Raw genomic sequence first — 144,179 nt, 5'->3', positions numbered from 1 at the left:
GCGTTACATGGTGATGCATTTGATGACGTAACGACGTTACCTTATACTCTAACGCCACAGTCTGCACCTGCAGCCAACACAGAAAACCCATCATTTAGTAAAAAAACCTTTAAACAAATCTGCGCTTTGATCAATGCTTAATGAATTTTGCTGCTCCCCCTTGTGTTGCACAGGCAGCTGCTGCAGGTTACATGTAGATAAATGGCTCTATGATGGTTAACCCCCTGCACTCATCATGCAGTAGTATAGTATTTTTGCTTTAACTCTTCTTGGATGCAGATCCATTTCTGACTGATGTGATAATAACTGAATGTGTAAACGTTTCTTGTTCATTGGTCCTCAACTGGGAAATCAGCCCTCTAAGTAGCATGTTAGAATTGGCACACAAAAACACTGACAAAAAAAAAAAAACACATTCCTTGGGTCACAGTAAGAGGGGTTCATTTCATTTCATATATATATATATATATATATATATATATATAAAATATAATATAATATAATATAATATCAGATAATGTTGATTTATACAAGATTACTTTGCTTTTAAAAAGTTCATTTTTAACCTTTTACTACTACCGTATTATTCGGACTATTGGTCGCACCGGAGTATAAGTCGCACATAAGGTGTATGGTATGCTAATAGCATAGGTTACGACATTAGCATTATGCTAACATAACACATTGATGGCTCTTCAGCTACATGAAGCATAAAAACAAACTCAATAGTTGTCCTTTATGTAACATATTAACAGTTATTCAGATAACTATAGCATAAAGAACTTAACAAAACCAGCTCTCCATCTCACTCCAAATCACTAAATTCATTGAATTCTTCCTCTGTGTCGTTCTGAACAACTCTGCCAACTCCAGAGGTAGACAAGCCTAGAGTGCCCTCTAGCAGCTGTCAGTGTGAAAACAATAAACATGTGTAATTATATATTTTTTCATATACAAGTCGCATACCCAGCCAAAATATAAAAAAAAGTGCAACTTATAGTCCGAAAAATGCGGTTATTGTAATTTCAGGGTTTGAAAAACATTTTCCTCTGACGTTACATTAGATATTAAGCCTCAGACTACACGAAACACTCTGTGGAACAAGAAGACGTAAATGCACTGAGGTAAAGTGACGTCATTTAACAAGTGATTTTATGTTACTGCATTCAGATTCTTCACATGATTATACGTCTGTTTCATTTGTTATATACAATCTAAAAGCCTGTGTGGTTACAGGTGGCCCTGACGTATTGGCGCTGTCGCATGTCAGAGGCAGCATCCTGCAAATGACACGGCCTATTCAGGTGTGGAGTTGATCCTGACAGTCTAAGAGTTAAATGTTTGTGGAGTCTGCTGTTCCTAGCACAATGAATCTTGGGATACGGTGAGACACATCTAGTCTACTGTCTTAAAATGAGTGATCCCTACAAGCCACATCACAAAAAATGTGGATATCCACACATATGCCGCACACACACGTGCCGTTTGCAACAGGGCAGTCCTGAATTAACATGCCACAACCTCAATAAGCACAGAAATAATTTCACATTTTTACAAAGTACCAAATGTAAAATACCTGATAAATCTGAATGCAGTAAAAATCAATTCCTATGTGCGTCATTTTCCTCATATTGTACTGAGGAACTGAAAAACTGCGATGGCTGGATGTTTTCTGATTATTGCTTTAAAGAATGTGGCTAATTTGTCTGGAAACAGATACAGCATTAATATCCCTGCAACGCTGCTACTGGCAAAAGAGGCCACTTAAAAAAAAGAAAATGAAAAAAAAAAATGTTTTTTTTAAAGTAAAATTACTGTATACTGGATAATTTCATTAAAATATTAGCTAATTTGTGTAAGAGAGTCTGATTTTGTTCTGAAATCTTGCCTGAAAGGTTAAAAAAGTCACAGATTTCACATATTACTGCTCAACATTTTTCTTTTTAAATTAATTGCTACATATGAATGTATTTCATTTCTAGTCCTTCCGTGTAGCATACAGCTCATGCTTATCAAGTTGTGTGCTAATTAATTCGAAGTTTAATCATGTCATGCGGATGCTACCAGCTAATGCTACAATCTTACTTTAACTAGCAAAGATATCGCTTCCCTCCCTCAGTGTTTTCATATTAACCAACTAAGAGTCATTATAGATTAACTTTGGCTCACTCCAAAAGACACTAACAATCAATATTTACACATAAAAAGACATGTAGAATCATAAAGTGCCCAAATAAAACGCATATATTTTTTTCCTTTAGTAAACTATAAATTTCTCTATAGTGTGCACATTGTGTTCCCTTTATGTTCACCCCCCCCCCATAAAACCTGACGTCCATATTGGATGCTGTGTTTGGATGATGCAAAGTACATTTCATGCTTCCTTCCTCTGTCTTTCCTTTTTCCTCCCTCCATACTGGCATGGCTAATCATCAGGTGCCCCGGCGGTCTGTGGATTAGGGCTGTAATTTAGAATAAAAGGGACGCTTCTCTGCACAGCCTGAGAGCTGCTGTCAGATGTGGTGAGTGGTTTGTGTTCGTGTTCCTCCCTCACAATGGCACATGCCACAAGGTAATTGAAGAAGAAGAAGAGGAAAGAGAAGAAGACACTTGCTGGTAGAAATTGGCACAGTAAGAAACTGTTATTAGACAACTGTTAGCCAAAGAATCTTACAAATCCATCAGCTAAATAACATTCCAAACTACAGTTACACTGGGATGTACAACAAGTTGTCAGCCGGGCTACTTTTGTCTTGTGTTGGTGCTACAGCTTGGGTGTGACACTGCCCCCCTCCTCCTGCGCTTGATGTGACCTTAATAAGGTGAAATGTGAGAATTTATAGACAACAGAACTGAACCGAATGAGGACCCTCAATATTTGAGACCCCCCCTTTTTTTAAACACTTGGCTGTTTCATGCCATGGTGACTGCACACTGATGAGGGTTTATATGTGCAAATCACATGCATTTATGGTAGTCCACTTTGAATCCTAATCACAATTGAATAGAATATATTGCATGCATAAAATCTAGTTGAGATTGGCTATGACATAATCTGTCATTTCCATAATGTAATGTTTTACAATTCATTCAAATTTCAAACTTTTCTTCGTGTGTCTCAGGATATTTCTAATTGGCCTTGATTAATGCGCTATTGAATCAGGAAACAGACCGATAAAATGAGGTCTTAGATCACAGACATCCCTCATTTTAAACACCTGATGTCCCCACCAATCAGCAACGCCAGCTGCCCTTTTCCTCCCTCATATGATATCACCTAAGTGACTGGAGAATTTTGTGTGTGAAAATGACAATATGGCCAGTTTGTACCTGGAGCGGAAGGTAAAAACTATTAACTGCAAATCATTTAGAAAAGAGACAGCCTGGACTCCCAGGATCATGAACAAACTCTACATCCTTCCAGATGTTTTCAATCATGTCAACTCTGCTCATAATGAGGGGCCATAAAAAAAACAAAAACAAAATGCACTCAAAATAAATAGTTTTGCTTTAGCTTAAAATCATCCTTCAACGATGCTCCTTCAATATGGGAGGCTGGTTTCTCCAACAGTCTGGGGGCGGTCTCACGTCCTTCTCGGACTCGTGGATAGACAGATAACACTCCGGAGCTGTCCAGCCCCTTAATGAGAACGCAGAAAGACAACAAGCAGTCCTGGGAATAAGAACTGAACGTAGGCTGTGAAGAAGGCGCGTAGCTGAAGCAAAGCTGAGCCCCGCAGTGTACTGTGGTCCCAATAGGATGTGATCGTCCTTTGAAGTATCCTCATTAAGGAGGTTTTTTTGTTTTTTTCCCATCAAAGAGATCTGAAGAGATGAAATTTTCCTTCGAGTCTGAGGGGCGGTCGGTTGCAACAACAAACGGAATGAGCCTCTCATGAATCCAGGGAAACAATCTGATACAATATCAAAAGAATTATAATACATTTCCGATAAGTGCCAGGACGACCTACTGGTTTGTTTCCCAGTCAGGGAAGGGATTCATTCCCTGCTGTGGTTGAACCTGTAAAAGTGCCTGCATAATGCCTAACACCTACCTGCCTCAGTCACCCAGCTGACCCAGCTGCAGGGGTCACATGGTATATAAAAACATGTCTCAGGTTGAGCAATGGAATCTTAGCTGCAACATCAAAACTATACATGAGTCTTAGGATCGCTCACAACAGGGCCCAATGGTGCTCTCCAGAGACATTTGGGATGAGTGGCGAATGAGCGGCGCCATTGTTGGGTCCACCATGGAGGAGGTAGGGAAGAGTTTGTACCAGCCAATCACCATCGTGCTGAGGTCCAACTCCTCCAGTAGGATTCGAGCTACACCCATGAAGCATTTGCGGTCCATCCGTCCATAGTTTCCCCAAACGATGAGCTACAGAGGAAAGCAGAAGGATAAAAGCTTAGGAGGAAAAGCAAACACATTCCATGTAAGCTAATACTTCCTGTCTTATAGCGATCAAAACAAATATGTATCTTTGTTATGTATTCTTTTTTAGACAAAAATTATACAATCTTTCCCAAATGTTCCTAAAATTTCGAAAAAAAATCTAAACTCACAGAAGTCTGAATCTGGATTTAGAGGTTTCTTGGCGGCAACCTCCCTTTTTTTTAACATACAGGTTGAACTGACTTCAGTTCTGTCTGCTGTCAGTGTGTTACCAAACTCTTTCTTCCCTGTCAAGGGTCACCACCATGGCAACCAGAAAATGAAGAAAAGGTTTAGGAGACAAAACCCCTGTGTTTGCACCTGCACCTCTCCTGTCTCGCTGCTTTCATACAACCTCTGCAGGATGTTACACTACTCTGCACGTTAAAAGTTAGTGGCATTTGACCAATCATGGTGATATGTGCTGGTGAATAGGGTCTCCCTCTCATTAGGTGCAATGCCTCAAACAATCCCGTCCTTGAGAAATAATTGCTAAATGGTTTACAGTAACCTATTCTGTATTGGTTTTTAAATAATTCCAAGAACTCCAGCCATGCTACAAGCTCTGTGAAGCTGCATCAGAGCCAGGTGCATAGTCTATATAAAATTCAATGTACTACCATGTTTACGGCAACGATGCTAGCAGGATGTGATGGTTTAGTTAGCATTTTATACACAGCACTAAGCACAGCTAAGGGTGACTGATAATGAGGCGACATTATTGTTTCATAACAGAACATGCATATTTGCAGAGGATGGGGTTAATTAGCATTAATCCAGAACTGACTGGGAAGAGCAAATGAAGTAAATGAAGAGCAATCACATGTGTGTGCATGTGAGGAGGGAGGGAGGAATGATGGTGGTGCTTAGAACCCTGTGTGTGTTTCTGCGTCCAGTGTCCTCGGTCTCCTGACATCCTGATAACATCAGGGCTCATCTCAGACGGCCCCACATCTTGTCAGGCGGCGGACAAAATAATCAATATCCATCAGCGTATGTGTCCTCTCGTGTGGTGGTCGTGTGTGTCCGTGCATGCCAGCATACCAATTTGTTTGGTGTGTGTGATTGTGTCTGTGATTTCCACAGAGGCTCAGAACTTGGATCTGCTTTAATCTATCTCCTTTAAAGATGGAGAATCTATGTCTCTGTGCCTGCCTGAACACCCACACTGTTCACCAAGCAGGGTCCTGACCTCAGACACTGGGGCAGAGGGGGAAATGAACAGCAGGGCCAAGCTGAGTGCTTAAAATGGAAAATGAAGAATATGGTGTCCCCAACTCTTTCACTCTTCAGAACATGGAAACACAATGCAGATTAATCATGGACACATTTTTGTATAGTTTGCCGGTCTACTTTAATTGAAGTCTACAGCAATGATATTTGACTTTAGTTTCAGCTTTGTGGCTGCAATTTTATTATAGATTATCAATTATAAAAAAAAATATAAATTATAAAATATAAAAATATCAATTATACTTTTGTGGAGTAAACCCCTGCAGTTGAAAGCTTTTCTAGAAGTCTCGAGACTAACAGGTAAGTAGGAGGTTAATGTCAAACCTCTTAAAATAACCTGTTTAACAATTATTGGTGTGTGCAGTGCAATGTATTGTATTGTAATATGTAACTATTTTAATGATGTTTAAGGGGTGTTACGGCAAAAAATAAGGTTAATATCAAGCTCTGGGGCTGAGAAAAGTAACATCGTACCTGCTAAACAGTCTGGTGCTAACAGTCTTTGCAAATATACAGTGATGTTATTTGTGGTGTTTAATGGCTACCGCCTTCCTGTGGTCGTGTAAATGTTGGAAAAGCTTGTTTCAGATCAGAGAAGTTTGAATGAATCCAATGAATCCATGGTCTGTTTTTCCTAGACCAAACCAAACACTGACTGACAACAAAACCAAGAATACTCTATCATCTATGTAAGGCAAGGCACTGCAGAATTATCTGATAAGGGAAAAACAAAAGTGACACATTCAAGTCAAATAAGCAAATAAATAAACATGAAACTTACTACTTTTGATCTTTCTAAGATAGAAAGATTATTATTATTAATAGGAAAGGTGATCTGTGTTAACTTTTCAGCATCTGAAGAGCCAGCCCAGAAAAAGCCAGACTATCCAGGCGCAGACACCATTGTTCAAAATAATACCACAGATCACGTTGAAATTGTCCAAAAGCACCAAATAAATTTGGAATTTAGATAATCAGAGGAGGGGAGCAGAGGGGGCAAAGCGGAGAAGAAGACGGCGAGCCGATAAGTAGACAGGAGGCATTTATAGTGACTAATTATGCAGTGACAGTAGCAGAAGAGGAGCCTGAGGCCGTTCTGAAGGCTTTTACACAGGTTCAACCAGCAACCTTAAAAACCGAACAACCTGAACCCACACATACACCTGCTCCACTGTCTGCATTACTCATCCCAATCAAAACTCACAATCACTGGACTGAAAGCCATCAGTATGTCCATAGTTTCAGCGTGTAATCCATTCTCACGTTTGGTAACTTTGTTCAATAATTTCACCTCCAATCTGTGCATAAGCCCCCGAGGCTGTAGTGGCTCCAGTCATCACCGTCTTAGCAGCACCTAACGTTGAATTAATACATTTCACATCTGCAGATGCTATAAAGAAAGGAAACTGGTGTGTAGGCGGTATTGCATTCAGTCGCATCTTTTGGAGCCAGCCTCAAGTGGCCACTTAAGGAACTGCAGTTTTTGGCCCTTCCGTGTGGTCTATATTTGGTTATCATGCAAAACACAGTTCAATTATTCATTTCATTATTTATTGTCATGAATGTCCCTCCTCTGATGTTAATATCATTCTACCATAATGCAAATAATACCATAATGATAGAAAAAACACAAGTATGTATTTTACACTGATATGTCTGTTCAGTGAAGGAGTAGCAAATTATTTCTCTCACGTGTCATTTGGTCTAAAGGTGGAGATAAAACAGTTAAGAGGGGTTACTGAATGAATTTTCCGTGCAGACTTAAGCAGCTCTCTGCTTTGCTAAATCAGGAAGTGACAAATTGAAAAGCGCTGCTGATTTCAGCAATTTTCATTATCCAGTGTGAATGAGGTTGATGAAACTCAGAGGACAGCGACACAGACAGCAGATAATTAAGAGGGAGGCGTTTAGTGGCTAATTACACAGAGACAGGAGCAGCAGAGCAGCCAGAGACAGAGCTGCGAGCCTTGCCACTGAACACACCACTGTTTCCACCTGCTGATTATCCAGGCAACGTGACATGCAGCGGGTTAAAACACACACGTGTTTGTGCGCTGTTGTGTGTTATTTAGGCATAAGCCAACAGGAGGGCAGGAAGGATAATGAAAATAAAGAAAGGGAGCAGAAAGGAAGGAGAAGGAGAGAGTGGGAATAAGGTCCAAAAAAATGGATGAGGACGGAGAAGCTCAGTTTCTCTCATTTGGCCTTTGGTGACATTTTTGGTTCTGAAAGCAGCTGAAGCTCAAACAAATGAAAGAACAAAATCAGCTCAAACATCCTGTCCATCCCTCAGGTCAGATTCTCATTGTAAATGACAAGTCCTGACTTTCAACATCCTCAGCCGAACTTATTCAATAAAATCACAGGCGCAGTGGACGATCTGATCAGCAGGTACAGTCTGTGTCCCTGAGATCTGCTTGTCTGCCCCCTTTGCCATGAAATGTCATCACCCTCACATTGTCTCAATGGACATTTAAGCTATATTCAATCTTTAGAAAATGGGTGAACATGGGAAAGACTTTACACAACATACAAATTGTAGGTTACAGTGTGATCCTTTCCTTTTTTGGTTCTGGCATAAATATTACCAACAAAGTCCACTACCTGGACTTAGCTTACCTGCACTACTTTCCCCTGTGGGCTTTCAGAGAAGACCAGGACCTGGTTGTAGAGAGGATCCAGAGACTTCCTCACTGACTTGGTCTTCTTCTTGGCCACACAGACGCCGTTCTCCAGGAGGTAAACTTTGATGTAGGCAGCTGGAATGGCAACAGACAGAAACAGTTTTTTTAGGTCATTTAAATTTAACGGAACTTTTATGGGAATTTGTTATTTCAGAAATACTTTAATTGTCAGCACAGATTTTTCTCTTCAGCTGCCCCTGCCATGGAGCAAATAATGTTTATCAGCTGGTTTTATAATATCTGGAGGGATATGAGATAATGAAGGGGAAACAATGACAAACACTTCAGCATTTACAGTTATCAGAAAGGATGTTCCCTTTGTGCTTTTTGCAACTTAAATTCTCACTATCTTACACAAAAACCTGAATAGTCAAAAAAATAATAAAAATGTGGCAAACTATGTGTAATAAATAGCAATAAGTATTTATACTTATCAGCGTCTGCTTAGTAAAAGTCACCTGAATCTGACACACTTTCAGAAGGAACCATCCCAAACCATGAGGCTGGGGTTGAAGAAGTTAATCATAAATAATTGATATGATTTGAGTAAAAGAGTTAAATTGGATTATGTAGCCTAACTGTTGTAATTGATTGAGTGTCATCTTTCATCTTGTCGCTTGATCACTGTGTTTATTTCCTTACTGAAGTTCGGCTTGAAAGACGAAATATAGGCTAATAACATCGAAGGTGTCAGATTTTGTTGCTAAGCAACACAAGCCCAAACACTGTTAGACACTGGAGCTACACAAACACACGTTCGCACACATTTCTTCCAGTACGTTAGATGATGAGATTAAAGATTGTACCTTGGCACACTAAAATCTGAAGCGAGTCTAATCATGGTCATTAAAATGTAAGGATCTCCTTTCATCTCACTGTGCCTCTGTTTTCTCTCCCATGTTTGTTTTTTGTTCACATTAAATCGCTCTTGAACTGATCTGTATGATCTTGTTTGCACTTTGCTCTGTTCATATTCCCTTTTACTTCTCCCTAATTGTTTTCCCCTGAAACAATTTGCTTATTTGTTGATCTTGTTATGTAAGTAAGATCAATGGCCGAACAACAATCAGAGTTAATCACATGATCATCCCACCCAGAGACAGTGGTTTGTACTAATGTGAAGAAGTAATGTACTATTTGAAGCAAAGAAACAAAGGCTGCTCTTACTTATGTAGTGTTTCACCTCCCTCTGGTCTGTGTGTCGGTGAACAATGAAAACATCCTTTCTCCCTCTTCATTCTTGGATTTTTTTTATATCTTCAAGTACCATAACAATGTCTTTGGAAGTTATATCCTAGTAGAAATAAAATGAACCCTGAATGATGCTGCTGGTTTTTGCTCAAGTGGGAACAGCCTTTTAAAAGTAACACTGTGACAGCTGATGTTTCTGGTGTTTAAAAAACCTGCTTTGATTTTTTTTGTTAAGAGTGCTGCAGACTGACCTGGAGGTCCCTTTGAACCTGGTTTCATGGTGAGTCCTCTGGCCTGGACGACCTCCACCTCCAGACCGCCATTCCGCTCCATCAAGCCGATCTCTACGTCACCTGGATGGGTGAAAAACAGGTGCACTTACAGGGGATGAAGGAGATGAATGGATGTTACCCGATATGCTGCAATGTATGATGCTATAATATACAACACACAAAGGTTTTAAGATCATCCCACATAACTCTTAATAACGGTGAGGATCTGGTCAAAAAGAGGTCAAAAATGATGCATTACATAAGTGTGGCTGCAACTTGCAGGCAATATGGAGATTGTTTGTGGCATTTTTCAGCTTCTGTCCATATGGTTAAGCAATAATTTGACTTTTTTGTTTCCCTGCCATAAGATTTATGCACAATCAGATGTTTCAAATGTGTACAGATCCTGAAATACAAGGGATCCATGATAAGACCTTTATCAGCTCTTTTTGGCTGCAACTGTATGTGAATGAAAATGAATTCCACAGCCCCTTATGATGTCAAAAGGGGACAAGCTCCACCCAACATCAGTTCAAATGGTTTCTGCTGCTTTGTTTTTCACTAGGGTATTCATGAAAATCCATGGGTGTCATTAGCTTATTAGCACTCAAATCTAAAGACGCCGTTTGTTTCAGGTCACCCAGGTGGCTGTGTATAATAAAAAAGTCTGCTGCCCCCTGTTGATTTTCTTTTGTGGATTTTCTGCCGGCTAGCCTTTTTTTCTTTCTCTCTCAGGTGCGTTGACGAGGCCGTGGTTGCTGCTGGGAGGAGCACCAGGCCGACTGTTCTTAAGGACCCCACTCATTTCCACTTATCCCCAGATCTTCAGGGTAGCAGTTATAGCCACAGAGAAATCTTCTGAGATAACTAGAACTCGCTTCTAACCTTGTTGTTACCTTTCACGGTGACTCCCAGCATCGCCATAGACCTCTGAGCACCTGCTGAGCTGTTGTTTTTTACCTCCCTTGTGGATGCCCTTAGTGAAACCTTTTGTTAGCCTAATAAATGGCCTTGAACTCTGAAGCCCTGCGTTTGGATCCGTCCTTCTGACACCCACATAACAGCACAAGCACATAATGGAAAAAGCTACATCTGCTGTGCATTTAGTCAGTGTTTTAAGGTCTGCCTTCCTCTCTGCTGGTAGTGAGTCTTACATTTTTAATTTAATTTTTTCATTCTTAACTTCATGCAAGTCTCCTCTGAATTGAGTTTCAGCTAAATGCCCCCAAAACAACAAACACATTCCTTTGAAAGTGACAGAGCACAGATGACAGCCAAGTTATTCTGGGTTCTGTGACATTATATAATGTTGGACCAGGCGGCGGGTTTGCAGTGGAGCTGGTCCAGTCAGTGTCACTGTAGTCGGGCCAAGGACACTGTCTGGCTGCCAGCGAGGAAACTGACCCACTTACAGTAGATCACTGCCGCCGAGGACAGGCTGCATACAATATATCCACTACATACAGCCTGGGAACGAATAAGAGCAGGGGACGATGAGTAAAACAGTGCGACACAGCTGTGATTGATGAGGTACTTTTCCGCAGATGTAAAATGATTGAACAGTCATTCGGCTCGGTTTTATGAGGGTATAAGTAGTGTTTTTTTTCTTTTCAGACACATTTTTCGTGGAGAGATTTTCTTGTTGCCTTTTTCAGGGACATTATACTTAAAAAGTTCTGACCCTCAAATCTTTCCCTCTCAGCTTGAAGAAAAGAAAGGAAAGGAACTTTTTAATCTACAAAATGTGCAGTGACTTTTAAGTACAATAGCTTCTTCCTTGGCAAAAGTGTTTCAATTTCCATCCTTGCTTACCCATGGATGTCGTCGCCAGTGTCTGGCGCCCGACAAACTGGGCCGGTCCCATTCCATCAAGGAAGTCGCTGAACTGGGCATCGGATGCCAGACACATGCCGCTGTAGTTAAGACTACAGAAAGAGAGAGTGAAAAAGACACACAAAGACACGGCTGGTTAAACAGACAATTCTCAATGCAGGTCAATTAGCATGAGAGTGAGTCAGAAAGATAATGAAACAATCACAGAAAGGAGAAACAGTTCAGAGAAACAAGGAGATTAAAGAAAAACATTAAAGACACAAACTGATAACTGGAAGCTATTTATCACTCCAGTTAGTTAAACTCAGACTGCTGGCGGTAGAGTTTGACCCCACACGTCCTCCCTCTGTGTGTGTGTGTATGCAAAGGAATCAGCTCAGAGTGCTTCAGTGGCAGCCTGCCAGGTATACTAACACTGTGTGTGTGTGTGTCTGTGTGTATGTGTGTGTTTTATGTGGGCAGCAGACCACTGCAAATGTGTTGTATAGGTCTGCCTATCTTTAACATTGGTCTGGCAATATAATAAATTTAAATCATTCTTTATTAAAATCCTGGTAGTATGTATGCATGAGGGATGCTGTTGAATTAGTTCATACTTTAATATTTCAAGTGGATTACACACTTTGTTGGTGTTATGAATATTAAAATATCAGTTTACTAACATGTATTACTAATGTGGATGACAGCTGAGAAAAAAACAAGTATCTGGACTCTGGGAAGCCTTCAGAGGAGACAGAAGAGAAGACGAGGAATGCTGTAAATATGCTGTCTGTCTGTCTGTCCATCCTTTCTTATGGACTATAACCCATCTAACTTCATCTGTATTGCGAAATGATGGGAAAAGTGCTGAAATATTTACGTCGCACAACTTAATGTTAATTTCAAAGTGAGTGGGCAAACACTCCACAGTCATTATAGTGCAGTCTTCCAGCATGATTAATCATAAACACTTAGATTAGTCATTTATGCAGACGCCAGCAGATATTTTGCCATTTATTTTTAATGAATTTGCATTGCTCTTTTTAAATGACTCCACTGTATATGTAATATGATAAGTTAGTTATGCAATTAATAAATGCACATATTAGAGGAAATTGCAATGAGGTAAAAACCTGTGTGTATGATGTTCGTGTGTGTGTGTTGACATGCAATAAGTCAGACGTTAGGCGAGTGGGTATTACTGGGTGATAAAATCCTGAGCTTTAGATTATAATGTTTGGGGGCACATCTGGGGATTATGTTGCTGTTTCACAGAAATACGACACTCAATGTAAAACACATGCTGTAGAAAGATGACACACTGGAAATAAAATAAACATCATATTAATAATATAATATACAACATAATATATGTTAATGCATCTTATATGTGTGGTTTGTTATAGGAAGCATCAAAAGATACAGGAGACAGCCTTTTATTGTGTGTGTTCTTGTTAATAATAGGCTAAATGCACGTAGAGTAATGGACGTATTAAATTTATACTGAAAATTATTGTGCACCAAATGACCAGTAGCTGTGAATAATATGGGTGAAAGAGTGGAGTGTGTTTGGAGCATACATTTTGATGTTGGCACCCAGCTACTTATTGAGCTGAAAAATTGACATTACATGCTAACATGTCTTTATGATGTTTATAAAATGTAATAAAATAAAGTGGGATTATGTTTCTTATTTGCAAAACAATTCTATAAAGGTGCAAATCTGCCACCATTATAAGTGTGATTAAGTTGCCATGGCAGAAAGAAGTAAATTAAAATTTTACAAATAAACTGTGAATATTTATAAAATAATAAGCCGTCTTTAAAAGAGTGAAGGAAATGTGTGAAATAAATGTTTTCTTTTACACAGTCATGGAAAATCATTCCCATTTAGCTCCATCACTGCCATCGACACACACAAACATCGGATCCTGAATTACCCTCAACCATAAATCAATAAGCTCATAAGTGTGATTGGATGGTGTTAGCTAACAAAGTGCTTATTCATGACCGTGAATAGGCAAGGCACAGGGCTTTTCAATCAGCAGGCTGAGCCAAACAGCTGACAGAAACACGGAAACGCAGACAGACAGGAAGACAAGCGGCAGTTTGCTGCTGATGATTTAAATGATGCAGCGCTGCAGCTTAATGATTCAAGTGCAGCTTCCCACTATGAAGGGATGCTTGGAGCCATCACAGATTTTAACCACTTAGCTCTTCTGTTTGATATGATCAATGTATTTGCAAAGAACTGCTCAGTGAAGATAATCCAGAATAACAAAGAAAAAAGCTTGCTGCGTTGAATGTACCCCCCACCATCCCCAACCTTCCTACTCAGACTTTCAGCTATATTGGTGACCTCTTCATTTGATGTCCATAACGTCCCGTTAGTATAAATGTACGTGTTGTATCTGGCAGAAAGAAGAATTTTAGTACTGTATTGAATATTGTAGCAAAACAAATGGTAGAAACGAATGTCCATGTTTGCATTTTAAAGTAGTTTCAACAGACAGAGAAGCAGGTGGGTCTTAACAAAATGTGATGATAGTGGTGCGTGCATGTAGACACATGGAATGAGGAGCAGTAAATACTGTGTCTATTGGCGTTATAAGACACTATCTGTGCCTCTTCATTATTTCTCATTCACATTAATATTCTGAAAATGAACCTCGATATAATTAAGGCCTCAGTTTGGATCTGACTCATGTATCTAAAACAATCAATACTGTTTTCTCACCTCTGCTGCCTAACTAATGCAACATTAAGAAGGTTTTGCCAACAGAGAGATTAAATAAAGTGGAATCATATTTCGGCAACATATTCTTTGTTGTTTTGAAATGAGCGGCTCATAAACCGCAATATCTGCATATTCTAAATATAAATAGAGTATTAATATGCAGGCAAACACAACCAATGATGCAATCGCCCTGTCTCTCAGATCCTACCTCTGCTTGTTTTCCTCTGCTACTCTCTAAACCCTCCCAGCCCACATCAGTCTGTCTGTTTGCTGTGTCTTGTTATGTAACTGCAGGAATTCAAGCTAGTAGCCAGGTTGGCACTGATCTGCATGTGGCCGTGTGTGCGTGCGTTCAGTAGTACTACACTATTATCGTTGATGTCATAGGTGCTTTTCAAGTGAGTGTATACTCGCTCCCCATCTTGCTCTCTGCATCATAACCCCTACTGGGTTTTTCCGTTGACGCAAACTAACATGAGGAAAAAAACAGCATGAAAGCAAACAGGTAAAACCACCACCGATCACCTAAAAACAAAGACATGAGAGCTGCTGAATATGAACAAATTTATAAAAATAATAATCCTGTAGCTTTCGCATGAGTAGCCATGCGTTTATGGCCCCCTTATACATGTGCTGATGTTTTGGAGACACAGTGTTCTTATGTGTGTTGACCTGGAGTAGAATATGGTCACTCACTTCCCTTCGGAGCCATAGCTGTTCATGCTGTCCTCTATGGACTCGTGGCTGGCCTGGCGGACGGTCCGACTGGGCATCTCCACGGCCAGCCCCGTCTCCGTGCTTCTCTGGATGCCGCCTTTTAACTTCCTGCCATCTGTATCCACTGCAAGGAAAAGTTGGCACAATGAAATCTTAAAATTAGCAACTACACACAAAAAAATACAGTCTGAGAAACATACTCTTTTCAATTAGTATGATTGTCTGGGTCCAATGTGCATATCTATATATAGTGCTAATTAGGGTTGGATTTATAAGCAGCATATGGCGGCATAGGGTGATAAAACAATCCACATTGAGCTAATATTTTGTCACATTTTTCACAGAATTTATCATAATTTTATGAATAAAAAGGGAACAGGAAGTTAGTCTTTTCAACCTAAAATCCCAATATTCCCCTATGTGAACTATTCAGTTGTAAATGTTTATATAGCTGTCCTGCTGCGACCCTATCAGAGTCAGAAGGACAGTCACAGAGATGAGAAATCACTTTAACAAGGCCAAGGACAAAAGCACTCGACTCCTTCTTAGAGCAGGGACAAACATCTTGTTGTAAAATAGACCACAAATCGATGCATGGTGCACTTTATGGGACCTATCTCTGGCTTCAAGGTGTCCTCTGTGTCTGTGGTGTGTGTGTGTGTGTGTGTTGATGGCAGTTGAGTGTATAATGAAGTGCTTGAGCAGGAGGTCTTTGACCTTGTTTTTAGGACAGGACAGGGACGATGTTTTCTTCTTTCAAACTGAGGGCACCCACAGGAACACACACAAAACAGAGTCAAGATCATGCGACACTGTTTTTTTTTCACTGGGTTTTATGCAGCTAAGTGTACTCTGCTAAATAAAATGATGAAATGAGTACATGACGGGTCAAATCAATCAAAAATCACACATCTCCGATTAAAGCTAAAACACACACACAAGCAGAGTGCAGTAAAGTTACTTCTGCAGTTATTAAAGAGCGACCTAGAATGGTGCTATTTCTATCATGTTCATGTGGGACGGTTTGCTGGCAGATTGGGGTTACTGCTTCGGCTTCCTTTCTGGTTCTATGTTTGTTATGTTTTTTTTGATGTAACATCCTTTTGTTATGCATACATTACCCCCCCCCCCTCCCCACCCCACCCCACAACTGCCTCCTCATACTTATCTTACTTGTATTTCCTAGAGTCAGTTTGGCTCCAGACAACAGATGACACATAAAGCAGTTAGACAGAAAACACAACATGGGGAATAAAGATGCAACAAACAGGGCCACTTTGCTATCCTGGAATGAATTAATCATGGCGGCAAACATAGATTTTTTTTAAAGAGTGGTGACCATCTGTTGACGCACAGAAGCAGTGATGTCCTTTAGGCAGATGACAGAACATTTTTATTTCTTGGGTATCTTGAGGAACTGCACGTTTAGCACTTCACCATTTACCTTTCAGCCCTGGAAGCTGCAGCTTGATCTGTTACCTGTATGGCTGGTAAACATCCTTAAAACATTGTGTTGATGCTCACACCACTTCTGTGGTTGGTAGGAGCACAGGTACTATGAGCTGCGCACTACGTTTGACTACACACAACAACCCCACAAACAAAGTGCATTCCAGCTTTTTGTCTTATATAGTGAAAATTTAGGTTTTGAGACTTTTTACTTTTTTAAGAAGTAAAGAGATTTAAATTTGTATTTAATATAGTATATATAATATATATGTATAATATATAATAATTTTTTAAAAAACCTAATGTGATATTGATAACAAATAGTAGTTTGTGTATGAACCAACCTGAGCACCAACATGACAAACATTTAGAGCCGGCAAATACATTTCCTAATCCTAACCTTCCTCTGCACCTGGATTTACAGGCAAATCTGCTTTACTCCAATTCATGCTGCTAAATGATTGTTGTATGTAACCAACATGCAAATAAAGCATTCAGAGTCAAAGAGAGCTTTCAGTATTTTTTTGGTATGACCCTTTTAAACACATCTCTACACACAGTATCTTTCTGCACACTTCAAAGCAAATTTTAGGTCGACTTGTTAGTGAAAGTGAAACATGTGCTCTGAAACAGTCCAACAGAGCCACGTTTCTTTCTCATAATCCCACAATTCATTGCACTACATTAAACAGACAGAAAAAATAACAAATTTGTGACTCAACACCTGGCAAAGTCTGAAAAATGTCCACAGACCGTCAGACGGCTGAGTGAGTGAATGAGGTAGTGAATTTGGTCACAGCTTGTGTCATCAGCAGTGTAGTGACATAGACACGGTTGCCATGGACCTGGATGTAGTTACTACGGAGACTGCGGTGGAACCCAAGCCTGTGGTGAGGCTTTTAATACAGAGGCAGGTTATTTTCATCTACATTCATTAGCTTGTCTTTGTCTTTGTGTGTGTGTGTGCAGACACACATGTGTGCTAGTCTTAGGGTAAGTTCCTGATATGCCTTATGAAACAGTGGAAACAAGACCAACTTTGTGTGTCTTTGTGTGAGTGTTTAACTTGCCGTCACCTCTTGTCACCAGTGGTGTATTAATGTAGAGTTACATAACTAATACAGCAGGTGGATAATGGCTGGAGACACATCAACCACACTGCTTCGCGGTGACCCTTTCATGGCTCTGATGGGATATTATCTCAGTTCAGTTCAATCCGTTTCAACATGCTTTATCTGTGGCAGAGTGAAAGGCAATCTCAACAGGCAATCAAGATAAAAGATTAAAATTTAAAAGATTGACAGTTTTCCTTATTTGCAACATGTCCACACTGATTCTTTTTCTACAACACTTTGCACACAACATTAGTCCTGCAACGCTTTCTTTTTCTCTGCTGTCTCTGCCTGCGTCTCTTTCAGTGTCTGAATTTTTAACCCGCTGAAACCCAAAAGGTAGTTTGAAATGGCAGACAAAGTGAGACAGTGAGTTTATCTTAGACAAATATAAAACACAGGAGGAGGGACCTTTAGATTTCTAATGGTCCTTGAATGCATCATGGGAAAAAATTTAGCAGCTGTGGAGCAAAGAGATTTCTTCTTTCATGGCATTTTGGACCTCCACACCTCTGTGATGATGTCTAAATTCCATCTTCACCCTGTGGATTAGGTACTGGTCTGACAGTATCAAACCAAATACGTTGGGTTTATATCACGTAAACATCATTGTTAATCAGAACCTGAGCCAATAAATACCTCTGACTTCTTCTTAACAGGGAGTGAACCCCGATTAAACCCCTCTTGGAAAAGACAAATGTTTTTGCTTCATCTGTCTGATTATATTTCCTTTATCTGCACCAGCATTTGTCTCTTTTATTTCACTTTATTATTTTTTCCTCAAAGGTACAGTCTGTAAAATAAGAGTTAAGATGCATTCATTTATTTTTATGCACTGGATTTCAAGCTGTTTTTTTTTACCCAGTTTCTTAATAATCACTGCTCAATTTCTACACCAATTCTGCTTAATCCATTGCTTTCTTAGTGGACACCAAAACAGAGATAATGACCCTGAAACACAAATGTTTACAAGTATAAGCAGACAGATGTTGGCCAGTCGACATCTGCTTGGAAATTCGGTCCACTTTTCCCTCTTTGGCCAGCTGTTGTTTTTGTTTGGTTGTTTCCAGATGTTTTGGATCATATGTCTGGAGCAGTCTTATGATTTCTCGCCTTTCTCTCATCACTTTGGTCAAAGCCATGTGAGTCTGTATAGCCAGAATTCAGGGCATCATTCCCACCTGATGATAAAATTTAGCTACTGCTGCTCCCTAATATCCTAAAATGTCACATGTATTTAAAAATGAGCAATCCGTCTTCCTCTCTGCTCTGTGCCTCGAGAAAAAAAAAGAATAAAAGTGAAATCCCACTCCTGTCAAAAAATAGCCTCCTGCATTCGCTGTGAATGTAGTTCACAGCGTGTGATGTGGAGCACCCACTGTGATGTAGCACAAAAAGTGTCTGAGGTGACGCACAAAAGTTGTGATGTAGCAATCAGAGAGCCAGGGACTCATTAGTTTGTCTCCCAGCAGAGAGATATTAATGAAAGCAGAACAGATACAGAAATAGCTGCTCCCCATTCAGCCAACTTAGCTGGCCAACACAGTAACAGACAGACAGGAAGGCTATCAGACGAGGTAGGTCAGAGCAGGTGGCCTAAATGACTAAAAAATGTCTACAGAGAGACAACATTTTTACCATGTTACCCATGTTATCTAAATTTGAAATAGTCACTAGACAGATTGTGAATCTACAGAAAAATTCATTGCAAAAAAAGCACCTTTGACTCTTCAGATATTTGGTGTCTGGACTACTTAAGTGATTTTTGTATCAGTCAATTCATGACTCACATTATCTCATCAAATAACATCCTCCCAGAGACAGACAGAAAGACATAGAACAACCTTTGACTTCATGCAGCTCTTCTGACAGCACCAAAAATACATCTACTTCACACACAGAGGGGTGCAGCACAGCAGAAATGCAGCTAGTCCGTAGCCCTCTGTTAGTGTTCATGCCACATAGTGAGCATGGTAGCATTGTTACAGGCTCCCTGCTCTCTCTTCAGGAAGCCTTTTTTTTCTGGGAAAAAAAACTATAAAATCTTCCCTCAGATCAATATGTCCTAAGAGCTTCTGATGTATCACTTTATTCACCCACCTTTACTTTATAAAGGCTGACAAAAGCTGTAGTTGGGAAGACGGATGGCAGTATTAACTTTACTTTCAGGAGACTTTTTTTTTAGCTGTTGGCATCAAAAAGACTTGACTAGAGTGTGAAAAGAGGTTCACACTCCAGCACGCTAAATTTCTAGCATATCCAACAAGCTTTTCTACCATTTTCTTGGCTTGACCTATCCCTAATCAATGCACCTATTCACACAATTCACACAGCCACATCAACAGGGGTCCTTTTAAATGCTCTAAAAAAAAGTTAACCGAGTGCTTTAAACTGGCTGGGATTTGAAGCAAATGTGCAGTTCCTCAACTGGCCACTTGAGGGTTGGCTCAACAGACAGTCAACACACCTTCATGTTACAGTGTTGCAGTATTCTAAAGACAAGCAAAACCTACTGTATCTTTGAGTTTGCAGGTTGGTTTACTTTTCATAAACTTGGAAGAAAAAGGAACATTTTAGCTTGGCCTGATTTTCCATGCTGAGTCCATGTGAGTTAGAAACTAAAAATACTTCTTGGTAAACTTTGAAAGACCCCCTGCTTCTTTCTACTGACAACTTCTAACATCTGTCTTTTCTTCAAACATCATTGCACTGTGCCAGTAAATAGTTTGACAATGCTATCTATCTGCACGACTGTGGATGGTTAAATATAAATAATGGTTAAATAAAACAAAAACAAAAAAGTACTCCAATATTGAGTGAGTGAAACTGCTCAGTCACCATCTGCGTGTTCATTATAGAAAAAGACAATCTGGCATATGGTGCTTGTCAGGGAGAGAAAAAGAGAGAGGGGAATCTGGGAGGAACCGAAAGGGTTGAATTCATTTAAAAAAGTGACTTTCCGCAGTGAACAGACGATGACGAGTAATGACTCAAGAATGGAGATGAATAGAAGGACACTTTTTAAAACCACTTGGCACTGCAAATGATGGGCAAAGCAGGACATTGCAGGCCGGAAGACACGAGCTAATTACTTTATAGGTAGATAAGCATTTTTTTTAACCTTTCTTGAAATTAGGATTTTGCTGAGTATACTAAGCTATTTTTAACAGCTGGGTGCCACAGTGCAACAAGGAAACAGTGGGGTCTAAATGGCTTGTTTAAAGTTACTTAATTGTGTAGAGCAAAAACAGAAGCTGCATGTGTGAACCTATGGATTGGCATCACATGAGCAGACCAGCAAATTGGAACGGATGTGTCCCATCTTCTCACTCAGACTAAATGGAGCATTCCTGTGACCTGAGGGAAGAAGTTATTGATCAGGACTGCAGCTGCCAATATTCTGGTTAACCCCTCTGTCATAAGTCTTCATCCATCACTGCTTCATTAATGCACTTTTAACCTGCTGCACTCTAAAGACACACACACACCACTAACAGCACCAATTGCGCACCATTCTGTGCGTATCTGTTATGGCTCTTATATTACAAATGACTGATAAAGACTGTGGTTTGTGGTTCACACATAAGTAATCAATACCTGGCTCTTTGTAATGTACCTTACAGCTAATGAGATGTTTATGTCTGGAACAAAGCGATGTGTTTACATTGTGTATTTATTTTTTTGCTGTCCTGTAAACCCAGCCAGCTTCACTACACAGGAGACAACTGACAAGATTCATTCATTGATTTTGAAAGGTAAAATTACATACATACATACATACATTTCATTTAGCAAACACTTTTATCAAAGAAACTTACAAAATAAGAAAGGGTGCAGAAGCTTATGTCCTAGTCAACTATAGTCAAGAAGAGGCAGAGAGGGCCCCCTCTAGCCCCTGCTCTGATAGCACTTGGTAGGTTGTTACGCCAACACTGCCAGACAATGTTTCTGGGTGGAACACAGTGGTTAATGGGTAAAATAAACATTTATTAGAATAAGTGGGAGCAGAGCCACTTTGTAGGCATCATGTGTCCTTTTGTTTGATTAGAAATCCAGACACAGCAGACATCCAGGAGAAAAGGTAGGAGAGGTGAGAGACAACCATGGTTTGTACCAGGATCTGGGTGACATGTTAAAAGTAAAAAAACAGAATTTATATCATACTTATCCATCTATTATCCAAACCTTTGACCTGCAGTGCAGGGTCACAAGGGGCTGGAGCCTGTCCCAGCAATCTACGGGTGAGAGGTGGGGTACAGCCTGGACAGATCAGCAGTCAAAGGGCAGCAGTCCATCAAAGGGCATTTATAATCATATCAAGTAGTGTAATTATTGCAACAGTTTTGCCTAACTTTAAATATACAAAGACTTACAAATTTGCATAATTATGGGCATGAGCTTCCTGCCTTCTGAACTGCCCAGCCACTTCAGCTCCACTCACGCTCCCCCTCTATGCCCGTATTATGAGTTTAGGTGGGCTGTGATGGCTGGATCTCTTGGTATCTTCTCGAAACAATACAGAATATACTGCAAACTCCAAATGGGGAAAGGGTCAGTTCACATTCCTACAGGTTTGTCTGACAAGCAGACAATCTGCCACTTCTAAGGCAGAGATTGCAGGTTGTAACCATGGGTCCACCACTTCCAACCAGAGACAACCCAGACAGTGGATCAAGCTGGCATCTACTCATTAGCATACATTAAAATACTTGTCCAGTCATTCAGGATGATTTTGTTCTGCTGATTTCTTTGTCGATCTGTCAATCATCAATCAACTGTGCAGTGCTTTGAAACAGAGCTATCCCTTGCATTCTAAGGTGCTACTGTGATGGTCTACCATTACAGGGGTTTACTACACTCATCTCTGTAAGTCAACAAAATTTAGCAAAGAGCAGTGCTCTCTCTAATTGTTGATTTATACCCTGAGTCTACTACCTCTTTGCAAAAAGAATGAGGGAGCTCAGCGGTCGCCATTTTGTTGTCATCACATCTGAAAGTCCAAGATGCCATTGTCTACAAAGAAGGGATTTGTATGTTCCACAACAGCTAGAATAAGTGTGTAACTTGATCAATCACCTATATGTTTGTTCAGTTTAAAAGGTTAAAAATCTAGATGTAACCACATGCTGTGAGCCAGCTATGAATTTATAAGGCTGCAAGGACTTCAACTAAGCCTCAGCCTTTAAAGATTCCTTAGATAAGTGTTCAGCGTGGTGGCAGCAGGGAGGATATAAGGACACAGACGTCAGGATATTTATACATTATTTACTCACACAGGCTTAAATATCTCCACCACGAATCGCTTCCATACAAATGATTGATGCGTCTCAGTGCTTTGATTTAAGCATGCAGGAAGACTGTCTTCTGTTAAAATGTACTGAAAGCATGAGCTGTGATATATTTGGTGAAGGGGCGGTTACACGCTGGTAGAAAGACAAAAAGAGTCAGACAAAAGCCGCGAAAAAAAACTGTCAAAATGGCAGAAGACACAGAATGAAAAAAAAATGCACAAATTAAAAAAAAGAACAAAATGGAGGGTGAGCGGCAGGAAGGAGAGAGAAAAAAGAGATAAAGATGGAGATCAAATGAGAGGTTGACAGCATCAGTAGAGTGCTAGAGGGAAAAAGAAAGATGACATACTTTTGCTCCTCCAAACATTAAGTACTGTGTCGCTGAGGCAATTCAGCAAACTGATAAATTGTTTTCCAGAGAATTACACAGCTGATATTCATCTTCATTGCGAGACAGACTCCAAACAACCAAACCATTCTTTTTTAAACTTGATATGAGCCACAGGATCGTTTATAATAGTTTATCTACATTTTAACCCAGAAACACTCTGTGTAGTTCAAAAAAGAAATAAGGTACAGAATGTGTTTTACCTTCAGGTTATTTGGCTATTTACAATGTTGCACTATCAAATTTGGGGTTTACACATGAGATCTAAAATCAAAACGCTGCTCTTTTATGTATGTGTTTGCCCTTTATTTTCTCTCTTTGTGCAAGCGTTTGAGGAAAACTGCATTTTATTTTCTTTGTTGTGATAATGCTTGTTTTGTGTCTGCTATGAGAAGATCAGTGTCAGTTTATTCACTTTGTGCTACATCATACAAAGATACTGTCAGGTCATGTTTTGCTTCCACCTGAATAGGTAACATATTTAATTTAGTTCATCATCAATTTTACTCAACAGTGAATCCTAAAATTGCACATTTTGTTTTATATTTATCTTTTCTGTAAATAATGTATATACTGTTTATTTTTTACCATTAGAGCTATACGTTTAGTGTGCTGAGGGTCTATTTATTGCTGCTGTAATAGCAAAATTTAACAGCTTGGGATGAACAAAGTATTTATATTCTATTCTATTCCATGAAATCAGCCATGTAATGAGGAGATAATGCTTGGCCTCATGTCAAGGTCTTTCATGTGCTCTGCATGCTGTACCTTACATGTAAACCAGACTATACCTACTTTCACACATGCATTTAACATTTATGGCAGCGATCCTTTTCAGCATGGCACAGATAAATGTGGAGAATATTACAAGCAAGACTACCGAGAATCAGCAGAAAGGATGTATGCAGGCTTTTGGCTGCGTAGTTTCCTGCTAATAAGATTTTAATAATACACCGTTTTAAATGCAAGACCACTCAATTTTCTTTCTGTTCCTTTTCTATTGGATAGCGATGACTGGACAGTTTCTCTGTGTGGCTGCAGGCAGGATAAATCACTTTGGGAAGGGGGGCGCAATTTTGTTGGTGCTCCCTACGAAATAAATTTAACATGATTTTGGCCGGATCGTTGATGAAGACCTCACGCATACACACAGAAAGCTCTAGTGTTAGCACTCTCTTACACACACACACCACATAGTCCTCTATCCTCTATTACAGCTGGCACTGTGGTGATTTGTTCCCGCCAAGGTCTGCATTGAGACCCTAGGGCAGTGGAGAGGAATGACTGGTCCAGAATGGAAGAGGACGACTTTTTAAAATGAGCAAAATGCCTGAGCAAGGACTTTTAGAAATGAAAAGTATAACAAAGACTCGATGACATTAGACAGACAAGAGGTTCCAAAGCCAAGTAAAATATATAATGAAATGGACTTACATTGACACTAAAGGCCATTTTACGGGCACCTTCCCCACAATATACTTACACAGTGTTATGTTAATATTGTGCACACCGAAACTTCGGCTTGACCTTAAAGAACACACTTACTTCTGTGAGAGTTTATGCCACCACAGCCAGCCAGCCTTTCTCTGAGTGCTTCTAACAAGAATTGATGGCTGAACAGCTGTTGTGGTTTAAAATTTTCATTATGTTAGATGGCCTGCTTCTGCTGTAATAGTTGATAATTCACTGCGTGCCCAGTGTCACTCTGTAACAGACAGCACTATTTAGAACATAGGAAATGCTCTGATAAACCCAAATCATTATTAGTAGATACTTTAGGCAAAGGTAACCAAGCTGCAGCTGAAAATAGTACCATTGGTGGTTAATTCTATACATGCTGCTGTAAAATGGTTTTATTTAAACACACATTAAAGCTTTTGGAAATGTTATTTGTAGTGTTTGTGTAACTGCTTACATCATACAAATCCACAGAAAATTAGATCAGAGCTAATGTGCACCTTTATGCTCAGCTATTCAGCAAAAACATCTGTTAACTTGTGATTAGTAATAAGGTATAAGAAGTGTGATGTAAGCAAATTATGACAGCCTAAGATTGAATTACTTTCATTGCTTACACCAGCTAATGACATCAGATAATTTTCTGAGCTTCTGTTATTCCAACATAATCTGATTAGTGACATGACACCAAAAATAGGAACATGGGAGACACTAATGATAAACTGAGGCCAGATTAGTTCAGTCGGAGTGTGGACATCTTTAGAGACAGGTAATAAAACATAGATCATACACAAATGTTGTAGTTAATATGTCAGGAAAGGTGTGGTTCATATTTTTTCTAATGTTATCCAAAATATAGTCTATCAAATCATTTAAATAGTTAAACCCCCACTAACTAAACAACATACTAATCAAAAGCAATTACATGTGACTATTAAAAAATGCTAAATCAATAATGAAATATGCCTGTAACTAAATGTAAATGTAAACTTTGATACAACAGAGCCATCCTTAATGTTATCAGTAACACCTGTGCCTCTGGCAGGGCCGATTGTCTGCTGGGTGATGGCTGCAGCTCTAACAATGTCAGTGTAACTCATAGAAATACAAACACAGTTTTCCACAGCACAGGAGTAAAGAGAAGGGAGACACACACAGAGAGGTGAAGAGTGAACTCACAGCAAGAAGGGAAAGGAGTGAGAAAAGATGAACACGAGGGAGAGCAGGAGGTGAAGGTGGAAAATTAGAGGCAATGAGGGGTGAAGAGAGAAAAGGGGGGCTAAGAAAATAAAAAATGACAGAGGAGAGGGAAAGAAACTGTTAAATTGAGTTGTATTTACTTCTGCGTTTAGCTAATATTTCTATTTTTCTCTTAAAAAACGCTTGTATCAAAATAATTTACAAGCTGCCCAAGCAGGAAGGAGGAGGATTTAACCTGTCATCAGAGACAATAGGAGGTGGTTGTCGAAGCTCGTCGGATCAACACATTCAAATTGCCTCTTGGTGATTTCCTGTCATTACTGCACAAAGCAAGCCTGTTAAGCGGCTGTGGCATTAAGAATGAAGTCACACTCTCATTCATTATGTAACGGCATGTTTGAAGAGGCATCTCTTCAGTGTGGCTTTGTCTCCGCTCGAAGCTCTCGTCAGCTTGACTTCCTGCTCTCAGACTGTCACAATGCAGCTTGTCAGGACAGTCTGGCCTGTGAGACACCCATCAGTCACACCGCCATTTTTCATTTGTAATCACTGTGTACGCTGCCTTTCCTTTCTCTAGGTTTTTAACACAGCGATCCAACAACCTCAAATCTGAATCTACTGTAAATAGTAGCTGAATTCTTCCTCTGCATACCACATCGATTATTTATCACAAGAGATACATTAGTGGTGGTGCTAGTTAGCTGCTGCTATCCTTTAGTTGCGAACACAGAATGGTATTTCAATACCTAAGAGCTCTACAAGTCTGTTTACTCACGTTCCATCAAAAATGTTAGCTGCGTTCATTCAGTATTTTATAGTACAAGCAGCAGAGTTGGTTGTCAGTGGAAACATCCTTATCTCTGCTGTTAAGTTGGTCATTTAAAAATGGAGTTCTATAGGGATTGACTCAGTGTTTGACCCGGACTCAAGCAGCCATTTGTGGAACTGCACCTGTGCTTTGAACATCATCCTCTCTAAACCAAAAGAAAAAGTTTATTTTCCAACATTACACCTTTACCAGCATTTTCTTCATTTCAGTTGGTTTAGAGAGAGGAGCTGCTGGTTTGTTATAAAATCAGCCCCCACTTCTCTCCCGTGGCCCTGCTGCTGTGCACTGCCTGACGCAGCTTTGCACCTCATGTTGAGAAACGCTGTGTTAAAGCAACAACCGCAACCTCAAACTACCACAATGAAAAACATACAGCTCTGTATAACAAATGAACATCTGCAGCCTTCACCTACCCTGCTGCCTCCTCCTCCCCCTCCTCCCCCTCCTCCTCCTCCCTATAGAATAGACCTCCTTTCCTGGCAGTCCATTTTTTACTCCTGACTTTTCTGGGTCGTCTCTCCAGCTCAGAGGCACACCAGAGACCACTCTCCTCCTTCTCCCCTTGTTCTCCTCTATTCTTCCTATAATATAACTCATATCTTTGACATCAGATCTACACAACGTTCTGCCTCATTTTTGCACATTTACTTGACATTATTTCTACTAAGTATGCAGTTTTATTGCATTCTACCACTTATTTTGAAATGCAATTTGTGTGCATGATAACTTCAAGAACAGAAGGGCTGAGGAGAAAAAAACAAGATAAAGGATGACTAAAGAAAAATTAATCCTACTGTGCCATTTTAAATGTTCAATTCTCACTTCCTCCCTGTGCTGTTCTTTCACCTTTCTCACCCATGTCTCCTTCAATTCCTCCACACATGTCTCATGTACATAATATATGATTAATATCCTCAGTCCTTCTCCATCCCCTTTCCTTTCCTTGCTTCCTCCACCACTTATCCATCATTCCTTACATCCCATCTCATCCCCTTTACTTCCTTTGCTCTTTCCTTCTATCCCTGCTATTCACTGATGGCTAATGTCCAAGATCCTCCCCCAGTAAATGACATCTCATTACCTTCCCTGCTTTATGACGCCATAATACCTGATGCATCTTCATACTGAGCGGACATTTATAACTTCTTTGACTGTAAAGATGGTAAACTTACATAATACCCTTTGTTAATCTTCACCATAAAACAAAGATTTCATTCTAAATGAGCTACTTCAGAAACAGAAATGCTCACTTTGCTAATTTCCATGTTCTTCCGGGAACATTTGGTTCCTACAAGTGGAGAGTTAATGCAGCACGCACTCTCACACAAAGAAATATAAAGTCAATTAGTCTCCACGGCTCCAGGAGTGTCTGTTCTGCCTCTATATTTTTTCTCCATCTGATTAATGGGAAGATCAGGAGCAAGCCTGGGAGAGAAAAGTCCTACCTGAAATATTATTATTTTAAACTTTAGAATTTCATAGAACATAGCTGGTACATCATCCCAGACAAACACCAAAGCTACATCAACTCCATGCAGCTTCTGCCAGTCATGCACCACTATGTAAACAGCACCATTATGGCTAGAAGTTGAGAGAACTCATAGTTAAAAAGACATTTAAAAAAAGAAAAGACAAAAATTGAATTTTATAAAAATGTGTGTCCACCAAAAAAATCACACCTTCATTAGCAATAGAACTATTGTCATTTTTATAACCTCTACAATGATGACTTTTAGATGGAGAAGCATCCACACCACTTGGTTAAAGGCTTGGTTACTTAAGTTAAGCGTAACCACTGTGTTTCAAGACCTTTTGGAAACTTGTGGCACTTTTAGATACAGTAATCCAAACATCTACATTTGCACCATGATAAGGGCTTATTAGTGTCCATCTCTTATTAATCATGACACTACCAGGTAGCCCAAGTAACATTTGTAATCTATTATTACAGCTGATGTAATTGCAGAAGCGGCACCAGCTCATCTCAGAAATTATTTTTTAATTTAAATCATTCTCTATAAAATGTACTACCTTTACAGGTATTTCACCATTAGAAGAGTGTGAGTTGGTTGTTGGCTTGCAGGTAATGAAATAGATGGATCGATGAGCAGCTGAGTGAACATTCAATTCTTCATGTTTTACATTTGCTCTGTAATGCAGAGGATTCTCTGAGCTGTCAGTCTGTCACCTTGAATGGTGAAGTCTGACACCTGAGCTGTTGTATCACACATACATAAGGCTGTGTGTGAGAAAGAGATCATCTGGGAGATGTATGGTGAAATTATATTTTATTTGTTTTGGTTTTTTTTTACTGTTGGGGAAACAATGAAGGGTAAAATCATGTTGATTCCCTCTACGAAGAGAGAAGTAAACCTAATATGACTTCATTGCTACTGTCAACGAAACTTTTTCTATACAAGACCATGTTATCCTGTTGTTATCTTATCCTAACAAGCTTTTCTGCCATTTTATGGGGTACCCTGGTGACAAGTCCTGAGAGTTTTACATGCTCTTTTTCCACATGACAATAAGAGGGTGCAAAGCTGTATGAACAGGAGTCACCAGTTGCTCTTCCGATCATGTTAACTGGTTTTACTGGATCTTATCCGATAAATGGGAATATTATCTCGATGATTTACATTTAGATGGGTCTGTTGTGCCGATGAATGTACGTTTCAGAAGATGACTAATAGAGAAATCAGGAGGTATTCTTTTAAGGCCATCTTGCACCTTCTATTTTTATTGCCTTACTTCCTTCCTGTCCTGTCAGTAAGGCTTTTTTTAGTTATCATAATTTGGGATTTTAGAACAATGAGCAAAAGAAGAGCAAAGTGAAAACAAGCCATAAAGCAATTAAAGGCAAGTTTGAGGTGCAAAGAGGGCTGCCCTGCATGCAACATTTTTAAAATGCAAGAGTGGAGGTACATTTGTGTGTGTGTGCATGTGTGTGTAGAGCTTGACAGAGAGACAATGAGACAGAAAGGAGGAGAGAAAGAATTAACCTGCAATCAGGCCTCTATTTAGCCGCAGTCAGCCACAATCAGCAGCCATATTAGCATTTAATTAGACTGAGAGCCACAAACCACGGCCTGCAGCTCTGCTCTGATTACCACACACACTGCTGTCATATCTGTGTGTGTATGTGAAGATGTACCTGTGTGTTTGTGTGCACTTACAGCTACGAATGGGTGTGTAAATTTGTCTGTCTAGACATGAGAATACGTACCTATATTTGTGTATGCTTGAGTGCTCATACAGGTATGTGTGTGTTTGAGTTTGAACATTCCTGAGGAGTTTGATTCTCTTGGATTCGGATTCATGCAGTTCTCCACAAAGACAGGTGTAATGAAAATGATTTACACTTTTGTACAGGTAATACTCCCAGCATGCTGCTCTTTATCAGGCTATTCTTGGCTATCACACACGCACCTCAGACACAGGTAATCTTGAAAATTAGGTTTAAAAACATAAGCGACGATTACTTAAATACGAGTGAGCCTTCTGTGATGGCATCCATAGCTTTCTGAAGAGCTGTTTAAGAGACCATGTCGGAGGCTTTGGCCACCGCTATACAAATTCCTAGTTAATCCATGTACAGTCAAAAGGGTGGAGCAACAGTGAAGCAAGAGGCGCACGATGTATCAGTCAAAGCATTCATGCCCTTAATATAATAAAAAAAGATGGACATTTTAACAAAGTTCTGTAGGGATAAATGCACCCCTAGAGGCTGCAGGAGGAACTGCAGGTTTTTTTGCATTTGCTCAATTTCTCAGCCCACGGAGATGTGGAAACATTCAGTAACTGTGCAAAATGATCCACCCTGTGGATGTTAAGCCTCTCCTCTCCAAGTGACAACCTAAGAGACCGAGAAACATAAAACTGCAACAGCTGTCCCATTCATAGTACATGAGCTTGGCTCTGCTTCCAAATTATTCCTTCCAATGGTTTTTTTTCTTGCCACTGCTATATCTGCTTGTTTCTCAGGTACAAAGATGAACTGATTATGGGTTGTTGGTTTAAAGTCAAAAGTCATTGTAGCCACAACTTCAAACATTTGTATCCAAATTATGTTAAAATGTCTAAAAGTATTATTCTATATAGGAAAAAACACATGTATGTGTGTCTGGACAGATATAGAAATATAGTAGTAGCAGTAGCAGTATAGAAATTGCATTGACTGGCTAAAGGGATGCAACTGTTGTACTAACAACACAGTTGAAGAGCAACCTCATTATTCATTTATAGCCGTTTGTCTTTAAGCTCTACTTTTGGTCTCTACATCATTACAAAAAATAATTAATTAGACAACTATACACACAGCAGAAGCCCACATTTTCCAGAAGCTACATTTACATACACAAAGCACAGTTTTATCCTGTAGGTCAAAGATAATCTGGTGCTGCAGTTTTCCTGACAGGATTAGTTTACTACAGGAAAATCAGGAGTAATGTAATGTAGCAATAATAATACCAGTTCAGGGCAAAATGTATTACATCATCTAATGCATCCAATTTGAGAGCAATCTCATCATACAGAGCACACATAACCACACAGGTGCACGCAAACATCACAAAGTGCTATTAATCTGTCATTTTGTATGTGTCAAACAATGGGGACTGTTATTCAATGAGATTCTCCTTTAAGTGCAGTGATAACTTTTTTTTTCTTAAAACATGCATGGTGATCTGATTTGTCAGTTGAAATGCATGAATGTGGTACACAAAGACTGATAATGTCATGTAAAGCATACACCGCACTGCTGTCCTCTGAATGGGGAATTAGCAACTAGCCACATATTTTCTACATCTTTCCTTTAAAGATGCCAATCATTCATTCTTAATTTCCAAGAAGGCGTAGTCGAATTTGTGATTCATCATGTCATGTTTGAGCCTTTTAGGTATAGTAAAACACAGCAACATTTGCACTCTGCTGACAAACAGGTGTTTTATGCATGGTTCCAGCAATCAAATTTGTGTGTGCATGTCATCCCCACTCACCCCCATCATCTTCGTCAAAGGAGTTCATACAGGGGAAGTAGATGGCAAGGGCCTCAAAGGATGCTGACAGGCTGATGCGGCTCTGTGATCTCTCCATATAGAGGCCCGTTGTCGGGCCCGGGTCGGCCGGCTTGGCCAAGCGCGGCTGGGCATTCTTCACGCGTAGTACGGCTCGCGGCGTCTTGGATGGCTGTCAGCTGCCCCCTACGGCAGATCCACCTCACCCCGAAAAGAAGAAGCGAAAAGACGCTCGCACACTGAACCAGATCGGCGCAGAAACTTACTTGGAGCAAGATTTTGAGGTTCCGTTTTTAAGTCAGATTGAGGAGCAAGTTCCACTGGTGCATCCTACAAGTAAAACAATATGCAGCAAGATGTGTGTGCAGGTTTGAACATCTATCTGTGAGCAGATCTGTGTCTTCTTGTCATTTCTCCTCTAGTGTTGGGTTTCTTGGCTGTTCCTCCTCCTCTTCATCTCTTGCTTGTCCTCAGAAGCGAAGCTGGGAGTCTGGTGAACCTGCTGAGGGTCTTCACACAGATATGGACCCCAACAAAAAACTCCCTGAACTCTGCTCAATCCTCCTATTTGTGCATTCACAGGTTGGATGTCTCGTCTCCTGTAGATCCAGGAGGAAACGCAGGAGGCTGGGAGGAGACGCTGGCTGTGGTGATGCTGATGCCCAGCATGAAACGTGTTGCTTTCCAACTGAATCAAAGCTTCTGGTTCCGGATGCTTATCGCTGTTATCTTCTCTTGCTTTGGACAGAGCATTGCTTTCACTGACTTTCAAAACCCTCGAGATGGCAGGTGCAGGTGCTGCTGCTCTGTTTTCAACATCAGTTGTAGCAATAATTGCAGCTGAGAGCAATCTGTTGCTTTTGCTATCTCTTTGAAGTGTATGACTGTCAGTGCTCTGCTAAATGTTCCTAATGTGCTGTCGACTTCTTCCCTCCTCCGTCAGTTCTGTGTTGCTCCGTTGCTGTGCCGATGCTCCTCTGACTGTCTGCTCTGGAGAGATGGGAAATGACAGAGAGCAAGCAAGCAAGAGATGATGTGTGTGTGTGTGAGAGAGAGAGAGAGAGAGAGAGAGAGAGAGAGAGGCTGTACTGTTTAACAGCTTGTGTCTGACTGGATTCATTCACTGGCAAAATGCACGGAGAGAGAGAGAGAGAGAGAGAGAGAGAGCGAAGGAAGGAGGGAGGACGATGAGGGGGGTGGAGTAAATGGAAAGCAGACTGTTGCTGGCAGCCCAACCAATCAAAATGTGAATGAGGGAGTATGGGCGTGGCTTAGGGACAGTTAAGGTGATGCAGGGCAGTGCGAGTTTACAGTCTCTCTGTCTTCTTATTTCTGTCTTTATCACCGAACACCATCCTCTATCATACAAATAATAGAGTATTTTTACACACAAACAAAACCTAAAGCACAATATATAATTAAAGTTTCAATTTCTCTGTAGTGCAGGTATAAATGATTTGATTTATTATTTTAGTAAATGATATGCCTTCATTAGTTTCCTCACAAGGGGAACAAAAAAAACGATGAATATTAATAATTCCAGGTTGTTGAAATGATCAGTGTTTGTGTGTATCTGATGCCCTCCTGTGGTCATATGGTGTCGTTCATTTGTGAAACTGTCTGCTTTAACCCCATTGACAGTAAAAACTATGGACAGAGCTTCCGTGACGTCACCCGTTTGTTTCTGAAGAGCCGTTCTGAGGCTCGGTGGGAGGTTCCAGGACGTTGATGACCGCCGCCATGTTGGCAGCGTCACGTCCGCCAAAACTCTCAAATATGGACAAAAAGGGGGAGCACGAGCAGGGTTTAGGGGGGCGGGCGATCGTGGAAGCAGGAAACTCATGTTGTTATACGTCAACTGTCTGTCACTCAAGCGGCAACGCCCATAATTAGGCGGAATTTTAAGTCAGAATATAAATTGAAACGAGTGAGTTGTAAAAAAATTCACCCCCCCTACAATTGACACTAGAAGAGAACCTATCATCTGAGACCAGAGTGGTTTTTTGTACCAGGCTGTAAACATGTTTTTTTCTGCTGTGAAGTCGGCCATTTTAACATGGGAGTCTATGAGAAATTACTCGCTTTTGGAGCCAGCCCCCAGCAGTTGCGGCGTGAATTACAAGTTTTGACACTTCCGCATGGGCTTCAACTTTGAGCCCCGAAGGTTGCCGCTTGTTTAACCCACACATTTTCTCAACCTAACCAAGAAGTTTTGACCAAGCGGCAACCTATGTGGCCAAGACATGCAGCTCATGTAGAAGTGTTAAAAATAGCAGTTCAACCTGCAGCCTCTAGAGCCTGGCTCCGGACGGGAGTCAATCCCCATAGACTCTCATGATAAAGTGGCCAACTTACAGCCTGGTTCAAAAAGCAGTTTTGGTCTCTATTGATAAGTTCCCTTTTTATAACAACTGCACTGGGTGAATTTTGAATTATATATAGACTTCAAATTTTGCATAACCATGGGCATGGCCACCTTGATTGACAGACAGGTCCTACTCACAGCTCAAGCTTTCTGCCTCAGCTCTACCTGTGCTCCACCTCTTTATCAGTATTATGAGCTTAGGTGGACTGTGGTGTTGCCAACATGGCAATGGTCGAAGTCTCCCTCATAGACTCAAAACAGCTCTTCAGAAACCAAAGGGTGATGTCAAAGCTCCGTCCACATTTATGTAGCACCCCACCACTCCACACACTCACCCTTAGCTGTAGTGATGGGGTGTAGTAGTCAGGTAGCTACCTCGCAGATTTACTTTTAAGTGATATCACTGCATAACTGAATTATATACTCCTTTAATTAGTTCACCTTTAAAACTAGGGTAAACAAACTATCTCACCAGCTTAATGGCATTTAGAAATTCTCCCAAAATATAAAATCAGATTTTTACAAATCTCACACAAAATTATCCTTCCCTGTTTATTAGCAATGACCCAAAATATCAAAAATATTACACATTCAATATTTACACTTCTACTACTGTGGGCCCACACGCGCTCACACACACACACACACACACCAAATACATTCATATATATTATCACCAAATAACAATATCAGTTGCTGGCCCGTATATCCTCGGAATAATTTCACCTCTGATTCTCTGACCTCAGCAGAAGTAAAAATAACCTCACCGTTCAGTGTAGAGTCGGAAGAAATAATCTCCAATCGGTTGAGAAGGAGTAGAAGAAACAGCAATGGCGTCTTCCGGAAGAACTCTAAACAGTCCTGGTGATAGCGGTAGCGGGAATGTTCAAACCAACACCCAGTCCAGACGAAGAAAACCAGCAGTGGTTTCGATAGTCCCTTTTCAAGCACGCAGGCCCGAAGCTCAGCAGCGCAGAGAATTCCGAGCAGCTTCCTCGCGTCCTCTGGCGGCGCTAGCTGGAGTTAGCTTAGCGCAGAATAGGTCAGTCCTCTCTTGGATAATAAACTACTTACTGTAGCTAAAACATTCCCACAATACATTCGCACACAATACACTCACACAAAGCAAAACCCCGCACTGTAACCAGTATTTGATAAAACTTTTCTTCCTTGTCTTGTTCTCCGCCTCACCGCTGCTTCTCCACCTACTTCCCTACCCTCGTTCTTAGCCCCGCCCCTCTCATACCTCAGCCAATTGCTGCAGGTGACCTTGACTGACAGCGGCAGTGACTAATAAGACAAATAAATGAAAAACAAAACATAACAAATGAAAATAAAGGCACATTACCTCACTCGATTTTCTCAAGTTTACTTTTACCATCTTTTACTTTTTTTTTGTTCCAAATTATGCTTTAACATTCAGTTAACCCTTTCATTTCAATTACTGGTAAACAAACCGTGTTTAAGTTTATTAAGATGACTACATCATATTTACATAACATTTTAAAAATATAATTCAGTACTAGTCATCAGGTATGCCGAGGGATATGATCCAATTTCACTTAATTGGTCCAAAAAGTTATTAAAAAACATCATTAATTTATAGTAAATAATTTGTCTATGCTAGCAATGTATAGTGACGGGCAGAACAATTAAACACCCCCCTAGAGTTAGATACGTGAGCAGACTTTTCCGTCCGGGATTTTTTAAATATAACATATGTGCCGTGGCTTAATAAAGGTTGGGATACAGTGCTGTATGAGTTCAAATCCCAGTCTAATATGAAACTGTTATGAACCGTTATGGCCACTGTGCAACCTTCCACTTCCTGCTGTTATATGCATCCCAGTACTGTCATGACAGTCTGTTGGTTCTCAAGTGGATGAAAATTGCCTGAAGCTTGAGGGAGGTTCCCGGAGTAACGTTTTTATCACTCACCTGTTCTAATTAAATTAAAGCTTAAGGTTTTACATTATTAGGGGCTTGACTGCTTCCAGTTTCAGGTGGTTGTCATCTCAGCGCGGCCCACCTCCGCTCCACTCACACTCCACCTCTTTGCCCATATCTGGATTAAATAAGAGTACAGCAGGCATGCTGCCAAGATAGTGACAGTTTGTAAGCGTTAAAACTGTCCTTCAGATAACTATGGGTAACATGATTGATGCTTTGTCCATCTACTTTGGATTGACTGCATTGTGTCACAGCCTGAATACTGGTCAGCATTTCTTGGCTTCAAAGGAAGTGAAATTGAAAATGGTCATGTTGTGTTTTGCTAACTGAAAGGTAGGTGTGCTAAACCCAGGAACAAATCTATCTTTTATGTCTTTTATTTTGAAAGAAGAGCAGCTGGGAATGATAACACAGTGGCTTAAACAGCAAATATCTCTCTCTCTCCCTCTCTCTCTGTGTGTTGCTGTCATTCATTCCTTGCTCTTCCTCACCTCTTCTTCCTCTTCCTTCTTTGTCTCCGCTCTGTGCACTCCTCCTTTCCTCCGTCCCTGCTTTTTGTGCAGCACAGAGTAGAAAGACTGTGTAATCAACGCTTTTTCACAGGGCTCCATTCATCTCTCTGCTTCCACAGATAGAAGCCATAGGGGATACACACACACACACACACATATATACACAAAATGAAAGCAAACACTGACACACTGCACAAACTGTGGTGAATCATGTAATCACACACACATAAACAGACACAACACACACACACACACACACACACACACTGGGCAAAAATGATCAAGTTGTTTATGCATTCGACACCAGAGTTCATTCCACAATGTCAGTCAGACAAATGGCTGGTCAGAGAACAATGGCATGTTAATACATCACAGTGAAGTTATGAAAATGTCAGAACTGTGATCTGAGCAGCTCCTGTAAACACGCTGATTGAAGAAAAACATAACCCTTAGAGAGAGAGAGAGCTAGAATTATTTTTCATATGAACCACATACTGCAGAAGAAGAAGCATTGACCAGACAGACTGCTGCACATTTAACCACAGCACGCAGCATTCACATCTGCTACACAAACCATTTTACAATCAGCTAGCATGATGATGTATACTAGATAAGAGACATCATATTGGCTAATCTGAGGTCATCGACGTCACCTGATGCTGAGGCCGGGGGTGCTGGGAATCATGGGAAATGGTTTGTGCTAGGCTAAAAACAAGTAACTTTCAAATATGGATGAAGCGTTTGTGTCTGTGACTCATTTGTTCCTGCTGAGTGTGCATTGTGTATAAAAGAAAGCATGTCTTTTTAGTCTCTGCTTTATTTTGGCTTCAGATGTGACGCACACGTTACAGTTGCTTCACACATTCCTCCACTGTCATTTACCAAATACAGAACAGAATCCAGTAACTGGTCATAAACAGCGCTGTCAACCGTCCGCAGGTGTGTTCCTACCCTCCTTGCTGTGTTGTTCTTTCAGTCACTTTACACCGCCATGCCTCTCCGTCCTTGTGTGCTCTGTCGAGTACGCCGTGGCCACTGAAGTGCACTGGTATCGTGTTGACAAGCGCCCGGCCGCTCGCTGTGAGCATGCTGTCCAAGCACGCCTTATCACAGGAGCGGTGACCTTTTTCACTACGAGTACCTGCCTCAGCCTCTGCCTCCACCTTTTTTGTGTCACTGCTCATCTCTGCCTCCCTGCCTCTTCCCCTCCATCTGCTCCTCTGTCAGAGCCTCCGTCTTCCGTTTTCCATTTGTCTCCCCGCTGCTGTCCTCGGCTGTCTTTACTTGTCTCTGTATGAGATTGTTTCTCGGCCTGCCAGTTCTTTTATCACTCCGCTGTCTGACTAAATCTGATGTCCTGCCTGTTAACCTTTGTTTTCACTGCCTCATGCCTCCATTTGTTTGTTTCTTTGAATTTGATTTGTCTGTTTGTCAAAATTTAGGGACAAAATACATTTTTTTTTACATTAGAGGACTTGTGTTACCATGGTTACTACATTGATTATTTAGGTGGTTGACCAGAGATAAAAGGCCAAGAAAAGAAAATTCGTGCAGCGCCACTCGGCCTGCTGACAGTGACCTGTGGTGTAAATGCATCTCTCATCACTTGTCGTGCAAAAGTACACATTATTTATGAGAAGGAGCACCTGCAATACAGTTTGCATTTTTCTGAGCATTTTAAACACTCATTTAAATTACTGCTTTTATTATTGGAACGTCTTCCATTCAGTCAGGTTGTCAACAGGACGTGACATTGACTTCATTGTTTCACTTTGCTTGCAAAAAAAAAAAATAAAGATGCTGTGTGTTGGATGCACTATTAACAGTCTAAAGAAAACAGAACTGAGCTTTTGTCAGGCCCTGTTCAGACTGGAGAAAGTCAATCCAGCTAGAGTAGGGTTGAATCCGGATAGCCTTTAAGCTGGATATGTTCAGACCTATTTTTAAATCTGGCTATCACACACACTTGTCCGTGCTCAACCCTGCTTAAACCCGGCTTCTTTGTTGTCCTCCAAACCGCTAGGTGGCGCCTTGTAAAATTCAGATCGTTCAGGCTGTGGTCACCAAACCATAAAATTGAGTCTTTCTGGAGTCAAAGATGGGATTGCATGTAGGTAGTCATACAAAGACAAAGAAGACTATGGGATCCTGAGGTTAGCATTTTGTCACAGATGAATCAGAGATCTAACATCAGTTCTTAGATGCTGCACCTCTAAGTTGAGCTACGAATTGTGCAGGAGAAGCTGACACTGCTGAAACATTTATTTCACATACTGTCTGTGCCCTTGAGCAACTTTCATTTAAATGAATGACATGCAACCTGGTAATCTGGCATCAGAGAGCTCACATAGCTTATCCAACATAGATTTTTTATAGTGTATGTTTTATGTATTCTTGAGGATGGGAATCTTCATCATACAGGAAGTTTTTACCTTGTCATCAAAGTGAGTTTTAACCCTCGTACCTTAGGAAAGTCTGTTACTGCCACCATCCAGCCTACCAACCACATATTGCAGACTGTCATACGCCGTCCTGTAGTCAGATGATGTCAGCCAAATGCCCAAATGTGCCATTCTAGAGATGCGGAGTAATCATGTGTTGTTTTTGGAGAAGGTGATTATTGACCGAATGTGCTGTTTATTAGTGAGGATTCTACCAAATCAGTCAGTATCTGTTTGTCTTTCTTTGTCTCCACTCCTTTAAATGAGAGAGCATAAAATGAAAAATACTACAGATGCCGTGGGTTACTTGAAAGGTAAAAATCCATCCTGATTAAAGGTTTTAGTGTGATCACTACAGGGCACGAAGGTCACGTCTGCCACCCTTTAACCGTTTTGGCTGCATGCCCAAAACCTAAACCGGGACGTTGCCACGGCAACCGCACGTCAGGATCAGCTGACACCGATGTGAGATGACAAGACCACCCAGAGAGCAAGAGAGAGAGAGAAAAGAAAGGAGCTGAGACTGAGGACAAGAAGACATTTCATATTTAACACTGATGGAAAATGATGGAAAAATAACAGGGAGGGTCTTGTCAGTGTTCAAACTGGTTCTTTCTGAAATCGTTCCAAATCTCAGCACACAAACACACACACAGCCGTGTAGTCCTCTGAGATTATGCAACTGAATGTGTGTTATTCCAGCATAATCCCGCTTCGCTGGGTATTAACATTGAAACTTTTATAAGTAGAGTAGAGCAGCACAAATTCGCATTTTCTTCATACCTTCTGTGTCACTGCTTTTCATCCTGTGTAACTCATCTCACCAATTTAATCTCTTTTATTTTCTCAAATTTTTGTTTTATGACACGTCTTTATTGGCTGTCGGACGTTCCGAAGAAAATTTTATTAGCTTTGTTATAAATTTTCACTTGCAAGGATGAACTGATGAGTCTTCAGTGTGGTCAAGCTCACTACGACCATCGTGTCCCAATTTGGTTAACATGATATATTTTATACCTTGAGAGAACACAGATTATGTCTTAGCATTAGCATGTCCAGCAGGATAAAATGATTCATGGATGTCAGTTCAAAGGTCACTTTATTAAATCCATGCAGCTGATGATTATTTGAATGACTGATTGATTATCCATGACTATTTAATCAATGTATTCTGACATTTTGTGGACATGTTAATTCACTGACTGATCATGGCAGATTTAGAGCATATAATGAGTATTTCAACATAAAAAGCTCACAGAAATTACTGTCCAGTAAGTAGAGTGGAAGAACATGTCTCTGTTGACCTCATCACCTTTTATCAGACTGTACAAATGCTTAACCTGTTGGTCTGGAAGCCATAAAAACAGAGGCCTGCAAACACATGTGGTCTTTGTGTGTCCACATACTTCTGTCCATATAGTGAAGAAGCTGTTTAAATCAAGAATCAATAATCTTTATTGTCATTATGCAAGGCACAATGAAAGTCGTGTTAAGCAGCTCTTGACACATGGAGTGAGAAGGGCACGCTTAAAATATATCTAAATAAATATAAAAATAGAATAAAGAATAAAAAGAGTATGTTTATGTAATATTCTCTGTTAAAGACAATTAAAATGTTAATGAAATAGTCATGATATGATCAGGCTGAGCAGAGACGGTTGTGTAACTGCAGCTCCTGTTGCAGCCTGAATTCAATTCCTGATCGGGAAACACGAAGGAGACATCACATACCTGGGATACAATATAGCTCTTCATGGACATTCAAGGCATTTTGGGACTCATGTGTCTCTGCCTTTCATCCAGATCACTGTTGAATAAACAACAGCAATCCACAGAGCAAGTGAGCAGCAGCACCAGGAGCTTTGAGGCACGATATCACAACCGAGACACAAATCTCACAGTGTAGGCCTTCACATTTTTACCATCGGCCGATGATGAAGTTTGAAGTTCGATGAAGTGCCTCACACACACACACACACACACACACTGACGTCAGTCTGTCAGTCTTGCTGTGTCTCTGGGGTCCATCCAGGAAGAGACAGAAGGCTTAGCAGCTAGAGGTAAAGACCTCTGCTGAGCGACCACAGTGTGTGTGTGTATGTGTGTGTATCTGTGATCATAAGAATGTGTGCATGTGAGACCACAGAAGGCTTTATTTATGCATCTCTTACTGCGACACCATGCTTTCTGTGAGTGTGTGTTCATGTGCGGACACGGAAGAGAGAGGGCAGATAAAGATGTTACATAACCCCATCATGATGGATCACCAGGTAGTGCACCCAGTGCTATGTGTGTGTGTGTGTGTGTCTTTGTCATGCTGAACTCAGTCAGGGCAAAGTAAAAGCATAAATCTCTCCTTTATTACATCAGAAGCAGAGTAGACATGATCATTAATGTGTCAGGATTCTTCAATATTTCCTTTTTCTGTCCTTTGTTTGAGGAATTGTGGGTAATATGCAGCCTTTTATATTCCTTCTCACTTCTGCATCTATAAATGGAAGTAGATTCTGCACCTTCCTTGTGACAAAATCCAGTTTACTGTATATATAATGAAAAGAATATTAAGAAAAAAACTGGTTACACCTTAAATTCCAACAAACAACTGTGTTATATTATGTAAACATACATGATGAACACACCAAAAAGACTGATGGTAAGAGTCTGCACTGACATTTACAGACTTTGAGGCCATCCACATGTTCAATACACACACACACATGATTATAAAATCTAAAATGTCTAATGAAGACTAATCACTTAAAATCTGGATGCTCCATCTTTCAAAATAAAAGTCTAACTGCAGTGCACACAGAATTCTTTAAAATGCACTTTACTCATGGGTAACTTCTAGGGCAGGAAGTACAAGGAAGTATCAAAAAATGCAATTCCTAGAGTGGCCACTTCAGGCTGTCTCCAAAAGCAATTCAATCATCAAAGACATTCATGGTAAAATGTTCAACTTTAGGAAGAAATAAGTATGTTTACAGCCTACTAATAAATATTATAACACTAAGGGGGGTAATTTATTTATTTATTTTGCATAATTTACTTATTGAAGTAGTAGCCCTGCAGCTTCACCACTGTAGCCATATTTTCATAACCTATGGATTTAGGCAAGGTTATTCAATTAGAAATCTGTTCAGTATTGTGATGTGCAAAATAGGTGTAGTACCCTTTAATTTAAATGTAAGTGAGAAGGTGTATATACACATACTATCATGACATAAAGCAGACCAGTAGACACACACACACACACAGTCACATGTTTTTATATACAGTATACACAGAACTCCACACACAGACTGTTATATAATTATGATAACAAACAGCAATGAGAACTATGCAGAAAGAAAGGAGGGGGAATGTCACTGGAAATGGTGAACCCCTGAAGGTGAGCAGCTTTGCACCAGCATGTGACATGTGCAGCTGTTAATCACTGTGTGTGTGTGTGTGTGTGTGTGTGTGTGAGTGTGTGTGTCTGGGTGTGCAGATACAGGGGGTGACATTGATTTGCCTTTGAGGACATGATGTTTCTTCCCACATGGCTCTCATATTGTTATTTCTCACCCTTCTGTCTCTAACTTCCTCCTCTCCCTCTGTTTGTCACTTCACTTTTTCATTACAACAAAGAAAATGTCTTTAATCTCCGTAAGACATGAGATGAGTAATTTGTCTTAAGCCCTAATAAAGCAGCCCCTCTAGGGAGTGATGTGTTTCCCTTTGAAACAGGGCAGCAGGAGGCTAAATCAATTGTTTATCAGTCAGAGGCAAAGGGCATGGATTGTTCATAAATGTGTGATTGATTTTGTCTCAGGGAGGGAAGAGAAATGAGGGTTAGTAATTAGTGATGACGAAGGAGATGATGCTGTAACTGCTGATAATTGACAGTCTGATAAACTAAGCATCTTCTCATAACCAGTGTTCCGCTATCAGGCAGGCTTCCTATTCTCACATGCAGCTTATCATGACAATGGAGGATTTTTAACTGCATGTAATGAAAAAATTCTGTAAAATGTATTAAATGTTATGAAAACAAATTTAGACCCAAATTATAATATACGCCCTGTTTTTAATACCTAATCTTAACCATGTGTTTTAATGACTAATCCAAACACGTCTGTTGTAAACATAAAAATCAGCTTCCCTCTTCTCTGTGACCCAGAAACTGCAGAATCTCTTTGCTTGCTGAACACACAGTGTCCTTTAACTCCTTCTGTAGAGAATTCAATGCTTTATGCGAAAATGTGACTGCATAGTGTGCAGTGTGTGTGTGTGTGTTGGGACATGTTTGTTAATGGCTCTGTTCTCTCTGTGCTGCAGACTGAACCCCAATCACATGTTGGCAATGTCTCAGGAGACGGCCAGTTCAGTTCTTCATTGCAGCCTTTCATACTCGATCACTCACTGTGACTGTGTGTGTGTAAGTAATGCTTTTGTGGCTGTGTGTGTGTCTGGGAGGACACATACGCACACAGAGCGTGAAGGAGTAAGTGAAATAACAACAACACTACATAACTGTAGTAGAATCAAATTCGGTGGAAAGAGCAGAGCACATCTGTGCTTCATTGATATAAAATGTACATTAAACATAGTTTTTATAGAAGGGTGTGTTCTATTAGATTTAGATAATAACTATTATAATATACTATATAATAACTATTAACTATTCTGCTCTCTATCTTGCAGGCATTTATGTGTCTGTGTGTTCGCAGATACATATTGGACCAGTAAGTACTCCTGTGTGTGTGTGTGTGTGTGTGTTTTAACAAAATGCCAAAGAACTACATTAGCAAAGAGCAGCTGGTTCCCTCTGTGGATGACTTACACCATCACCATGGGTGCTGCTCAGCTGGGCTCCCACACGCACACATACACACACAGTGTACTCTGTGGATTTGGTTGACCAGGTAAAACACATATGACAACCTTTATGTTAGTCAAAGTCAGTGATTTTATGCAACATGAATTACAGAGTAGACTGATTGCCACTAGGTGATCAAGACAGATGTGCACTGAGGAAGTTGAACTATTGTACTGCTTGTTTCATAGTTTTGCCTTAGAAGTTTATGCAATATAACATCAATGCAAATGTCACACCATTTAAAACAAGATGTCCCGAATGACCTTAGCTCTGCACACTTCAATAGTTACATCAAAGTAAAGATCAAAGATTCTCGCAAACTTTTTCCTCTTAAAATGTATAACATCTGTTTTATCCCAAACCATGACCTTTAACCAAACCTGACTGTTTTTTAATGACTGCCCTTCACTGAATCTCATCCCTTTGACAGATATGAATCTGCAGGTGTGTTGTAATGTTGTCCTACCCCACAAGTTAATGTAGAGAGTATCTTAGACCCCCTTTACACAAAATATCCAAAATATCATTGTGCACACATCGTTTTCAATAAAGTTTCTGTTTACATTAACCCGCATAAATATGCTCCTAAGAGCTGTCATGACTACGCCAGACCTGTGGGTGGCAGTGTAGAAAGTAAGTGCCAGCCAATCAGAAGCCTTACTGACGCAGTCTGGCTCTTTGTGTCAGAAGTTGTTCCAAAATTGCTGAAACTTGAGACCTAACATGTCTCTGCTCCTCTACATAGTAAGAGGAGCTGTATTTGCAAAAGTTCTTGGGCAAGACACTTCACCCTAGCCTGTGGCGCGCCTTGCTAGTCATTGTATGACACTGCTTGTGCAGCAGCCGTAACGAATTTCCCTCTGGGATTAATACAGTATCTAAAATAAAAAAAAAAAAAATTACACCAACAGAAATGCTAACGCTACCTGGAATGCTTCCATTACTGGACTACAGCCTGCTCTGGCAGCCGTACTACACAAAAAACGTCGCACGAACCGATGCACAGACTGCCGCAAACTTCCGTTTTTGTCAGTTCACATTGAAACACGAATATGGCTTTTTCCAAAATCTCCACTTATGCCGGAGTTTTTAGAAAGATTCGTTTTCAAAGGCGAAAACATGTGTAAATGAAAGGCACAAACGAAGGGAAAAGTCTCAGTTTTTCAAAATACCTGTGTATGTGTAAACGGGGTCTTAGCATGTGCTAACATGCTGGCAACACATGAGTTCAAATTATGGGTTGATGGAGAGGATTTAACATCTGAAAACTTCAGCAAAGTAATGGATCTGTGTATAACATTTACATAACAAAGATGGCAGTTTACACAAGATATGGAGAGGATTTGATTTTTTAAAAATGTACTCAACAGATTATCTCAACATTCAGTACATCAAAAACAGAGTTAGACTTTAATTTTCAGTCCATAACCTCAAACACTATCAGATATTTTTAGTAGAAACAACACTTCAAAGACTTGTGTGTCGATCTGGAAAATGTGGCTTTCTCCTCATTTTATCTCAGCCTGAAGTCATTTCATCCTCAAAGGTGGAGAAAAAAAGCCACACAAACACCTCTGATGTAGCAGCTTGTCACAGCCCACATATCGAACGTATGACATCACTGAAACGCCAATGCGGGCCATGATGCACGGTCATGGCTGCTAATGTGTGAGAGAGATATTTAGAGAGACAAAGAGAGCGACGCGCAGCCTCTTTTCAGTCAGCAGGGAGAAGGAAGAGGCACAGATGGAGCAGAGAAAGAGACCACAGTGTTTATTTGCCTCTTTTCTGTTTTTGGCAGACATTTAATACCAACAGACTTCATCAGAGACACAAATTCAGATCCAGGGAGCTAAGTGTGCAACAGTAGGTAGAGCAGTGATGAAGTAAGTCTACACCTGGCAAAGCTGGGTGAAGCTGATCCCAGCTATCTATGGGCAAGAAGTGGGGTACACACTGGACAGTCAGTAGCAACCATTCAAACTCACACCTACAGCCAATTTAGGGTTTCCAATTAACCTAAAATGTCAGGATTTGAGTAGAATGGTGGACTTAAATGCAGTGGACACATAGGCAGTCTAGAGTCAAACAAACTCTTTATTCTTACTGACAAGGTCTGTAGAGTTCCCAACACTTGGCAAGGAGTCCAAAATAAAGCTTGGTGTAAATTTCACAGGGTGAGACACATTAGGGGAGGAGCAGGTAATCACCAGGAGGAGGAGGGAGCTCACAATTAAGGGGAAGACAAGACACCTGAAATGATAGGGAGAGCAGTGACTTCAGAATAAAACAGGAAATGATACGAAACCCAGACCAAAACCCAAACTACAAAATAAAAGCCATGGCTCAGGCAGAAACCCTGACATACAAAGCATGGAATGTTGAAGAAAACGCCACACAGAAAGGCCCTAAGTGAAAGTAGCCATGCCCATAATCATGTGGTAAATTCACCCCCTGTGCAGTTGTCATGAACACTTCTGCTGTGTGAGTTCAATGGCCACTTCTAAGTAAGCCACCCTCAAGTGGTCAGTTGAGGACCTGTAATTTCCGACAATTGACCCTGGCTTCATTTATCAGTCCAAGAGAGTGTGCTTTGGTAAAGGCACAAAGCATGATAGTGTGTCGTCACTCTGGTTCCCCAGCAGACCGATGCGCTCAGTAATTCTGCAGCTATCAAAGGATGCAAAGAGATTTTCACTCTGTGAACTCTGTAAACACCGACTGGAACACAGACAGAGGCTCTTCGCCTCTTTTAAGGTGCATGGGGAAAATGATTCCTTTCATTTGTTGTGTTAAATCAAACACTGCTGATTCAAGAGATTCGCAGGCATCCAGTCACGTGTCGGCACAACTGTTGTTAATTAACAGCTCTCCAAAGAACAGACACTCCAGGTGTGTGTGCACGTGTGTGTGTGTGTTTAGCTAATGAGTGTGTGCACTGTACTGCAGGTACAAAGGGTTAGCAGGTCCTGTAGGGGCAGGGGAAACATACCATTTTTTCAAGGACACAGATGCTGACCAACTGTTCCACTGACACTGGATAGCACAAGCACACACACATACACACACACACAGGCAAATACAGTATACAGTTGTCTGTTTTGTTTTTACAGTATATATTAATAACTATAACTAACACAAATTTCATGAATTGGGTGTGGGTGAGGACAGGTGGAGTCGACAAATAAGAACACAGGCGGAGTTAGGACACAGAACAACCCAGAACAGTGTGATTTGTGTGTGTGTAAGCAGCATTACTGTGATCTAGTGTCCCTAACACCACATAAATCTGCAGCACTGGTTTCAACTTAATGTATTTCCCTCCACACCTCAAACACACACACACACACACACACAGAAGGACTGAAGCCAGCAGGATGAATCTGTTTGAAGCATTGGGTGTGCAGGTTGGGCAGCAGATGACTGATGATCCCTTGGAGCTTATAGAGGCTCAGACACACACTGAGCAGAGCTGTGTGCTGCTGCGTAAAACAGGTACCGTACTGAATATGAGGAGAGCGAGGGAACCTCTTAATGACACTTTGTCATGGTGTAAAGCTTTTCTTAATATTTTTCTTTAGCATGTTGCAAGAACAGGTCAACGTTGCAACCACTGTGCTACTTCTTTATCTTCAGGGTCAGGGTTAGTGTTACTATATATACAATACCCGGTTACATGTTAACATATTATGTAACCCCACATTTAAACTGCTCTGTTGTAGACCAGGCCATCTACAGTTCCCAAATGTCACTATGTTTTTGTGAATATAAATATTTCCTCCACAGACGAGTATCATACACCCCCCCCCCACCACCCCCACTGGGTGAAGCAGTACAGGTGGCTCCAGCTCCACTCCATAAATAGCTCGCAGGCCGCTGTCGTTTGTCGGTGTGACATTTACATCGTAAAGGTTAGATGTTGCAGATGTTGCAGGACGCATTCCTCTCGCAGTCGAGGCCTGCTGCGCGCTGCCGTTCGGTGTCAACGCCTGCGGTTATGCTTGTTATTTGCATGTGATTTGTGAGATCTGATTGTGAAGATCAGACTGAAGTCACGTCACTCTTTGTGTTCACAAACAGCTCCAGTCTCTGCATCACATTTCTGTAATAATACACTCCACGTCTTTATGGTGCTGTTATGTCCAACACACTGTGTCAAAAATATTTTGCTGATAAAGGCGGCTGTGACATCCAAAACAGGCCCATACCTGCCAAATGTGCCTGGCTGGATTCTTTGGCTGGATAAATACAGAAAAACAAGAAATAAGAAGAACTTTGGTGTTAAGAAGTCATATTTTCTTATTACAGTGGCTTGCAAAAGTATTCATACCCCTTGAACTTTTCCACATTTTCTCACATTATTCCCACAAAAATAAATATATTTTATTGGAATGTTATGTGAAAGACCAACACAAAGTGGCATACAGTTGTGACGTAGAAAGAAAGTTAAACATGAGTTAATTTTTTTTTTACAAATAAAAAACTGAAAGGTGCAGTGTGCAAAAATATTCAGCCCCCTTTTCTCTGAGTGCATCCAATTGCCTTCAGAAGTTGCCTGATGATTTCTGACTGATCGAATGTTGACCTAATGACTAGATACAGTCAACCTATGTGTAATTTAATCTCAGTCCAAATACAGCTGTTCTGTGACGGCCTCTGTGGTTTGTTGAGAGAATATTGGGGCGCAAACAGCATCATGAAGTGCAAGGAACACATCAGACAGGTCAGGAATAAAGTTGTGGTGATATTTAAAGCAGGGTTAGGCTATACAAAGATTTCCCAAGCTTTGAACATCTCACAGACCACTGTTCAGTCCATCATCAGCGAATGGAAGGAGTATGGCACAACTGCAAACCTACTGAGACATGGTCATCCACCTAAACTAACAGGCCAAACAAGGAGAGCACTGATCAGAGACACAGCCAAGAGGCCCATAGTGACTGTGGATGAACTGCAGAGATATACAGCTAAGGTGGGGGAATCTGTCCATGGGACAACTATCAGTCATGCACTGCACAAATCTGGACTTAATTGAAGAGTGGCATTAAGAAAGCCATTGTTAAAGTAAACCATAAGAAGCCATGTGAGTGACCTAACAATCATGTGGAAGAAGGTGCTCTGGTCAGATGAGACCAAAATTGAACTTTTTGGCCTAAATGCAAAACGCTATATGTGGCAGAAACCTAACACTGCACATCACTCTGAACACACCATACCCACTGTCAAACATGGTGGTGGCAGCATCATGCTCTGGGGCTGTCTGGGGCTGCTTCTTTTAAGCAGGGTCAGGGAAGCAGGTCAGAGTTGATGGGAAGATGGATGGAGCCAAATACAGGGCAATCTTGGAGGAAAACCTGTTGGAGTCTGCAAAACACTTGATACTGGGGCGGAGATTCACCTTCCAACAGGACAACAACCCTAAACATAAAGCCAAAGCTACAGTGGAATGGTTTAAAATGAGACATATTAATGTGTTAGAATGACCCAGTCAAAGTCCAGACCTAAATACAATCGAGAATCTGTGGCAAGATCTGAAAACTGCTATTCACAAACGTTCTCCATCTAATTTGACTCAGTTTGAATTGTTTTGCAACGAAGAATGGGCAAAGATTTCAGTCTGTAGATGTGCAAAGCTGGTAGAGACATACCCCAAAAGACTTGCAGCTATAATTGCAGCAAAAGGGGGTTCCACAACGTATTGCCTCAGGGGGGCTGAATACTTTTGCACACTACAGTTTTCAGTTTTTTATTTGTAAAAAAAAAAAAATGAACTCATGTTTAATTTTCTTTCTGCTTCATAATTGTGTGCCACTTTGTGTTGGTCTTTCACATAACATTCCAATAAAATATATTTATGTTTGTGGTCATAATGTGAGAAAATGTGGAAAAGTTCAAGGGGTATGAATACTTTTGCAAGCCACTGTATGTACTGTTGTACTGTATTTTTGACACATTTGATCTGAAATGAAGGAAAAGCTGCAGTGTGCAGCTTGTGTATTTTGATCATGAGGTATTTCTAATTTTGGATGAGCAGCTCGGCTCCATTAAAATCCTTAAGTCTGCAGTCATTAACTGTAGGTGCTGCAGAAATAAAAGTAAGAATGTATCAGAGTTAAACAGAAAGAGCGTCCTTCGATAACCTTCCCCTGTTTGAGAAGTCAGAGATCATAATGGCCTTATCATTTCACAACATGTTGTATGAATAAACAAAGCCGTTTAACTCTACAGCTTCAGATTCTGTTAGGTGAGACTGAATAACACTTTGGATTGGCCATGATAAGTGTGTGTGTGTGTGTAGCTTCCAGACAAAACCTCGAGTGCTTGGCTGTTCTGTCTGAAGTGCAGCAGTCGATTCCTTTCAGGACATTTCAGCCTAGTTTGGAGAAAAAGTGGGCCGTGGCCTCAGACGGCTTTTATAGAAACTAGAGCTCAGACTCACAGTTATAACCTCTTCTTCCTCCTCTCTCTCCACCTTTCTCGGTCTTCTTGGTGAAGACACAAAATCAGGCTTGTCTTGTACATTTCGGAGTAACCTGTCACATTGGATGTCTAATCATACTGGTGCTTTTGTGCTGTGAATTTGAGCCAATGCAAAGTTTTTAAAACAAAAAATAGCCTATCAAGAAAACGTCACAACAGCATGATGATGATGACAGAAGGCGAGGCTTTTCCTTGTAAAATGGTCCTTACCTTAACAAGTAGTTTTAATAATCAACATCCAACCACGATTGCTAACAAAACCGATCCCATAGTCAGGTGGCCACACGCCCTGGAACTTTAAGTGAATGTTCACCACACTGTGCCACCATCATCCCCCTCCTACCTCTTCCACCTGTTGCCTATGTTGGTCCCTTGATCACATGATGTTAGTCTGTATACCGTCCATTGTGGCCATCTAGCATAAATGCAACTATGAGATATATATTAACCAAACGTGACATAAAATATTGACTTATTTTTAATAAAACAACAATTGCATAGACACCTGTTAGTAGATAGATGGATGATGATGATGGAAGATCTGGATAGAAAACTATGGAATGCAAAGTAGTTTTGCAAATTATTGCACAAATTCCTTTTTTTTGCATTCTTTGTTAAAAATGTATTCCACTGACATACAGGTATACCATGGACCTTCAGTCCACCTCTTGGTTATTTATCACTGACGACTGGTACAACAGACTTCTTAGTAAGCAGTATGCAGTGTGGTCAGAATGCACACAGACACACACACACAGTGTCTTGAGATGATTGCCCCCCCCCCCCCTCCAGGAGTTCATTGTGCGTTCTGCTGAGTCAACAGGATGTCAGTTCTGTATTCTGCCGTCGCAGATTTCCCAGAAGGCCGCTGACACCATCCTGAGATTAAGAAGCTGCTCCCATGGGGGCTCAGCTTTCTTTATGCGGGGGGTTGGGGAGAAGTGGTGATACGACCAGGAGCAGTTATTGCTTTCTTTAGATGCTGAGGAGGTTTCTGCAAACACCAGGGCCAGGAATAATAATGTTTTCTAATTGAAACTATTTTCTCATGAACACCACCAACAAAGCTTCTTTCTTACTTTTTTTTTTAAATTTTGTGCCATTTGTTTGGTTAGTGTTGGAGAGAGTAGAGAGCTTCCTCCTTGGCTTGCTATCTAAATCAATTTTGCAGTGACCATATGCTGCAGACCTGTTTTAACTTTACCTCAGGTGTTTTTGCTTCATCTGTCCTGAAGTGAAGTGATTTTTTTTTTACTGTGCACAAACAGTTACACCACAAACAGATCATGATGACTAAATTTGGTGCAGTGCCCCATAAATAAAATGATGGTGTCCTGTGGGAGACTCTGGGATTTTTTTTTCTTTTACATCAAAGTCTGTTTACAGGCAGCATTCAGATTACAGTGAAGACAGCTGCAGCTTGAGAGCTCAGCTACATAAGAGCCAACGAAATTTCAATGTAATATAATAGGTGTAATGCATCTGATGGTAGTGGGTTTTCTCTAACATGCTATAATTCCACAGGTTGATTGGTTTGAGTGTAAGCATGGCAAAGCTTGCATGGACTGAGAAAGTGGACTATGTAGCTAATGAGAATAATGTGCCTCTTGCTGCAAGTGGGCGGCCTTGTTGCCATAGCAGCTAAAACAAAGCCTTTGATAAGTAAGCCAAAAACTGTAGTTCCCCCTGTGGCCTCTGGGGGCTCTTAAGGTTACTCAAGTTACTCAATCCCATGGGCTCACATGTTAAAATATCCCATTTTACAGCAGTAATAAACCTTTTTATGGCGATATTGATATAACCATATGTATGGTTAAGTTTTATCTTATGACTTAATATTTAGTTAAGGTTTGTAGATTATAATGAAAATGATTCTCCAGCTTCCCCCCACATTCTAAAGATTAAGATTAAGATTAAGATTAAGATTAAGATTAAGATTAAGAAAACCTTTATTTTGTCCCACAATCATGAAATTGTATAACAAACTATATACATTATAAAGTAAACTTTCCAATAAAATATACAATAGAGTTAGATAAGAGTTGGATAAGTTTACATATTAACAGGTATTGCACAGATGCGTAGAAGTTGTTTGTAGAGACGTGCTTGTTAGGTCTATTGGTGACTCTAAATTGCCCGTAGGTGTGAGTGTGAATGGTTAAATAGTTACTTGAACACTCAATTTAGATATTTTCTGTATTTGGATCTTTGTGTGTTTTGCCCACAGATATCTGTCACTGTATCATACACACCACACACATATTGCCACCTCACCCTCCTCCTGTGAGTGTTTTAATATCCTGTCCTGTTTTTTTGTATAGAGCCCAAAATAAACAGGAACCCGCTGCTTGTTTGAATCATCCACCAGGAAATAAAAGCTTCACGCTGCCAGAAGGGACATTTTGTTGGCTTTGTTTGTTTGTTTGTGTACATGTCGCATGCACACAGCTACATACAACCTGAAATGAACATGCCGCGCTGCTCACCTGCATTTAAAACATGCTTTCTCGTTGATTTAAACTTGTCAGGAAAGGATAGGAGGTTTATCATGCCTATAGTATGCACATTTTCACACCTCGAGTCATCAAAGAAGTAACGAGCATCCAAAACACAACAGGAATAGCTCTAATCCCCTGTTCTCTATGCTCTATAAATAACTGTTCTGTTCTTGTTAATCTGAGGAAGTAAGCAAAAACAAGAGTCCTGCTCCGCTTCCTGCATTCCTCAAAGGTTTCGCATCAGCACATTATGATCTGGTTTTGGGATCCTGCAGTTATATAAATGCACATATAAAATATCATTTGTTTATTTCAGACTCAGAATTAATGAGGTATTTAAAACCCTGAAGGGAGGGCTGAGGTCCGGGTCTGTTAAATTGTTGTTCGGTTAGGTAAAGATCATGGTCAGACCCAAACACTTATTACAAAGTAAACCATCTGCAGCAAGCTTCTCTTCCAGTTTCTTAGCTATACATGAAGGGACAGTTCAACCCAACAATAAATATTTATGTTTTTTTATTTTATGCATTATTTTTAATCTTTTCCTCATTTTTCTCCAATATGTAGCATGTAACACAATTAAAGAATACAAATATTCACTAGTAAGATATCTTGACCCACTTACTTAACTAAAAACCTTACAGAAGCAGATTTTATGTGACAATTTTTTCTTCTGAACTATAACCAACAAGCAGCATGTCATGATGTCAGACTCAGCTGTGACAGTGTGACTGGATAAGCATTGATGGTGTCCTGCTAGGTTTACAGTGGGTGGATGCATGCAGGCTTCTGTGCACTGATGCGTTTGGTGGGTGTATTTTTTGTTGAAAATAGTTCCAACATGCTCACAAGGTCGGGCTCATATGACCACTGTGTGTAAATGGACATAGTGTGGAGTGTATGACGCAGCTCCCTCTGGGTTTGACTTTCTGTCTTAAGGCTTTAAGGAACTTTATTGTCATACCAGCTCACATTTACATGTTTATGGTATATATATATATATATATTATATAATAATGTGGACTGAGATATTACAGGACTGGATGTGGAGACGTGGCCTCCCTTATATCGCTTTTATTTTGGTAGTCATTGTCAAAGCCATCATTGCTGGTTAAAGCTACTGTCGGATTTCCAGACCAACCAACCCAATGACTTCCTTGTTCCAGTTTGGACAAGATGTCACTCTACATGTTAAGAACTGTGTAAATAAGATTGTGATTATTTCAGCTCTGCATCAGTGTTGAACATTTTAGATGGATTATCAATTATTATTCAAATTATAAGGACAGTCACTGCTTCATGTCTTCTGTAGGAGACTTGAATGAAGAGTGTCGTACATTCTAGAGCATAAAATCTATCCTCCCCCACAGAAGGCTGGACTGAGAAAGTGAACATGCATTCTCCTGGAGGTGGAGACCATGGGCGATCAAAAATTTATTTTAATATTCATTCTGTTTACCTGCTTTTTTTTAACATGTAGATAGTCTATGTAAGTATTTATAGTTTTTGCCCTCCCCTGCCTGAACCCTCTCCACCCATCTTGTTTGTGTTATTTTCAGAAACTGTCACCTTCAGGAACAAATGACTGGAAGGATGGGAAATAGTGACCTTATTGATTTTCAGTAAATCTTCTTTCTGCTTTGGAGCCCTACAGCAAAGTCCTGAGTTATATGACTTCATAACATATTGATTAAAACTCTGTCAGATTGATCAAAGACCAAAGAGACTGGACTGCTGCATCAATGCAGAGCAGCTCTCAGTCACTATTTTCTATATATATTACGATCAAATCAGGGGCGGCATGGAGGCGGAGCCAGGCAGAGAGATTATTGTGTTATTTACCTTACTAATGTGACCTCTTATGATCAATATAAACGCCTTTTTTGATCACCTATAGCAACAGAACTATAATTAAGTCAAATATAAAAAGTGATTTTCTGAGTTTGTCACTGTATCCACTTCTTAGTGGGCTCCCCCATCTTTTCATTTTGTCCCCTCATGGCTGTAGACATATGCTTATTCTCCTCTTATTTTTAATGTCAATAATATATTACATCAATTCTTTTTATTCTTATTTTTGTCTCAGGTCCTTAACCCAGTTGCAATGTTTGGCCATTCATTCACGAAAGGTGCTTTGAGTGCCCTCAGTTTGAAGTCTTTTTATGTATATTTTATTTTGAATTGATTTGATTTGATGTATCATTATAGTTAAATGACACAGATTCAGGACGTGACCTGCTTTCTGTTGTAACCTACTTTCTGTCCTCCATTGTCTCTCTACAATGTAACACGGTGACAACTTGAGTCGTATCTCTCTGCTCTTCATCTTACTTCTTTCTGTGTTGTGTTACTGAAGTGCCTCTTCTGGTGATGATTGGAGTACTTAAGTGACCTGAAAAGAAAGCTAAGCTTAGCTGTCCTTATTTTATGTCTCCAAGGTTACGTGAAGAGGAGGTTCATCAGGTCTTCATCAGAAACACACACACACACACACACACACACACGTTTGTGTAGATATCTTTGTGAGGACATTTATTTGTACAGTGCATTCTTTACTAACAAAACGTGACAGGGTTTTCAAGCAGTTATCGTCCCAGACAGGTGTGACACAAGGGGATTGCATGGCCTTAGAAGCATGTAATAATCTAACCAATAAGATCAAAGAGATTGTATATGGTGCAAGTTTGCAGCAGAAACTAAGATAAGATAAGATAAGATAAGATAAAACTTTATTAATCCCGAAGGAAATTCTTGTGCCAGAGGTATTAAGTTACATTAAATGCAGTTAATGTAACTTAATACCTCTGGCACAAGAACTGATGCTTTATTTAAGCTACTTAACCAGAATGTAAGCTGGCAACAAAAATCCTGCAGACAGAGATACCCTTTAAATGTAAAACACATCAATCTTTTCATTATTAAAATTCTTGTGTTTTTGTCAGACCTTTTTGTGCAGCCTGTCTTCTCCTCACCTTAGTTTAATGTGTTTGCAAGTTTGATCGTTCTGATTCTGTCATTGTGTCATTCTAATTTCATCTGCTCCCTAAACATCATTCCAGCTCTCAGCAGTAGCAGCAAATTGCTTCAGCCAAAAAAATACTTTCAATACATTTTAAGTATTTATTTATTTTCCAGAGCTGGGGAACTGTTAAAACACTTAGACCCCATTCACAATGGGGAAATCAATCCGGCTATAGAGCGGGATTCGATCCAGAATACTCTGTATATTACGAGGCGCCACCTTGCCGTTTGGAGGACAACAGACAAGCCGGATTAAGCCAGATTGAGTGTGGACACGCGTGTGTGATAGCCAGATTTGAAAACAGGTCTGAATGTATCTAGTTTAAAGGCGATCCGGAGTCAATCCTACTCTAGCTGGATTGATTTTCTGCAGTGTGAACGGGGCCTTACAGGTATCCTATAGTGTTGCATTCACACCTAACCTGTTGATGAAGATTCTCAGTCATCCAGGTCATGATTCGTCATAGAGACAATTGAGGCGAGACGTCTGGACTTGTAGAGTTTTCTTGAAGAAGAAAGAGACTGGACTTGGAGAGAAGCCTCTACCTTATTCACACCTAACCTCCACCGCAAGTGTTACACTCTTTTGTCTTCTCTTTTTTTCAAAACGTCCTCATTCTGTTGGTGTAAAACATGAACTGGCATCACAAAGGTTATTTTTTGCTCCGCATCTTTTCAGATAAGGCCAAAGAAAAGTGCTGTCTGCTGTGGATTTCTGTCTACACTCACTTGACCTGAATACAAGTTAACCTTTTGCAGACACTGAAAGACACAAGAAGGCTTTTAGTGGTGTCAGATTATGCAAAATTAGAAGTATACCTTCTGTAGTGGACACAACACAGAGACTGATGCTGTAATAGTAACTAGTGACCAGTGGATTATACACACAAACTGTGTCTCGATAACAATCAGAAGACTCTCTTACTCTTACTGTTACACACTTTCTACAAAAGCTGAAATGAAAGTGTCAGTCTTGATGGAATGAGTCATCCCGAAGCCCACACTGATAAAGGAGAAACACTTTTAAGAGAAGGAAGTTGTTCATTATGAAACTGACTGCTGATGAATGGACTTCAGTTCAGAAATGGATGTAGAACATGATGCGATTAAAACACTTCCTGCAGGGGACGGTGATGATCTAAATTTAAAACACTTCTGGGTCACACATAGAAAACTGCTTAAGCTGTCGGAGAAATGACAACCAGAACATGCATTTATAGCATGTCTGGGTTTGGTAACAAAAAGGGACTATCTGAGGCCACAGCCGATTTCCTATATGTCTCTAAAGAATTTATGCAATGAGAAACATTCCTTAAACTTTGGGTCTAAGCTGGAAGACTTAAGTGGCAGAACAGCACTAACTTGACTTGTTCCCTGACTTCTTACTGGTCTATTCTCTTATTTTAACTAATCCTCTTATTATTTTATATTATTATTGCTACATTTTTAATTACATGATATAACTTATCCCAAATTCAGAAAGGTCATTTTTTGTTGTAAGGCCGTGTGACATCATAATCATCCAACAGTCTCTTCTGCCATCTAGTGGCTGCCTCGGTCAGATACAGCCCAGAGGAGACACAGCATGTGGGTCAGCTTTAAATACAAGGTGAGAGTTGTTGTATTTTATCAAAAGATGTGTAGTATGCACTAACAATAGGTTACCACTCTACAGTGATGTGTTCAGTAACAACTGAACCATTATGCAGTGCATCCAAACCATCAGCCACTAAGACAACATGTCCACAAACAAACACAAACACACAGACTTTCACGCAGCACAGATATGCAGACACATAGAGTAGAGGACAAGGGGACAGAACTCAACACTAAACATGCATGTTTGATTTGATCTCAGTGTATAGTGGTATTGATCTGAAAGGTGATTACTGGAAGGTTTCATTCTGCCTCTGGGCCTTGAACAGGTCGCTCACTGTGGAGGTAATGTGGAGGAAATCTTTTTAGTCTGTAGGTTCTCGGATCTGATTTAACCTTGTGCTTGATTGATTTTATTGAATAGAGAAAAATTTTACTTTTTTATTTTAGGACTAAAAAACATTTAGTCCTTTCTGTGTGTGATTGATTGTTGAAAGACCAATTCATGTTCAGTTTTAATCATCTCCCTTGCTTGATACAATGGTGGCCACCAACTGTCAAATAGTTTAAATCACAGTCACCTCTACTGAATAATTATTGGCAGATTTTTGTCAGATTTTAAGGTGTGTGGGAGGATTGTTATAAAAGAGAATCACATATGAGAGCACAGCTAACCATCCTGACTTTGGTGATGTCTTGAATTTTCCTCAGTTGCCACTCACATGTCAAAATCATCCCCCTCCATAGTTTACAAACATTTTTTATGTTGCAACATCAGCAGTTTGAACCCAGAGAATTTTAGTCTATGTCCAATTTTTATTTCATCTTCTTTGTTCAGCTATTTTGTTTATCTAAAAAGAAGAAATCTAGATAAAATAACAGATCCTTAGCCTTCTCTTTGTCGCCCTAAAAGAAAAAGAATTACATCAACATATGCATGTTGTAAATTAGAAAGACTCTGTGAGATACTCTCTTTTGCCACTCCTGCTACATCTGCAAACTAGAATAGAATAGAATAGAATAGAATAGAATAGAATAGAATAGAATAGAATAGAATAGAATAGAATAGAATAGAATAGAATATACTTTATTAATCCCTTTGGGAGGGTCCCTCGGGGAATAAATAGAATAAAATAGAATATAGTGCAGTAAAAAATAAAAGATAAGAGGAATTATTTACAAACATTGCACACCAGCATAGATGGTCATGTGATATAGTGCAGTAAATGTAAAGGAATTATGTACAAAATTTGCACAGCAGCATAAATGGTAATGTGATATAGTGCAGTAAACTAGCTTCTATGCTAAGACTTAAAGGGCCTGAACTGCAGTCAGCTAGCAAAATAACAATGTTAGCTTATAGTTCAGGCAGGAGGGTAAATGTATTTTGATTATCATCATCATAGTTTATTACTATTTCTACCTATTATTTCAAATACATAACTTGCACACATTGTCCTCAACACCATAACAATAATTCAAAAATTTCCTGTGGCGTCTATCTGTGCAAGAGAATAACAAGGAGATTTCAGATGCAGCGTCCATTTTGTTTTTGAGGACACATTTAGAAGATGTACTGTAAAAAAAAATAATAAAATAAAATGAGTGATGTGGGAGAAACAGATCTGCTCGTTATAATGTATAAATGAATGCAGAAATCAGTGTAACCCACACAAAGCTGTGTCAGCTGACACGATGGTGAACTCAGATACGACAGCAGCAGCCTCATGGAGACAGTTGCCACGGAGACCGGCGCACGTCATCCTGTAGCGGTTGCCATGGCCCGCGTGACGTCAAAGCCCCTCGCAACATGCTTAGGAAACCCCCTGGCGCGGTTACTATGGAAACTGGCGGGGGGAGGGGTGGGGTTTAGAGGAAGCGGAAGTGTCAGCGCAGGCGGAAGTGGTACTGCCCTGAATACCCTGAGCAGCGAGCGGAGGACGGCTTGACAAACTCCCATCGTTCAGAGAATAAAATCGGGATTCCTAGTACGCTCTAAATGTGAGTTCACTTACATATCACTCGATTATTGTCTTCTATACAAAATGAGACGAGTCTTTTGCGGGTAACAGCAGCACTAGCGGTGCCCCCATTGCTTGCCTCTGCGGCGGAAGATACCTATTGTGGTTTGGGGCTGGGTACGAGTATTTAGGCCGAGAATGTGGCCATAGATCGAGAAATAACCCACAAAACACACGCTACGAGTTTGCCGGTGTCCTTTGTGGGGTAAATGTGCCGCAGTGTTTTAAGATTTGTAGGCCTGGACTCCCGTCGATGCATGCGTGGTGTGCGGTATCGGTGTATAGGGAGGGAGAAGCAGTACCCAAGTTTGGCCATTTTGACAGCTTAGCAGCCGTCGACAGAACAGCCCAGACATTTTAGCCGCCAGTGCTAGGTGCACGTTACGGAGAATAACGTAACGACTAGCCCTTTAGCCACTAGCTAAAACGGTGCACCCAGAACATTTTGCCGCATTAATCGCTGAATAGACTGAGGATAGATCAGTGCGACAGTGGATTGTCTTAAACTCAGCGCCGTCATGGCGTAGTGAAGCGATATGGAAGCTAACACACCCTCCATATTTCCCGGGAGTTTCCTTTCAAACGCGACTTTGATATAAAAAATGTTTTCACTCGACGTTATGTAACTTGTATTGCGCAGTGAAAACACGAAACAAACGCCGCATTTAACCATCTAGGTTATTCGGCCTCTCGATTCGATGTCAGCACATCGCCATTCAGATTGAACTGGGTCAGGTCCCGTTAGCAGCTAAGCTAACAGCTTCGGCCAGCGGCCGTTCTGTGACGTTAGCTAGCATGCTAGCAGGCGGTAATCTATCTCTCCATCTTAAAATTCCGCAGGGGAATGCGACAAGGAGGGCGTAGCTGTTAGCAGGCCGACTCAACACCACAGCCTAAATACTCCGGTCCCGCGGCTGTGTTAAAATGTTCGCGTCGAAACGTTTGTGCGAGCTGTGGATTTTTAGCTATGGGTTTATGTCGGTCTGCAGCTGAAGATGGAGTCCCCCATTTTTTTTCACCCCTCGGAGCAAATAAGCCAGTTAACCTTAATAGTTAGCTAGGTGGTTTAGATAACAGCTTTGCAAATGCAAAGTGTGCTGGCGGTGTGCGGGATGAGTTGTATCTGATCAACGAGGCCGAGTTGTTCAATTTTAACCGATGTTCGGGGTCGTTATGGCGGGTTAAGTAAGGCGTCATTAATACGCTTGTGACCGTGATAAGCGGCATTTTACCTCATGCTAAATGCTAACATCAGGATGCTAATATGTCATAACATGGCCTTTTAATGTCTGTCGGCTGTGAATCGTGTAAAATAATTACTTCTCGTCAAATCATTAGAGCCCATGTTTCATTTAAAATCATTTTTCCTACAAAATATATAATATTGGGGTTCACACAGATTAATTGAATCAATGGATTAGTCACAGTGAAATCACATTTCACCGTATAGTTTCAATCTCTGATTGGAAGGTGCACATGAAAAAAATACTATTTTAGAGATGTTTATTGCACATGTCAAATTGCCACATTTTAGTCTTTTGCCTCAAACGTTTGATAAATATGGATATGTCTTATTATTTTTATAAATTACTTTCCCTGATACCATACTTGGTACAACATTGATTCTGAGGGAATCACATTTTATTTTCCTGTTATTTGACAGAAAGGGCATTTAGTTTTTTTTTCTGAATGTAATGGAAATCTCTGCCATATTAGCAGATAATTGATTTTTCAGCCTTTGTATCAGCACTCTAAGCTTCTGGTGCACACCCAGCGGAGAGGCTTTTAATTACTTTGTAGAACCATAGGAAGTGCATAATAAGCGTGGCTGCATGATGAGTGTAGTTGATTGGAATGGATGAAATGATTTTTATGTTTTTCATTAATTTTCTAACAGTGTTATTTTAAAGAGTTTTAAAAAACATTGTATTGGTATACCTCGTGGTTATACCATGAATTCCAGGACATTTTATATATTTAAACCTAGGGGATTTTTTTCTTTTTTTGTTTTGACATGTCATGTTTTGTTAATGTTGTCATTGACTATTTAATAAAAAAAAGTAGGGATAAATATCTGTTGGACACACAGCACCAGATTTTAAAGGGATAGATGCAATGCCACAACTCAAATGTTTATCAGATTTAAAATAAGTCTCAGTAAATATCTTACTGTCCCTTGTGTTTTTTTTAGTGAATACTGGAATCACCTGATATTGATTTATCTATCTATGACCAGCTAACTACAATTTAAGTGAGCAGGAATAGAAATCAGGACATTGATATGGCGTTGTGATTTAAATGGAATGTTGCATCAAAGCCTTCATTGAGTAACCACTTTTAAATGTAATGACTAAGTCCTGAGTACCACCATTGAATTTGGGGGTATTAGTTGCCATGGATGCCTCAGTGCCATCTGGTGGTGTTGAGGTAAACTTCACACTGTGCATTGAATATGGAAGAACCAATCACAGTTGCTTTAATCACAAGTGATGTAAATCTAAACTCAGAACACTGGGCCTGCTGTGTTTGTTTTTTTAATTGTTTTGATCACACTGTTTTGATCTGGTGTTGGGTATTTCTCAGGAAGAGAGGACAACAGCAATTCAAAACATTTTTTTGAAACTTGTTAGACAGATTTTTAAATATGTTCTTGAATCAAGACTGATAAGTGGAGACCTATCTATTAAAATTCCCATACAAATAGATTTGACAAACTCCCTAATTTAGAAGAGGTAGGGTGAGATTAAATGACAATACTCTGCTTTTACCTTCCATAGGGAAGCACTCTACTGACCCCCTGCTTCCACAGGGAGGTCAGAGGTCAGGTAAGCTTCAAGGATGCTTGGCGTCAGCAGGAGGGTTTTTGAATTTCTTTCTGGTGGAAGGGTGGTCGCAAACTTAAGAATTTCTGATGCCCTGTCTGGTGTATGTATGGACGGAGTTTTGGAGATTTGCCTGTGAAGGTGTGGTCGTAGATTCTTTAACTATTTAAAAAGGAGGTTACACAGATTAAAAATGAAGGTGCTCATTGTGAAGCGTTTTTAGTTTGATGCGTAGATGGGAGAGAGAGATGGAAGCGAGGCTGTGGCCTACTTAGACCTACAGATTCATCTGGAGAGCCGAAAGCCCTCAGGGATGAAATAACATGGAGCAGGCATTTTACTGGAATTGAGTTTTTGACATTTTGTGAAGTGCCGTCAAGTCTCTGCAAGTATTGGTGCTTTTTTTGGTATGTGGATAGGTGCGTAAATGACAGATTAGTTATTGGCTAACCAGTCTTAGGGGTTCGATGATGGACAGATTTACCGTCTTTACATGTTTCTTTGTTTGTTAAACCAAGTGGCACTCACTAGCTATCCCGCTCATGTCCTCCCTTCCTGTTATTTACCCCTGTTTCTTCAGCATGCTGTACTTACAATACATTATGGGTATTTGCCTACCTCATGTTCTCACACCTGTCTATTTAACCATCTCGCCGCTCCGTATTATTTTGCAGTCTCAAAATCACTAAAACGCTCAGTTGGTCTCTTCTTCCCCTCCCTTCCCCCTTGTTTCTTGCAGCCTAAAAAATGGATAAGAACGACCTGGTGCAGAAAGCCAAGCTGGCAGAGCAGGCCGAGCGCTATGACGACATGGCGGCTGCCATGAAGGCCGTAACGGAGCAGAGCAAGGAGCTCAGCAACGAGGAGCGCAACCTGCTGTCTGTCGCCTACAAGAATGTGGTATGGCATCCATCTAATGAATCATAGTTTGGGTGTGGATTTTTTCAACAAGTTCAAGCTAAAACGGCTGCACGATGTTCTTATAAACATAAATATTATGCTGTTGAATTTTGTTAACTAAAGCTGTGTAAACGTGTGATGTATTTAAACTGAGTCCATTTAAAAAAAACAAAAAAAACTAGCAAGACAGCTCTGCATCGTGTCCAGGCTGAGTGTTATGACTCCATGAATAAACGGACAGGAGGAAAAGTCTAATCCTTGCCAAAATGTAGAGAAACAAGTTCCTGCTAATTTTGGAAGTCTCTGCTTTCCTATTTGTTTTCACATTAAACTCAGTTTAAAGGGACCACCCTTTGACTCCTCGTGGTCTTGACTATCAGTGTGAGAAGTCACCATGATGCTCACAAGTTGCACCACTTGCTCAGTCCATTTATATCTGTCTTCCTTTTTTGCACACCTGTGGCTGCTGTAAGGCTGAACGCCCCCTCCACTAAAGTTAAAGCCTCTGTTCTTTCTCAGATGACTTTTTCTAAGGAAACATTCACTGTGGAAGTTTGGACCGACAGAACATCATGTTCACACTGTAACATCAGGGCAGTGTACTATAGCATATCCCATCTCGTTATAATGCCATCTTCAGTGATGTAGAGACTGCCAGTAGCTGTGCTGTTTGGATGTTTTTTTTCCCTTCTAGATTTTATAGTTTAACTTTGAAGCTCAAATTATGTAAGTGCAGCCTCGGGTTTTCTAGCACTGGCGCTCTATTTACCATTGAGCCTACTAGCTTTAAGTACCACTCTTTATTCTTTAGTTGGATGCCTTATGTTTTAGCTGCAACCGGGAGAATTGTTGGTCTGTGGTTATGTTTAGTTCAGAAATAGAAAATAGAATCAGTCACACTTACCTCACATGACAAAGAAGCAGCCTTTGTCAGATGGGTTGGGTGAGATTGCCTGTGGATGGTTTGCCGCTACTAATTTAGCTTACATTCATACATCATTTTAAATATTAAAAAAATAATTCTATTTTGTGTATTTTTCCAGCTGTGTCTATAAGATATTTTCTCCTTATATCAGTTTACTTTTTCATTGACATTGTTGTTGGCATTAGGTGGGGGCCCGCCGTTCATCCTGGCGCGTCATCTCCAGCATCGAGCAGAAGACGGACGGGAACGAGAAGAAACAGCAGATGGCCCGTGATTACCGCATGAAGATCGAGACTGAGCTCCAAGAAATCTGCCACGACGTGCTGGTATGGGCAGGAATGGGGAAGGGCAGCCAGGGGGGAGGGGGTGTGAGGGAAAAAGGAGAGAGAGAGAGAGAGAAGACATGATGGGAGGAGTGGGAAAGATGGTGGATGAAAGCACACTGTAGCTTATCCCTCCTGGCTGAGAAAAGAATGTCACATGGTGTTACTTTTGTGGAGTCGGTAATAATGTTGCTAGCAGCAGTGTTGGCAGCTGTTGAAAGAGCTGTCAAACAAAGCTTTAATTTTCCCCTCAGTTTTTCGCCCTGCTACCCCACTAGGGCATCTCAGCTTAATTTTCTTGTATTGGTGCAGAGGCAAAAAAAGAGCTCGTACAGAAGCACAATTTGTGAAATTGCTTTTGTTTCCTTTTCTTGTCTTTGAGGTAGCTGCTGTTAGCTGAGCCCAAAAGATAGTACTGCATTGAGTAAATTACACACGCAGAGAGCTGTATTATAGAATGGAAATAAAGATGGACAGCCCTTTGTGACCAGGGGTGGCCCTAACTGTCACAATAAAGCAAAAATGTCACACTTGATACACACTGCTCTGTGGAGCAGGTATAATTACAATTTGAGATAAGATTCAAGAATAGATTTTTAATAGTATAGCATTAGCCTCCAGCTAGCAATATACTGCCGGCTCCACAGTATTATACACTCAGACCAGTCTGGGATACTTGCCTATAGCTGTACCTGCAGTTTAGGCAGAATCACAGGTACTTTTCAGCTGTTGAGGGAATTCTGGAATCATGTATTTCTGCTGTGAAATTGTGCATTTTAACATAGAGGCTACTTTTGGAGCTAGCTTCAAGTAGCCACTTAAAGAACTTTAATGTGCATGTTTTATTTTTTTTCTTAATTGACACTGTCCAGTCATTTGGTGCATGTGTGCTGCTATAAGGGCGGAAACAGGAGTTATCTTTCAACTGAGTCTAGTCTGATTCTTATTTTTAACAAGCAAATCTGCCAAAGGAAAAAAAAAATGTTATTTCAGGTAATCTACCTAGACTGTGCCTCAATTTGTCAGGTCAACATGTGGCGATGTGAAAAACATATCCATGGTTTCCAGAGCGAATGAGTCCTTCTATCTTCTTCCCTGTCCTCATTTAATGCCAGTGGTGAAGCTGCAGTTGCAAGAAAAAACAGAAAATTACTGAGGAGTTGTTGTTAATAATAGATGTAGGTTCAATCTCGGCAACCAAAAATGCAGCTGCTTCTCAGTTTAGCCTCAGTACTCTTGTTAAGGAGCATTAGATAAGGAGCAGTAGTAATTGTTCCTGAACCTAATGTGACCTGAAAGTATATAAAGCTAAATTCAGCTAAAAGTCTCACTCACAAAAACACACCGTCTGTAGTTCTTAAACGTTAACACAATGAATGTAATTTAGGCCTCATGAGCAACCCTCACGCTGTCAAGTCCTGACTAGGGTAGAACAGAAATTGCTCAAGGTCAAACCAGACTGAAATTTTTTAGCGCATGAGCAGACTTCTAATAATATCTTCAAGGTCAAACGGGAAGGCTCTGCAGTGATGTGGTGCTGCTGGAATGAAAGGAGGAAAGGATGGCTGGAGATGTGCTCTCCTTAAAGGCAGCAGGAACCAACTCGGAAGGGGAATGCTTTGATGCGGGACAGAAAAATGTGTCACTAACCTCGACCTAGAAGAGTTCACCGAGTAGGCCAGTAGGAAAAATTAACATTTATTCAAATGTGGGATGCATTTGCTGCCAAGTTAATGGAAGAGAAAAAAATCCCTAACTGTTCCAGACTAGCAGAATGAGAGAGGTGCTAGTGTTTACAAACTTTTCACTAGCATTCAGACTGAAGGCCACACAACTCCTGGTTAATCCAAAAACATGCAAGGACGAAAACGTTTTTTTTTTTTGCAGCAGGTATTAAACGTATTCCTTTTGAATGTCTGACTTTACAGACAAACTTCAAGTGGTCTACAGTAGGGATGTCCCGATCAGTTTTTTTGCCTCCGAGTCATTTGATTTTGAGTATCTGCCAATACCAAGTCCCGATCCGATACTTTCAAGATTCGCTATAAAGGCGGCACTCACAGCAAAACCTGTGTCTGTGTGTGTCCAGAGCACCACGCTAGGAGATTTCAGACACGCAGCAGCTCATCGAGACCTTGAACCCAGGACCTCTCGCACCAAAAGCAACTGTCATACCCCTACACTGTAGGACACACAGCCACCCTGCACAGAAGGCATTAACTTTGAGAGCTCTAATAAATATATATCCGAGTCCTGATCGGGAGGCAACATCCGATTCCGATCGAGTCTGAAATCACGTACTCGGGCCCAATTTCCAATCACGTGATCGGATTGGGACATCCCTAGTCTACAGTTTTAGCACTTCTCTGTAGGCCTGGTACCTGATTACCACTTCACCCAGCAGTTAGTGTTGGTGCCTAATATACATTTAATGCTAACTGGTTTCTAAGGCAATGATGAAGAAGGTTCCATAGGCACGGCAAGAGGAAAGTCTGGCATTAAATATATTTATTGATTAACCATTTCTAGAAAATGCTGAACACAAGAAGCTTTGAACTTAAACAGTTGTTGCCCCTATAGATGTTTGCATTTCCCAGGACAGGTTACTGAAGTCAGCAGATTAAAACATAATTCTCCTTGGCTGAAAGGTCTGAATGTGATCAGCGAAACAAAGCTGCTCTCAGTGAGTAGATGCTCCAGGGGAAAGTCAGCTGATCATATGATCTGTGTAAAAGCTGCCTTTAAATGATCAGACGAGGACATCAGCAATAGGAACAAGAATGACACACATGCTTTAAGTGAGTGACACCCCACGGATGAACTCGGCTTATTTTTCCTCCTTTCAAACTAATGCTCATTATCCAAGTGGCTCTTTAACTGCCAAGATGGCGGCCACACTCAAACACCTCAAAACTACTTTTCAGGAAAATGATGGGTGACATTTGGAGGAGTTGCGTCTTTATATACTACAGTTGAGTTCTAAATGTGCAGTATTGATGGTTGTATGAGAATGATTGTGGTTTGTGGGTGTGATTACATTTATTACAGGTTTGGGGTGCTAATAAAACGGTAGTAAAACCCAGCTGTAATCAAGTTGCCAGGGTCCACTGCAGGGGTTCTTTGTGGTGTTCTCCTACAGCTTCTTTTTGTTTAAAATCCCTCCCTTTGTCTTTTGTGTTGCAGAGTCTGCTCGACACATATCTCATTCCCAATACATCTCAGTCGGAGAGCAAGGTGTTCTACCTCAAAATGAAAGGAGACTACTTCAGATACTTGTCAGAGGTGGCCTCTGGGGACTCAAAGAAGGGTAAGGATCTGGATGGGACTGATCTTTTGTGCAGATATTTACATTACTCTATATAAATTGAGCAGTGTAGCTGAATGAGCGTCACTGTTTTGTTAGAGGACAGTTGAGCAGAAGGATGTTTATTAACCTGTGGGGCTTTGAACCCACTTAAAAGAATGATTGTCCTGTCAGTGGGCCACCCAGGTAATCAGAGCGTAACCAGGGCATCCTTTTTATAGCTCAAAAAAAAGTTTGTTTGCTGCATTGCTCAGAACTGATCCCTTTTTGGCAAGCGACACAGTATTTAAGGTTGTATAATTTATGTAAATAAATAAGACAATTGTTGAAGAACGCCTCCACGCTTCATTGTGTGTCAGCTGGCTGGGTTTGTAAGAAACCGAGATTAATAGCAAGAGATTGTCATAATTGCGACCATGATGCTTAAACACTTCCAGCACCTGTTAAAGGTCACGTTCAGACCATCTTCTGATGAAAATTACACACACTGAGCAAATCAGACGTCTCTTGATCACGCAGTTATTTTGTCCTCGATTTCTAGTCTTTTGCTCAAGCTGCTGTTAGTGACGCAACCGATTCATTTAGAGCGTTGCCAAGAGACAGTAGCCCATGGTGTTTGTTGCCAAGGTTATCAATCATCTGACTCTGGTTGTCATGGTGATATGCCAAAGCACAAAGCTTTGTAAAAGGGGATTGTGACTTCATAGTGTCACCTATCATAATTCTCTTTCTACTCTGATGTGTAAACTGTTCTTTAACAGCAGCTGTTTATTGTCTTGTTCGATAAAGACCGTAAGGCATGCTGACACAGAGGACATTTACTCTTCTTAGAGGATGATTCCTTAGGTTTGTGTCCTTTTTAAGACTACACGCTATGCCTTTAGATGTTTTTCCACAGCAGGTGTTTCAGTTACAGGAACTAGCTGGCAGGTTGTAGGTCAGTTTGCTCAGCTGTGTGTTTCCACTAGCAGAACTTCGCCCATTGGGGCCATTGAGCTGTGTTTGGGTCACTGTGTAAACCATCAACTCTAACTATGGACAAAGTGGCTGTGATGTCACCCACTGGTTTCTCCAAGTGGGAGAGGGTTGGTTTCTACGAATGAGCACAGTAATGCCTTACTACGTATTCAGGTCAACAATTTTCGACTATAACTGTGTTCTACAACTGCTTCTCATGCTAACTGCAACTTCACTAGTAAACATTTTACATGTAGTCTTGTTACAGTGTCACATAGTTGCTAGCATGGCTGTAAACTATTGTTTATTTTACTGTACTAAAAAAAGTGTTTACCCCAGTCTGGGTTCTCATGTGGAGATGGTCTTTGTGTGGTATGAGATTATCATGTGTGCAGCATAGTGAAACTCACTGGTGTTTTTGTGTCTTCAAAGATACGGTGGACAACTCTCAGCAGGCCTACCAGGACGCCTTCGACATCAGCAAGAAGGACATGCAGCCAACACACCCCATCCGCCTGGGCTTGGCCCTTAACTTCTCCGTCTTCTACTATGAAATCCTCAACTCGCCCGAGCAGGCCTGCTCTCTGGCCAAACAGGTGGGTGCATAGCGCTTTGTTTACTCGCACTGAATGTTCTGCGGTACTCCAGGTGATGGACAGGCGGCCACTCCTCCACAGAGCAGCCTGCCGTTTGGCAGCCAAGATGGAGCAGTGTCTCACCAGCTGCTGAGCTCTTGGTTTCCTCACAGATCCCAAAGCCCTCAGACAGTACTCTGACCATGACTGTCAAAACTGAGAGATTCAGATCTGTACCCAGAGGCAATAAACCACATATGAAAATCTGAACTTTTCCCTGCAGGCTTTCGACGAGGCAATCGCTGAGCTCGACACCTTGAACGAGGACTCGTACAAAGACAGCACGCTGATCATGCAGCTACTAAGGGACAACCTCACTGTGAGTATGCACTCTGACACACACTGTGGTTCCTTTAAAATAACATCTGGGAACGTATCTGGTGTCTTATATCCAAATAATTACATGAAGTAGGTGAAGATGTTTACTAGAATTGCTGTTTAGTTGGGTGGGCCAGATTCCTGCTGAAATTAGGAACACAGATCTGTTCACATCAGTGTTTTATAGTTTATGAAATTATGTCTGACTTTAGTTAACGGGTCAGCCAGCAGCTCAGCAAAGCCACATGCATCATCTTCTACAGTGTTAAACAAAACACACGTTCTATTAAATATTCAACAGAAGTGAAGGACTGAAAGAACAAGAACTACTTGAGGGAATTTCATTAAATTTGGCAAACTCCAAACTCACATAATGTTCTGGTAAAAAGAAGCATACAAATAGTGGGTGTGTATGAAATGCCTGGTTTATTTTGCCAAAATTGCACCATGAAGAGAAACAGATTGGTTTACACGTTTAACTTTCTGATGGTACTTAATTGCACTGTGTGTGTGTGTGTGTGTGGTGAGCTGTTTTGTTGGAAGCAGAAAATTAGAATTTCATAAAGATCCATAATTAAAACGTAATTAAAAAAAGACCACGTGCCAGTAGTCCATGATCAGACATCAAAACATACACATACAAAACTAATCCAGGCGTTCTGCAGCTTAATACTTAAGAAACTATTTTAATAATTCTATCTTTATGATCGTTGCCTCTTAAAGACATATTGTATTGCTGTGCTTGTGCTGTGAGGTCACACTGACTGACTACACATGTGACATACAGGAGTGAAACATGTCCGTCTTGCGTTGTATCCTTGTTTTTGTACTGACACTTACAGCTGTTCCCATGTGTTTCCCTGCAGCTGTGGACATCAGAAAACCAGGCAGATGAGGGTGAAACCGGCGACGGAGAGAACTAGAGCGCACTTCACTGTTAACCCATCCCCACACTCGTCCTCCTCCTCCTCCTCCTTTTATCTCTCTTCCTCTTTCTTCTCGACTTCCTCTCTTCGTACACATAAACAGCCCGTTCATTCCCTCGTCCCACTTTTTCAAGTCCAGCCTCCCTTCTGTATAACCAACAGCATGAATAGTACCTGACCTTTACAGGCAAATTTAAATTAAAAAAAAGAAAATAGGTGGATAAAATGAACTACTCCATCACCCCCCCCCCCCACCATTACTCCATCCCTCCTCCCCTCCATCACTCCAGTGCAGGCCAGCGGACTAAACCAAACGGCCGGTGTAGTCTTATAACACGCAGGGAGGGTTTTTAATCCAGAATCATCAAATAAATGAAGACCCCCCCCCCACCTTCTCCTTGTTCAATCTCTCTCCTCCATTCCTCACTAATACTCCTCCCTAACATCTCAGTATGTTCTCTCACCCTGCTCCTCCTCCCTTCACCACCACCCACCTCCACCTCCTCCTCTCTCTAGTGAGTTAATGCATTTATATAGTTGTCCATTCCTTCTTTTTGGCTTTTCTTAGTGGCAAAAAATGGCTGGTTTTATTCCACTTTTAACAAAACAACACAAAAAAGGTTATTAAACTGTCCATTTATTTTCAACAAACACTGTGATGCTTAGTTTTTCCTCCACCTCGCCACCGGATCCTTTGTTTGATGGCACAAATAAAAGCTGGGGAGGGGGGGTGGGTGTGTGTTTGAACAGCAGGGCAATTCTGCTGAGGTTTATACAGAAGGGTGCTCCTACAAGGCTGTATTGTGACACTGACAAATTTAAAAATACAATTAAATTTGAGAAAAAAATGGAAAAACCTGCATTCCTCCGCCACCAGGAGTTTTAATTTACTACCATTTTTACATCTTTCCTGTGTTAATGAATTGGAAAATTATTAAATATATATATATAAGAACATACATTCCATCATCATGTTTGAGACATTTCCCTTCTAACCAATGGGACCTGCCTGCTTCCTTCCTTCCTTGGATCCACCTCCTGTCGGGTGCTGTTAAAAAAACAAAAAACATCGAGTACTACTGTCCCTAAAGTTAATTCCTTAATAACCACATGTTTGTTTCCCCCTTTTTTGCAATGGCTTTTTTTTGTGTGTTTGTAGAAAATTGATCTTTCTTTCCGGTTTTTGAAAACTGTAAAATTGTAAAACATTTTTAGAGCTTAACTGTAAATCTGTCTTTTGAGAAAACGGTTTGTGGATGTCGTTTCGTTAACACCCGCTTGCAGAAACAGGAAAAAAAAACAACCTGAAGCCGTTACAGTCCGCTGCTGTTTGATGCTTGACCAGATCGCTTTTTTTGGTACTTAGTTTGTTTTTTTTTCTCTTCTATCTCAGCTCTCTCTTTATGCCGCTCACTGCTCACACTGACAAGTTTAGACAAGTCCAGTTGCTGCTGAACAATCTGCCAGCCAGAATGCATGCCTTTGCTTATCACCATGAGAGTGTACACTCTCTGGATTGGCACCTAAATTTGTGTTAGGCCAGGGTATTGATCCTGTGACACCCCCCCCCCCCCCCCCAATCATTCCATCTTTGCTAATCAGGATTAGCGCATCAGTTAACTGCCTTATACAGTCTGAATGCTTTTTATTTTGCATTGTTTTTAAAAGATAAGAATGAATTATGGAAACAAAGCTAGCCATGTTTTTTTTTTTTTTTTTTTAAGTGTCGCCTTTGGTGCGGTATGAGTCCACACCAGGTACGTGTGCCAGAGGAGCCAAATTACAGCCGATCAGCCAATCGTAGGAGAGAGAAACCTGTAGTTTGGATCAAGGTTTTCATGTCAAGCGACTGTAAGATTATGTCACCACTGCAACCATGCAAATCAGCAACAAACGGTACATTTTCCAACTCATTTTCAGATCAGCGAAATTTGCAAGAACCCGCCTTCCTTCTCCCCAGTAATCAAGATACTGTCTAGCAATGCAAAAAGTCCAAAAGCCTGTTTTTTTGTCCTTCTCCATTCAGTGTCACAATAACCTTGTCATTAAACCATCTTGACATTCCACTCTATAGGTGTAGAAAAGTCATGTGTCTCAATGTTTTTTTTTTCTTTCGCTGGGGACAAATGTTTTCATGCACTGACGTTTAAAAGATTTGAGATCCTCCCTGCCGCTCTTTTTCTCGTTAGCTGAACAAAAAAAAAGGCAGTTATTCTTCGCTTTCTAAGGAAAAAATGATCCCATGCAGTAGTGAATGTGGCACCGAGCCTGTCTGTATATCTGGTATCTGAAATCATTTTTTGTTTTTACTGACCAGTATTCTGCTTAAAATAAAAAGGAAAAAAAAAATAACCCAAAAATAACAACAACAAAAAAGTTTGCTTCTGTGACGGTTTTATTGCTTAGCGCGCACGTGGTTGTGAAATTTTTAGAGTTAGCTTAAGGACACCAATAAAAAAAAATATAAAAATGACAAAAAAAATGACCCCACCTCTGACCCCCTATTCGATTGCCCCCCCACCACCCCACCCTGGTTATTGACGTAATATTAGATTTGTGTATGTCTTTTAAAAAAAAAAAAAATTCCAACTCTAGTTTCACCTTACATGTTATAAACAGGACAAAATGTAAAAGACAATTTAAAGTGAAATAAAGGTTTTATCAGTTCCGAATCAGCCCTGTTCTGTTTCTTATCACCGTTATCGCCTGTTAATGCCGCATGTTTGTTTTGGCTGTGAGCTGAAGTTGCATGACACACAGGATGTTTGGTCTGGGAGTCCTGGACAAAGCAAGCGAGACATTTCCCAATCTTTTAGGAGTGCATAAACATTAAAAGCGGATTTGAGAAAATGGTACAAAACGAACATATTCTTGTGCTTTTGTTTTTTATTCTCACTTTATTTTTTCCACAAAAATACTCGACCAAGAGTAGGTCACAATGACAACTCGTCAGCATGTCACACCTTTCACTTAATATCTATGTTTTTAAAGGCAACAGTCACCTTTTAAGCTTTAAATTAAAATGTGTGCGCCATTCAGAGATTTTTCTGAGTTATTATTCCTACATGTACAAGGGTTACATTACACTGTAAGTTTTCAGTTCAGAGCTTTCATGCTATGAACTTGTTGGCTAAACGTAACATAAATGTTTGATCTGATCTGCTGTGTTAAAGGTAGGGTAGGAGATTTTGAAAACTCAGTGAGAGCCAGATTTTGAAAGTAAACACACGCCCCTTTCTCTCTAGGAGCACACCCCGAAGCCACGCCTCCCAACCAGTCTGTGACTTTGGCCATCATGCACGTACCTCTGGTGCGCACAGAGCAGGAAGAGAGTGACAACCAGCCAATACTCTGTGCAGGGGTGCCTCGCAGGATTGGCTGATGTTTTTTGCATTTTATAGCTTCCACAGATGATTCATATTCTTCGTTTTAAAGCGAAACTGCAAAACTAATCGGTTGCTATCAGATTGTAAAGAGAAGTTACACTAATTTAACAAAAAGTGCATCAGAATGAAATCTCCTACCCTACCTTTAATTTGCCCATTTTTTTATGATCTCCAGCACTCCTCTGTTTACTTCAGCAACTGAGTTTGTGGATAGTCTTAACCGCTTGCAGGTTAGGACACACTAATTTCAAAATCTGCCATTAAATTTATTTATTCTGCATTTAACACAGAGGAATAATGACCTTTTATAATTGTGGTCTGTGCTCTTGCTGCTTGTACAATGATCGACCTCTGAATTGTACTTAGTCTGTTATGAGTTACATGCGAGCACACTGCCAACACAAACATCACTTGTCTCTGATTTTTAGTTGCACTTTCGATTTGAGGCAGTCGACACGGATGACAGGCAAATATTTATATATAAACTACAGTCAACGTTCAGTTCAGACCACCACCCCACAGGGGTGGAGAAAGATGGTTAGAAGGTTTACACATCACATCTCCTACCACTGTGCTGGAAAGCTACATGTAGCACTCCTCAGATCATCTCTAATCAAGAACACTTTGACCTTTTTAGAAGCTGCACGATTTACTTCCTGTCCCAGACATGACTGGGAGACTAGAAAACATGTGATATCATATTTATTTAATGCCAAACCAGTCCAGAAATGTTTTGCATCTCTTTGTGTAATAATGGGGAATGTTTTAGACCATTTCTTGGCTGTGCACTCTAACTTCCTGGAGCTTCTGTGGGTTGCCTAGCAACTGCTGATAGCTAAGAAACTGTCTGGTACACCGAGTACCCCCTATAACTGTACAGTTGAGTATGTTGTTTTTAAACATGACACCAATGTAACAGGTCAATTAGCGAGTTGTACAGGTGCTAACAGTTCTGTAGTTATGCTTAGCATTCTAGGGATGAGTCTTTGGTGTGTGTGCTCCACCCACTGATCTAAAGATCGAGCCTGATCCTGTACACTCAGATTTAATCTGTGACGGGTTATTCTGTGTTAGAACCACGATGAGGTGTGTCACTTTCAGTCTATATAAATAATCAAATACTGAATGATTCATGCCACATCCTGACATACAGCTGTGTTTTTCAGAACCGCCTTTAGCTGCTCATTCCCTGTTTTCTCTGTATGCTAAGCTAACAGACATGTGAGTAGCAATACTAAACCTTTAGATGCAATTAGATGACACTGTAACTGTATTTTGTAGCATTTTATTATCTTGCAGTTAAAAGAAAACTGGATCGGCAAACCCAATATGACAAATTACAAAAACAACAAACATGACCAATGTGGGATAAAACACTTCACACAGGCTCCACTGTGCAGACATGTATAAGCAGACGTGTGTCTCACAAACCTTCCCTGAATGAATAACTTGACATACATATCTGGAAAAGCTGCTATTATTATTATTACTACTACTGTTAGTATTATTTAACCAGAAACAGATGCAGCGCAGCCGACAGGAGGTGGAGACAGGCACTTTGGGCAAGATGGAGATGCCGAGCTACAACAGCGTCAATAATGAGATAGCATTTGTTCTACAATACAATGAACCGACAGTGGGGGAAATTATTGTTCGTATTTTAAGCGAGAACCTGTCGTCACATGCAAGCCAAAAGTCCTTCAAGGTGATCACACCCAAACACAATGTGTAGTGCTATATATAATGACAGCACTGTATTCCTTACCCTGATAAGGGGATATTACTAAAACTTATCATAGCAATTGAGTGAGAAAGAAACATCTGCACGTTTTCACCAACAAAGAAAGCCATATGCAAGATAAACAAGTAAACTACCTGAGTGTAGAACATGAAAATGGCCGTTCGCTTGGAAGTCAAAACACAGAATAAACGATACTGATTTTTTTTTTATACTGTTCAGCTCTTTTTACTTAAATGCAGATACCGATATAGTCACAATTTTTCTACCTTAAGTCTTTGGTGTGTGTGTGTGTGTGTATGTATGTGTATGCTCAACCCACTGACCTAAAGATCAGGGATGATCCTGTACACTCAGACTTAACCTGTGACAGTTTATTCTGTGTTCGAACCATTATGATGATGATGATGTCAGTCTTCTTCAGTCTATATAAATAATCGAATACTGAATGACAAACAACATATTATTTCCAAGGCTGAGAATGGCCCCCTCATTCATGCCCCATCCTGACATACAGCTGTGACTTTCAGAACGTCTTTAGCTGCTCATGTTTGTTCTGGTGAAGGTAAACAGGTCAAACATGTGCACAGTGGAGAAGAGCTTCAGGAAAACACATCTTAAACTCAAAGCGGATGGAATCATGTCACTGCTTGGCTACAGACAGCATAAAAGGTGTGGAGGTTGCCATCGTATTGTGATTGGACAAAGAACCACAACATTCTGCACCCTGAAGTTTGTCTGTTTTATTAAATGGTGCCACTATCTATAAACTAATGTGTAAGAACAGGGAACAAACTAACAGGAAACTTTAAACTGATACGAGAACTTGGGCCTTTTTCCTCATCAGTTGTTTGGGCAACCATTTCTGTTGCCCTCTGCTGGCCATTGAAAAGAATGCAGGAGAACAACATCCACTTCTTTTATGCGGTCTATGTGCCGTGTATTTGATCTCTCTTTCTCCTTATGTAAGTAGTGCAGTGACAGATCCTTACCGCTGTCTCCAGAGTCCCCTGATCTGTCCTCACTTCTTCTTCTGCACCTCTTGCAGCAGCTTCAGGGCGGCCATGTTCTTTGGTTCCACTTTTAGCAGGCTGTTTAGATCGTCCACGCAGGCTTTGACGTCCTGCGGGAAAACATTTTAAGAGGCAACGCTGAATTTTACAAGAAGGTGCTTAAAGGATTAACTATATTAAAGATGGGTGCATGTAAAAAGTGAACAGTGCACAGAAATAATCATGAAAGTTTTGTTTTGTTGTGCAATGTTGGACCAATAGTACAGCTCTTCATATTTCAAACCTCCAACACTAACCCTACATGAAGCTGTGAGTGCTGAGTTCACCATGTCCTCTCTTTGTGTGGAATACTGATGAAAAGAGGCCGCCATGGGAAGCATCAGCAATCATCAAGGCAGGGAAGTGCTTTTTATTGTGTCGCCTGCCCTGACAAACCTCCAGAAAGTCACTCCTGATTGCTGTGTTGGAATCAGACCCTTGAACCGTGCTGTGATGAAGATCTGAGCACTTACCTTGAGTTCCTTGTGAGCCTGAGCCCGCCTGTAGAGACCCTTGATGTTGCTGCTGTCGATCATCAGAGCCTCGTTACAGTCTTTGATGGCGTCTCTGTACTGCTTTATTGACAAGTAGCACAACGCCCTGAAAACAAACACAGGAAGCCAGGATCAAACATGAGCGTTCTGTCAATCTTAAAGCCAGACAGTGGCCTGATTTGACTAGTAATGATATGTTTGTATATAACTAATCACAGTAGCTGCAGGTTGAAAGATTTTTAAAAAGGATCGAGTCAACATTAAAGCCTGAGTTGAGTCTCACCGGTTGGTGTAGGTGGTGACCTCGGCTGGGTTGTGTTTGAGGCTCTGGCTGTACTTCTCTATGGCCTTCTTATGCTCTCCTTTCTTCACCAGAGCATTGCCTTCTTCTTTCAGGGCCTGGCCTTTCTTTATGTCTTTATCACTAGGAGCTGATGAGAAGGATAAATTGGCAGGAAAATAAAAGGAGAAAACAAAGGAATTCAAATCTGGTGTTCTCATAGATTAAGTTCATTATTATATGAAAACATTAATCCTACTATGAACCGTTTGGATCACAGGTTAACTGAAGATAACTGAAGATTATTCATGACAGTACTGACTTTTGCAAACATTCATATTTTTCTAGGCTGTACTAAAAGTACCATGATTTTTTTAAAGTTTTATCATGACCATAGGAACATTAGTTTTCTTTTCCCTACCAGAAAAGTGCTTCACACTGCATGTGTGTTTTGTTCCCTTGACAACAAATTGTATAAACAACATTCACAGGCAACGTCCATATTTGGCCAATCTGCTGTAACTTTTCTCTCCTCTGTCACACTTTTACATTTTCTGGCACAAATGATGCCATTATAGCTAAATAAACACAACAAATGCAGTTTGTGATGACTTCATGTGATATAACAAAGACGAGAAAAATATCTGTACCTGGTTTGTCTGTCTGCCTGGTGCCATTCTGTTGAGGTTTTGCATTGGGTTGTGCGGTGTTAGCTGCAGTTTGCTGCATAAGTTTTTCCCTCACAGACAGAGGCACTGTAGGGATGGGAGGAAGTTTTTCTCTCCATGATGGACCATCTGCCTCGATGAGAGCCTTAGTCATCCTGAGAAATGAAAAAGTTTAGTGCATCAGAATCAAAGCTTTGCTCCAGTACACAGATGGGTGATAAATATACCTGTTGGTGCCATCGTGGGCAGATGCAATGTTGCAGTCGATCTGCAGCGCAGTTTTGTAGTCTACGTAAGCCTGCCTGTAGCGTTCCAGAGCTTCATTCCCGGCAGCGCGACGAAGCAGGGACTTCACATTGAACGGGAACAACTCCAGAGACCTGTTGTTCGATAAAATAAATTATAATCTCAGAACCCAAACAAGAGAAATGATGGTAGAGAATTGTGGGATTTACAAAAAAAAAAAAACACTCACATGTTGCAGTCTTTTACACACTCCCCACAGTTGCCATCCTTCAGGTAGGCAGCTGCACGATTTGAGTACAAAATAGCCAAATCCTCTGGGTTCTTTTTATCTGAACAGAAAACAACATCCTCTTTAAGAGCAGCACCTCACCTGAGACCTGGTCAGGTGGACAAAGGGTCGCAAGAACTGGAACCAAAACTGAAAAACCTTAAGAATATATATGAGTGTACGCTGGCTGGATACACTGTACAGGCCTAATGAGTCACTATAAGCTGATAAACTTTACACTTTTTAGGTTATAGTTTGTTTATACTCACTGGCCTTCTCCAGCTCTTTGATAGCCTGGCTGTAGAAATTGGTGGCATCTCCATACTGGCCCGTCTTGAAACATTCATTACCAGCTTGTTTCAGCTCCATCCAGGACTTGGCCTTCTGTTTCTGAGGCATGTTGTCGTTTTCACCGCTAAAAGAAAAACACCCATCACCATCTGTACAGATGTAAATACTATGCCTGAGTGAAAAAACAGCTTTTTAAAGAGCACTGTCTGTTTCATCCTCACAGTAACTGAAAGTGAAAGACATAACTGCAACATCATGCAAGCCTTATTGTTGTGCTTATGATTAATAGACTAAACAATAAGACAAAATAGATAAAACACTAAGATAACCACTAAAAGTATGCAGGAGCAGCGTGTAATATAAACGTGCCTTTAAAAATATAATGCAACAAGATCCTATGTAAAGACTGTGATAGCAGTGTAGACTGTGTGTACAGTTATTGAACCTATACCTTCCGTTAGTACTTAACAGCAATAACAATCTGCTATTAACCCTATTAACAAAAGGTAAAATAGCATATTACTGATGAGTAGTTGTAGTTTAGCACTACAAATTAGTAATAAATAACCTGATTTGTTGTAGAAAGTGTTGTTTTTGGATCTTTAAGATTTAGAAACGTAGAGTAACATTTCTATAATTAAACAGGCCTGTCCTATGTTGTACTTATTAACTGTAAATGTAGTGTTATAAACATCCTCACCTCCTTAACTGCATTAGTTTTTTAAGGTACTAAATCTACAACAGTTTATTGTCAGTTAATGTTGTCTATTTGTGGAACTGAGCTTTTTCCTTAGCACAGGTTGAAAATTAATTATGTGTTAGCTTAAAACTACTTGTTTTCCTGTCTGGTACCTTGCTGCTAACATTTGCCCAACCAAATGCTGTTGTTGACGGTAAGTCAAAAGTAACAACAAAACACGTCGTATGTTTGTTTTAACAAACACTTTTTATCACTTACTAGCTAAGAGATGCTAAAGCTAGTTTTAAGTGTGAGTCTAGCTAACTGCGGTTAGCTAAACTACTATCCGGCCAATGCTAGCACAGCTATGCTAACCTTAGCCTCTGTTAGCACTTCTTACCGGTTGCTTGGTCTGATAGGTGCTAACGCTCACGAGTAAGAAAGTCCCCTCTTAACTGCACACACGACTTGATCGAAGCGATCTGAACGGCTACCGGCACCTGCGTCTATCTGAACCCCGTGTGGACGTCACTAATAAGGACATTACTCTTTAAGTTGTCCCCGGTTATTCTGACCCACGCGGTTCTCCTCTGACAGTGCAGGGGTTTAGTGGCGGGGGGCAGGGGTAAGGAACTTGCCGGCCGGCTCTGGTAACTTCTTCAGTTAGCTGAGTGATGAGGGGGAGCCGCCGGATTGTATCGGTTTCGCTTCGCTTTGACGCCGCGTTCAAGTTCCCTGGAAAGTTTAGGACTTCAGAATAGTCTGACAATGACACATCGACAGTGTTCGGAAGACTACTGTTAAAATTTATCTGACTAACATTAGAAGCATATATTCCCCTAAATGTAGTGTGCTCTTCAAAATAATCGTCTGTCTGTTTCTTAAGTTGCGATAAAAGCGAAGCTTGCGTCACTTTCGTTTAGAAATCTCTCTTTTACCAAGGCCGGGAACGCACCACTAGACAGACAGGGTGCTGCAGTTTTTCTATTTTGGAATTTAGAAAGCAGACGGTGCTTCTGAGCAAATCTCGCGATGATTAGATTTAGTCCTTTGATAATGAAAAATAAACTTTTGGTATCTGCAAATTAAATTTGCAGGAAAACAGCGTTTTTTATGGCTATTTATAATTGATTTTGTCACGTTTATTGTAGTTTTTGTGAATATTTTAATGGTCTAATAACAAAACGTTGTCCCTTCATTTAATGAGCCATGAAGATTTAGGCCATTGTGGAAACATAGAGCAATAACAGCCATGCAACTACAGAAAGATGTACAATGTTAATTTTAAATGAATTAAATGCATGTGCTTTACGTGTAAATTGATAAAACATACTCATTCCAGTTATTTGACTCATGACACACAGGTCCAGGTATGACATATTTATTCTAAGATTATAGACTGTATGTATTTGTTTCTTTATATTTACATGTTCCCTGGTTCTTATATTGAAAAACATAGATGAAGAAGGACGCTAAGCATTAAATAAAGTGTTTAGTTGGATGTCAAATGAGTAAACACCCCTGAAGCTGGATATATCATTGACCTTTTTTATATACCACATGATAGTATAATAATATATAAGTAATTTGCTACTTAGCAATTAGCAGCTACAGTAGATTAACTGGTATCTAATTGATCTAAATAATACTGTTACTGTGAATTATTTTCTCCATGATCACCATGAGGTAAAAATTTGTATTTTTGGCAGAATAAAAGGGAAAGCCTCACGAAAGCATGTCATAAAAATGAACTGTAGCAAGACAACATGTTTTAACTTAACTTCACAGCTCTTATGAAACTATAGTTAAAAAAAATCAAACAATTTATTAGTCCAGAGGTAACAGAAGTCACGGTAAAAAAAAATGAATTCATATATAATATATTTTCTCTTTACATCTAATCATCTCTTTAAACAAACTTAAAAACGGTCTAACTTTCTGTTCTCATCGGTTCAGAGGATCTATGGTCTGACGTTGACGGTGCAGTAGCACTTGATGTCTCTGAAGGATGAGCAGTCGAAGTCGGCCATGAGAGTCTTCTCTCCGCTTTTGTGGGGAGAAAAGAAAAACTTGACGCGCACCCTGTTGTTTGGACGCAGATCTGGAAGTCTGTGAGTGACACAAAGAGTGAGAAGAGACCGTTTGATGAAGGTTTTAGTTAGATGTTGTAGTTTTTATACAATTCTTGAAAAAACACACTTACTTCTCTTCAATATCCTCCCTCAACAGGCCGCTTCCAGACAGGGTCAGAGTGCAGTCCTTCAGTGTCTCGTTAACCGGGTTCATGAATACCACTTCCGCACAAGCCATCTGGAACAGTCTGGTCGGACCACAAAGCTGCAACACCCGCAGACACACATAAACAACATCTATAAAACAAGAAGTCACGCTGACGTATAAAGACAGCTAACAATGGAGATTTCAACTGACTGTGATGGAGATGGGAGGGTCCTTCAGCACCACGTCATTCACAGCCAGGTATGTGTTCTCTGGCTTCTGTTTGTCTGTGACCACAGCTGAAATCTTCATGCTCTCACACAGCACCATGTGTTTATGGTAGACCAGGAATGGGACCAGGACTGGGACGGACAGATCTAGGAAGGAAGAGAAGAAGATTTACAGCCGGTTCTCATTGGACACGGTTACATTTCTGTATACACAGAGACAGCATCACCTTTTCCTGGCAGTAGCGTCTTCTCCATCTTTTCGGTCTGGATGTTCACAGCAGGCTGGCTGTTGTATCTCACAGCCTGGACGCTGATGTTGATGGACAGCGGCCTGGGAACGCTGCTGTCGCTGCTCAGCACCAGCTTCAGGCTCACATCCTTACCATCCACCGGCTTGTACACCTGCAGCGCCACACAATAAGAAGCTGTTATACGGAGGCAGCACTTTGGTGACAATGAATGTCCCAGCATTGCAAACCAGTTTCCAGTTTGTACCTCTTCAAACCGCATGGACACTTTTGCTGGTGGAGGGATTCTGTTGTCCTCTGTCCCTCCATTTACGACTCGCCCCTCCTCACCTCTGGTGAGTGCATATTTGTAGATCTCCCTCTCCTTCTCTGAGCCTGCACAGGTCATCATTTAGTCTCCAGAGCCACACACACATATATGTTAGCTTAGCATGTGCAAGCCTACCCTCTCTGTACTTGTAGGTGTCTGTGATGTTCATCCTCTTGTTGGAGCCGACAGACTTGGTGGAGATATTTTGTCCAACCCTCCTGGTGTCAGAGTAGATGCACACTTTGGAACCGTCAGCTTTGACCTGACAGGACACACAGACAAAAGCTAAAAAATAAATCACTTGATATGACACTGATGAAGTTTTCAGCCTCGGGCTAAAGCTTACTCACCAGCCAGTCAGTGCAATCAGCATTGACCTCAGCAAAAATAAATGGAATGTCATATTTGAGATGTGTGTCTCCATTCAGGATGGCTGTGACAGGAGCTGGACCACAGCAGTACACACCTGCAGGAGGACGAACAGGAAGAACATTTCAATTCTCCACAAACAATTAAATATGATAAATATAAGGATGCTGCAGTTCCCTCAATGACCACAGGTGTCACTACTAAGCCTCTTAGTACCATCACTCTTCTCCTGTGGCGTTGGATCCAGAACCTGCCAGCCATCATATCTGCCATCTTGTGCCAGATCTGGTCGCCTCATCCAGCCCTCCACCCAGACATGGAAGTTCCTTAAACACAACAACATTTAGTCAACTAAAATACATTCATCCGCTTTGGTCTAAAGCATCTGTTCCAAATAACACATCGTCACATCCCTTAATAAGGACAAAAGCAAAGTATTGGTGAATGTGTTTTGTGTCTTCTCACCAAATACTGTCCTGGTTTTGTATCTCTCGGACACCGTAGTCAGCGTGGTAAATGTCGATGGTCAGATTCCTGTTGTTGTCATGAGCAGACTGGTAGTTGGTGACCACACGGCAGGGGATTCCCAGCAGACGCATCACTGGAAACACACGATTTAATTCAGTTTTCTCTGTTTTCTCTGACTGTGAACTTTATGAGTGATTATCATTACAGCCCATACCTGAGCACATGACACCAGCAAACACCCAGCACTGTCCATACTTGACCGGGTGACAGCCGGTGTTGAGCCACTGCTTGAGGATGGCGTAGCTGCCGCTCCAGTGTGAGGGTAAGACCCCACCTGTGAACGAATCGCCCCAGCGCCCCTCCAGCACTCCACGGTCGTCTTCACAGTTGATCTGGAAAGCAACAATAAGAGTCTAGAACATTCTCTAAAATCTTTGTCTTATGTTATTAGAGTAGGTTTAAAGAGGAATGTGCATACCATGGCGCTAACCACACGGCTGACGTAGATGGGGTTACAGCGAGCAGAAACGTCATCAGCTGGGTTCTTCAGGTGTTTGTGGTTAAGGTCCAGAATCTTCATACAAATGTTCACCATGTCCGCTTCAAACTGGATAGAGACAGAGATGCATGTCTTGGTTTTGATGTTTTGGTTCTGCACAGCTAGTGGTGCATAAGAATACAGCCAAAATTGAGAGTAGTTAAGCCATTGTTTATGTGTTTTTTGGGTTCACAAATTCAGAATTGAAATATAATCAGAAGTACATTGTGGGACCAAGAACTAGAATGTACAATTGACTAAGAAATACAGTGTGATTGCTGAAAGCATTTACCACACTTTCAATCAAACCACTGCTATTGAAATATTCAAAATAAAACATTAGAATGAAATCATCAGTTCAGCATGACTCAGTTCAACATCATTAATCCACTATGAGTGTGCCTGTGTGTACCTGCCCAAAGTCCCAGGTCATTGCAGAGATGTAGTCTCCACTTCCTTGATATATTATTCCCTGTTCATTCATCACATACTCCTGCTTCTGCACCTCGTCAGACAGAAACACCCAGTCGTCTGCAGAGAGAGGGGATCAGTTCAGAGACATTCACAGCTGCACTCATGTTAGAACTACTCAGACATACGAGTGGCTGTTAAACCCACCGGGACACCAGGGGTTGAAGAGGACAACCAGATGTTCCAGCAGCATTTCCTCGCCTCTGTGCTTCAGTGACAGGCTGTACTCTCCTATGGGGGCGTTAGCCGGGGGGGTGATGGTTACAATCAAGAGGCCTACCAGTGGAGAGGAGGTCCTTTGAAGCTCCACCTTCCACACCGCCTTCGCTGCTGGTGATCGTTGGACTGTGTGTGGGATACCAAAGCAGGACTTTGTCCCCACATTCTCAGATGGATGTTTTCCTGCAAAGAGGAGCCAATAGATCATTAAGTGTTTCCAGACCCTCCACAAATCAACTTATACCCTCTCAACTTGTCAGGGTCTGACCCTGAGACACAGGATGGAGACGGACCTGTGGCAGCAGTGATGGTGAGCGGGTGAAGGTCAGGGGTGAAAGGCTGTGTTAGTTTGAGGGTCAGGGTGAAGGGCTGGCCTCGCCTCACGATCAGCTGATCCAGTGAGATCTCACTGGTGTGGTGCTCTGTGTTGTTGGTGGTACTGTGGAGGTCCACCATGTTAAAAACTGAAAGAACATGAAAACAGAATCCATGTTTATCACTGCAAACAAACTTCCATCATGGCAGTGTGACAGTCAGAGGGGGTTGACTGATAAGTGCATGGCTCATCTCAGAGGATGTGTAGATGATCTGCCCACAAAAATATAGAAAGTATGACCAATCTGTAGAGTGGGAATGAAGAAAAAGAAGGACATCCGGAGAGACGGTGCTCTGACATTCTCTGGTAAGAGTGACAAAGAGCTGAACAGTTTACAGGAATGTTCCTGAACGACGACACCACGTTAGAGTTTAACCTGCAAGTTACACAACAAACTGCCTCACTGACGGTGCTGCTTATTGATAGAAACTACGGGCAGGGTTAGGGTGGAAAATATGTAAACACACCCAGCAGAGTGTACAGTGTCACTGATGTGGTGTGACATAGTCATTTGTTTGAGCTGAGCATACCACAAGAGGACAGGGAAAGAAAAGGGCCATAATCCTTTTTTTACACTGTAAAACTGGGTGGAGAAAGTGTGTCCACCTTTGACACCCTCTGTTAAATTATCTGTATTGCCGACAGCATTGCTTAGAGCTACACAATGGGAGGCTGACACACCATTACCTGCACCATTAATGCGCCAATTTCTGTTAATCCCTTTATGTCACAACCTGTTTTAAACCAAACATTTTTTTTATAATAGGAAAGATTGTAATGTGAGAACCAACTCCTAGTGGCTGATTGGACGTCAGATGGTCCATTAAATGCCAGCATAAAAATGTCATGACTCAAAGTCGTGATGCGTCAGGAGAAAGTTTTTTAGGGGTGAGGAACTCTGTGATGATTTCTTTCAGCAGACAGGAGCAGATGAGGTCACTTAGATTTTGTTATGATTGCTGGGTGTGTTTGGTTTTGGGGCGGTATTAAAACAAAAAAAAAACATGCTTCTATGTTGCTGTAATCCATTACAGCCTATGGACCTTATTATTAGGGCCCGTGCACTGAATGGTGCAAGAGCCCTATTGAAACCCTAGGGATTATTATTTTTCATTTTTTTCCCCGCCCCTGTGATTGCATTTTTGGGGGCTTTAACATGCCCCAAAACTCACCAAACGCATAGCCCCTCTGGCCGGTTTGACACAGGATCGTGAAAATTGGCACACTGTGTATCACTCCAAAACCCACAAAAAAGTCTCTTGGACCCCCCCCCTCCAAACCCAACAGGAAGTCCGCCATTTTGCATGTTGCAGCCATTTTTGGCGATTTGTGACCCTGCTACAAAACATTTCACGCCTCGCATACTTCATTCAATTGAGCTGAAATTCACTGTGTCCACTCAGAACACCATAGGAAATAGACGCATTCCAAAACTGTTTCAAAACTGTTACGGTGTGGCGGGGGCGTGGCCTCAAAGTTGACCATTCGCCATTACAAAGGAACTTGCTCTACTTTCTGCAGTACTACCCATATACTTATCAATATACAAAATCTTACAGTACTGCTATGGACCCGAGTCTGAACAGATATATATGCTGATAGGATGATAAGGTAATAGCGCCACCTACTGGCAACAGGAACTTTCTCTTGTAAACGTGTTTGTTGTAAGTCTCTGGAAATGAGAGGAGAGGAGAGCATAAGAGAAGACAGCATAGTTGATGAGAGCAGAGGAGAGGGGACAGTGATGGCCTTGCCGATTGCAAACTGTGCGAGGGCCCGCAATGCTGCTTTCAGCTTTAATTACAAATATTATTGGATTTTTTGTGTAAAAAATGTAATCTGGCATTGAATTTGACCAGCAGTCTATTAATTTAAAGATAATATTGCTAAACTTGCAGCAGTCGATCTGTTGCTAAGAACACAGTATTGATCACCGACAATCGTCATGTCCTCAAGATGTACAGGTGTAATTATGGGCAATATTATGTTGTTCTAGAAATTTACCTTTATAATGTATATCAGGGTGTAATGATTGGCTCACGGCTCAGTATTCCTCCTATAATTCAGTAGTTCATGTACATTTTTTGGTTTCATTTTAACTTTTAAATTTAATATAACAAACACATGAATTAAACAATATTAATTATTTCGTGGCACTTTTTAAAAGCAGTCTCCCCCTTTGGATTCATTATCTTGTCTTTCTCTTTAATTTGTATTATTCTGCTGTAAATTAAGACTTTATAAAATTAAAACATAAATACAAACAAATTAAAAACAATTATATTAATTATTAAATATACCTAAAGAAGTAGTGGCATTATTTTGTTACATTCCTATCCCTCTGTGTATTTAATATTTAATAATATTATTAATATTTAATAATATTAAATACACAATATTTTAAAATAGTCATTCAATTTATGTAACACAAATCAATTTAATTAAACTGTAAATATTAATGATAATTTTCAGGAAAGATGTTTAGAGCCATTCAAGAAATAAAATCATTTGCAGGCAAAACAAGATGATAAAAAGTGAAAGAGTACTCACTGGGCTGCTTAACCTCCGCTGTCATCTTTCCAGAACTTTTTTTCACGCACTCAGCTGCACACTGACAAATTACTCGACTCTGTCGGATTTAAAGTCACTTGTCACACCCAACGCCATTTCACAATTATGTGGAATGTGTCCTACAATGTGGATTAACTCGTTCCTGCATGTTCAAATCAAGGGTGTAGATTTGCTGTTGACATTGGTGGGGACTCCAATGGAATTCCTGCCTGCACCCAGTGAGAATCATTTTTTTTAGGAGGGGATCAAATTATTGGTGTGGACACGTCCCCTTCCGTCCGTGCTTATTAAACTACGCCCTTGGTTCAAATACTGCTGCAGATTTTTATCAGGTCAGAGGTGCTGAGGACTGAAATACTCACCAAGAGAGTGTGCAAAACAACAAAACATGAATGAGGATGAGAAAATGGTAATATATAAATTGATTTAAAAAAAAAATTAGTCCTTGCAGGCATTTTCCTCAATCGGTAAACTAAAATAGAATAATAATAATAGGTAAAATTGTGGAACGATAAATGTTTATAAATGTCTGTGAAAGTCAGACTGTGTGATCCAGTAAATACATACTATTGTTCCCTTCTCTGCATTAGGATGCATTAGACACATTTCTAATTGGTTAATATTAGCTTGATGTGCTCTATTCTTTTTACTGAGGTTGGATCATATCAAATCTCTGGACCAAATAGAAAAAAATGTGATTTTTAGGATGCTCTGTATCTCCAGGTAAGGTTACACCTGTATTAAGTGATTATTTTTGGTGGTTTAGGTGCAGCAGAAACATATTATGAATAAGATAAAACAAAGATCAGTCTGTTACCATGGTAACCGCTTCCTCCGAGTCCACATTAATATCTTCAAGTCTTAAAGTGATATGAATGATAAGCACAGGCCACCAATAACACTGACTTGAACTTGTGTGGCATCATAGCAACCTGTTGCTGGTTATTCCGCAACAAATGCTGTAGTATCCCTTACTGCAGTTATCAGATGGTGCAATTAGATCATGAAACATGTCTGATCATGTAATACTATTATTGGCTAATGTTGCATGATGTCACCCCCGTCCTTTAGTTTGTCCTTTCTAATGTTTGAATCATCTTAAAATGGAAAGTTTGCGTATGTGTGACAGTGTGTGTGACGGTGGTTGGGGTGGAGTGTGTGAGTCAAGACATTTTATCAGTAACAGGTGTCAGCAGCTGGAACAGCTTGATATTTTAATGTAGACTGTCACAAGAAAAACAATAGGAGAAGATAGAATGAGGTGATTACTGACTGTATTCAGTTATTATAATTATGCAGCACTACACAGGTTATATATACCTCATTTATTTCCTTTTGATCTACAAATCTCCATATCATACTGAGTGTATACAAGAGGGTTAGCAGTCAAAATTGTGACTACTGAGCTCCTTTGTCTTGAGAAACAGGACTGAGGGCAGGACAGCTGTTGCACAATGGAGGACTTGTGGGTTAGCAGGTTTTTATTAGTATGAGTATGAGAGATTTTTTATGCTTTGATATATGTGAACTTAGTGCCACTAAAATCCTTTATGTAATAAAACAAGATTCCCAGAAAAGACATTAAGCACATAATAATAATGGTTTATTATAGAGCATTGCTTTGAATCTCATTCGGCTTTTATCTAGGCTGAGACTAACTAGAGTTAATACTCCATAACATGTTGTGTGTTGCCCTGTGACGGACTGGTGACCTGTCCTGGGTGTACTCCAGCTCCGGCCCCCCCGTGAACCTGCACTGCAGGTCGAAGCAGGTTCAGATGATGGATGGATGGATTAGTTTGATCTGCTGTCTACATGAAACAAAACTTCATGAGGTTTAAACAGATTTGTTTGCTATTTTAATGACTCCACACAGCACACCCGTTTGGCAGGTTAATCTGTGTGTCAAACCTTAATGTTGGTTATTACTGTAATGACTTGCTCAGGTTATGCAGAGGAACATTATAATGTCTTTTTTTCCCTTCAGGAGGAAGCATTTGTGAACTAAGCGACACTCTCTCTCAGAAATACACACACACACTCTTCCCTCACATAAAAACACACACACTCTCAGCTGCACAGAAGCACTAGCTGTCCTGGTGAATGATGTCTTTGGTTTTCTGCAGGTTGTGGTCGACGGCTCCATCTAAGAACTGGACCCACGTCAGCTCTGATTCCCCGCACACATGACTGGACCTGCAGGAGCAGAAAGGAAGAGTTCAATTTTAAAGGTGGCTCCATGATGATGATGATGATGATGATGAAGAACCACACTGAAGCACACAGATCTTACCTGATGATCTCCAGAACTTTCTTTAAAACTGCTGCCAGTTTAGAAGCCTGTAGAGAAAAACACTTAATTAACACTTAATAAACTCATAAAGAGCTGGGTGGGAGTGTGTACTTTAAGATGCAAATTTAGCAGTGAAGCAACACAGCCAACAACATTACACCTGTTCTGATTCCTGCCATTCCTGCAGTACAAATCATGACTGGTTCATTCAGCTGGAGGCTCTAATAAAGAGACTTTTTTTTTTATTACCAGTGTGTGTCTTACATTGTTTTCGACTCCACTGTAGTCCATGGGCGGGTAAAGACAGAGAGCCAGATCATCAACACTGAAGACATAAAGAGATGCACAGATTCATCTTGATAGCTGAGACCACTTTGAAACATTCTAAACTCTGAAATATGTGTGTGTATGTGTGTCCTACCCAGGGCTGAGATCTTTAGTGATGTCAGCCAGGTCGTCGAGCTGAGCGACATTCTGAGGCTCGCTGACATCACCGTTGGCTTTGACGGCTGACGTCAGTTTCCTCAGACACGCTGCTGATGCTTTCATCAGCCCCTGACACGGACCAATCACCTGCCGGTCCTTTTCCGACCAGTACGTGTCCTGGTTGCCTCGAATATTGTCGTCTTCCAGGTCATCATCAAGTACGTCGTTGAACGGATCCTGGGCCTCCGATAGTGCCTGTGGTAAATCAATATTTAAAATATTCATGTTAATCAAGTTAAGTTAGTTGCTTTGTTGTAGGCCTGAATCACAGGTACAGCACTGCCCCCAAGTGACAGGTGCAGAGTAGTGTTGTACTAATCCACAGCTTAAATCAGTCCTATTCAAACTGCATGGAACAGCATGAAATGCTTATAAAACCAATTTAGTGTGTGTGTGTGTGTGTGTGTGTGTGTGTGTGTGTGTATACCTGTTCAATTTCCTCTATAGCATCTTTTACAACTCCAGTCTGAGAGGACAGAACGACCAGCAGTGCTGCCTTGTTATCTGTGGAACACGTGTTCATTCATCAATAAAACCAGGAACATTGCTGCAGCAGATGCTGCTAATACTTCTGATGCTGCAATAACTCTGACAGACAGTAAGAGTGCTGTGTAAGCATTTTACTGTTCCTGACTTCTGTTTTGATCCTAACAGGTCTACTGACCTCGTGGCATCTGAGCAAACTGATCACAGGCTGACCAAACTCCTCCTGTTGATGTCAGCTGTTCCTGTGACAGACTGGAGGGGAAGCAGAGGGCAGAGAACAAGGACGGAGTGGATAACCAGACAGAAGAGAGAGGAGTAAAGAAGACTGCTTTGAAGGGAACAAAGATTTGCCTGATAACTTAAATACGATCACACGTATCTTAAAGTTTAGTTTACATGTCTCGACACAAAAAGAATCCATAACTTGTCATACGCGTGCGCACCTCTGAAGCGGTGATTTCAGGATTACATCCACCAGCTGCGCGACTCCTTCCAGCACCTCGACTGTGGCGTCTCTGACCTGTCGACGCAGACTCACCCCTGAGACACAGAGAGGACAGGAACACTGTGACAGGCTGATTTAAATCTGTTTCATATCTGATTATAACATGTCTGACAGCAGAAAGAATTAGCTTCCGATAGCATCAGGAGACCACCTTTTCTACTGAAGTAACAACGAACTAGCCAGATGCAGGGCTACTCTGCTGGCTTCTGGGTGTCTTTTTTGCTTCAGGTAATTACCTTGGCTCTTGGGTAGCCAATAATACACAGTAGACAGAGTCAGGATGCTCTTCATGATGGATTCTGACAACTTCTCCCCATCCTGGGGAAGGAGGAGGAAAAACAGAAACTGCTTGGGTCAAAGTATATTTAACATTGAGTGCCTACTAATTTAGATGTTTTACTTTTGCAGTTAATTGCAGTAAGAATCTGACCTGCTGTGATGGCAGAGGAGGTTTGGAGAAAGCCAGGCTGAGTTTGGTGGCTTCCTGAGACACTGCCTTCACGGCCTGGTCTGAGGGGGGGAAATTACAGTTACAAAAGTTAAAGAAAATAAGGTCATTTCTGATATACCTGGATATTATTTCCACCCCACAAAAAAAACGATACTTCGTCCCTCACTGGAGAATGATAAAGAGGGCAGGTGGATGATACTCAACTCAGAGTGTCCCAGAAGTTGGAGAGGTTAAAGGTTCCGTCGGACTCGTTTGATTCTCCATCTAGGGAGAAAAAGGAGCATTAAATTAGATGAAGAAACGTTTCAACAACCACGCCTACCAGCAGGTAAGCAAGCAAAGATACTTAAATTACTTCTTTTGATCGTTATTTAGCAGCAGAAAATGTCAGATTCTGATTGGGATTCTGTTAGCATGTTTTGCTAGCTTGACACACGCTAGGGTGTATATTTGGGTTTATGAATACACACAAAATAAATTAGCTTATTCGTTACATTAAAAAGATAGATATATAAAAATACCTAAATAAAAAGAAGCAGAAGAGAGATATTACAGGTGCTGTTAGCATGTTTAGCTAGCTCAACAGGCGCTAGCATTCGCACTGCCCCTTACCTCTGACTCGGTCTTTGATGCACTGGATGGAGTTCAGAAGGTTTCGTAAAGGCACAGAAACACTTCCAACGGTATTGTCAGCACTCATGTCACCAGAGTCTGTTGACAACTTCTAGCGAAGCAACGCTACATGCGTATTGTGGAACCAAATAAGGGCAGGATGTGGTTCCGTGGGGGACAGTAATAAATGAAACAATGACCGTGTAAAACAAGACACATGAGTGACATCCTGTGGTGAAAAATAAGTACTGCAAGGAAATGTGTACGGTCTATGTTTAAATTCCTTGTTATTTAGCCTGATACAGATCAATTTATTTTACATATGCATTATAATATATATGAATATTTATACATTTTTAAATGTTCTAGCATCTTTCAGTATTTGCTTTTTCATTCTTCATTGTTATGGCTACGCAACTGTGTGACAAGATCCAAATTGATGTTTAGACATACCTGAAGTTGATTTTGAATAGAATAGAATATTCTAAAGAACCATTGTTGTTATTGTTCACAGTACACAAAAATTGGATGCAATCAGAGTGAAAGTGACCAAAAAAGGGCTTAAAAAGATTTAAAAGGGCACAATGACAAATAGATAAACATTTACTGCACAACACATCCCCTCCATGGACCGCCACCTTACTGTGGTGGAGGGGTTTGAGTGCCCAGATGATCCTAGGAGCTATGTTGTCGGGGGCTTAATGCCCCCAGCAGGGTCTCCCAAGGCAAACAGGTCCTGGGTGATGGGCCAGACTAAGAGCGGTCCAAAAACCCCCTTATGAGGCAAGTAAAATCAAGGACCGTGACGTCGCCCGGTATGGCGCAGCCGGGCCCCACCCTGGAGCCAGGCCCGGGGTTGGGGCTCGAATGCGAGCGCCTGGTGGCCGGGCCTTTCCCCACGGGGCCCGGCCGGGCTTAGCCCGAAGCAGCGACGTGGGGCCGACCTCCCATGGGCCCACCACCGGTGGGAGGAACCGTAAGGGGCCGGTGCAGAGTGGATTGGGTGGCAGTCGAAGGCGGGGGCCTCGGCGACCTGATCACCGGACACAGAAACTGGCTCTGGGGACATGGAATGTCACCTCGCTGGGGGGGAAGGAGCCTGAGCTTGTGCGGGAGGCCGAGCGGTACCGACTAGATATAGTCGGGCTCGCCTCCACGCGCAGCTTGGGTTCTGGAACTCAACTCCTTGAGAGGGGTTGGACTCTCTTCTATTCTGGAGTTGCCCATGGTGAGAGGCGGCGGGCTGGTGTGGGCTTGCTTATAGCCCCACAGCTTAGCTGCCATGTGTTGGAGTTTTCCCCAGTATGTGAGAGGGTCGCCTCCCTGCGCCTCCGGGTTGGGGAGAGGTCTCTCACTGTGGTTTCGGCGTATGCGCCGAACAGCAGTGTAGAGTACTTGACCTTCTTACAGTCTCTGGGAGGGGTGCTGGATGGCACCCCAACCGGGGACTCTGTCATCTTGCTGGGAGACTTCAACGCCCACGTGGGCAGTGACAGTAACACCTGGAGAGGCGTGATTGGGAGGAACGGCCTCCCCGATCTGAACCCGAGTGGTGTTTTGTTATTGGACTTCTGTGCTGGGCATGGTTTGTCCATAACGAACACCATGTTCGAGCACAAGGTTGTCCATCGGTGCACCTGGCACCAGGACACCCTAGGCCGGAGGTCGATGATCGATTTTGTAATCGTGTCAGCCGACCTTCGACCTTGTGTTTTGGACACTCGGGTGAAGAGAGGGGCTGAGCTGTCAACTGATCACTACCTGGTGGTGAGTTGGATCCGTTGGCGGGGGAAGAGGCTGGACGGGCCCGGCAGGCCCAAACGTACTGTGCGGGTCTGCTGGGAGCGTTTGGCCGAACCCTCCGCTAGGGAGATCTTCAACTCCCACCTCCGGGAGAGCTTCACCCAGATTCCGAGGGAGGCTGGAGACATTGAGTCGGAGTGGACTATGTTTTCCACCTCCATTGTCGATGTAGCTGTCCGAAGCTGCGGCCGCAAGGCCTCTGGTGCCTGTCGTGGCGGCAATCCCCGGACCCGGTGGTGGACACCGGAGGTCAGGGATGCCGTCAAGCTGAAGAAGGAGTCCTATCGGGCCTGGTTGGCTTGTGGGACTCCTGAAGCAGCTGATGGGTATCGGCAGGCCAAGCGTGCTGCAGCAAGGGCAGTTGTAGAGGCAAAAACTCGGGCCTGGGAGGAGTTCGGGGAGGCCATGGAGGAGGACTATCGGTCAGCCTCAAAGAGATTCTGGCAAACCGTCCGGCGCCTCAGGAGGGGGAAGCAGTACTCTGCCAACACTGTATTCAGTGGAGGTGGGGAGCTGTTGACCTCGACTGAGGGGGTGGTTGGACGGTGGAAAGAGTACTTTGAGGGCCTCCTCAATCCCACCAACACGCCTTCCATTATGGAAGCGGAGGCTGATGACTCAGTGGTGGACTCGTTCATCACCTGTGCTGAAGTTGCCGAGGTAGTCAAAAAGCTCCCCGGCGGCAAGGCACCGGGGGTGGATGAGATTCGCCCTGGGTACCTTAAGTCTCTGGATGTTGTGGGGCTGTCTTGGTTGACACGCCTCTGCAACATCGCGTGGCAATCGGGGGCAGTGCCGCTGGACTGGCAGACCGGGGTGGTGGTCCCTCTTTTTAAAAAGGGGGACCGGAGGGTGTGCTCCAACTACAGGGGGATCACACTCCTCAGCCTCCCTGGGAAGGTCTACGCCAGGGTACTGGAGAGGAGAATTAGGCCTATAGTCGAACCTCGGATTAAGGAGGAGCAATGTGGTTTTCGTCCTGGCCGCGGAACACTGGACCAGCTCTATACCCTCCGCAGGGTGCTGGAGGGTTCATGGGAGTTCGCCCAACCAGTCCACATGTGTTTTGTGGACTTGGAGAAGGCGTTCGACCGTGTCCCTCGCGGCATCTTGTGGGAGGTGCTCTGGGAGTATGGGGTCCGTGGCCCTCTGCTGAGGGCCGTTAGGTCCCTGTATGGCCGGAGCAGGAGTTTGGTTCGTATTGCCGGCAGTAAGTCAGACCTGTTCCCAGTGCATGTTGGACTCCGGCAGGGCTGCCCTTTGTCACCGGTTCTGTTCATAATTTTTATGGACAGAATTTCTAGGCGCAGCGAGGGACCGGAGGGGATCTGGTTCGGGAACCATAGGATTTCATCTCTGCTTTTTGCAGATGATGTTGTCCTGTTGGCTTCATCGAGCCGGGACCTCCAGTGTGCACTGGGACGGTTTGCAGCCGAGTGTGAAGCGGCTGGGATGAGAATCAGCACCTCCAAGTCTGAGGCCATGGTTCTCGACCGGAAAAAGGTAGTCTGTCCTCTCTGGGTCGGAGGAGAGTTCCTGCCCCAAGTGGAGGAGTTTGTGTATCTCGGGGTCTCGTTCACGAGTGAGGGGAAAATGGAGCGGGAGATTGACAGACGGATCGGTGCAGCTTCCGCAGTAATGCGGTCGCTGTACCGGTCTGTTGTGGTGAAGAAGGAGCTGAGCCGGAAGGCGAAGCTCTCGATTTACCGGTCAATCTACGTTCCTACCCTCACCTATGGTCATGAGCTTTGGGTAGTGACCGAAAGAATGAGATCGCGAATACAGGCGGCCGAAATGAGTTTCCTTCGAAGGGTGGCTGGGCGCTCCCTTAGAGATAGGGTGAGAAGCTCAGTCACCCGAGAGGAGCTCGGAGTAGAGCCGCTGCTCCTCCACATCGAGAGGAGCCAGCTGAGGTGGCTCGGGCATCTGGTTCGGATGCCTCCTGGACGCCTCCCTGGGGAGGTGTTCCGGGCATGTCCCACTGGGAGGAGGCCCCGGGGAAGACCCAGGACGCGGTGGAGAGACTATGTCTCTCAGCTGGCCTGGGAACGCCTCGGGATTCCCCCAGAGGAGCTGGAAGAAGTGTCTGGTGAGAGGGAAGTTTGGGTGTCCCTGCTTAGACTGCTGCCCCCGCGACCCGGCCCCGGATAAGCGGTAGAAGATGGATGGATGGATGGATGCACAACACATACTGAAATATTGCCCAATATGCATTTTTTTATGTTAAAATGTCTGATTGCAGGATTTCAAAGAGTGTTATCCCAGAATGCTCTCATTTCAGGCAGGGGAGAGGGCAGGTTTTTGTGTTTGGGTGGTAGTGGCAACTTTCTCCTCAACTTCCATCCTCTGCCACTTTGCAAGCAACCAAACCCCACACATACCAATAGTAGAAGGACACATTCACTGTGTAAGGTGGTGCTTTGTGAGTTCTCTCAGAAGAAAAAGTCTTTGCTGTGCCTTCTTTACCAGTTCTGTGGCAGTCCCTGGTATTTATGTGGACATATAGGAAGTCTGCTCTCCATACAGTCCTGTTAGTAAACAGAACTGGATGACAGTTTGTTTTCCTCATGAAATTTATGACCAGCTCCATGGTCTTGGCGGTGTTGAGGACCATCACCTGGTGATGGTGTGGAGTGTGGAATGGGTGTGGGTGCAGTCACTATCTGTTTTTAATCCTAAAACTTTAACTTATAAACAACCAAAACATCTCTTGCTTCCACTTTGTCCTATGACTTGCAGAGTTGCTCTAAATTATAGTCACACTAACAGCCTACACATTTGCATTGCAACATGATGTGTGAGAGCAGCCAATCAGATGTGATGGCACCACTGTTGCCAGGTAGAACAGGGGATAGAAGCAAAAAAAAGTAAAACTGCAATAGAGCAAACAAATATTTGAAAAAAAGTGTCCTTCAGTCTAGTCCTAACAGTTGCAGGATCGCTTGGTGTACAGCAAGTGCAGTGGCCTAATGTGCAGTACACCCAAAAAAACCATGAGGGGGCAGTATGCACCTGTGGCACTCACACACTGTACACACTTCATTTGAATAGACCACAAAGGCAATTTGCTGATACACTAAATGTACATAAGTGCATGGACACCCATCCACCATATGTGCTTGTCTGATGAAGGATAATGAGGTTAAAGACGGGCAAGTTCTTCCACAACACACTGAAAATAATCCTGATGGGCTTTTTTGTGCCATGTTGAAATAGAAGACCTGGAAACACACACACTATTATCATTTAAATACCCAATATATGCTCTAAAGTTGCAACAGTTAGTCAAAGATGGGAAACATGAACATCTTCAGGACATTTTCTAGGGACTTGTCCATGCGTGTCAGTCAATGTGTGCTAAAAGGGGCAAAGTTTTCTCTGGAACATCATTCAGAAGTCCCCATAAAGATATAATAAAAATACCACACACACTCATTGGAAAATCAACCAGTCTAGACTATAGTGAAAAAACTAATAAATGTATTTCATATCGTCAATCTGCAGTTTCTCCAAATCGCTGTGTGTGTGTGTGTGTGTGTGTGTGTGTGCTTTTATTGCTTCTTTTCCACCCTCTCCTCTCGCTGTGCGTCTCTCCATCCAGCCATGTGTTTTCCTTGCATTTTATCGCCTCTTTTCTTCTGTCTCATTTCCTTTTTCATCTCCCTCCATCACTCTCTTTCTCTTTCTCTCAGGTGCGATCTGTGTGGGGAGTCACTGTCTAGACAACCGATTATACCGAATAATGAGGGAGAGGGGGGTGGGGGGGTAGATGGAGCATTAAAATGGGGAGAGGGAGAGAGGGAGATGGAGAGAGAGGTGTAGTGTCAGACAGAGAGAGAGCCAGAGAGAGAGAGGGAGGGGAAAGGGGAGAAAGGGAAGAGGAAAAGCAATGGGCATGGGATTGCAGGTGAGAAAAGGATGTAGGGATACAAGAAAAAGGGAGAAAGAACACAAAGAGGCAACATATCACACACACACACACACACACACAGACTAAACACCACTGAGCCAGAAGAGAGACACAGTCTGATCTGCTGTTAGGAAACCCTATCAGTCACACAGGCTTTACTCACTCTGTGTGTATGTGTGTGTCTCTTAGCTTGACGATGAGTAATCAACGAGTCCAAAAACCTCCCAGACACACACACACTGTAATAGGCTTATCCAGCACTGCAGTTTCAGCCTTCAGACTGGGACTTTTTTCTTTGCTGTTGAGGATGAAAGAATATTCTCTATCTGCTAAAACAATATTGACTTCTAAAGAAACCTTCCTACGCACTGTGAGGATGTCTGCATTCATTTTTAACTAAAATCAGGAACAGGCAGGCAGTGAGACGGTCACAGATGTACAGACAGCCAGCCCAGAGATGGACTGGACAAACCCAATGTTTTCTTGGGGAGTTTAAGTCCACAGTCAGATTAACTTGAGCCTCATGTGAAACAGTGAGGCCCTCTTCTTCATTTCAATTAGGCCGCACTGTTGATGCAGTGCGGATCCCAGAGCAGAGGGCAGAAAAGCACAGCGAAGTCTGTTCGAAAATTTAAACCAGGCTCAGCTTTTGTCGCAATGCAGTGCAGTAAGGCGTGTAGACTGAAATCATATTCCTTTGGCAATACATACTAACCTAACAGACCTGACTGGGCAGTGGTCTTAGGAGGGAGGAGGTCAGGGCGCACGGACAGGTCAGCGCCTCAAGACCATCTTCACCATAATATCATTAGAAAAGAGATCATATCTGGCGCCCACTTGTGGTCACATATAGTCAATTATGTGTTTTTGAGGACCCAGTGTCATGCAAAATGTGCCCTTTGGTAATATGAGCTGGTGTGATGCCACCTCAAAGCAAGCGTTCAAAGGATAAACTGGATGACCCTTTCACACTGCAGCTGAATTGGTTCTGTGCTGCCAACTCAAAGATGCTATAAAATGTCCCTGTCTTTCACAGACATGTGAGTGGGACTAATGAAAATAATTTGCAAAGATGTGTTTAGAAAGGTGAAAGAGTCTGTTTCAATCCAAAACCAAACTTTAACCAAATCGTTATAAGCCAAAAGTGAAGTTCTGCAGACAGCCAGTGTTAGTTTCTTTGGATCACTATTGTTTTATGGGACTATCTGTGCGTGCTCTGTGTGTGGTTTATCCCATAGAGAGGGCAATGGGGCCGCTGGGGCCTGTCACAGCTGTGAAAGGGCATGAGCCGAGCTACATCCTGGACAGGTTGCCAGGGCTAACACACACACAAACAGTTTGGTTTGGGCAACAAAACTACTTGCTCAGATTTGGTTGAAGTCTTGTTTACTGTAGCAACAACGGAAGATCATTATAACGTTAAGTTATAAATCAGGCAGCAAGTCAAGAGTGACAACATGAGAACTTTTAATCTTCATAGGAAGCAGACATAGCAGCAAGACACAGAGACAGAGACAGGCAGACGGACAGACAGGAAAGTGAGACACATCTAATCTGTCACACTGTAATCAGATTAGTCTCATTATACAATGACAACATTACCCCCCCCCCCCCCACACACACACACACACACTGCAGACTGTGTTGAATGTGCATAGATACCTAAAAGTGTCTAAAATATGTGTCTTTAACATTGTGTGTCTATCTAAATGTCTTTTAACAGCCTGCCTGCTGGTTTTAATGCTCAGTATTGAAATAAAGCATTCATAATGTGTGTGTATGTGTGTGTGGGGGCAGCCTGACTACATTTAACAAAAAAAAACCATACTTTTATTTTTGTCTCGGCTGCTCTTTCCTCTGCTCCCGCTCTAACAGAGCAGTGAGAGTGTGATTTTTACAACAAAATGGTGGCTTCAGCTTTTAGTGCCCAAAACATCTACACACACACACACACCAAATATAAACCCTTCTCGTAATCTTTTGCAAAGATTATATTAGTCACTTTATTTGAGTATCAGAGAGGAGGAGCAGATGAGCCGTACCAACAACAAAAGGCTGCTGTCTTTACAACATTTACCAAAGGGAGCAGGCAGTGTTGACAGTCAGTGATAATGAAGGAAACACTCCTTCAGCCTCCTCCAGCCTTCTTGTTGCCATTTTTGGATCAGACTCTGCATGACTGACTGTGTTTTAAGGTGCTAGCACATGTGTGGTTAAAGTTCAGTTTATGTATTGTCTTTGTCATTTTAAGCTGTAGCTTCTACAGCTTAAAATTAAGTGTTTAAATTGACCGTCCATTCGAGGGTGGCTCCAAAGTGAGTCACTCTGCCATTGCGGCGACAGTCGGAGCCTCCCATCGAGGCTCAAAACGGCTCCTCTGCCCCTGGATGATGTCACAGAAGCTTTGTTCATAGTTATATACTACTATCACTATAAGGTAAAAACTATGATTTCTTTTCCATCTGAGGTCTTTTAGACCCTGTTCACACTGGGGAAATCAATCCGGCTAGAGTGGGATTCGGGCCGTATTGAGTACCGTACCGAGTTTATTTTTGTCAGAGCTACAAAGGAATAAACTGCTTTTTGAACAAAAGAATGAGCAACAAGGGACAAAAAAAATGCACGACGCATGCGCGCACGTGGTCCTACCATGACCTGAAGGGACTTTGTATATTACAAGGCGCCACCTAGCGGTTTGGAGGACAACATACACGCTGGATTAAACTGAATTGAGCGCGGACACGCGTGTGAGAAAGATTTGAAAATAGGTCTGAACGTATCCAGCTTAAAGGCTATCCTGATTCAATCCTACTCTAGCTGGATTGACTTTCTCCAGTGTGAACAGCGCCTAAGCCTACACCTAATTGTGCACAACAATAAAAGTGACATCAGGATACAAAGCACATAAATCAAAGAAAGCGGCAGTCTGTCCTGGCTGAACATCTGGACCAGAGTTATCCACCTCTCCACCTCCTTCTGTGGCAGGTATTGTCCCTTTGGACGTTAGCTCCATATGGATATAATTCCTGATGAGAATCAAGCCATAGTGGCTGCTCTGTGCGAGGACATGTTGGTGGAAATAAAAGCTTACATCCTCACCACAGAGACAGTAATGATAGATGATAGCACTGCTGCACTTGAGTCGGACTGGAGTATCTTTCCAGTTGGTCAGACCCAACCTCATTTGCCGGACTGGAAGCTGGACTTCCTGACCTCTAAACAGCCGTGCAAATGTCTCTGAACATGCATCTGTTTTTCAGCTTTAAAACTGTAAATAAATACAGTAACACAAACTTAGGTTTTTCTCTTCTGTCTCGCTTCCTATTCTGTGTTTGACTTCTCTGTTTACCCTGCCTGCTTTACGCCTGTTTCCCCTCTTCCTTTCTTTCTTTGTTTACAACACAATCTCTTCTCGACAGAGGACATTTTTAATAGTCTACTGCGTCTAGCCTCAAACAGAAGTGGTTGCGATGGGGGGGTGGGCAGCCGAGCGAGCAAGGAAAAGAGGAGTGTAGACAGAGGAGAGAGAGAGAGAGGGAGGGAGGTAAAGGTGGGGGGCAGACAGAAAGACAGACAGAGGGTGAGATAATGAGATAGAAAAAGGATGAGAGAGAGAGAGAGAGAGGTGGATTTGTTATTCTTGCAGGGTGTTGCACAGACACAGACACAGACAGACATTACCTCACACAGCTGCAGCAGAGAGGAGAGGGTGACAGTGTGTGTATGTGTGTGTGTGTGCGTGCAGCCAGGCGGGACCCTGTTTATAATATCCTGAAGCACAGATTTTAGTAAATGTCAAGCTTTTATCGGAGAGTGAACAAAGATTATTGCAGTTCATTCCACCCTTTGTTTTATTCTCATGGCTTCACCCTTTTGTCTTCTATCAGTCATGATTACAAACTGAATCCAAAAGTGACCAAACGCTGTCGGTGACAAACAAAAAAAGAAGCCAAACATGAATGCTGGATGAATGTTTCGAACCAGACTAAACTCTGGGTTTGCATAAAAACCTGTTGTCTTCCTGACATTATTCACCTTGGTGAGTCAATGGTGGCCAGCGGGCAGTTTCAGCACCACAGGGTTGCTGAAAGGACGAGATCTGAGTCAGACTGGTTCAAATGGATGGACATTTTGTGACGGCTCCCTTTTTTTGGAAGGAAGGTGGTGGTTGTCTAATTTGTGCTGTCAGTGTTAATGGTAATAGTAGTCAATTGAACATTGAAACATTCGATTTTTCCTTGGGGGCAAATGTCTACGTGTGAACACCAGCTGACTAATGCAGCAAAATACTGAACAGAATCAAATCAAATCTTTATTGTCAATGTAGTAATGAAATTGGGTGCAATCAGTGGGTGCATAAATATAAACAAATTAATTAAAACCATACACAACAACCTGACACATGTACATAGATAAACTATTATTACACAGTGTTACCACTGCTAACATTAGCTGCTGTATTCTGCAATAATGAATCACTTAATGGACATAAAATGATGCTAATGTACGCAAACAAGCTTGCTATATTATTTTACCATTATATAGATGTTCTGTTAACCAACATCGATTAGCCAGCTAGCACTGTTAGTGCAGTTAGTTAACTGTTTAAATGTCTTTTTTTTATTATACTGGAACACAAGATTTCGTTTTTTGCATGCGTTTGCCATAATATTGTAATCCAATATGTGTTTATATAAACATCTTTTCCAGGTGTGTGTGTGTCAGTTTGACCGTAAATTGTAAAACCTGACTTGAACCCTGATCCTGACCTTGGATTTAACCCTAAACTGTAATCCCAAACTACCCCCCCCCCCCCACCCCCCATAGACGTCAACACCCACATAACAGTTTCATTCCCTTTGCCTTTCTCGTCAGGGGACATGTAGTTCCCAGAAAGGTGGAATCACAAGCAAACACACACACAAACATAAAACACACATGCAAAATGCAGGCACGGAAGAGTGGGATTGCTCAAACCTGCCGTTTTTCAGTACAAGGCTAAAGTCAGATTAGTGCTAGTCTGTCTGTCTGCTTTCATGGAGAAACATGCTTAATCCCTGTTTAATCCCACCTGCAACGGGATTGGCCACCTCCTAAGACTCTTGATGGTTATTACCCTGAACACAAGCATCAGACACAGGCTACTGCACACCTGGGCAGAGAGACCTAAAGAAACAGTGAGAGAGAGCGAGTGAGAGAGAGAGAGAGAGGGGTGTACAATGTTTATTTGTGTCTCTGCAGTTCTGTGTTTATCTCATTTGCTAATAATGCATGTCAAATTGAATTTAGGGGAAAAGCAAGCAGAGAGGCAGGACGATAAGTGAAGGGGGATTATACATAGTGAGGGTTTTGGATGTGGCTCAAACATACAAAAGGAAGAAAGTAAAAAGAAAATGTGAAAAACAACAAGGAAAAAGACAAATAATAAAAAAACAGAAATGTGAGATGTAAAATAAGACCGAGATAAACACAAGATGAGACAATGAAGAATGAGATGCTTGTTTGTTCACCTGAATGGTATGCAGACATTTTGAATGTTTTCAGTTAGCTTTTTCCTGCTATGACAGGCCAGAAATATCTGCTGTCTGTCGAGCATGTTGGCTCGCTTACGTTGGGATGGCAGTGGCAAACAAAGGCTACAGTAATATTTGATGTGAAGTTAGGAAAGGTGCAAAAGTTCACGTCATTCTACCAACAATCCAACACAATAAGTCCTTTATCAATGCCTCAGTTCCACCACTGCCCCCCCCCCCAAACAGTAAGCCTGCAGACACAATACCAAACCCTGCAGCTGGCTGAGCTGAGTGGAATGCAGGTGTTTGCAATGTTATCGATTCTACTTGTGCATACATGCCACAAAAATGTCTGTGTTTGTAAACACGTACTTGTCATCAGTCATCAGAAACATTTATAGGCCTACTACCAAACACCTCATTCTATAGTGTTGAAGGTTACCCTATTAGAAGGTCAGGGTTTGGGCTAAGAACATGATTAGCTGGTCCTTATTCATCCTTACGCAGTGTGAAATAACACGCCGAAAACCACAGCATGTCATGCGTTATGATATCACGTGACATGACCTGGCTTGCTACTCGTGCATTGTTATGGATGACACCACCTTGCATTAACACTGGGAGTGCTGGCAATAAATCTGATAGTTAATCCTTCATCGGTTGTTTATTGTTTCCCCCTTATTACAAAGTACAGTACAACTTCTGTGGTCTCACTCAGAAAGTCACAACTATAACCACAGACAAATCTCCTTTATCTGCAATAAGCTTCTCCATTTTTTTTTGGTTGCCACGGTGACACGTTTTGCCTCATCTAAGGCCCCCCTTATACAGCACATCAAACATGTGAGTTCAGGGCTTAGCTGCATGGCTTTTTTTCTTGTCTTAAGAACTACTTTTTGCACAACCAAGACTCATTTAAGAGTTTCTAAATGAGCCACCATATTGTTCCAGTTTGACTTGAAGTCAGATGCACCAAGGAGGAGTTCCATCCATCCATCTTCAACCGCTTATCCGGGGCCGGGTCGCAGGGGCAGCAGTTTAAGCAGGGACACCCAGACTTCCCTCTCACCAGATACTTCCTCCAGCTCTTCCAGGGGGAATCCCGAGGCGTTCCCAGGCCTGCCGAGAGACATAGTCTCTCCACCGTGTCCTGGGTCTTCCCCGGGGTCTCCTCCCAGTGGGACATGCCCGGAACACCTCCCCAGGGAGGTGTCCAGGAGGCATCCGAAACAGATGCCCGAGCCACCTCAGCTGACTCCTCTCGATGTAGAGGAGCAGCGGCTCTACTCCGAGCTCCTCTCGGGTGACCAAGCATCTCACCCTATCTCTAGGAGGAGTTCTGGCTGCTAATTTCTTGGCTTGATAGTCCTAAATTTTGTGGTTTTGGGCATACATTTAGTCAGAAATGCACAGCCAGAAGGCATCTGTGCTGCTGATTCCTTTGAAGGTATAAAAATCATCAGTGTTGAGTGGAAAGCCAACCAAGCATTTGGGAAAGTCACCCCCTGAGTTGGTTAGATCCCAAAAGTAGAGTTTAAAGAACTAGAGTTTAAAGACTTCCATTAACCGGAACATTTTTTTATAACTTCAGAACGCTAATGGGAACTTGTTTTAAATTCCTCTCATCCACCCTCCTGAGCTGCCAGTCAAGGTTGTAGACACAGTCTTTATTTTCTACTTATCTCTCAGTCATGGAGGCGGAGGATAAAGTGAATGCTGCTGTGATACAGTTTCAGACTTGTGTCACATTGTTAACAATAGAAGAAGCTGTGCAGTGTTTCCGGCATCTGATAAGCCAAACTCCAAGGATCTATTACTCAAACTGACCTTCCTGGATTGTGTTTCATCTTCTCGCCAGTTCCTGAAACACCAGCAACCCCCATCTCAACCCCACCCCACCATTCGCAGCCCCTGCTTTTAGTACAGTCATTTTCAGTCTGAGCACCAGAGAAAAAAAAGCGTGATAAATAGATAGACTCACTCTCAGAGAGAGAGAGCCAGGCGAGAGCAGGGAAAGAGCAAGTGAAGCAGTGATTCAGCCACTTCAGTCTTCAAAGGAAGGGCACGATAAAGATGAGAAAGGCGGAAAGACACAAAGAATGACCACACCTGGGTGTCCGTTTTGGTGACTCAGCTCCTTTAGACGGTAAATTGACTCACTGCCAGCTTGATTATGACTGTCTGAGCCAGCTGCTTGCACCAAGGCCTGTGACAACACAGACTAATGGAGGAGCTCTGTGTCTTTGTACAAACAACTAAGAGGAGATTAAACAATGAGTTAGCAACCAGTTGATTTATTTTATTCCATATCTTCATATTCTGATCCACAAACAATGTGAAATGTGACATATTTCATGTTCTTTACTACATTTGCTCTCCAAACTAAACACGGAACTATTTTAAACTTCTAGCTTTTAATACTGTCAGGTATTATAGTTAAACATTTGTTATAGTTTGTTTTTAACTTTTTGTTTACATTTACATTTAATTTTATTCTATGTTATATTTTATATTAGTAAATAACTTTAATCAGAGTTCACATTATTTAAAATAAAATAAATATATTTCCTGTATTTTTTCCAAATTATTTTAATTTAATTTTATAATTTAGGAAATAATATATTATATACATTTTTATATATTTTAAATTACATTAAAATACATGTTTTTTATATCATCAGAATATAAACATAAATACGTTTTCCTTTTTTATTATTAATTTAGTTTGTAAAAATACACTGTTTCAGATCATTTCTGTTGATTTTTTTTCTCTTTTCTGTTTCTGTTTATTTACATTTTCTAATTTAACTTTAACTTTATTCAATTTTAATTTTTAACTGACCTTTTCTCATCTAAACGTAGTTTTGATTAGTTATGATAACCTTTGGCCCCACATGCTTTGTCACCTTGTCTTTTCTCACCTTGTTATTTGTGTGGAGAATTATGGTTTGTTTTGTCTAGAGTCTGTTATACTGCCATCCAGGTCGCGACTGACTTGCAACAATACACTAAAGTGTATCAACAATTAATCATCCTAACTTTTCAGAGCTCTGTTTTCTCAGGTAGTTTGCCAGCTTCCTTTTGGGAGTTAATAAGGTGCTGTCATCTTTAATTCTTATTGTCTGTGTGTATTGTAGTTAGGAGGAGTTTATTACAGTATAAATCTCCAACAGCATATTACCACCTAACTTCCCTGTAATAATTTATTATCGCTTATGGCACTTGTTCAACAGGGAAATGACTGCGGACTTATATTGCTCCACTCCCTCACTTCAGACAACCTGAGCAGGCCTGGTGCTGCTGCTGGTGTCCAGCAGGGGGCAGCAGAGCAGAGGTCGGTGGACAGAGTGAAGGCTTGCAGTCCTATTGAATGTAATGATAATCAAGCAGATAGGCAGACCTGGTTTATGATCTTATTTAGTTTGTCTGAAGGGTGATCAGGTAAACAAGTCTGGTTACCTGTCAGGGTGGAAGGGGGAAGTTAAAATTTCACAAAAGTTTATTCAGAGGGTGAGACTTCTGCACATACTTTAATATCACTGACTTCCTCAGCAGATTGTAACATGATGTAATCTTTCATTTTTTTCCTCCGTATTTTGGGGCAATTAACTTTTTTTTCTGTCTACATGATTAGAGCTTTGGGGAGTCCAGCTGGACCATAAAACCACTTTAACATGCAGCTATAAACTTCAGCAGACCTAATTAGAAAGTTGACTCAGATGAGACATGCTGTTATAGTCTGGGCCCATTGGTCCCTGGGGTCTGTCAATCAAGGAGGTGACGTAAGGCCGTCTGGCTCTGTGGATCCACTGCGAACACACACACACAGAGAGAGAGAGAGAGAGAGAGAGACTTTTTCTGACACTTTTGGAATAATGAATATTTTAACGGTCATATTGATGCACGTGTCCACGATGGTAAAATGCTCAATTACAGTGTTAACGAGCTCAAATCTTAGCAACACAGTTGTGTTTTGTCACTTGAAGCTGAAGTATGTTCTACCCTTATTTTGCCAGTTTCATTAGCGTTGGTGACAAAATAGGGGAAACCAGGCACAAGTACGATTGCTACTGTGAATCTAATGAAGGATAAAAAAACTCACTGCGGGTCAGATTTGGTCCAAATTTTGCCAACACTGACACACTATTTAAAAAATAAAAATAAAGACAGGTTTAGAAAAACATTGTAATGGTTTTATTTTAGGTGCAATAGTAAGATTGCAGGGGGGAAATAAAATGAACACATACAGAGAAATCAACACTCAAATTAAGTACCTTCAAACAGTAATTTAGTATGTTAGTCTTTGTGAGCATAAATTGACGGTTTATGTGCATAATTTTAGAATTAGGTCAATTGTCTGGGGGGGGGGGGTATACTGCACACAAAATACACACTGTGCATTATTGTGAGCAAAAATCAGTAATTTGTACAGAGTTTATTAGCTGGAGAGCACAAATATGATAAATTTGTATGAGCAAACCTATATATATATTAGCATGTATTATAACAGCCATGAAGGCAAGTGAGCAAACTAGCAACCACTGTTTGTCTTTTGGGAACATGTAACAGTTATGTCTCTCAGATTACTCAAAACCGCTAATGATAGTAAATGAATGATGCATCTTGGTTGTCCATGCTAGGTTAGCTTAGCTTTTGAAGTGGACTATGCAAGACCTATTTTTCCGGTTCATGTTGGACTCCGGCAAGGCTGTCCTTTGTCACCATTTGCATGGAGAGAATTTCTAGGCGCAGTGAGGGGCCGGAGTTGGGGTCCACTGTGGGGACCACAGGACTTCATCTCTGCTTTTTGCGGATGATGTTGTCCTCTTGGCCTTATCTAACAGGGGCCTCCAGTGTGTACTGGGATGGTTTGCAGCCGAGTGTGAAGCGGCTGGGATAAGAATCAGCACCTCCAAGTCTGAGGCCATGGTTCTCGACCGGAAAAAGATGGCTTGTCCTCTCCGAGTTAGAGAGCTCCTGCCCCAAGTGGAGGAGTTTGTGTATGTCAGGGTGAGGGAACGACACGTTGTGCGGAAGAAGGAGCTGATCCGAAAGGCAAGGCTCTCTATTTACCAGTCAATTTGCGTTCCAACCGTCACCCATGGTCATGAGCTTTAGTGACCGAAAGAAAGAGATCGCGATCACAAGTGGCCGAAATGAGTTTCCTTCGAAGGGTGGCTGGGCGCTCCCTTAGAGATAGGGTGAGGAGCTCAGTCACCCAAGAGGAGTTCGGAGCCGCTGCTTTTCCACATCGAGAAGAGCCAGCTGAGGTGGCTCGGGCATCTGTGTTGGATGCCCCCCTAGACTCCTCCCTGGGGAGGTATTGTGGGCATGTCCCACCTGGAGAAGACCCCGGGGACACCAAGGACACAGTGGAGAGACTATGCCTCACGGCTTGCCTGGGAACGCCTCAGGATTCCCCCACAAATGCTGGAAGAAGTGTCTGGTGAGAGGAAAGTCTGGGCTTCCCTGCTTAGACTGCCGCCCCTGCAACACAGCCCCTGATAAGAGGTTTGAAGATGGATGGATGGACTATGTAAGGGACAAAGGGACCCAATATCCCCAGACAGATTCAATTTTTTTTTTTGCACTACAGATTGTAACTGTACAGATACGATAATTATCATGCGTCTGGCAACACTGCCACCTAATGTTCTGGCAGTGTAACTACACCAGCCAACGAACTTTAAATCAATACTTAGTGTATACGTTTTTTTTTTACACCTCCTTTTTTATAACAAAACACTTTTATTTTGGGACTTTAGAGCACATAGATCCTCTGAACGTATTATTAAAAAGCTGTAAATAATAATAAATGAACAGAGAGTGCACCAAAGACAAACTGGTGATATTTGAGTTAACAAAAAAGACAGTCTGTGGGTTTCTGCTGCTTCCTCCCTGTCTGTATGAGATGTGCCAAAAAAGCAAATGGAGAGAGAGAGAAAGAGAGAGAGAGAGAGAGAGACCTAGAGACAGAAAGAGAAAGAGAGAGAGAAAGAGAGATCACTAGAGAGAGGGAGCGAGAGAGAGATCCCTAGAGACAGAAAGAGAGAGAGAGCGAGAGAGAGAGAGAGAGAGAGAGAGAGAGAGAGAGGAGCAGACAGGCGTCCCCTTTGCAGTTTAGTCGCCGGTCACTCGGCGGAAAACACGGATCCACTGAAGCTGATTTGTAACGGACAGACCCGGACACTGAAACTAGCTGAAGAACATTTTTAGTAACTATATTTATTCACCGGCTGCACTTTTTTAGCGGTGCGCCGGTAGATAGATAGATAGATAGATAGATAGATAGATAGATAGATAGATAGATAGATAGATAGATATCTCTTCGGAGGAAGAGGAGGGGAAACCGGAGAGAGGAGGAGGAGAGAACCGAGACAGGAGGAGGACTGACGGACCGGAGGGGAAGGAGAGGAGGCTGGAGAGAGAACAGAGAGAAAAGGGAGGATTTTTTTGTTGAGGGGGAGTTTGCTCTGTTTTCTTGTCTCCTCTCCTTCTTCCCTTTCTGCTTCTTCTTCTTCTTCTTCTTCTCCAGCCCTCCACTCTTCTTCCTCTTCTGGAGCCTTTATGTCTGACTCTGGGAGACTTTAGATGTTGAACTTGATGGGTGTTTTAAACGCCACCGCCGCCAATGTCTCCTGTACATGTAACTGCAAGCGCTACACCTCCCTCCAGAGCATGGAAATCAGTGAGTAAAGCTTTTTCTGACTCTTTCTTCAGCTGTGCTGGTGTTTTGGATGAACCGCTGATGTCAGTCTGTGGGGTTTTTTTGTGTCTGCTCCGCTACAGACACAAGAAGAAGTTTTGTGGTTTGATTTTGAACTTGAACCGAAACATGCAGGCTTCCTGCGGCTGTGCAGTCAGAGCCGAGATGACTGCACCTCCTGTCTGGGCTGATCTGTTATATTTCCAGGCCGTGCTGAGCTCCTCTCTTCGCCGCGGAGGCTCACTTTGACAGATTTGCTGTTTTTGTCGGTGGAGTTCCACGCAGCCATTTGTGTGTGCTTTTAACTTAAAAAGGGGGGGGGGCTGGCTGTTTGACTTTAAAAATAAGACTGAAGTTGTGTTGAAACTGTCCGCAGGTCAGTGTAGGTCTGCGTGAAAAATACAAAAAAAAGAGGGGAGGGGGGCAGCTGGAAGTTTGGTCGTCGCTTCGTCATTCGAGCAGAGCCAGACGTCTGTCTAGCCGTCTGCCTGCGCGTGCTCGTGGGGTCGCGCTCATGTGTTTATACGTGTGTGTGTGTGTGTGTGGTCGTATCCGGGAAATCCATGTGTTTGTCTGTTTGTGTGTATGTTTACATATGTGTGTGTGTGTGTGTGTTTTACCAGCAGCCTATAGATTAATGTCAAAGAAAAGTATTGATCTATTTAGCAGTAATGCTTAAAGATGGAGATGCTGTCTAATTCTGTCATTTGTAATAATAACTTCATCAGGGCTGCATTCTTTTTTATTTGATTTTCTTCATTATATTCTGATAAAATAGTGCAAACAGAAGCCTGATGACGTATTAAACATCTTGTTTTTTCCTGCTAACACTTCAGATCTAGAATATATTCCGTTTACTCCACAGACATTAATCCAAATCAGTCTGTGGATAATTCCAGTCGTGCTATGTCCCAGGGCTTTTGAAAAATAATTTGTCACAGCTTGTATAAGTCACTCTATTTTGGACCGAATCCTCTTTTTTTTTTTAAAGCTGATTTCTGTACTGTTTGTTTTTTTTTTTAAACTATAATTTTCCAGTTTTAAATCAGGAAGCGAAGATAATTAGGAAGCCAGTGAGTCATGTGTAGGAAGGGTTCATGCCGGTGTCATCACTTATTTTCCATACAGCCTTCTTGACTTGACATTTGTTTTAAGCAGATGCTCACTGGATGCTGTCAGACTCGCTTATAGTCCTTGGTTTATATAAGCATACTTTAGCAACTCGTATATATACATGTAATTGCGTCATCATCACAGTTCAAATGTGGTGTCACGGCTTCAGAATTTTTGCAAGAAATATGTATAATGAGAAAACTCATGTAACTCCATGGTGCTGGGCTCAGTGCTGTGTGCCTGATCCGGACCAATCAGCATCCTGCGAGGAAGGATTTGTAATTGTGGGTGGGTTTTAGATGTGACGACACTGAGTTTGTGTTGTGTCTTCCTTACTAAAATAGCAGAACTCATCTACTGATATGCTAAATGCTACTTGTTAGCTTCTCAGCAGGTTGTTGTGTTTCCTCTTTGGTGACTCATTGATCAGGTTGGTTGGAAGTTAGCACACAATAGAGGAACCTGCTGATCCTTTCTAATAGTGAGAAATAGACGAGGTTTTGTTACATCAAAACAGGGTTTTGGCTATTTAAATCTGTCAGAATCATTTTTTCCCTCTGTTCTGCTCTAAGTAGGTCATATGACAAAATTTGAAGTTGTTTAATTTGATGCTTTCTTGCCAAACAGATGCTAGCAGTCATCGCATCTTGTCCCTTCACACACAACCTGGTACCATCAGCTTGTATGCCTCTCCAACCTGTAAAAAAACATGCTCCAACTGTGAGTTACGTAACATCTTCTATAGAAAAACCTCCAAAAACATCCACGTAAATCTGACAGTATTGATGTTAACAATAGTTATAGCTATCAGACTGTGTAATACAGATCATTGCCTGGACTTGTAACGGTAAGACGAGATAAGAATGCAGACAGAGGCACACACACATATACACACACACTCAATTCCTCTGTCTGAAAACAGACGTGATGTTTAGTCTGGAAGGCAGAGGGAGGGAAACAGATAAACCAAACAGGGAGAGAGCGGAGAGCAAGACAAGAGAGACGAGGCACAGAAAGACGGGAACGAGACGAATATGTCAAAACTTTGGAAAATGCGAACAAGGTGTCAGTAAAACAGAGAAGAGAGGAGAAACAGGGAGACCGTTCTGGGAAAGTGAAAAACTAATGATGCATTGGTCTTTATTAAGAATTATGCTTAAGCTGGTTTGGCTGTACTGGGCAGCATGCAGTGGAGTGTGACAGGAAAAGATGAAAGCCATAAGAGAACAAAGTAAAAACCAGGATTATCCACGTTATACACTTGAGATGTGCTGATCAAAGAATGATGCAGACACGATGGAAAGAGGAGGGGTTCCCTAAATTTTTACCTCACAAGATCTTAAAAATAGATCAGAGAAGAAAGAGCTCTCCTTTGATTACAGACGCCTGATGTGATATCTGTTAAAACTGCCTTTAAGGCTCTCCCTCCGGTGCTACAAGCCAGATAGTCGTACTCGTATTTCTTCAGGATTCGGTGTTATCATAACCATACATAACCAACAGAATCTATCTACTAACCCATGTCCAGACTTTCAGCCAGGAGACTGTCGACTCCAGCCAGTCAAATTATGCTGAAGGAAGTACAGCCGAACACCATTTCAAATTCAGACAATGATACACAACCCTCACCTGCATAGACTACTGTTGTACCTTGCAGGATGCTGAAGCTTGAAGCCTGACAAGACAGAATTCAGCGTGAGTTTGTGACCACAAATCTTCATAGAATCCAAAGTAAACTTGCTTTGGTTTTGGTATCAAGACTAATTAGTTTAGGAAGTGTAGAAATAACACAGTTAGGCCACTTAGACCCCGTTCACACTGGGGAAATCAATCCGGCTAGAGCAGGACTCGGGCCGTATCTGGATATATCCGGATAGATCTCAATCCACCTCTTGGAGGTGTGGCTCAGGTCTGAACACAAATGCGGCTGGCGAATCCTGCTAGCGTCATGATACTTCCAGTTCACGGGGACAGTGTTCAGGTTGCGTACAAAAGCCGTATGTAAACAACCATCGAACTACGCCAGCTTTGCCCCGACAGGGCTACAAAGGAATAAACTACTTTTTAAACTGAAAAAAAACGAAAGAACGAGCGACACAGGACAAAAAAACGCATGACGCATGCGATCTTACCGCAGCCTGAACAGACTGTATATTACGAGGCGCCACCTAGTGGTTTGGAGGACAACAAACAAGCCGGGTTAAGCTGGATTGAGCGTGGACATGCGTGTGTGATAGCCAGATTTGAAAATAGGTCTGAACGTATCTAGCTTAAAGGCTATCCGGATTCAATCCTACTCTGACTTTCTCCAGTCTGAGCAGGGCCTATAGACCATTTAACACATGTAAAAAGACTCCAACAAACAACAAGCTTCTCCACCATCTTCCACCAACCAGTTTTTAAACGCAGTTATTCATACAGCCACAGCATCGTGCATTGCTGCATAAACACAGCAAACACTGTTAAAAAAGGCACCCACAACCGTTGAAAATTGTTACCTGATATCAAAATAAAATTCAGTCGTACAGTTATTTTATAGCACATTTTCACGTGCATTTACAGTACCTTCAAAAACTACACAGCAGATGCTACACATAAACAGATGCACAGTTTGCCTAACCAAAAAACCAACTGCCGGAATCAGCTCCTTTTTTTCTCAGGCTTTCACAGAATCACATATTTACTCTCCTTTATGGCCACCTGGAATTAAATGTGTGCTGATGCAGAAACACAGATGGCAAAAAATTGTGATGAGCATCCTGGAGCCAAAGCAAAGTAGCTGCTTTATAGCTAATACACCAATTAGCAAAAACACAAAAGCAACTCAACTAGCTGAGATGTGATTGAATTGGCCAATTATGGGGCACAGTGCAGCTCACAATAAACAGCTGGATTTAAAGCACTTAAACACTTAAAGTCGTTACATTTAGATAAACTTCCCAGACTTATGAAAGAACTGCAGAGCCCCTGACTCACTCTAGACTATCATTTATCTCTGTCTCCCTTCCTCTTCTCTGCACATCCTTCCTTCATCTCTCAGGTTGTAATTGTAGGCTTTCGTATACCTGTGACACCCTCTGACAAATAATAAGAGCACACACATAGACACACACACACTTGCGCACACATATGCAAAATCACATCTGTTCTGAGCGGCAGACATTGCTAGTCAAAGCACATGACATCAGAATTACTCACAGGCTGGCCGTGTGTGTGTGGTGAAGTCATTGCTGGTATCAGTTCATAAGAATCATTTCCTCACAGTAGCTTGGTCTCCCCCTGTACATTTGTTTCTACATGTCTGGGTGTCTTAACGTCAACACGTCCACCGTCTGACTCTACAGCCAACATAAATGTTATCCACGGTGCATGTGTGCGGGTTCAGCTGGAGGGTAGTGGTATTTATTTTGGTTATTGAATTCGAGGAAAGGAGTCACAGTGTTCCTGAGTGGACAGGAGGTGACGGCAGTCATGGCAACAGAAAGGACTCGCTGTGACTGTTACTGTTTAGTCACAAGTTTGATCCCTGCAGCACAACTCCTACCTGATGGCTAAAATATAAAGAGACGGCCCACGGCTCTGTTTAATATTTACTGTTCTTGTCCAGCCTGTTTGGCTTCAGACTTCATCATGTGAACTTGTTGCTGTTTAAGAACGTGAAGAAAAAAACCTGATTCCTCATGCAGCAAATTTCAAAGTAAGACGACCCGAAGAACACACCTGTTGAAGTTATACAGTTCACATGCACTCTCAGTTTTTTTTTTCATTTGGAACTGATTCTGTTAAGAAAAAATAAAACAAATACAAAATAAAAATCACAACCTAATTCAGAAATTCTGCAGATTGAATTGACACATATTAAATCTCCTGCAAACCAATGAGTGTCTTCTAACTCATGGTCAGATAAATGTACAGGGCCGTGCAACGTCATGCTGGTTAAAGCTGTGACAAAGTTAGCATCGCTCATGAAACTTAAATTTGATTTCACTCTGGGACACTTCTGTTTTTGTGTTGTTTTAGATGTAAGTTTTGTTTTCACTCACTGTCTGATGATTGGTGGTTGACTGTTTGCTCATGTTTGTTGATGGTTCAGATTTAGTTTTTCATGTTGCCATGGAGACGAGTCCCATCCTGTCTAAGATGCTGACTTTTTTTCTTTTTTTTTGATGTTTGATGACTTAAAATGGGAGCGAACATTTGGCTATGCTGCTGATGTCTCTTGAACTATACCTGCATGTTTGTGAAATAAACTAAAACTTTCATTTGTTGCAGCATTACATGTACGGTACTTGACAATATCTCCCTCACATCTGAAATCCATCTTGTCATTGTGTCATTGTCATGTGTCACTCAGCCCTTCTTCACTTCCTGTTTTAAATGCGCCTCGGTATTTGTGGTGCACAGTATACCCTGAGGCGTCTGCGTGCACCTTTACCTTTGATTTTTTTTTCTGTGCCTGTAATGGCTGCTCAAACTATATGAGCAGGGACATTTTTTTCCTCCATACTGCTCTTTTTGACAGAATTGTGCATTTATATTAGTGTTTGTCTTTGTTGTTTCTGTCTTTTAGTTCTCATTGATTTCTTTTCTTTCGTTCTTTCTGTCTCTGTTTCGCTCTCACTCAGTGAATCATGGAAATTAAATGATTGAGTCTGTTCTGGCTGGCCTCCTAGACTTATTATGTAAACCTCTCTGTCTGGCTGTCTGCTCAGTTCTCGTGCGTGTGTGTGTGCAAACGTGTTAGTCTGCCTTTTAATTTCCTCCCTGTGTGACTGTGCATTTCTGCGTGTTGTTGTCATAGGCAGTTAAGTGAAGATTTATACATTTTATATCTAAAATGTCCTCCTACATTTGCCTTTTTTTCCATAGTGGAACATGTGATTTGTGTTTACAGAAGCCTGCACGGATCATATTCTGGCTTTTGTGTTAATTTGTTCTGTGATTGACAGCTGGCATCACTCCAGAACCAAAATCACTTTAATCCTTGTGTACTCTAAATTAACGGTGATTTGTCTGGGAAGAAATTATTAACCCACAAAGTCATGTCAGCTCCTTCCTGTTTGTTTCTCAGTTACAGATAACTCATGACACTGCGCTGTAGACACAGTCTCACTCAGACAGCTTTTTTTCACTGCACGTGCTCTCTGTCCTTACAGCGCAGTGTCTGGGTTGGTCTATTCTCAAGCAGCAGGGTTGTATTAATACAAAGTTAGTGTTAAATTAAACTAATTATTCACAGTTTAACAACAGTTTTGTGTCATCTGGTGGAGCTGCTGCAAACTACAAATTTTACTTCCACATCTTCCACAAGCACTTTGCAGACCTGCAGAAGCAGCAGTCACACACTTCCCAGTCGGTGCCTAGTACTTCATACAGGCTGCAGGAAGGTAACAGGCCGGGAGCATTCTGGTTTCACTGTGTTTTTGACCATGCAGACCTTTTTTTTTTTAGCAGCGCTTTAACAATCATTAGTTGCAGCTTTGGCTTTCCTTCCATCTTTGCTCACATCCTTCTTCCTCACTTCCTTCCTTTCGTCCGCTTGTCTTTCATTCCCCCTCTCAGCTGTTCATTGTTTCATAGTCTAGACACCAACAGCACACACACACACACAAAGTCATCAGCGTGTTCTCATCATGCATATATGTAGATGCATGCAGGGTGTGCGTCTAGGGGTCAAGGTCACTGGCACTTATAGGTGGGGGTTGTGTGTGTACGTGTGTGTGTGTGTGTGCATATGATCTGCATACAAGACAGTGTTCAGCTGAGGCCCTTGTAGTCTGTTGTGCCCATATTGTCCCATTAATTAGTCTGAAGTCAGAGCTGGGCCTATATGTCTGTCTCAGAGTGTGAATAAATCCATACAGAGGCTGTCTGAGGTCCAGGAGGCTCTTTCTATAAATAAAGGCAATGACTGTCTGCCTGCTATATGCCCAGACTGTCATGAAGCAATGTGGAAAAGATCGTCTCTTGTTTTTCATTAATTTGTCTGAGGAGGAATAAAAAAGCACCCAGTGTGGCTGTCTGGTCTTATAAATACTTTGATTGTTGTCTGTTTATGTAGCTTAGAAAAAAAACACTGTCTTCCACTAATTAGTCTGGGGTGGGGGAGAGCCGACGTCGGATTGTTTAGTGCTCTGAACGCTCACAGTAATACCTGATTGGATGTAAAGAAGAAATTAAACTGTCTCTTGGCTTTTGTTAATTAGTCTGAGGCATGATTAGTCTTCTCGGAAATTCAGTGTCACCTGCTACTGTGGAATAGATGGGCGTTGAGGCTCTTGAAAGTTTTGATTAAAATTTTATTTTTACTTCAATACCTTGTTTTTTTCCATCAGTTTACAGGCTGGAGCAGATTTTTGTGTGATGCTTTTGTGCAGTATCACACTGTAAGAAGGTCACAAAGATTAAAAAGTACCTTTTTTATCATTTATTTAACAAAAAAATCAGGTTTAGTATGTACAGCCGTCATTTATTTGTCACCAGTATTACATAAAGATGGGGCCTCCACATCGTATGGATGCTTAAATGTTGCTCTGAATTTCTCTGGTCTGGCTTCATGCATCATGATTGTTTTTTGTGTTTTGTTGTTTTGACAGAATCGAGTTAATGTGAATGTTTATTAAAGGCAGTTTTTGAGATAGGTGTAGTAAAGCAATTTTTGGTAAAACATTGCAATTTGAATCTTTTGATCTTCATCTAAGGACTGTCAGAACAATTAATGATCTAACAAATGTTTCTATTCAGTCAGTCACCAAAACGCTAAATTTGTCTTAAAGTAAATAAACACTCCTTTGAACCAGTCGATGCTTTTGATGTTGTCACTCAGCGTAATGTTTACCTTGATACAGCTAAAAGAAAAAAAGGCACATTTGATCAGTATTATGCAAAATTAAGCAATTTGTTTACACGGTTAGTGACTATTGAAAATCTTTTTTTTTGCAAACCTTTCTCTGTGATCTCCTGAGCAGACCTGCATACATTATGCAGCTCACACATGTGTGTACAACATTAGCCATTTAGATATTTAGATGTATGCATGCAAATGCTTGTTGTGTTGACGGAGGCCTTTTTTGCATATGAAACCAACATTACTCTGCATCTGCAGGGAGGACGGTGCAGGGGAGGGGTGAAGCGAGACGGTCGGGGGTGTCTGGGAGGGCAGTGGTCAAGGGTCAGGTCAGGCGGAGGCAGGGAGGGAGGGGGGAGGAGTGAAATGTTCATTGTCACAATGATGGGGTTGGTTTTGGAAGTGCATTTGTCCTATTCTTTAATAGTTCCCCCCTTGTTCATTATTATTGTTGCTTTATTTATTTTATTACAGCTGTAATATTTTTGATTACAGGTTATAGCAAAATGTGAATCTAAACCTCATGGACATAATAATTATATTGATTTTATTGATTAATCGACACCATTGAGTGTACTGATATAGTTAACAGGCCTGCAGTCATCTGGTGATATTAGTAAATATGTTATACCTATCAATGAATCAATTCTAATTTTACAAACAAAATATATTTTAAAACACAGTTCTAACTATTTAGGACTGCTGAGCTCAGGATGAGGAGTTCCACTCACACCTATGTACGTGTATTTGTCCGTCTGCGCTTTATTTTGTGGTGTATCACAAGCTCTCTGTGACGTAGTTTTCCCACAAAGTCGACTGTGAGACAGCGGAGCTGTCAGCCAGTCAGCTGGTCCTGACTGCAAGACAGAGTCTAGACAATGGACACTTCAGTCTGCAAGCACACACACACACGCTCTCACTCCAACCCCCTCTACGTGCATGACACAGACTCTCATGGCCGTGGGCTTGACCCCTGCACGCACACATACAGACTTGCAGGGAGGATGGTTAGTGTGTGTGTGTGTGTGTGTGTTCCCTTTGCCCTCTGGCTCATAGGAAACAGCTGGGACCGCATCATTTGCATCCTCAAACACACGCACAAAAATGATAATGACTCCTCGCTGTTTATATTACTAACAATTATCATTATACATTCAACTATTCAAACACAGGCAAAATGCAGAAGCCATTCTTAAACACACACACACACAGTACATTACTTTGTGTCTAGACAGTGCAGCAGGCTAGAAAAGCACAGTCACTGTAGTCCATGTCAGATGTTGATTAAAGATGTGATTCTAATAGTGTTAGGGCTGAAAGGTGAATAAATAAAAGCACATATTCACATTGACCAAGGTTACCTCAGCCTGAAACACATCCTTTTCTGTCCACACTAGTGGTGCTTTTCAGACATCAAAACAGAGCTTTGGAGTGGATAAGTGTGTAAGTGTTGGCTTTATATACTGAATACTGTTGTGCTGATGGGAAGCGTTAGCCTGCTTTTTAACCATTGGCTGGACAGATTTGGGCTCTGGAAGCTTGTCAGTTTTCAGCACATTGCTGCACTTCTCTGTGTTTTTAGGCTACATTGAACATGTTAATATAATGAGGACTGTTTGTGGAGCAGAACGTACCTTTTTATGGCTACATGTCTGGCACCTTTGCAGGGTGGGGTTGAGTTGTGTTGTGTCACTTTGCCGACCCAACACTGGACCCACTGAGTTTGTGAAAAAAAAACAGGTATAGAGTGGTGTTATGTCTTCATGTAGCTGTAGCCATATTTATCATATTCATCATTGCAACATGCACAAGTACATTTAATGCCATTCTGTTGAAATCTGGAGTTTGCTAGCAATCAACAGTATTGTTTGTAGTGTGCACATTAAATGCAAGTTTTTATGGTGGACAAAACTCACGGCAACAAGTCAGTAACAAATGAGTGCAAATGAGTAACTCATCAGTTATACCGGGCACGTAACGTAAGCGCCACGTTGTAATCGCACCACACCGCACCATCTGCTGTTGATTGCTACCACTCTAGTCAATATGTAAGTGCACCGAGACCTCTGCTCTGCTCCGCTAAAAATATACGCCAAGTCCAGCACTCTGTCGTGCCCACAACTCGTCAATTGCACCAACCAGACTGAGCTGGCAGGACGTCCAGCACCAGAACAGCAGAGAGAATGCCTTGATGCATTTTCAAATAAATAAAAATAAAAACACTCACACCTACAGGCAATTTAGAGTCAAATTGGACTCCAGCAGGTAAAAAATGTCAGACACGTGACAATACTCTTCTCTACACGAGGGGGGCCCTGAAGAAAATGTTCGGGAACCATTGAGCTAAGCTAAGTTAGCTAGCTGTGGTATATGACATCTATTATATTTTTCCAGTTCTCAAGCTTGAGGAACTAAGAGATTTTTTTTGCCTTCTACAAACAGGACACGGATGGATTCCTCTTACAGGATGCTCTCTTTGATTCTTGACAAAAGCTACCATTGCACCTGAGGTGACATATTCTTGGCTTCTTCTCAGAAACACAATTCCTGCTTGCATTGTGTCCAACAACCTCCCACACCTTGTTCACTGAGAAGTCGGCAGGCCCTGCCAGCTGGCATGCACACAGCGCTTATACGTGAGGCCTGTATCGTTTTTGTGCTCCGGAGGCACAGAGCCAGTTTCCCAGCTTGTTTGCCATCCATCCATCTCTTCAGCCCCCATTACTCACATCCTCTAAACATTTCTGACACTGATGTTTCCGAGAAAACCTGACAACTTAAGTCAGCTGTAAACTTAAGTATACAGAAATCATCTGTAGTGTCGGGTGTGTTTGTTGGGACTTAAAATATAATTAGTTGAATATTCTCGCTCTTCTGTTGCTTCAGTTCTCTGGTTCTCTCAGTCTTTTCCTTGCAACACTTTATGTCTGTGGCTTTGTTACAATGATGCTGTTTGGGTTTCTGCTGATATTTGTTTTGTCTAAAGCACAGGTTATCTCTGTCGCACACAAAAGCAAAGGCGAGTTGACTCATGTGGCTGGATGATGTGAGCATTTGGGCCGATTTGAGTCTTTGAGAAAGAAAGGATCTTTTTAAAGCCAGGTGTTTCAAGTGTTTCGTTGTTGGCCTGTCCAACTGCTCCGGTGAGGCAGGTGAGGCTGCAGCGTATTGCTCAACGGCACCTAAAACACAAAGAAGGCGCATTAAAGTATTTGTGTGTTTGCATTGCTGGTTTATAGTTTATAAAGGAGGTAGGGTGGTGCTTCTTCCTCGGGTTCTTCTTTTGTTTGGTGGATTTTTTAAGAGAGGAAAAAAGATTGTATCACAAGAAAGATTGTACATTCAAGGTAACAGCAATAAACAGCAGATTTAAAACAATAACTAAATGTTTTTACTTAATTTGGGGCCACTTACATGGCCCAGCTTTTCAGATGGCAGTTTGATGGTTTGTCATCTATAAAAGGAAAGTGTAGATTTTAGCACATAAAGTCAAATACCCCAAAAAACTGATCAAATGAATTAAAGTTGCAACAGTTTTAGGCCCTCTTTGGCCATTGTTTACTGCAATATAACAGCATAGCTAGAAGTAGTCCACCCAAACTGAAGCCTTTTGTGCAGTATGACATGCTACAAACCATAATAAGGAAAGAAAATGTTATCCGTTTGCAATCTATTTGCGTTTTTACCCCCTCTACCAGCCAGTAAATTGCTGAATTTCCGTCGGGTCACTGCTTGTTGTGAGCCAATCAGGGCATCATACAGTAGAGTGTAGAATATTTTTTGTTTTGTTTACAGAATCTTATTGTTTTTACAGTTAAGATTTATGATTAATTATCTAATTTTAACAAAGAAATTGTGCATTTCAAAGCAATCCAATGATCTCTGGGCTCAGTGGCTTAAGTGCAATAAGGTCTTCTTTTCTAAACGTTGTCTGGATCATGTGTGGTTTTTATTAGAGCTTTAATGCTGAAGCGTTCTGCTGACAAGTTAAAACACTAAAAATCTTTAAGAATTTCGTATCAATCTTTGTGAAATCATCATTGTGTGATTTTGTGATTACATCCTGTCAAAACAGCCTGTTGGACCAGATGATCATGCTGCAGGTCATTTGTATTATTCATAAAGATGGCTGCTTTCCACACACATACATCAGTGTGGCCTTTATATTTCTTACCATTTTACATGGAATTGTTTTTCCCAGACACACACACAGGGTCAGTCAGACGTCTAGCCAGGTGTGTGTGTAAGGACTGGCTGGGCAGGTTTTTGCTTTGGCAGCTGCACACTGTTTAGAAACACACACACACACTAACACATACACACACTCACTCAGTCTCCCTTACACCCCCAAAGTTTAGCAGGCATGATTTCACTCTCACCATCTCTTTAACTTTATCTAAAACACACATGCGTGCACACACTCTTGCAGTTTCAGCACAACAGGTTTGTCCTTGAATCATTTTAGACTAAAATCTCCTCTTTTCTAACTCCTAACTGTTTTTCTTCTAAGCGCTATCATGCAAGAATGAGCACACAATCTTAAAGATGTGTTCGCTTCGTAGACCTTCCGGTTTCCTCATCCTGTTTTTTGGTCAGACAAGATCAAGAGAGGAAATAAAATGTGCTAGTGAATATCTCGATGATTTTTTCTACATTTTACCATGCCTCACACGCAGTGGTTGATAATAACTGGCTGTAAAGATCGTCAGTGTGTTCATATTGGTAGACCATCCTGCTGAACAATAGAAACATTCCTTTGGCTTCTTGTCAAGAGAACCTGTGTGATGCTAACCCACAGTTAGGCCTACAAAAACACACCATCCCTGCAGCACCCTACACTTTTTCTAATCACATGCCCTTCATGTATACATACTGTACTTAGGCAGTTTTACAACAAACATTGTCTTTCTTATCTTCAAAATGACCTTTTTAATTGACAAACATCATGTGTTTAATACATAGTATTTTCAGGCTGTCAGTTTGGTAATTATAATAAACCTGAATCTGCTTGATCTAGATTTAACGACTATTAATTAGAATCCACAGTGAAGTGTTATAGTGTATTAAGAACCAAATAATCAGTAAATTATTACATACCATAATCTCTATCTGAATTTATAACTGTAAAACACACAGACAGCAGTGACAGAACTGGTAACTATATTACTGTGCGTGTGTACACACACACACACACCCACTGCACACTGTTAATGATTATTATTATGTCTAGTATCACTTTGGATCAGAGCCATCACACACACACAACCTGCTCTGTGACTTCCCTCTTTCACATTTAAATGAACACTGTGTGTGTTTATGTACGAAGGTCTCACTGTGTGTTTGTGCACCTTGGACTGTGTGTGTGTGTCTGTGTGTGTGTGTGTGTGTGTGTGTGTGTTTGTATCTGTGGGGGTGTGAGACAACAGGGGTAGTCTAGCTCCTTCTGGCTAGAATTATAATGAGCAACACACACACACACACAGAGCCAGACAAGCAGCTGATAATGAGGTTTGATTTTCATATGTTTCAGACAGAATGCTCTGCAGGTCAGCTAGTACACAGTGGAGCTGTGTGTGTGTGTGAGAGAGAGAGTTTGTTGTGTGAGTGATTTCTTGTCTCCTTCTTGTAGGACTTTGCATGCACTCACGTTTTTCATTGTTAACATGAATGACTGTGTGTGTGTCCATTACAGCTCTAGGTGTGTTTTTTGCTTTTGTCTGTGTTTTGTTTCCGTATCACTGATGTTTATTTTATTTATTATAAGCCAGACTGCTTTTCGTGGTTAACACAAAAACAACAAAAATAGCACATATACAAACCCTCTGTGTGTCAATGGACCAGATTTCTGCAGTCTCTATTATTAATTTTATATTATACTAAGTAGTATTGTTTTTATTTTATTTTTTTATGTTTTTCTAACATCAGCAGATCCATACAGTTAAAGCAGACCTACATGTGTCATTGCTTCCTGTGATTTAATATAACAGGTACAAATATGGAGGCCAGGTTGGTCTGGACTGGCAACAGAGTTGGCGCCTCTTCATGTTTCTTCCTCTTCTTGTCATATCATATGGATGTGCTGATTTTAAAATACAATACAATAAAGTTTTTTTTAACATGCAAAGTGTAAAATAAAATAAATTTGAATAAAATAACACACAAGCCACCAGATATCAGGTGCCAAACACAGGACTGCTTAATTACAGCCTCTCTAGTCCAACCATGGCCCACTTCCCCAAACAGATAAACACACAAATCAAGTCATCTTGATGAGTATCAATTAGCAATTAGCATAGGATGGTACTAGACGGTGGGTATGCTTTGTACATGTCTAATCAGCTGTTCGTCCATGCTGCCTCTGCCAGCCTGCAGTGTCGCTCATGAAAACTGTGATTCACCGAGTGTGATTGGAGGCGCAGTGAAGGGATCACAACCGTGACCTTAAAGGGGAAAAGATGGTCATTTAATCAGTGCTCAGCTCCGGTACTCAGCATGAAAAATAAACCCACTGTAATAGATGTACTTTTCTGGATGATATAGGTCTAATATTATTAATTGACACTTTTTAAACTCACATTCACACAACCATTATCAGCAGTCAGATACACCACTTTAAATAGAACAGCTCTAATATTAATAGTTTACTATTAACAGGTGTAATAATGATTAGCTGATGCACTCTGTTACTATAGCAACAAAACTTTGTGCAGGTGAATGTAATAAAGTAATCGATCAGTATCTCATCATTTCCACTGGTAGCTGCCTATTAAATTCTCTTCAGACAGAGGATACCTGACCTTACTGGATTCATTGGAACAGTGACTGGACAGTGTTCTGTCATTCAGACATATAGAGCAGCTCTAAGCCTGCTTTTCTTTCTACCACATCCATCTGCAAGGCCTGTTCCTGCCTCTCTGTGAACCCTGTCGTCATAGTTCCTCTGCGCCTGGATGCAGATAGTGCATGCTATAGTATGTTAAATATCTCATTCTAGTCGTGACTTTTACAGTGATGGGTGTGTGTGTGTGTGGTTGCTTATTAGAACCAGAAGTGACCTGATATTTTAGACCTTTTTCTGCACCATTAGCCAGGCATCTGAAAACTTTATGGACTGAAAGTCAAATGGGGTCAGAGGTCACAGCTCTCTGATCATAGTGATAAGAATTATGCTCTGTGCATTTCATGGCCAAAGCATGTGTCACACAGAGTCAGTGACCTAGAGTTAGCATAGCTAGCATTCCAAATGGGACTCACAGTTTAACATGGGAGTTCCCTGGATTAGCACTCTAAATTTAAACTAATGCTCCTCTCGGTCCCCTCCTGTCCTGCTCCGGCACTCTACTCTCTCCTTTATTACAGCTTCACTACAACTCCACTCTGTGTCTGATGACTGTACTCTAATTGTCTTAAAATGCATACATACATCATACATCAGACCAATAAGCTGCCATATTGGATTTTTAAAATGATTCCAGTAACAGAGTGTTGATGTAAGTTTTCCAGAATGTCTTTGTAAATCGTCATATAATGCACTTTCATGTTGCATCGAAAGATGAGAATTAGAAAGGAGATAACTGACCCCTTCAACCACAAACACACACACACACACACACACACATAGACTCCTTTTATCCTTTTCCCACTGCAGTGGGAGTTTTGTGGACCAAAGTTCCCACACTTGTTGGCTGCACCATGACCATGCTTCCAAAGTCAATGGTGTGTATGTGTTTGTGTGTGTGTGTGTGTGTGTGTTTGTCGCTCCTCCCTCTCGACCCCCTATAGTCTTTCTCATGGAAATTGGCAAGCAAATTGTGTGAACCTATGACCTATAACTCTCTCTCACACACACACAGACACACACACACACATACACACATGGTCACACAGACACACACACTCTGTCTCACACACACACACAGCTGTCTGTGCTATTTCTGACTACCCAGACTGTCGAGTCATCTGAGGACTGAGAAGGGAGGGGGGGAATTAGCAAGCTTTTCTCTCCCTTCATGCCCTTTCCTTCTTCCCTTTCTACTCTTTTCATCATTGATTTTTAGTCTTTCTCTTCTTTGTCACCTGCTTTTCTTTCCTCTCAGTCTTTAAATTATTTTCTCTTGCATTTGCTCATATATTTCATGTTTTATCTTCTTCATCGTCATTGCTCTGACTGCTTTTCCAACTTCTCTGCTCCCTCCTTCCTCTCCACCATACTTTCTTTCTCCCCCTCCCTTTCCGTCTGTCTGCTCTCTCTCTCTGAGCCATCTGACTCGGCAATGACCGCCGGTGACCTTTAGCTGAATGCAGGAGGAGGAGGAGGAGGAGGAGAAGAAGGCAGATAGACTGAGAGCAGGCAGCTGATGACAAATGAGCTAATTGCTTTAGATTAACCATGGAGTGTCTGCCTGCCTGCCTTCCAGGCTTACAGCCTCCTACTATCAAGACACAAACACTGCATGGGGAGGGAAGAGATCAGCAGATCAGAGATCAGCAGTCTCACTCATGCAACATGACCGGGAAGTGAAAATGTTTTACCCGCTTTCTGTTGATGTTTTTCAACTGAAGTAACTGTAGCTTCAGTGAATTTGAGTCAGATGAGGGCAGTTATCCTGCCCACAGCAACATCATATTGGATGTGTCATCCAGTGATTTTAGTTTTGCACTCCTGCATCCTAAAACTCTTCTTCCGCTTCTCTGAAATGCATGTTTATTGTAGAAAGAAGCTGCATCCTGTCTGACTAACCCTTTTAAATGTAAGATTATAAACTATATTTCAAACCATGTTATTATACATGCTATTTTAAAAGTGCACAACATAAACCACTGTAAAAAAAATGCTTCACTTCTCATTGCAATCAGGAAGCCATGATCGACCGACTTGTGACAGCGGTCCTGTGACAAATTTTTTTTTTTTTTCTGCGGTCTGCAAATTCATTTCTACTTCTTCAAAAATAATATTTAAAAAAAAAAATGTATGTCTTTAAAACTGTGTAACATGTGAGGCATGTTTGAATCCTCACTGCTTCCTGCCAACATAACTGCAATGAGTCCACTGACCTGGAAGACTTGATATTGCAGTGACAAAAATGAGGACTAATAATGTGACAGGAGTGAAAAATTAATTAGGGGGTCGGAGGGTTAAAGTTTGAGCACAACCAAAAAGAACAGTCTATACATAGACCAAAAATATTATCCCCAAATTTACCCGAGGGACCTTCCCAAAGGGATTAATAAAGTATATTCTATTCTATTCTACTCTGTGAATCCTACATTTCCCATAATGCAACTTTTCTTTGCTTTTTTCAAAATTTGTTTCTGAAACTGAAAAACAGCTCTAAAAAATGCTCTTAAAATGAACCTTGTGGTCACTTTGTTTAGGTTGTATATATATTTTCTTGTTGACTGTTGATGATGAGCAGGTCATTAAGGCCTTGGAGCTTTCAGTGAGGTACACAGGAAGCTGTTTTCTGCACACTAAAGAAAGAGTGTTATTGTGTATATTTGCTGAAGTGTGTTTTTAGCCTCAAGGATGTTTTTTCATGGATTTTTGCTTTGCTACAATCTGAAAAGGCAGAGATGCTGGGTCAAAAACAGGACGGATGGATTTGGATTATTTTTATGTGGCTTTGGTGTGTGTGTGTGTGTGGGGGGGGGGGGGGTACATTATGTAATCTTCTTACACCTGCTGTTGAAATTCACTTCACTGTGCAGAACATCTGGATGGAAACATCACATGAGTTTGCATGAGTGGAAGGAGTGGGCTGAGCGAATGAGGGGAGGGCATCTGCTGGGTGACCCGCTGCTGACCCGTCTGACAGGTTCTGGTTTCATGTGGTCTGACAGGCTTTGTTTTTACAGCAGAACAGGTATCTTTCTGTCAGATGTGTGAAGAAGCTGAATATATAAGTGAGGGATCAGTCACACGTGTGATGTGGCCGTTTTCACACAGCTGTAGTGGCAGTAATGAGGGACTGAGTGTGTTTGTGCATATACATGCATGAGAGTCGCTGTGTAACCTGCTGCTTTGCCAACGCACTCACACACATTATGTGGTAAATGAGGTCATCAGACTGTCACATGTCACCTAGTTCCACTTTTACACTATAGTTTCCACTTGTAATATGGGTAATACAGATAGCATTAGATAAGCAAGCAAGTGAAAGAGTCAAGAAATGAGGGGTTAACAATGTAACACACACTCCCATTTCCTTTCCTTTCCTTCTTTTCCTCATTCTTCCTTTTCCTTTTTTCATTCCCTTACCCTTCTTTCCTTCCTCCCTTCTTTCCTTCCTCCCTTCTTTCCTTCCTTCCTTGAAGATAAAATATGACACCATTGAAAATGACAGTAGACAGTAGACGGCTGTCTCGACCACACTGGTGAACTTCATTGAAAACTTTTTCTCCACATATTGCAGCATATCTCAGTTTAAAGTGTTTGTCTGCCACTCTTATAGTTCTGAGAGCCTCAGTGTCTGCACGTCCTAATGAGAGGAGTTCAGACTGCCCCTCCTACCCTTGTCTCTCTCATCATTATTCTGTCCATCCCTCTGACCCATCTGTCTCTTCCAGACGCTCCCACCACACCCCCTCGTTTTCTCTCCCCCTCTATCTCTCTGTCTCTTTCTCTCCCTCCCCCCTCTCCCTCACATTGACCCCTTTTGTTCACATCTATTGGGTGGTGGTGGTAGTGATAGGAGGGGGTGCAGGAAGGGTCTGCTCAGCTGTTTCCTGTGTCTGGACAGTGTGGGAATGTGTGTGAGAAAAAGTTGCAGACAAAGCTCAGTCTAGGCTCAGACTGTGTGTCGACCAGTGAGGACACACACTCGGCGTCGGAGCATCCACAGGACATGTAGCTCAGGGTTTTTACTGCTGCGTTTTCTTTTGGTTTCTTTTCTTTTGGTTTGGTTTTATTTTTTTTTCACTAGTTGCCTTTTTGCCTCAGGAGGAGATCTTTGGGTTCTGATCAGTTTTCAAGATTTTCAGAGAAAGTTTTGGTCTTAGTGACGAGACTATGCAGCCGTCACCAGGGAGTCACAACCATGACAACTGTGTTCAGACACAACTGTGTGGTGAGTTTCCTCAGGCACTTTCTGACAGATTTTCTTCTCTGTGTCTTGTGCTGTTTATACTTAACCCATAATAATCATAATATTTTATTTGTATAGCACTTTTTAAGACAGAGTGCCTTACATTTCATAAAATACACAGAAAAATAAAACATAATAAAACAACAAATTATAAACAGTATTTCAAAACATTAAAAGTCATTAAAAATCTGGCAAAGTTCACAGTATGTCCATCACTTTGTATAAATGCTGCAGGTTGTTTATAGTAAAAATAATGAACAATTGTCATTTATATATATTGACATGTTTTGGATGGAAGATTTTTATTGATCACTTGTTAATGGTGTTAATCCTGCTAATCCGTTCAGTCATGAAATAATAAATACACACATCTGTGTAAAAAAAACAAAAAAAACATAAATAAATAAATAAAGTAAATATATAAATGCCAGAAAGATATTGATCATTTGAAAATTCTACAGCTTTTTCCCTGGTCTTATTATATATATATATATATATATATATAGTTGGGATAATTAGGCTGATCTGTGTCATTATGATTTCATCATATTGTAATGCTGCAAAAAAGACTAATTTGAGGAAATCAAACACCACCGTATGGACGTCCGCTAATGCACTGTAAAAAAAAATTGCAACATAACATTTGCATGTATCTAAATATGACAACCAGAAATCTTCGAGTAGTTTTCGTGCAAAGAGATTAATATTAGCCTTGTAATTGATGCAGCAGCACAAACAACAAAACAAAAAAAGGACAAACTAACAAACTAAACTAACTAAAAAGTCATTAACTAATGGTTATTGATCAGTTTTAAGTCAGTGGATAAACTTCCTGGCCATGCACTCCTGTTCAACCTTGAGTATACAAACTTCACCTGATCAGTTGTTGAGTGAGAATTGCACTACTGTACCTCTTGAGCTCAGGTTTGCAGGCAAAAGTCTGAAGTAGACTTAAGTAGGCCTGTGAAAAAATGAGATTATTGCACTGATCAGTGTGTGTCTTGGTTGCTAGTCTTTCTGCTGCCTAGTTGTTTGAGTTAAACCTGTAGTTTTATTGATGTTAAAAGTGTGTGTTTGTTAATTTGTGTGTGATGATAAGAATCTGTGACCTGTATGTTGTAGAAGTCCCACCATGACTGCCTGCGTGTCTCTTAAAGTTTTGTAATGCTGATCAGACTGTGAGAACTGGTGTGAACCGTCTGAAAAGCAGTCTGTGTGTGTTACTTTATGTTCCTCTGTCTGACTTGGCCCTGACCTCTGCCTGCTCCCTGTGAAAAAAAGTGTGAGAAAAAGGCTCTGTTGTGTATGTGTGTATGTGGGGGTGTGTGTGTGGAGGTGATGTGGGTGTTGGAAGCAGGGGAGGTGGGGGTGTAGCTGGAGCAGACTGTGTCTAAACAAAGCTAGCCCTGTCTGTGTGTCTGGTGTGTCTGACTCTGTGTCTGTGTGTGTCAGACACACTCCTGACCTCCACATAAGGACCGTAGCTTTGTCTGAAAACCTCTGTTTTAATGGTGAACTCCTCCTTACAGCAGGGTTATTATGTGTGTTCTGATATTCTGCGACTTTATTTTCTATTGTATAAAGAAGCCAAAACAGCACTAAAAAAATTTCTATAAAAATATTTGGTGATCACAAATATCTTTTAAAGATGTGTTGCTGCTTTTAGTTTTATATCGTTTGTAGAAACGATATGAAAATAAGTGCATCAGAAAAACTGATTCATCATTAGTATTGGATCATATTGACTTTTATGTTTTTTATACTGTTGTTCTCTCCTCTGTGTTTGATGGAATCACACGTAAAAATGAACAAATGGCATTTCTGACGTGCATAAAATTTAAATTCAAAGGAAATGTCTATTTTCTTGCTATATGAACAGCTTCTGTTGCACAGATGGGTTCAGCTGTGAAGTCAATAATAGGAATTTATAGCTTTTCTGCCATGTGACTAGCATCCTCCAAGTCTACTCAGGTTCAGATAAGTTCAGTTTATATGTTTGAACCGTTTAGATTATGTAGATTATGGGTATAATAGATATGAGTATGAACCCTAATTAGTCTGTGTTGTTCTTTTGCTTTAGCCATGATTATCCTGTAACTGCCTTCGGTCTTAATTAGAAGCCACTAATTTGGCCCCTTTATAAAGTATTATTTAAGGCCCATTTCATGGATTTACTGTAATCATGCTGAGATTACAGTAGAAAACATGATCTAAATAAATCCAATACAGGCCGAGATACTTTAGCATTTAATCTTGTGCATGTGTTAAGTTTCAAAAAACATACTACATTTCCCATAATGCAACTGTATGACATGTTTCAAGCGCCTGTCCTTGTCTAGTAAACGCCAGTGTTTTACATGCCCTAGTTGGTAACACAGACCTCCATTGAGTCACTCTGCTGAGATGACATCACCGTGACACCAAACCGGTAAAATGACCTAGATCTGTGCCTCCGTGTCTTTGCAGCCCAGCTGGAGTTCGTCCAGATCCTGGTGATCGTGGTCGTCATGATGGTGATGGTGGTCGTCATCACCTGCCTGCTCAATCACTACCGCCTATCAGCACGCTCCCTCCTCTCCAGACACGCACCCACGCGCAGGAGACACTTGCCACTGGCCAGCGTAAGTCGAATACACCTGGACTTTGATGATATGTGTGTCTGGCCCAGAATAAATGACACAGACTATAAGAAAACTTCTCTGACCTTGTTGCTATAATAATCTTTATGGGAAGACTTCCTGCAGTGCAGACTGAGGAAATGAGCAGTCGTTTCAGTAGATTAGTCAAAGTGAGCACTGAGTTCTGAGGAATCTGAAGAAAGGCCGACTTTGAAGCCAGCTGAGTGACAGCATGTGATCACAGTGATTAAACGCTGCTGCGGGCTAATGCTAACACACTGACTCACTTCTTCGCTGAGGGCCGCAGCGGCCCCGCGACGTCTATTTCCAGAAACACACATGCACTGACTTTACACCTGAGGCTTCTTCAAACATATGACTTCACTTGTGCTCCCTGAATCACCTGCTACTGTGTGTGTGTGTGTGGCTCCAGATATGACTAAAAGATGAGGCATGAACACACACACACATACACACACACAGCTTCTGATAAGCTCAAGGGAGTCATAGTGTCCTAGTTAATTTGGATTAGTAGACAGACACACTGACACATATACAGTCAGACACACAGGCAGGAAAACTCAAACCAAAGAAGTTGCACACAAAAACTTCATCACAGTCATTTATATAGCTGTGAACAACTATGAATTATTAGCATTAATATAGCGGCTAACGACACTTGACTTTCTCATATCACCAAGGTGGAAAGACACTGTATTGACAATGTTTTACTGAGACTTTTGAAGGATTGTGTAAGGACATCAACACACATAAAGGCAGCTTAAGGTGCTTAATGCTCCAGCTGAGCCCTCTAGTGGACAAAAACAAATTCTATGTAAAAGCACAGCAGAGACCAGCTGGATTCCACAAAAGCTGAACTTTTGTTTTCACAGTTAACTGCACAATAAAGCTGTAAACAAAGCAAACATGACAACAATAGCTATTCACAGCTGGACAGAGCACACGTCTACATTAGTGCACTGACAGTTTTTAATGGCATTTGTTTCTTCAGTATTATATTGTGAAGATGCATCTGCAGTGGATATGCTCCTAATGTGCATGTGTATGTAAAATTCTTCTTTCCTTTCACAGGAGGGAGGTCTGTGGTCCTCGGAGGGCACAGGGACAAACAGTAGTCTAAATGAGGTGAGTTAATGTAAAGATATTAATGCAGCTACAGACCAGGAGGAGAACTCGTCTATGGCGGCCCGCACAGCCTCGCACCTAACCTAAGAAAAATGCATTAGACAAAACACCAGCAAATTCAGAAAACTTCATGCTTAATGCTGCTTGTCAGTGATGTTGGGTGAAATACAGGTTTAATCGTATTTTTACATGCTGGTTGCATCTTTGTTAGTCTTCGGTGTATTATTGGTTTGCCAGTTGTCTGCATGAGCTCAGTAATTTGTATCAGCAGATAAGTTGACGCTGATAAAAAAATAACTGTGTCCTCAGTGGATGTATCAAGAACTGATGATGTCATGACATCGATGACGGGAAAGTATATCTGCGGTGTGAAGGTTGTCAAAGTGTGATAAACTGCTAGCATAGCTACTGTCTGCTCCTGTGCTGCATTAGTATTCCTTCATAACCACAAGTTTATTTATCTGATTTCATAACACTAGGAAAGGATGGTCTGTACAGTTAGGTGGAAAATATGGAAATATATTGACATTGGTCTCCACTGTTTCAGCCAATGTTGTTATTGGCGCCACCTGCCATGTTTCTGTATTTTCAGATGCCTAGTTTCAATGCTTAGTTCAAAGTTATGGAAACCAAGATCATTACTATCATTGTGTACAACACAGCAGTAATGTCATGTCCTTATTCTCACAGCACCAGGTGTACAACCCCCGTCCTCCAGACCGAGGGGTCCACTCTTCATACCTACAGCGGGACCCACAGCCTCAGCCTCCGCTCCAGTCGCAGCGCTTCCAGCACACTTATGCCCCGAGTCGCTTCCAGCCAACGTACCCCTACCTGCCACAGAGCCTCATCGATCTCCCCCCAACTATCTCCCTCTCAGATGGGGAGGAACCCCCGCCGTACCAGGGGCCCTGCACCCTGCAGCTCAGAGACCCTGAGCAACAGATGGAGCTGAACCGCGAGTCGGTCAGAGCTCCACCTAATCGAACAGTGTTCGACTCCCATCCCCTCGACCCATCCAATGCCTGCCTGCGAGCCAGGTAACAGAGCCAAGCTACCAGATCTTAGAACAGATCTACTAAGAGGGTCATGGTCTGTCATTGTTGTGTGTCTTATTTATCGTTGTTGTTTTGCTCTCAGTCTGCAGGCTCCTCCTCCAAGTGTCCATTCAGGCATCAGTGTGTTAGAGGCGCAGGAGGCCTTGTCCCGGCAACAGAAGCAGGGTTCTCGAGTGGATGGAGCTCCTCCGACCTACAGCGAGGTGATCGGGCACTACTACCACCCCGCAACCCTGAACTCCAGCCACAACTCTCGGACTGTTACATCCTCACAAGCGCCCCCGTCCTCGCTTATACATGGCGTGCTCCGACCTCCACTCCAACAGCACAGAAGTGTGGACACCAGGAACACCAGGAATACAAAGGAGAAATCCCAGAAGCCCCAACAGGTGTGACAGTTCTGCTTTCTCTCTCCTAACCAATGAGTAAAACACAGGATCTGCAGGACAAGGAGGAAAAAACAAATCACACGGTAAAATCTACGCTGAGCTGGTTAGTCGTAGTTGTAGCTGACATGGTCAGTTTCACACACCCCTGCTTTACCGAGCTGAGAATCGGCAGCATGCTCTGGCTTTTCATTCCACATCACTCCTGCGGAGCGCCGTCACGAGAAGAATCCTGGTCCTTTCTGTTCCACAGCTTCCTGTCAGATGAACCGGTGATGATGTCAGAGAAGAGGTCATGACTCCTCTATCAGACTGATCTGAGTAGTCTTCATTCATTATAAATATTTACTTATTCTGTTCTTTTTCTTTGTTTGTCTTTTTGTCCATGCTTACAAGTCCTATCCAGGCGAAATCTTCTTGATTTTGTCGCAATCTTCTGGGTTCTTCCAGGTTTTAGGATTTGTTTTTATTTTTCCAGCGATAATCCTCCAACCCCCATCTTGCTGCTTTGAGTCTCGTTTCACAGTCCAACCCTGGCGGCAACTCCTGCACCAGACTTTAGCTGTATCACCGGGACACTTGTTGGCATGTTAGGAGTTAAGTTTAGAAGTAGTTAGCTCAAACTAGCCCACCAGTTGTAACACAGTGCTAACAGTCCTCCGGCTAAACGTTCTGCCTTACACACTGACCAACTGATGCAGGAGTTGTCTTTTTTTTTTCTTAATGTTTTCTAAAGGTTTGCACAAGACTGTTCACCACAGAAAGAAAAAAAATCTGCAATATGATTGATGAGAGAGAAAATAGAGAAAGTAGGGGTATTTTTCTAAACTTGATGGATTCTTATTTGTTTTTATTTGTTGTCTACTTTTAGAAAAAAAGAGAAACAAACATCAGTTGGATTTGTTGGGGTGCCAACTTTGCAGCATACATGTTGACATGTATTACATATGGAGTATATATATATATATATATATATACACATACATGTATGCAAAACCGAGAGTGAAAAAGCACGAATTTATAGTTATTTATATAATTGCTGAAAAGAATTGCACTATTTTTTTAGTATGCGCAGATGGAACGTTCAAGCGAGACTTTTATTGTGAAGGAGCTCTGTGTATTGAGGCATATAAGAGAGAGAGAGAGAGAGAGAAGAACATGGCGGCATCAGCGGCGAGTCAGCAGCACAGTGCGCAGCAGCTTGTATCATGATCCATTTACGGGGAGATTCCGACGTTGGTCCAATGGGCTCGGGACAACCATTACTGTACCATTGATTTAAAAAAAAATAAATAAATAAAAAGAATCCCTGGTTTATGCAAAAATGTCAAGAGTCCCACAAAACCAACCACGAGTCGGCATCCAACCTATGGGCCTAATCAGAAACTCTTTCTCTTTCTCTCATCCTATTGGCCGAATCATTAGCCAATCCCAAAGCTGGCTGTCACTACCTCGACCAAACAAGTCAAGCACATAAGAGTTTGCTCATCTTAATCAGACTTTGTCACATTATGTAAATGTCTGAACTAATCAAGACAAAGTGAAATGTAAGAGTAGAATTAGGTAGAGTAGGACGATGATGTAGAATTAGTGTTTGATCCTGCTGTGTGTTATTTTATTTGAATGTCAGAGTTTATGTTCGTCGGGTGAGAAGAGAGAGAACGATTCAGAACCAGTGACACCGAACGCCCCCCCTCCCTTTGTAGTGTATAACTCAGGAAGAAAGCCAGTCGCCCAACAGGCCCTAAATGTGTCATATGCTGCTGACTGTGCACTGCTGCCACCAACCTTTTTCACACACACACACACACACATCTCCAGTTTTCTTCTAAAAGTTACATCTTTGAGTCCTTTCCTGTAGTATTAGTGGTTATTTCTCTCTCTCTTGCAGGCGTCTCTGAGCACTTTACTGCACCGGGAAAGAGACCTCGGTCAGCCAGCCCGAAACAAATCCTGTTTTAAGTTCAGTTCTCCAGCACTGCACTCTTAAAACATGCAAAGAGTTGTGCAGCAAAACTTTAATCCACCTTTTATTTCATGCAAGAAGTTTCCAAATATGACTAGACAAGCAGCAGTCACATGGTCTTTGAACAGTCATGTGATGAGTTGCATTGTCTTCTTTGGTCGAAGTTTCTGTCCACAACTCATTGAATGCTTCACAAGACAAGTTGTTGCAAGCTAGACACAGTGAAGTGTTGAAAAGTGACACGAGTGTTGATAGCAACTCGTCTTGCGTCGTCTCTTTCGGAGTGCAGTGTCAAAGTGTAAACAGAAACATTTGGACCTAATAAATTGAACCTATTGATTATCGTACCACAGGTGAGGTCAGTGCCTTCTAGTGTCCAGTCTTTATGCAACAGCGCCCTCCACAGGAACCAAACCAAACTGCAGCCAAAACCCCCAGACGTTTTCAGCCTAAAGAGAGCAGAGCGTCAAAAGGCCAAAAAAATATATTTTATAATCTAATATTATTTTATTCTTTTTGTCTTCTTTTTTTATTCATCAATGAATCATATGATGTAACAGACAAAACAACACAAAAAGCTAAACTTCTGCTTAAATATATTTTATAATAATAATAACATTTAATAGTCATATACATTCATGTTTCTTTTTTCTATTTAGTTGTGTTCTACAAGCCCAACAGGACAGTTTAATAAACAGATTTAATTTCATATCTGGATGGTAAGCAGAGTCAAAAAGTCAATCAGAAGCTTTTCTCTCTTTCTCCTGCACTGCTCTCTATGTAATAATGAGCACTTAAACTAGAATCATTCTATCAAGTTATCAATCTATTGACCCAAAGCAGCTGAAGGAGTGACCGTTGGATCAATCAGTGCGTGAATCACCTTTGACCTTAAAATGAGATTTTGACCCCGGTCCAAATGTTTAATTTATTCACTTTGTTGCGTCTTTTTTTTTTAAAAAACTTTGCACCACTATTATACTTGAGTTTGGGCCTTATTATCGATATATTTGAATGGTTTGGTTTCCTGGAGGGTTTGCAGCGGGTATGATAAGGCTGGACAGGCTCTGTTTGGATAAAATAAATGATAAATAAATCGGTGCTGGCTGCCGATACAAATGAAAACAGGATGAGGATAAGGGAGGATGAGGAGCGGCTAACACGCTGCACTGCCAACACATGCACACTGGTGTGTTTACATGCAGAGAGATAGCAGTCGTTCACCAGTGAGCTTTCATTAACATCTCATGCTTTAAGCCGGCATGAAGGCAGTGTTAGCAGGTTAGCGTATTGCTAACAGAGCAGCAGTGTTTTTCACACAGGACAGTGTGTGTGTGTGTGTGTGTGTATACACCAACCTGCCCTGGGAAAGACCTCCAGTTGTCTAGACAAAAACTAAACACTCAGAGGAGCAGACTAAACAGATTAAGACCACACACACACACACACACACCACTGTCCAGTACATTTTTCTTATTATTGTGGACCACACAAGATAGCAGAGACATTTATCTCACACACACCTGGATCTCTTCCTCCTCCTCCATCTTCCTGTTAAACAAGCTCTTCCTGTTCCCTAGAGATGCCTGCTGTCCAATGACAGAGCTCCTTCCTCAAACCGGCCCTCGCTGGCTGGCTGTGTGTTGTTGTTTTTTTCCGAGGGTCTCCTAGGAAACGTTCATCATTTATTTTTATTATTGTTGCTATATGTCGTACAAGTGTGCCTGCCTGTGCTGAGACGAGGCGAAACGTGAGTGGCTGCTTTGGGCTGTCAATCATCCCAAGCCACGCTGTCTCAGATGATGATGATGATGATGATGATGATGATGATGATGATGATTGGATGATGGGTGATGAGATTGATGTTGACGAAGATAGATGTTTTTGATAGTGATGAAGATCGTTGCAATACACCTACTATTTGCCTTTTTGATAACATTAGTCATATTTTATCGTAGTGTGCTAAATGTACGTTTTTTTTATTGTTGTTATTGTTGTTATTGTTGTTGTTTATTCACTTGAGAACAAAAAAAAAGGTGATTTCACTTCAATCCATCGATCACACACATTTTATTTGAGAGTGTAAAACTACCTAATAACACACGCAGGCTGCAGATTACTGGGGAGGACCTGTAAATACAAACATACAGTTTAATACTTTAAAGTGCCCTTTCTGGTTTAGAACGTGCAGGTTAGTGTGAAGAGCGACGAGAACCTGAGAACAGCTCATGTGTCGGCTAGCTGAAGTTTACCTGAAGCACCTCTTTATATATTTTCTTTCATTGCACACTTATGCGAACCCTTATCATTGGCAAATCACCTCCAATGTCTGTCAGTCCGGTGTCTACATGTGTGCCTTTTCCGAGACCTGATACCCCATTACTATTGCCTTTTGACACTTGGATAGCACAAAATATTACACAGCCATGACAAATGGAAGCCCAGTCAGAGCAGGGAGAGGAAACAAAAGGATTAAGTGTGAGGAACGACAACAGAAAAACAGTTTACTTCTATCTGCTACGAGTAAAGATTTAGTACATGCTTTAGTACAGGGATGCTACATTATTATTGGAAGAGAATGAAGAAGGAATCATCGTTATTTTGGGAGGGGGGGGCAACTTTACCAGGGAGGAACACACCGTCAGGCATTTTAAAGGCTCTACATGTAAGATCTGAACACATTTATCTCATCAGTTGTTTTCATTGAACTGACTCTGACGTTTAAATCATCTAATCTGATTGCAAAATTGGCTAATTTACCATTAGCAAATGATTTTACATTAGATTAAACAGATCCATGCCTCTTAGCTAAGTTACAGCTAACTTTCTACAACCTCAGCTTGCCTGCTTGGTAATGATATCGATTAGATTGACACATTATTAAGCAGCTAACATTAGTCATTAAGCCAATAATAAATGATGTACCAGTAATAGAGGAAGTATGTTTAACATCGTAGCTAACAGTGACACCAGGCAGGGCCAGATGTAGCCCAGCTAAAAGGCATCGATGTGGCACTAAAAGAGGTTTCCCTGATTCTGACTCCATTTTTATGACATATCAACAGAAGCTTATCAAGGACCAACATGAACTCAAAAAAAGGCAAACTGTTTTCCCTGTTGTGTTGTTGCTCATCGTTCTGTTCTGCCTGCTCCGCTCTTTGAATCAGCGCTGCGTCGGCGCCTTTCCTCTGACAATGTTGAAGAAAAACACTCTTTTGGTTGCAGTATGTTACGTGTGAGTGTGTGTGTGTGTGTGTGCGTGTGTGTGTGCGTGTGTGTATTTAAATATGGCTCTGCGTCTCACAGGACACCACAGCGCTCCGATGCTTGTGAACATTGTAGAAGTCTTCCACCTGTTGTTGAGTTTTATCCTGCAAGCATGTCCACTGTGGGACTTGAGTACAATACATCAGTCTGATCAGGGTTCCTACGTGCAGACGGTCCAGATGACGTGTTATAAGATGCTGATATTTGTGTCCAGAAAAATCAGCCAAAGTGGAAAAAGTGTAAATTCAGCCAGGATCCGGTCTTAACGTAGAAACCCTGACCCTGACTGTTTGGTTTCCCTGCTGAAAGGTTCAGGGTCTGTTGTTCGTCCCAGCATGGTTTCACACACTTATATAGAGGCCTACTTATCCTGGATGATAATACCTGCTTATTTGTGTATTTTTATTTATATTGGATGGTCTACGTGTCGCTGGGTTTGTTATGTTGTTACCTTCTCTGTTACAAACAGAAGACGGTTTATCGTTGTTGTCACGGAACATGGTATGAATCACATTTCAGTTAGCCTTCGATTTAAAAACCAATAAAAAGTTTTATAAATACGCCCCTGTCTCCTCTGACTCTTTATTTATTTAGCTGAAGTGGTTTTATATTTGAACCCAAAGATGTTTTTTTTCTGTGACGTTTTAATAATGCATGACCAACAGAGGGAGGCTGAGCTTTATATAGGCTGAATATATAGATGCATGGACTCATGCTGTTCATACATAAATCTGGCTCTAATATTTTCACATGGTAAAAGAATGAATCTGGATAGAGGCAAATGGGTTTGTCTCATAGAGATGGCCAATGATAGATAGATGATAGTGTTAATACAGCCAAACACGACACATTTCTTTGTGATCACATAAAGGCCACTGCCTCAATACTGCTCCACCATATAACTCCACAAGTCATATAATGTACAAATAAGCATGAGTAAATTACTTTCAAAATAAGAGTATAAGCATGAGTTTAAAGGGTCATTACAAAGTCATAGCAGACAGAGTTTGATGTGCAGTGACAGCATCTAAATCCTCTCTGCTCTAAAGCCAGCCTGTGTCCACCAGATGGCGCTCTGGTATTTGTGTCTGTTCACATCCTGGAGCTGCAGGGAGAGTAAAAAAACAGTTTTTCCAATACTCCCACTAATCACAGCTCTTCTTCTTCCAGCTGTTCCTGTCAGGGGTCACCACAGAGAATCATCTGTTTCCTTCCCTAACTCTATCCTCGGCATCCTCTTTTCTCACACCAACTAACTTCATGTCCTCTTTTACCACATCCATATATCTCCTCTCTATCCTCCATGTGCCTTTGTGCACATGTCCAAACCATCTCAGTCTGTCTACTTCCATGACTTTGTCCCTAAAACAGCCAACCTAATCCTTCATGGATGATGCATTTTCTGTAAAGCGCACAGCAGAGTGAGAAAAGAAGAAGAAATGAAGTGTTTACATCCTCCTCTGCAGCTTTTAAACATGATTTATGGCCTCCTCCTCTTACTCTTTTATTTTGAAAGGTACTCATCTATATCTTCACTTCCTCTTGCGATCGCCTGGTGTGTTTCACCTGTTTCATGTGTCTTCACGTAGCAACTGAGGCAGCTCTTAGAAACTGGTTTGAAAGGAAGGAAAAACAAGGAAGTCTGATATCAGCTTGGAGCATAAAAATGTGCACTTTTATTTATAAAAATACAGACCTACTGACAGAGCTGAATGTGCTCACACATTTAGACATACAACAAAAAAACTCAATTTATTTTTATGTATTTATGTGTTTTTTTACTTCCATATTCAGAGTTTAGGTACAACACAATGTAGACTTGAGCCGTGCTTCTCTCTTTAAATCCTGATTCAACTTGGTAGAGCTGTGACCTTGCAGCCTTCACCTGTATTTTCCTGGTATTTCCTGGGTTTTCTGTAACTTACATTGAATATGATGAAGCTCGCACTGTTAATGTGCGATAGGTCAGACTGAGGCCTGAGAAGTCTGTGCAGTTAAATGTATCCGTGTGTAGGTCTGAAAACGACTCGCTGACCTGATCACCTCCAAAATGTTGTATAAATTGGACAAGATTATCTTGTGTAAAATCAAATGCACTCACCAGGAATAACTTCAGCATTGACTTGACATTGAATCCAGTACATTAAGTCAAATTTTATATGAAAGATTTGAGAGTCAACCACAGTCTAACCTGAGAAAATGTAAATGTGAATTTATCCTAATTTGACCATTGTGAGACAAATAAAGATTTTCTTAATCTTAATCTTAATCTAGAGTGATCTAAGACTTGAATACTGCATGGACTCATATAAACTGACTGAACACACCGTGACCGGCTCGGCGCCAGAGTCGTCCCTGCTCGTCTCCGGTCAGAGTCAGCTGGCAGCAGCCTGATCGCTGACTGTTCAGTCAGGCTGGCTTAGATCCAGCTATCGAGCGGTGACTCAGTGACTTTGAATTGTTCTATCTCTTCTCTTTCTTCCAACTCTCTACGTCACCTGTCACCTCAGACTGCAGGGTCAATCCACCGCTCATTCTCCAGTCTATCTGTCTCTTACCACACAGCTGGCGCAGTGCCCACAGAGTAAACAATGTTCAGTCGGTTTTATGGCTCAGCTGGCAGAAGAGATGGAAAAGTTCACTATGTTACTGACAGGTTATGAAATCCTTCATTCTGCAAAGATCACAATTTTCTGAATGAGTTGTTTTATTATTCATAGTCAAAGAGGGCCTAAAAATCCCAGGACAAAATGTACAATTTCAGCCTAAGCTGTTTGCTGTGGGTCGTCCTGTTGATGTCCCCTTCCGGGGGACATTTTCGCTTTACAATAAATTCTGGTATATCAATACAATCATAGCTATGCCTTTCTAAACAAACAAAAAGCAAGAAACAAATTCTATTTTCTGATTGGCTGATATGTCGCTAATTCAGACAGCTGTACCAGCGCACAGTATGCTGCCTTTCACTCGTTTATAGGATAGTCTGCAGGAATTTGTGCGGTGAAGTTAATCTCTTCTTCAAGTGAGGAAGCTATGTGTGGTGTGTGAGTTTGCTGAAATGCATGTGAGACTTCAGAACCCTGGCTGCTAACCTTCTTGTATTTTAGCACTAATGTCGTCTAACTGGTGGTTAAAGTTATCTTCAGTCTACTGCAAAAGCTAACCTTAACATGGCTACAACAGATTAGGCTAACAAATGGCTATAGATGAACATTGAGGCTAATGCTAATTTTCTTAAGGCACGGTGGCCCAGGTTAAAGGTGGGTGCTCAGTCTTATCTCATTCAGACTGTGGATGACTAATGTTATCTTGGGTAATGTAACAATTAACCAGCCAAACCCACTGTAGGCTAATGCAGCAGGCTACATTATCTTACTATATTAACTCTGTGTAATGTTGTATTGGTTGGAGATGATCAAATGGCTAACTTATAGGCTAATGCTAAGGCTCAAATGCTAACTTTATCTTGTGTGTTTTCAGGCTGAAGTGGCTACTGGTTAGCCTATCCTGTGGCTAAATTAATGTTATTAAGGCTATTGTTTGTTTTTTTAGATTAATAAGAACACACCATCTCTTTTAGCCTAACACAATGCCTGACTTAAAGGTAGGGTAGGAGATTTTGAAAACTCAGTGAGAGTCGATTTCGAAAGTAAACACACGCCCCTTTCTCTCGGCGCTCACCCCGAAGCCACGCCTCCCAATCACATAGACGCGCATTACCTGAAGACGAGCTGCGGTCTGCGACTTCGGCCATCATGCACGTACCTCTCTGATGCGCGCAGAGCAGGAAGAGAGTGACAACAAGCCAATACTCCGCGCAGGGTCCACCCAGAGGATTGGCTGATGTTTTTAGCGTTTTATAGCTATAGTTTATAGCTGATCATTTGATCATTTGTTTTAATGCAAAACTGCCCAACTAATTGGTTAGTTACACTATAGCTACACTAATTTAACAAAAAGTGCATCCGAATAAAATCTCCTACCGTACCTTTAACCTGTTAGAGTGATTTGTGTGTTACATTCTCCTGTTTAGGTTGTTTTAGTGACGTGTAGAGTCTCCAGGCAGCAGCACAATCATCTGCTGGAATTCCCTGTGAGGAATCGATCAATCACTACCCAGAGCTGGACA

The 144,179-nt window shown here is 41.4% G+C and overlaps 6 protein-coding genes across 13 annotated transcripts; 2 read left to right on the top strand and 4 right to left on the bottom strand.

Moving 5' to 3' along the window:
• Positions 1 to 4,165: 4,165 nt before the first annotated feature.
• Positions 4,166 to 31,914, bottom strand: rims4 (regulating synaptic membrane exocytosis 4). Of its 4 annotated transcripts, none has more exons than XM_028406661.1 (7): positions 31,809 to 31,905; positions 21,760 to 21,765; positions 15,064 to 15,199; positions 11,631 to 11,743; positions 9,798 to 9,899; positions 8,291 to 8,430; positions 4,166 to 4,384 (listed from the first exon to the last, which is right to left on the bottom strand). In XM_028406661.1, exons 1-7 carry the CDS (start codon positions 31,903 to 31,905, stop codon positions 4,166 to 4,168), a joined length of 813 nt encoding a protein of 270 aa, XP_028262462.1. The 4 variants fall into 4 exon arrangements, with proteins under 4 accessions (XP_028262462.1, XP_028262461.1, XP_028262457.1 ...); XM_028406660.1 differs by lacking the exon at positions 21,760 to 21,765 and adding an exon at positions 20,286 to 20,304 and having other exon boundaries at positions 15,064 to 15,192; XM_028406656.1 differs by lacking the exon at positions 21,760 to 21,765 and having other exon boundaries at positions 15,064 to 15,208; positions 31,809 to 31,914.
• A 27,499-nt stretch (positions 31,915 to 59,413) lies between these two features.
• Positions 59,414 to 72,840, top strand: ywhaba (tyrosine 3-monooxygenase/tryptophan 5-monooxygenase activation protein, beta polypeptide a). The gene is made up of 7 exons (XM_028407202.1): positions 59,414 to 59,551; positions 63,133 to 63,293; positions 64,404 to 64,544; positions 67,725 to 67,848; positions 69,235 to 69,398; positions 69,661 to 69,756; positions 70,622 to 72,840. Exons 2-7 carry the CDS (start codon positions 63,141 to 63,143, stop codon positions 70,676 to 70,678), a joined length of 735 nt encoding a protein of 244 aa, XP_028263003.1. The 5' UTR covers positions 59,414 to 59,551; positions 63,133 to 63,140; the 3' UTR covers positions 70,679 to 72,840.
• A 2,496-nt stretch (positions 72,841 to 75,336) lies between these two features.
• Positions 75,337 to 80,486, bottom strand: tomm34 (translocase of outer mitochondrial membrane 34). Of its 2 annotated transcripts, none has more exons than XM_028407200.1 (8): positions 80,184 to 80,486; positions 79,083 to 79,228; positions 78,775 to 78,874; positions 78,527 to 78,679; positions 78,282 to 78,454; positions 77,635 to 77,782; positions 77,331 to 77,457; positions 75,337 to 76,928 (listed from the first exon to the last, which is right to left on the bottom strand). In XM_028407200.1, exons 2-8 carry the CDS (start codon positions 79,210 to 79,212, stop codon positions 76,827 to 76,829), a joined length of 933 nt encoding a protein of 310 aa, XP_028263001.1. In that variant the 5' UTR covers positions 79,213 to 79,228; positions 80,184 to 80,486; the 3' UTR covers positions 75,337 to 76,826. The 2 variants fall into 2 exon arrangements, with proteins under 2 accessions (XP_028263001.1, XP_028263002.1); XM_028407201.1 differs by having other exon boundaries at positions 80,331 to 80,480.
• An 836-nt stretch (positions 80,487 to 81,322) lies between these two features.
• On the bottom strand, positions 81,323 to 87,829 carry tgm8 (transglutaminase 8). Its single transcript, XM_028406141.1, has 15 exons — positions 87,780 to 87,829; positions 85,147 to 85,317; positions 84,782 to 85,036; positions 84,576 to 84,694; positions 84,104 to 84,232; positions 83,840 to 84,017; positions 83,623 to 83,758; positions 83,374 to 83,483; positions 83,139 to 83,254; positions 82,924 to 83,050; positions 82,726 to 82,853; positions 82,458 to 82,632; positions 82,214 to 82,377; positions 81,987 to 82,120; positions 81,323 to 81,892 (listed from the first exon to the last, which is right to left on the bottom strand). The coding sequence occupies exons 1-15, from the start codon at positions 87,802 to 87,804 to the stop codon at positions 81,745 to 81,747; spliced, it is 2,115 nt and encodes a 704-aa protein (XP_028261942.1). The 5' UTR covers positions 87,805 to 87,829; the 3' UTR covers positions 81,323 to 81,744.
• A 1,552-nt stretch (positions 87,830 to 89,381) lies between these two features.
• Positions 89,382 to 92,801, bottom strand: ccndbp1 (cyclin D-type binding-protein 1). The gene is made up of 11 exons (XM_028405281.1): positions 92,634 to 92,801; positions 92,226 to 92,285; positions 92,001 to 92,080; positions 91,807 to 91,888; positions 91,509 to 91,605; positions 91,244 to 91,317; positions 91,007 to 91,083; positions 90,515 to 90,774; positions 90,358 to 90,418; positions 90,094 to 90,140; positions 89,382 to 89,996 (listed from the first exon to the last, which is right to left on the bottom strand). Exons 1-11 carry the CDS (start codon positions 92,719 to 92,721, stop codon positions 89,888 to 89,890), a joined length of 1,035 nt encoding a protein of 344 aa, XP_028261082.1. The 5' UTR covers positions 92,722 to 92,801; the 3' UTR covers positions 89,382 to 89,887.
• pmepa1 (prostate transmembrane protein, androgen induced 1) lies at positions 92,244 to 137,864 on the top strand. 4 transcript variants are annotated; one of them, XM_028405285.1, is made up of 5 exons: positions 92,244 to 92,349; positions 132,076 to 132,230; positions 133,320 to 133,373; positions 134,064 to 134,413; positions 134,514 to 137,864. In XM_028405285.1, exons 2-5 carry the CDS (start codon positions 132,117 to 132,119, stop codon positions 134,824 to 134,826), a joined length of 831 nt encoding a protein of 276 aa, XP_028261086.1. In that variant the 5' UTR covers positions 92,244 to 92,349; positions 132,076 to 132,116; the 3' UTR covers positions 134,827 to 137,864. The 4 variants fall into 4 exon arrangements, with proteins under 4 accessions (XP_028261086.1, XP_028261084.1, XP_028261083.1 ...); XM_028405283.1 differs by lacking the exon at positions 92,244 to 92,349 and adding an exon at positions 109,911 to 110,547; XM_028405282.1 differs by lacking the exon at positions 92,244 to 92,349 and adding an exon at positions 112,359 to 112,398.
• Positions 137,865 to 144,179: the final 6,315 nt, after the last annotated feature.

The sequence above is a fragment of the Parambassis ranga genome, chromosome 5 (assembly GCF_900634625.1).
Source record: "Parambassis ranga chromosome 5, fParRan2.1, whole genome shotgun sequence".
NCBI classification, from domain to species: domain Eukaryota; kingdom Metazoa; phylum Chordata; class Actinopteri; family Ambassidae; genus Parambassis; species Parambassis ranga.
The sequence above is the reverse complement of the archived record's forward strand: the minus strand, read 5'-3'. Positions and strand labels throughout refer to the sequence as shown.

What these genes read in the sequence shown, in the direction of transcription:
- ccndbp1 (XM_028405281.1), bottom strand. Translation starts at nt 92,721, where the DNA reads ATGAGTGCTGACAATACCGTTGGAAGTGTTTCTGTGCCTTTACGAAAC. An exon ending in CATCAAAGACCGAGTCAGAG is followed by an intron (nt 92,286 to 92,633) that starts GTAAGGGGCAGT and finishes TTTTCTCCCTAG; the next exon opens with ATGGAGAATCAAACGAGTCC. An exon ending in CAACTTCTGGGACACTCTGA is followed by an intron (nt 92,081 to 92,225) that starts GTTGAGTATCAT and finishes TCCCCCCCTCAG; the next exon opens with ACCAGGCCGTGAAGGCAGTG.
- tgm8 (XM_028406141.1), bottom strand. Translation starts at nt 87,804, where the DNA reads ATGACAGCGGAGGTTAAGCAGCCCA. An exon ending in CACCATCACTGCTGCCACAG is followed by an intron (nt 85,037 to 85,146) that starts GTCCGTCTCCAT and finishes TCCTCTTTGCAG; the next exon opens with GAAAACATCCATCTGAGAAT. An exon ending in AGGGAGGATATTGAAGAGAA is followed by an intron (nt 81,893 to 81,986) that starts GTAAGTGTGTTT and finishes TGTCACTCACAG; the next exon opens with ACTTCCAGATCTGCGTCCAA.
- pmepa1 (XM_028405283.1), top strand. Translation starts at nt 110,451, where the DNA reads ATGTTGAACTTGATGGGTGTTTTAAACGCCACCGCCGCCAATGTCTCC. An exon ending in CCTCCAGAGCATGGAAATCA is followed by an intron (nt 110,548 to 132,075) that starts GTGAGTAAAGCT and finishes GTGTCTTTGCAG; the next exon opens with CCCAGCTGGAGTTCGTCCAG. An exon ending in CAAACAGTAGTCTAAATGAG is followed by an intron (nt 133,374 to 134,063) that starts GTGAGTTAATGT and finishes TTATTCTCACAG; the next exon opens with CACCAGGTGTACAACCCCCG.
- ywhaba (XM_028407202.1), top strand. Translation starts at nt 63,141, where the DNA reads ATGGATAAGAACGACCTGGTGCAGAAAGCCAAGCTGGCAGAGCAGGCC. An exon ending in CTGTCGCCTACAAGAATGTG is followed by an intron (nt 63,294 to 64,403) that starts GTATGGCATCCA and finishes TGTTGGCATTAG; the next exon opens with GTGGGGGCCCGCCGTTCATC. An exon ending in AAATCTGCCACGACGTGCTG is followed by an intron (nt 64,545 to 67,724) that starts GTATGGGCAGGA and finishes TTTGTGTTGCAG; the next exon opens with AGTCTGCTCGACACATATCT.
- tomm34 (XM_028407200.1), bottom strand. Translation starts at nt 79,212, where the DNA reads ATGCCTCAGAAACAGAAGGCCAAGTCCTGGATGGAGCTGAAACAAGCT. An exon ending in CAAAGAGCTGGAGAAGGCCA is followed by an intron (nt 78,875 to 79,082) that starts GTGAGTATAAAC and finishes TTTTCTGTTCAG; the next exon opens with ATAAAAAGAACCCAGAGGAT. An exon ending in GCCCACGATGGCACCAACAG is followed by an intron (nt 78,455 to 78,526) that starts GTATATTTATCA and finishes TTCATTTCTCAG; the next exon opens with GATGACTAAGGCTCTCATCG.
- rims4 (XM_028406660.1), bottom strand. Translation starts at nt 31,905, where the DNA reads ATGGAGAGATCACAGAGCCGCATCAGCCTGTCAGCATCCTTTGAGGCC. An exon ending in AGCTATGGCTCCGAAGGGAA is followed by an intron (nt 11,744 to 15,063) that starts GTGAGTGACCAT and finishes CTCTTTCTGTAG; the next exon opens with TCTTAACTACAGCGGCATGT. An exon ending in ACTGGCGACGACATCCATGG is followed by an intron (nt 9,900 to 11,630) that starts GTAAGCAAGGAT and finishes TCACCCATCCAG; the next exon opens with GTGACGTAGAGATCGGCTTG.